At 54.1% G+C, this 140,752-nt stretch overlaps 2 protein-coding genes and 1 long non-coding RNA gene across 3 annotated transcripts; all 3 read right to left on the reverse strand.

The window, feature by feature from the left end:
• Positions 1 to 5,212: 5,212 nt before the first annotated feature.
• Positions 5,213 to 14,896, reverse strand: LOC122463930 (mucin-3B-like). Its single transcript, XM_043537067.1, has 11 exons — positions 14,605 to 14,896; positions 13,345 to 13,533; positions 12,141 to 12,256; positions 11,670 to 11,728; positions 10,117 to 10,262; positions 9,230 to 9,298; positions 8,957 to 9,119; positions 6,712 to 6,873; positions 5,978 to 6,084; positions 5,537 to 5,595; positions 5,213 to 5,254 (listed from the first exon to the last, which is right to left on the reverse strand). The coding sequence occupies exons 1-11, from the start codon at positions 14,894 to 14,896 to the stop codon at positions 5,213 to 5,215; spliced, it is 1,404 nt and encodes a 467-aa protein (XP_043393002.1).
• A 40,186-nt stretch (positions 14,897 to 55,082) lies between these two features.
• LOC122463973 lies at positions 55,083 to 56,040 on the reverse strand. Its single transcript, XR_006287776.1, has 3 exons — positions 55,969 to 56,040; positions 55,633 to 55,691; positions 55,083 to 55,267 (listed from the first exon to the last, which is right to left on the reverse strand). It is a non-coding gene; the product is annotated as an uncharacterized LOC122463973 (long non-coding RNA).
• Positions 56,041 to 56,045: 5 nt separating this feature from the next.
• LOC122463931 (mucin-3B-like) lies at positions 56,046 to 115,524 on the reverse strand. Its single transcript, XM_043537068.1, has 9 exons — positions 115,395 to 115,524; positions 113,505 to 113,783; positions 113,020 to 113,138; positions 112,855 to 112,913; positions 111,822 to 111,961; positions 111,313 to 111,378; positions 57,165 to 57,330; positions 56,320 to 56,494; positions 56,046 to 56,063 (listed from the first exon to the last, which is right to left on the reverse strand). The coding sequence occupies exons 1-9, from the start codon at positions 115,522 to 115,524 to the stop codon at positions 56,046 to 56,048; spliced, it is 1,152 nt and encodes a 383-aa protein (XP_043393003.1).
• Positions 115,525 to 140,752: the final 25,228 nt, after the last annotated feature.

A 140,752-nucleotide genomic window follows, 5' to 3' on the forward strand; every position in this document is an offset into this window, starting at 1 on the left:
CCACAACGCCATCCAGAACCGCCTGGTGAAAGCCATTTCACCGCACCTGGGGGAGGTCGCCGTGAACTGCGCCATCCCCGGTACTGACAGCCCGCTGTGACCCGACGTAGTTGTCACCAACGAAACCCAGAAGAAGATCATCCTCGTCGACATCACGGTCCCCTTCAAGAACAGGTCCCCGGCCTTCCGAGAAGCCCGAGCTCGGAAACTGGAAAAATACGCCCCTCTGGCCAACATCCTGAGAGCGAAGGGCTATGAGGTGCAGCTGGACGCCCTGATCGTCGGAGCCCTGGGCGCTTGGGACCCCTGCAACGAGCGCGTGCTGTGGACCTGTGGGATCGGTAAACGCTACGCACAGCTCATGTGGCGCCTCATGGTCTCGGACACCATCCGATGGTCCAGGGACATCTACATCGAGCACATCACCGGCCACCGACAGTACCAGGAGGAGTGAGCCGGTACGACGTTGTGCACACACTGTGGGAAAGAGACTGAGAGGCCTTCCCCACCGGACCGTATGAACTGGAAACGTAATCTCACTGAACATTAAACCCCACCAATGAGGGTAGACCCATCCCCACCCCCGTATTCACTCACTGTACCCAGCATACCGAACATAGCCGTTGTGTGGATAACTTACCCCATATCTCGATGTCTGTACTCTGACTGGTTAAACTTTCCCCCCAGTCGGGGAGATTGCAGATTATTATGTGATCCTTGTTCCACCAGCTCCTAAATCGAATTTTGTACCCCTTGATAATCTGTACCTTATCCCCTGACAACCAGAAACTTCTATGCTTGAACTCTGTACCATTGCTTATTTCAACATTATCTTAATAAAATTATTAAATCTCTATAAAGGACACCGAGCTCTGGGCTGTAACTGCCCTGCTCTAAGCAATTTGTCCTGAATTGATACTCTCAGTTGTGTCCTAGCAAAGGCAGCATCATTACAGGGGCGTAGTCGGCAGGATCCACAGAACCCGGTCAATTAAGCTTTGGATCAGAACCCCACACTATCCAAATTTGAATTTTGGTTTTGAGAGTTTGGTTGGTTAAAGAGCAGTTGCAATGGGAGGGCAAAGAGCATACGAGGGCCTTGGCAAAAAAAAGCCCTGGAAGATTTGTGATCAGAAAAGGGGATAAGCTTTAAAAAGAAAGCTACAAATCAAGAACTGAGAGATCTGTTAGTGGCCAGTGATGAGGAGGCAGGAGCACAGCCCTTACCTGGTACTACAGAAGCTGCAGAAACAATTAGAATGCAAAAGGCAGCAAGTAAACTGCAACTTGAGCATGAATGGAAACTAGCAGACCTTCGATTGCTGGAAAAGCAAAAGAATGGCTGAATTAGAAAGAGAAGCTGCTGAAAGAAAGAAGGAAGCTGAGGAAGGGGCTCCTAAAAGGCGCATGGAGAGGGCTCACCAACTTCAGCTCCAGGTATTGGAAGAGCAGAGAAAGTCATCACCACCTGGTGCTCCGCTTTCCTGCCATAACGAAAGAAATTGGGAAAGGATCTGTCCCGTTTACAAAGATACTGAAGACCTAGAGGAGTTTTTGTCTACCTTCGAACATCTATGCGCTCTGCATGGGATCCCCGATGGTCAGCAAATGCCTGTCCTACTGACCAGATTGACGGGGAAAGCCAGGGAGGTATTTAATGAATTAAGGGAACAAGAAGCCTTGGATTATGAGCGGTTTAAGGATTCTGTGTTGAGGCGATTCAGGGTTACTCCTGAGACTTACAGGGTTAAGTGTAGAAAGTTTAAGATGTCCAGTGATGGTACTTTTGTAGAATGTGCTCATAAGCTGGTGGGTTTTGTTAAAAAGTGGGTTATGGGAGCCAAGGCACAGGGGAGTTTTGAAAAACTGCTGGAGTTAATAACTTTGGAACAGTTCTTAGACCTTGTGCCTGACCGTGTGAGAGCCGCTGTGTGTGATAGGGACCCTGCGTCAGTCCTATGGGCTGCGGAGATTGCGGATGCCCATACCCAAAACAGGGCTCGGGAAGGGTATAAACCCCAGGGGACAATTAATCACCGTTCTCCCCAGTTTAAGAGGCGAGAAGGCAGACACACACAACCTGCAGCAAAGCAGGCATTCATGCAGTGAGCCATGCTCGGGGGAAAGGGGGGAGCATTTTGCACCAGAGCCAGGTGGACCACAGGCAGGTGGGGGGACGAAGTGGCAGTGGGTGTGAACCGCTAACCCATCACCCTGGTCTCGGGGCTCCGCTGGTCAGGGTGATACTTCTCTGGGGTGTCCCGTCACAGGAGGAGCGGGAACGCCCCTGATGTCCCCCAGTAACGTGGGAGCCAGCATCCCCTCGCTGCCCCACTGACTTCCCCAGGGGATTTGGGCTCCCAGCTTACCTGGGCATGTTGGAAAATCCCAGCCCAGCTCCTGGAGCCATGAGAAAGACCATGGGATCCCCTGTCTGCTGCTCCCCCCAGCCAGATTCTCACCACCCCTCCCCCAACACCCACTCCATTCCCACCTGGGCTTGATAATGGTGCAGGGCTGGCTGGCCTCCAGGAAGGGGCAGAGACCACATCAGACCCTCCTTAAAACTCTCCCATGCCCTGGTGCCCACCTAGACGCGCCAGCAGGGAGGCCGCTGGTGTGCGGAAACCCCTGCTCCATATCAGCCCCTCATGTCCTCAGGCGCTGGTCTGGCCGGCTCCCTCAGGGGCTGCTTGGCTAAGACTGAGCTCGCCAGCTCTGTGGGGCGGACAGCAGCTCTTTGTTCTGTGTCTGTGAAGCTCCTAGCACCATGGGGGCCGCAGCCAAGACGGGGGTGCCGAAGCGCTACTGTAATACACCTCATAAATAACATACAGCACCTAGCACAGCAAGGCCCCAGGCCATGAAGGGGCAGGTGTACCGAGCTACCATAATACACATAATAAATAACGTACAGTGCCTAGTGCAGCGGGGCCCTGGGACTTCTACCCCCTTCAGAGCTCTATGCCTGCTCCTCTCTGGTTCAGTGCAGCTTCATGCACCTACCCCAGAGCCCCAGCCCCTCCATACCTTGGTCTCGCTGTGCATGGCGGGGGTCCTGTCTTCCTAAGCCACCCCCCAGCCTGCTGCAGGCTTGCTAAGATCATCTGCAGGGTCCCTGCTCCTTGAAATCCCTCTGAGAGACTTGTCTCTGCCATGTGGCTTGCAGGGTTTTCTTGTTTGAGGATTCCCCTTTCTTGTGCCCCTGCCCGCCAGCCTCTGGCTGCTTGCCTGTCCTTCTGGGGAAGGGGGGTGTCCTATGGGCAGGGGCTGCCTGGGCAGTAGCTAGCACACCATGGATGGGGGGTTCGCTGAAATAAAACAACACGAATGCATCATCAATCATCATCATTTTATTGCAGAATCAAGTCTTCTCATTTAGACAGAGTGCAAGAGCAGGACAAGGGACACGCCCTGCCCCCCACCCCAGACCCGTCCCCATGGGCTGCTGATGGGACTCGCCAGCCTTAACCGGGCCGGGGCAGGTGCCAGACGTGGGCTAAAGTGCATGTGCTGGGCAGGGCCGGCCTTAGGGCTGGGTGATGTGGGCGATGGCCCATGGTGCTTTGGTCAGGGGAGGGCACCGCAGTGTTTAATTTGTAATGAAAGCGTTGCTAAGGGCTTAGCCCCAGCACAAATTAAGCACCGGCTGGGTGGCTGGAGAGCTGCGGCTGCCGGTTGGGTGCCCAGCAGGGAAGGCAGCATTGCTGCCAGCAACAGCTCACAAGGACGGGTGGCATGGCACGGTATTGTCTCCTTTCCTTCTGTGCTGCTGTGGGCGGTGGTGGTGCCTTCAGAGCTGGGTGGCTGGAGAGCGGCAGCTGCTGGCCAGGAGCCCAGAGGTGCCACGGCTTCACAAATTAAGCACTGGGGTGCCATGGTCAAGAGGCAAGGAGTGGGGCAAGCTTGGGATGTGAGACCATGGAAGGCAGCTTGGGCAATGGTAGGAGGATCTCAAGGAGGCAGCAGGGGCCAGGTGGGATGGGTGGAGAGCCCGGGGAAGCAGCAGGGGCCAGGGAGATGGGTGGGGAGCCAGGGGAGACAGCGGGGCCAGGGGAGATGGGTGGGGAGCCAGGGGAGACAGCGGGGGCCAGGGGGGATGGGTGGGGAGCCAGGGGAGACAGCGGGGGCCAGGGGGGATGGGTGGGGAGCCCAGGGAAGCAGCGGGGGCCAGGGGAGATATGTGGAGAGCCTGGGGAAGCAGTAGGGGCCAGGGGAGTTGTTTGGGTAGCCCAGGGAGGCAGTAGGAGCAGGGGGAATGGGTGGGGAGCCTGTGGAAGCAGCGGGGGCCAGGGGGGATGGGTGGGGAGCCCAGGGAAGCAGCAGGGGCCAGGGGAGATGGGTGGGGAGCCCAGGGAGACAGTAGGAGCCGGGAGAATGGGTGGGGAGCCTGTGGAAGCAGTAGGGGTCAGGGGGGAGGCCAGGGAAGCACCGGGGGCCTGCGACACCAAAATACACTTTCACCCAGGGCATCATTTTCCGTAAGGCCGGCCCTTGTGCTGGGGTCAGCAGGGCGAGGGTGGAGGCGGACAGGAAAATCTGCATCTTGCCTGTGGAGATTGGCTCTGGAGCCGCTAAAGCTCACATCCCGCCAGGGGCAGGCGGCTGGGCAGGGTGAACGCCCCCCTCGAGGGGCCTGATGCTGAGCTCACGTTCCCTGTGCTGCACCAGGGCAAGCGCATGGAGAACCAGCCTGATAAACCCCAGCAGAGTTACTGCTGATTTACAATGGGGGAAGCAAGAGGGGAATTAGTCCCAGTGGAGTTACTCATGATTTACACCAGGGGAGGGAGAGGGGAATTTGCCCCAGCAGAGTTACTCCTGATTTACACAAAGGCGAGGGGAGAATCGGCTCCTCCAGGACCCCATCTCAGTAATCGTTCCAGGGGGCTGCATGGGCCATTAGGCAGCGCCACCGACGCCCCAGCAGCAGGGCCCTCGTGTCCGAGACAGGGGAGCTGGGATTGGGGACCGGAAGGATGTGGAGGGTGGTTGCTGAGGGAGGAGGATGTTTGAGGGGAGGAGGCTCCCTGAAGATGATACCAAGAGCCAGGGCCCCGCAGCCGTCTGGCCCCTGCGCTGCCTGGCCTCCCCTCTTGGCCCTCCTCCAGCCTCCCTGAGCTGCGGTGTGAAAACATTTATGCTCTTCTCTAGGGGTCCATGATGCCTCAGGCCGCATCCCCCACTCCTCCCCAGGGGGCCTGGGCCCAGCTCACAGCTGGGTCACAACAATCTCCGGCCTCTGGATGTGCACCTGGGAGGGTGAGAAGTGGGGAGACCATGAGCAGAGCCCTCTTTACGCATCCCAGGATCGCATCGGCCCTTTTGGCCACAGCATTGCACCGGGAGCTCACATTAGGCTGATTATCCAGCCCCCCCCAAATCTTCTGCAGAGTCCTGGCTTCCCAGGAGAGAGGTCTCCATCTGGAAAGGGATGCATCTCTCTCTGGGCTGCCCGAGCAGGTTAGTTGTGCACCGGAGCAGAGTGTGCTCCCCGTGGGCAGCTGCAGGAGGGGACCGATATGGCCAAACCTACCGGGAGAGAGCTGTCGATGGATTCCATGTTAACCTTGAAGGAGTTGGTGCTGTCCGAACCTGGCGAGAGAGAAGGGTTAGGAAGGTGGAGGATTCGGCTGGTGGACGCGTGGCCAGGACCCCCACCCCCTCGAAGGAGTCCCTCAGAGCCACCCTCCCCCACTGTTGGCACTGACCCGGTCTCCGTGGATGGCTGTCATAGAATCACAGACTATCAGGGTTGGAAGGGACCTCAGGATGTCATCTAGTCCAATCCCCTGCTCAAAGCAGGACCAATCCCCAATTTTTGCCCCAGATCCCTCAATGGCCCGCTCAAGGAATGAGCTCACCACCCTGGGTTTAGCAGGCCAATGCTCAAACCACTGAGCTATCCCCCCACCCTCCTTGGCCCAGCGGTTCTCACCAGCCCATCTCGCCCAGCCCGGGATGGATCCAGCGTTACCTTTGTCGAAGTTGGCTCCTTCGTTCCTGATGCAGAAGCTCCCAGCAGTGTTCCATTCGGTGTAGTCGTTCTCGTACCATTTCTCGGTGTCATCATCCAAGTGCAGGCTGCAGGGGGAGCAGCGACAGCCATGCCCATCAGTGTCGGGCCGCTCGGTGCCCAGGGTCCCGCGGGCAGGTCGCTGAAGCTTCCACCACTGCGCTGGGCCTCCAAGGGCATCTGACTCGGCCTCCCTCTGCCCCATGGCTGTGGGGCAGCCCCTCTGATCCCACCTTTTGGACCTGGCCCTCGACTCAAAGGGGTGAGGGTCCGACTCTTACCAGACCCAACCCCCACTGCGGATACTGGGACCCCTCAGAGCTCACAGCAAACCTTCCTCGGCAGAGCCTCATGACCCACCCCTGCCCCGGGAAAGAACATTATCCCCGCTTGGGATGGGGGAAAACTGAGGTACAGACGTGGTGGGCAGAGCTGGGGAGAGAATCCAGGCGTCCGGGCTCCCATCCCCCCCTGCTCTAACCCACCAGACCCCGGTCCCTTCCCAGAGCCGGGGAGAGAACCCAGGAGTCCTGGCTCCCAGCCCCCCCTGCTCTAACCCACCAGCTCCCACTCCCCTCCCAGAGCCAGAGAGGGAACCCAGGAGTCCTGGCACCGAGCCCCCCCATGCTCTAACCACAGGCTCACACCATCTCAGTTGAAGGCTGGGCCCACCGATGTGTTCCTGGCCCCGTTACCTGAGCTGGGTTTTCATCCTCTTGGCTCTGAACAGAAAGACACCAAGGATGGCACTCACGATCACCAGCACTGCGATGGCCATGCCCAGACCAACAGCCAATTTGCTGATGCGGGTGGCGCAGCGCTCTGTGGGGTACCAGTACAAGCCCGTCTCGGAGCAGCTGTGGGGAAGATGCAGGGGGTGAGATCAGCCCCAACCCAACCCCTTTCCTGTCCTGCCCCATCCTGTCTCCCGAGCCACTTCCCCGGGATCCCCCATCCAGTCAGGACTCTCTGTTTCCAGTGAGCCGTCCCTGCTGTGCCCGGGTCCTTCTCCATGGATCCGAGTCATAAGAATGGCCAACCTGGGTCAGACCAGCAGTCCATCTAGCCCAGTGTCCTGTCTTCCAACAGTGGCCAGTGCCAGGTGCCCCAGAGGGAATGAACAGAACAGGTAATCATCAAGTGATCCATCCTCTGTCGCTCATTCCCAGCCTCTGGCAAACAGAGACTAGGGACACCATCCCTGCCCATCCTGGCTCATAGCCATTCATGGACCTGTCCTCCAGGAACTTATCTAGTTCTTTTTTGAACCCTGTTATGGTCTTGGCCTTCACCACATCCTCTGGCAAGGAGTTCCACAGGTTGACTGTGCTTGGTGCGAAGAAATACTTCCTTTCGTTTGTTTTAAACCTGCTGCCTATTCATTTCATTGGGTGGCCCCTAGTTCTTGTGTTACAAGAAGGAGTAAACAACACTTCCTTATTCACTTTCTCCACACCCGTCATGATTTTATACACCTCTCTCATATCCCCCCTTAGCCGTCTCTTTTCCAAGCTGAAAAGTCCCCGTCTTATTAATCTCTCCTCATACGGCAGCCATTCCATACCCCTAATCGTTTTGGTTGCCCTTTTCAAAACCTTTTCCAATTCCAATATGTCTTTTTGGAGATGGGGGCCACCAGATCTGCACGCAGTATTCAAGATGGATTCATATAGAGGCAATATGATATTTTCTGTCTTATTATCTATCCCTTTCTTAATGATTCCCAGCATTCTGTTCAGTTTTTTGACGGCCGTTGCACATTGAGTGGAAGTTTTCAGAGAACTATCCACAATGACGCTGAGATCTTTCTCTTGAGTGGTAACAGCTAATTTAGACCCCATCATTGTATATGTACAGTTGGGATTATGCTTTCCAATGTGCATCACTTTGCATTTATCAACATTGAATTTCATCTGTCATTTGGTTGCCCAGTCGCCCAGTTTTGAGAGATTCTTTTGTAGCTCTTCGGTCTGCCTGGGACTTAACTATCCCAAGTCTTAGCTATCCCATGCAGGCTATGCTGGAGCCACACACAGAGGCCACAACTGTGCCAATCATGGGTTTTCCCATTCAACGGCCACTCGAGCAAACACAAAACAGAGAAATAATTGTTTCACGTCGAGCCGAAGCTGAGCTGGTGCGAAAATTGCGGGGGTCAAATGGAAAAGTAGGAAAAACTTTCAAGTCACATGGAAACAAAATCTCTTTGACCTGACCTGACATTTTTTGTTTCTCAGTCAGGTGTTCGTAACAAAAGCAACAGAGGACGAGCATCACAGGACAGCTGGAGGAGGAGGAGAGGGTGCTGGGGCCATCATTCATAACGACAGTGAAAGCGAGCAAGAATGAATCTACAGCCTGGTGCTTGGGGCCCCTCGGTCAGCTGTGGAAGGCTCAAGTTCAAATCCCTCCTCCAATGGCTAGTTAATTATTTATACAACGTGGAACAGCTACACCAGGAGAGCCTGAGAAAGCCCAGGTGGGAATAGCCCATCGCCTCTCCCCTGCAGTGCTACAGACCCAAATTCAGATCTCTCCTCCCCAGACAAACCCCTGTCAGGGATGGAGATAATGCTTAGTCCTGGCGTGAGTGCAGGGGACTGGAGTACACGCCCTCCTGAGGTCCCTTCCAGTCCTACAAGTCTATATCTAGCAGAGGGGAGAATTGACCTGCCAGATCCCAGGGCGTTTCCCCCTCACCCTTGGGCTAAAGGGTTACCAGGAGGGCCCCTCCTCCGGCTACTTTGCAAGTCCAGTCCTCCTTCGCTTCTGGTAAAGTGCCCGGAACAGAACCCAAAACAGCTTGGGCTCAGGTCGAAACAAAATGGCTTGTCCTGATATTTCCGAAGCAGTTGGGGTTTCTCGGGGGTTGGTCAAAGCGATTCTGCGAGCACAGCAGGCAGGCGCGTGTGTGCACGGGCGTGTACACGCACAACTCACATGCACTGGGGGCCGGCTCGCGTCAGCTGGCACTGCCCATAGTTGCAGTTAATGAAGCCAGGCATGCTCTTGGTGCAGTTGGAGATGCAGGAGAGGCCAGACTTGGTGAGGTTAGGGAAGTAGAACTGCCCGTAGCCTTCTGGGGCTGCTTTCTGGCAGTACTCTGCAGTGGAGAGAGAAGGGTCATGGGTTGCTGGCTGCAAAGGAAGCACTGACACCCCCTCTGTCCCGCCCCAGCACCGCTCCCCCGCCGGGTGGCCGTGGGTCACTCACCGGTGCCGTTGAACTTTGGCATTGTCCCGTTTGAGACATCAGCGGAGGAGGCGTTGAAACACATCATGGCTGGAAGATACGGGACAGGCAGTTCTTAGTGAGCTGACCCAGGGTTGGTCAGGAGCGGGAGTGAGAGACGGGGACGGTCGCCCCTCAGCTGCACACCCCCCCTTGTGGCCCCCGAAGCTCCCCACGCTGCACGGGCCTTTCCACTGACTTGGGGGTTGGAAAAGGCCTGGCTGATGACCTGACCCGTCTGGGCCTGTGAAAGGACCGCCCGTGGGTGGGGCGTGGTGTGGGGGGAAAGGAAGAAAGCTGTTCTCTGTGAACTCGGGCCAGCCACTGAAATCACAGAGGTCAATGCTTTTCTCTCCATCCATCCCGACAAACACCCCTCCACCCATCCCTCCACCCGCATCCATCCCCACAAACACCCTTCCATCCATCCCTCCCTTCCCCACACACCATCCATCCCTCCATCCATCCCCACAAACACCCCTCCACCCACCTTTCCATTATCCATCCATCACCACAAACACTCTTCCATCCATTCCTCCCTTTCTCCATCCCCCATCACACTTCCCATCCTCTCCATCCATCCCCATACACATTCCTATCTATCTATCTATCTATCTATCCCCATCCACCCCCTCTATCTATCTATCTATCTATCTATCCCCATCCACCCCCTCTATCTATCTATCTATCTATCTATCTATCTATCTATCTATCCCCATCCACCCCCTCTATCTATCTATCTATCTATCTATCCTCCAGCCCCCCTGGCAGAGATTGGAGGTGAAGCAATGGAGAATCTTCCTCCCAGGACCATGGATCTGTCCCCTCTCTGCCCAGCCCTCATCCGCCCTCACCGCACAGAGACTCACAGGAGCTGCTGTTGCAGTTCTGGTTCTCAGCCGCCTTCTCTATCTGTGTCTTCAGCTGCTCAGCCACATTCTCAACCTTCGTGTTGAGTTCCTCGGTGACGGGTAAAGCCAGGATGACAATGTGATCCACCACGACGCTGCCCTGCCTGAAGGAACAAACCCACCTCAGGTTGGCATGTCCCTCCTTCCTGGGGTATTCGCTCAGATCCCCACTGCAGAGCATGTGTGCGGAGATTGTCACCCAGGCACAGAGGGGTGAGGCACCAATGCCCATGAATTCGATTAATATATTCATGGGGTTTACAGTTGGAAGGGAGCAGTGACTCATCTCATCCGACCTTCTGTGTAACCCAGGCTGGAGAAACATACCGGCTCAATAACTTGTGTTTGGCTAAAGCACCTTCCAGAGAGGCATCCATCTGAAGACAGGAAGAGATGGAGAAGCCACCACTTCCCTTCAGTGTTTGTTAATCACCCTCACTTGGAAAACATTTTGCCTTATTTCTAAGTTGAATTTATCCGGCTTTAATGTGATTCTTGTGCTGTATCTGCTCCCCGTGGAGGTACTTAGCCACCATCGGCATGCCTGGGTGTGGTGGGTAAGTACCTCTGGATCGTCCTACTGATAAACTAAACAGATAAATCTCCAAGTCCCTCACTGTCAGCCCTTAAAATCATTTTTGTGGCTCTTCGCTGCACCCTCTCCGATTTTTCAAAAATGCGGATGCCAGAACTGGACCTAATGACACCCCCATCCCCAGAAGCGGGTGCTGATCAGCGTGAAAGTCAAAGGGACCCACCTTTCAACATCAACACTGTTAACTGTTTCTGGACCAGGAAGGAACAAGGATGGACAAATATTGTTCACGCTGAACATACTGAGCTGAAAGGTGCCACCATCTGCTGGGAGGGGGCTCTGAGCTTCAGTGACAATCACAAACCTCATGAAAGCCAACAGGCTGTTCCAACTACCCTCTTTCAGAGTCAGTGGAATGAACAATTAAGCCCCATTATGCAGCTGAGAGAGCTACAAACAATGGAGGCTACTGCCCATGGCACACTGCCACTAAACCGTATGGGCTGAGCAGGGGTTTCCCTGGTTGCAAAATCAGGAGCTAGGATATAGATTTGCAGGTGGTGGGTGCCAGGAGAAGCAGTCGTGAGTTGGCCCTGAGAAGACAGGGAGAGAGAGACGGCGCTCTCTGGGCACAGAGCTCGCAGGAGCTGTAGATGTGAGGATTTCTGAGCAAGGGACATGCTGCTGCGTTCAGGGAAGCTGGACTCTGTGGACATTTTTTTCCTTGGTAGATAAATAGGATTGCACCAAGAACAGACCTGACCCGTAGCACCGATGTCTCCTCCTAACAGATGCAGCCCAGAAAGGCTCTGAACACTGGTGAACCGCTGATGCCAAAGAACCAACCATGTGTCCAAGACACACACACACACACATGCCTACTGCAGGCAGTGTCTCCTTTAGGAGTCTCACAGGGGATGGGTGGTGGCTTGTGGGCGGAGCTCAGGTTGTGGGCAGAGCTTTGGGGGATACTCACGTCAGTTTCAGGATCACCACGTCTTTGTACCCTGCGATGTTGCTGTAAACCAACTTCATCTGGAAGGGAATAGGGCGCACGTCACTGGCAGGGGCTGCCCTGAACCTTCCCACCCCATTGAGATGGGGCCCTGGTGAGCCCAGGGGGCTGGTGAGGTTCCCAGCCATGATACCTAAGCAGCGAACATACTCCCACCTGGACGCTCCCCAGGAAATCAGTGCTCAGCACTGGGAAAGACCCATTTAAGTCTATTCCCCTCTGGCGGGCTGGGATCATCCCATTACCCAGCGTCGTGCCCAGCCCTAGCTCCCAACGTCTCCAGCAATGGGCCTCCCAGCCCTTCCCCTGGGAGATGATCCCCTGATCTCATACCTCTCTTGGGAAGTTCCCCCACATCCTCCCGACTATCCACCCCATTGGGGGCCTCTCTCTCACTAACGCCCCCTTCCCGGTCGCTCCTCTGGGTCCCACCTGCTGTTTGAAGTCCAAGGTAAACTTTTTGTATTCTTGAGTTGTGTTGTCCTTCAGCTCAGGGGTGAATTTGTGGCTGGTGATCTGCAGCTTCACGTCCACTGTTACATTCACCTCTTCATCAGGGCAGGGGGGAGGGAGGAGAAAGAAACACAGTGAAAATTGGCAGAAACCATGGGAATGGCAGAGGGGAATTGCCCTCTTCCCCTGGGGGTCCTTGTTAGCTCTCCTGATGCTCACATCCCAGGACCCCCAGTGTCCTTTAGAACCCATCACATCATTTGTTACCTAGTGTCACGGAGTGTGGGGGAGTCCGGAGCCTGCACCCCTTTTGCTGGGATTCACTGTGACTCTCAGCCAGCCAGTAAAACAGAAGGTTTATTGGACAATAGGAACACAGTCCAAAACAGGTTTCAGAGTAAGAGCCGTGTTAGTCTGTATTCGCAAAAAGACAAGGAGTACTTGTGGCACCTTAGAGACTAACCAATTTATTTGAGCGTAAGCTTTCGTGAGCTACAGCTCACTTCATCGGATGCAAAACAGAGCTTGTGGGTACCCCCAGGACCCCTCAGTCAAGTCCTTCTGGGGAAGCAGGAAGCTTAGACCCCAGCCCTGGGGTTCCCTGCATTCCACCACCCAGCCCAAAACTGAAACTAAACCCCCCCAGCAGGCTCTCTCAGTTTCCTGGGCAGAGGTGTTACCTCCCCCTCCCCGTCCTGGCTCAGGTTACAGGCTCTCAGGTCTCCCATCCCCAGTGAAACTCAGCTGCCACATTCCCAGGTCAACACTCCCCCCTCCCTGCTGCGTCACACCTAGCCAGAGGGGGCCAGCGAGGAGGGACACTTTTCATTTCACTACCTGCCATCCTGCTGCTGAACGTGTTTCCTCACCGCCCTCCCCCAGCTCAGGCACAGCCAGCTGTTGTCCCACCTGGTCAGGCCTGCTAGGTTAGGACTCCAGGATTAAAGACCCCACTTTGCCATGAGCCAGCCCTGCTGTCTTACTGGGTTCTGGCTCACAGCCCCAGCCACACGACCCCCTCGAATGCTAACAATGCTACTGCATGGGACCTGTCATCCTGGATCCTGGCTCATGGGCCAGATGGATGTCCCTGCTCGGGTTTCCAAGGGTCTCATGCATTGCAGCACCTTAAGGTATTGTCTGAACCCCAGACACAAGGATTGATTAAGTAAGGTTTTCATACCGGCTTCGACCTCGATGACTTCAGAAGCATATTCGCATGCAGGACCCTGAAAGCTGGACAGGCATAGGCAGCCACCGTTGATCCAAGTGCCCCCATTCTGGCATTTGCTCTTTTCACACTGGGAGCCATAGTAACCATCTTGGCAGATACATTTGATCCCATTATGAGTGCCCCCATTCTGGCAGGGTGCTGAAAGAAACAATCCGATGCCCTGCTTGTCAGCATGAGTCTGGACTGGCTTATATGTGGGAGCTGTGTCTGTGATGTCTAAATTGCTCTTGGTTTATGCTGGAATGTAATTACACTGCTGGAGAGTCACTCAACATTTGCACCACTGTGGAGTTACTCTGAATTTAGACTGGGGTGGAGCTACTCCAGATTTACACTGGAGTGGAATTACACTAGGCCATCTTCACCGAAGCAACATCTGACATAAGCGAGAGGTGAGCCAGACAGGTTTACAATGGAGTGGAATTGCTCTGTATTTAGGCTGTTGTGGAGTCACTCTGGATTTACACCATTTATGACTGAGATCAGCATCTGACCCTGGGGAATTTATTTATTATTATTACTGTAGCACCCAAAGCCCCAGTCCTGGACCAGGTCCCTGTTGTGCTAGACGCTCCCTGCCCACCAGAGCTGGTGGTACTAGTATAAGACAAGAGACTGCAGATGGAGAAAGCCAGCCAGAGAGGAGGACACAAGGAAACAATGAGACAACACTGGGCACCGTGACAAGCAGTGGTCTCAACCCAGAAGCACTGAACAGTTCTCAAGGTTTTTGTCAGTGTCATGGAAAAAATTTAGGTGGAGGAGGATGGGGAGGCTTTGCAGACCTTTATGGGGAGCTCTGCCCCCAGGAGAGGCTGTAGGTGGCGGGGAGCACTAAGGGGTGATTGTGAAAATGTAACAAATAGGCGATGGAGGCTGGTGTCATGAGCTGCTCAGAGGCAGGTAGAGAGATTCCGTGACGGTCCCTGAAGGTGAAGGCAAGTAACTTATATTTAAACTCAGGTCAGATCAAATACTTTATGTGATCTCCTGCAAGGTGTGTGAACTCCTTATGCTTAACAACCTTTTATTTAGCTGGCATACTCAGAGTCCCCTTCCCAGCCCCAAAGAGGGGCTGTGCAGCCCATAAGCTTCTCTATCTTCCCCCAGCAGAAGTTGGCCCAATAAGAAAAGAGATCTTACCTCTCCCATCCTGGGCCCAACGTGGCTACAAGAACATTGCCAACTCCAGCATGAGCTGTCACTCACCTGGGGTCATGGTGGTGGTGGTAGTGGGAATGGTGGTGGTGGTCGTGCTGGCGCTGGCGCTGGTGGGGATGGTGCTGCTCTGCATGGTGTTGGTGGTTGTTGTGCTCCGGATAGTGGTGCTGATTGCAGTCATAGTGACAGGGGTTGCCGTGGTGGTTTTGTTAGAGGATTCACACCGGGTGCCGTAGTAATCGGGGAGACAGACACAGTCTCTTCCGACGGGGGTGCCCCCATTCTGGCAGGCCATGGAGCTATTGTAGTACTGACAGCGGGGGCCGTAGAATCCAGGCATGCAGATGCATTTGGCTCCGACGGCTGTGCTGCCGTTCTGGCAGTTGTCCTCAGGCGTTTTATTTTGGCAGTGCACACCAGTGTAGCCCGGTAGGCAGACACATTGGCTCAGGTTGGCAACTCCATTGTTCTTGCAGGGAACTGGAAGATGTTTTAGTGGGATTCAGGATGTGCTCTCAAAGCAGATCCAAAAGATCCTTTCCTAGAGCCGGGGAGAGAACCCAGGAGTCCTGGCTCTCACCCACCCCTGTTCTAACCCACTAGATCCTACTACTCCAGTGAAATCAACAGGAGCTAATTCTTTCTTATACCTGCACAGTTTCTGTGACATGACATTTAAGCTCCTAATGTCTTTTTGTTTCAGTGAGAAAAAATGAAAACTTTCTGGTTCATTTCGTTTCAGGAGAATCAATTATTCACTTAACTCTAATAACTATTTCATTTTTTTAAAAACACCCACCTCTCATAACACTTGGTAACATTGAAACAAACATGCAAAATGGAGGCATATCCCCCCAATTTATTACATAATTTATAGACAGCCCATCAGCTCTTCAGAACCTCAGAAAATTTTGCTCCAGATTTCAAGTGGTTATCATATAGTTTCAGGCCGGAAATGCTGGGAACCGGGATGCAGGCAGTTTGTCTGAGAGGTCAAAGTGGGAGTTGAGTGGGCAGAACACGGGTCAGGCCCTGGGAAATGACACCAAAGGTCAGGACTGGAGGAAGAGGCAGGGGTGGAGCCAGAGTGAGAACCAGGAATCAAAGCAGAGGGTCAGAGCCGGGGGGGGGGGATCCGATACCAAATGCCAGAATCAGGGGTCAAGCCAGAGATGGAGTCCAAAGTCGGAGATGGGGGGTCAGAGCCAAGATTGCTAGCCGATGCTCGGGAGCCAGGCAAGGAATGGGAGCAGGGAGGGCGCCAGGAGCAGAGCAGGAGTGTGGAGTGGGGTTGGATACAGGCTGCAGAAGGTGTGCTAGAGCAAGGTTTGATAATGGCGATGATGATGCACTTGCAGCAACAGGATGCCTGTATCATAGCTCAGACAGCCCACCCAGATCACTGCCCGGCCTAAGTACCAGGCGCAAGCCAATCAGGCAGCTGCAGACTTGGGTGTGCTGATAGCACTTCCCATTGGGCCTGACCTTCCAGCATTAGTGAGATGCTGCTTCATCTACCTCCCCTGGTGGTGACGAGGAACTGCTGGAGTCCGCCACTGCTGTTACTTCAAAGTCAACATTGTTAATTATTCAGTGCTCAGTCAAGCATAAAAAACACCCAGGATAATCTGCTGTTAGCAGTGTTTCCTGTGGGCAGAGTTTCTTGTATGGACTGAGCTTGGATGTGTACCACGCTATATTTTTTCCACTGCGATTTCTATATGCAGTCGATACTGCTCTCAATCTCTTTCCCTTTCACTCCATTCTTTTTTTCTCTCTCTGGATGAAAGAAAAGGTAGATTCTGTTACCTTTATAGCAGCCCAGTGCCTTCTTAAAAGGGCAAAGATGCAGCATTTCTGATGCCAATCAACACCATGGAGAATATTCACTAAGACACTCTGACGAAATTACATATTTAACATAACCAGAATTAAAACTTACCACTGCAAACTGATATGCTTTTGTCACAGGCAGTGGAGTTACACTGGCTTTAGTCAAAGAGCAGTTACGACAAAATTAAGAGAAGATACTGCATTTAGGGATGACCCTCATGCCCTACCCCACCTGCGTCCATGACCCACACACAATCAGTAGACATTAATAGGAACAAAACTGCAATAAAAAATAAAAAGAGTCACCGACCTGCGGTAGGTGGAGGACCAGTGGTATACCATGGGGGAATTGTATTAGGGCATGGATAAGGTGTGGAGTCTGAGACGGTTACAATAGAGATGGTGGGGGGGGTCACCGTGTCAGTGGAGATGGTGGGGACAGTGGAGGTGGTGGTGAGGGTCGTCGTGTCAGTGGAGGTGGTTGGGAAAGTGGAGGTGGTGGTGAGGGTCGTCGTGTCAGTGGAGGCGGTGGGGACAGTTGCGGTGGTGGTGAGGGTCGTCATGTCAGTGGAGGTGGTGGGGACAGTGGCGGTGGTGGTGAGGGTCGTCGTGTCAGTGGAGGTGGTGGGGACAGTGGAGGTAGTGGTGAGGGTCGTCGTGTCTGTGGAGGTGGTGGAGGGGACAGTGGAGGTAGTGGTGAGGGTCGTCGTGTCTGTGGAGGTGGTGGTGGGGACAGTGGAGGTCGTGGTGAGGGTCGTTGTGTCAGTGGAGGTGGTGGGTACAGTGGAGGTGGTGGTGAGGGTCGTGGTGTCAGTGGAGGTGGAGGTGCTGGGGACAGTGGAGGTGGTGGTGAGGGTCGTCGTGTCAGTGGAGGTGGTGGTGGTGACAGTGGAGGTGGTGGGGACAGTTGCGGTGGTGGTGAGGGTCGTCGTGTCAGTGGAGGTGGTGGGGACAGTTGCGGTGGTGGTGAGGGTCGTCGTGTCAGTGGAGGTGGTGGGGACAGTTGCGGTGGTGGTGAGGGTCGTCGTGTCAGTGGAGGTGGTGGGGACAGTGGAGGTGGTGGTGAGGGTCGTCGTGTCAGTGGAGGTGGTGGTGGGGACAGTGGAGGTGGTGGTGAGGGTCGTCGTGTCAGTGGAGGTGGTGGGGACAGTGGAGGTGGTGGTGAGGGTCGTCGTGTCAGTGGAGGTGGTGGTGGGGACAGTGGAGGTGGTGGTGAGGGTCGTCGTGTCAGTGGAGGTGGTGGGGACAGTGGAGGTGGTGATGAGGGTCGTCGTGTCAGTGGAGGTGGTGGGGACAGTGGCGGTGGTGGTGAGGGTCGTCGTGTCAGTGGAGGTGGTGGGGACAGTGGAGGTGGTGGTGAGGGTCGTCGTGTCAGTGGAGGTGGTGGTGAGGGTCGTCGTGTCAGTGGAGGTGGTGGGGAAGGTGGAGGTGGTGGTGAGGGTCGTCGTGTCAGTGGAGGTGGTGGGGACAGTGGAGGTGGTGGTGAGGGTCGTCGTGTCAGTGGAGGTGGTGGTGAGGGTCGTCGTGTCAGTGGAGGTGGTGGTGGGGACAGTGGAGGTGGTGGTGAGAGTCGTTGTGTCAGTGGAGGTGGTGGGGACAGTGGAGGTGGTGGTGAGGGTCGTCGTGTCAGTGGAGGTGGTGGTGGGGACAGTGGAAGTGGTGGTGAGGGTCGTCGTGTCAGTGGAGCTGGTGGGGACAGTGGAGGTGGTGGTGAGGGTCGTCGTGTCAGTGGAGGTGGTGGGGACAGTGGCGGTGGTGCTGAGGGTCGTCGTGTCAGTGGAGGTGGTGGTGGGGACAGTTGAGGTGGTGGTGAGAGTCGTTGTGTCAGTGGAGGTGGTGGGGACAGTGGAGGTGGTGGTGAGGGTCGTCGTGTCAGTGGAGGTGGTGGGGACAGTGGAGGTGGTGGTGAGGGTCGTCGTGTCAGTGGAGGTGGTGGGGAGAGTGGAGGTGGTGGTGAGGGTCGTCGTGTCAGTGGAGGTGGTGGGAACAGTGGCGGTGGTGCTGAGGGTCGTCGTGTCAGTGGAGGTGGTGGGGACAGTGGAGGTGGTGGTGAGGGTCGTCGTGTCAGTGGAGGTGGTGGGGACAGTGGAGGTGATGGTGAGGGTCGTCGTGTCAGTGGAGGTGGTGGTGGGGACAGTGGAGGTGGTGGTGAGGGTCGTCGTGTCAGTGGAGGTGGTGGTGGGGCCAGTGGAGGTGGTGGTGGGGACAGTGGAGGTGGTGGTGACGGTCGTCATGTCAGTGGAGGTGGTTGGGACAGTGGAGGTGGTGGTGAGGGTAGTCGTGTCAGTGGAGGTGGTGGGGACAGTGGAGGTGGTGGTGAGGGTAGTCGTGTCAGTGGAGGTGGTGGTGGGGACAGTGGAGGTGGTGGTGAGGGTCGTCGTGTCAGTGGAGGTGGTGGGGACAGTGGAGGTGGTGCTGAGGGTCGTCGTGTCAGTGGAGGTGGTGGGGACAGTGGCGGTGGTGGTGAGGGTCGTCGTGTCAGTGGAGGTGGTGGGGACAGTGGCGGTGGTGGTGAGGGTCGTCGTGTCAGTGAAGGTGGTGGGGACAGTGGAGGTGATGGTGAGGGTCGTCGTGTCAGTGGAGGTGGTGGTGGGGACAGTGGAGGTGGTGGTGAGGGTCGTCGTGTCAGTGGAGGTGGTGGTGGGGACAGTGGAAGTGGTGGTGAGGGTCGTCGTGTCAGTGGAGGTGGTGGGGACAGTGGAGGTGGTGGTGAGGGTCGTCGTGTCAGTGGAGGTGGTGGTAGGGACAGTGGAGGTGGTGGTGAGGGTTGTCGTGTCAGTGGAGGTGGTGGTGGGGACAGTGGACGTGGTGGTGAGGGTCGTGGTGTCAGTGGAGGTGGTGGGGACAGTGGCGGTGGTGGTGAGGGTCGTCGTGTCAGTGGAGCTGGTGGGGACAGTGGAGGTGATGGTGAGGGTCGTCGTGTCAGTGGAGGTGGTGGTGGGGACAGTGGACGTGGTGGTGAGGGTCGTGGTGTCAGTGGAGGTGGTGGGGACAGTGGCGGTGGTGGTGAGGGTCGTCGTGTCAGTGGAGGTGGTGGTGGGAACAGTGGAGGTGGTGGTGACGGTCGTCATGTCAGTGGAGGTGGTTGGGACAGTGGAGGTGGTGGTGAGGGTAGTCGTGTCAGTGGAGGTGGTGGTGGGGACAGTGGAGGTGGTGGTGAGGGTAGTCGTGTCAGTGGAGGTGGTGGTGGGGACAGTGGAGGTGGTGCTGAGGGTCGTCGTGTCAGTGGAGGTGGTGGGGACAGTGGAGGTGGTGCTGAGGGTCGTCGTGTCAGTGGAGGTGGTGGGGACAGTGGCGGTGGTGGTGAGGGTCGTCGTGTCAGTGGAGGTGGTGGGGACAGTGGAGGTGATGGTGAGGGTCGTCGTGTCAGTGGAGGTGGTGGTGGGGACAGTGGAGGTGGTGGTGAGGGTCGTCGTGTCAGTGGAGGTGGTGGTGGGGACAGTGGAAGTGGTGGTGAGGGTCGTCGTGTCAGTGGAGGTGGTGGGGACAGTGGAGGTGGTGGTGAGGGTCGTCGTGTCAGTGGAGGTGGTGGGGACAGTGGAGGTGGTGGTGAGGGTCGTCGTGTCAGTGGAGGTGGTGGTGGGGACAGTGGAGGTGGTGGTGAGGGTCGTCGTGTCAGTGGAGGTGGTGGTGGGGACAGTGGACGTGGTGGTGAGGGTCGTGGTGTCAGTGGAGGTGGTGGGGACAGTGGCGGTGGTGGTGAGGGTCGTCGTGTCAGTGGAGGTGGTGGGGACAGTGGAGGTGATGGTGAGGGTCGTCGTGTCAGTGGAGGTGGTGGTGGGGACAGTGGACGTGGTGGTGAGGGTCGTGGTGTCAGTGGAGGTGGTGGGGACAGTGGCGGTGGTGGTGAGGGTCGTCGTGTCAGTGGAGGTGGTGGTGGGGACAGTGGAGGTGGTGGTGGGGACAGTGGAGGTGGTGGTGAGGGTAGTCATGTCAGTGGAGGTGGTTGGGACAGTGGAGGTGGTGGTGAGGGTAGTCATGTCAGTGGAGGTGGTTGGGACAGTGGAGGTGGTGGTGAGGGTAGTCATGTCAGTGGAGGTGGTGGGGACAGTGGAGGTGGTGGTGAGGGTTGTCGTGTCAGTGGAGGTTGTGGGGACAGTGGAGGTGGTGGTGAGGGTTGTCGTGTCAGTCAAGGTGGTGGGGAGAGTGGAGGTGGTGGTGAGGGTTGTCGTGTCAGTGGAGGTGGTGGGGACAGTGGAGGTGGTGGTGAGGGTTGTCGTGTCAGTGGAGGTGATGGTGGGGACAGTGGAGGTGGTGGTGAGGGTCGTGGTGTCAGTGGAGGTGGTGGGGACAGTGGCGGTGGTGGGGACAGTGGCGGTGGTAGTGAGGGTCGTCGTGTCAGTGGAGGTGGTTGGGACAGAAGAGGTGGTGGTGAGGGTCGTCGTGTCAGTGGAGGTGGTGGGGACAGTGGCGGTGGTGGTGAGGGTCGTCGTGTCAGTGGAGGTGGTGGGGACAGTGGAGGTGGTGGTGAGGGTCGTCGTGTCAGTGGAGGTGGTGGTGGGGACAGTGGAGGTGGTGGTGAGGGTCGTGGTGTCAGTGGAGGTGGTGGGGACAGTGGAGGTGGTGGTGAGGGTCGTCGTGTCAGTGGAGGTGGTGGGGACAGTGGAGGTGGTGGTGAGGGTCGTCGTGTCAGTCGAGGTGGTGGTGGGGACAGTGGAGGTGGTGGTGAGGGTCGTGATGTCAGTGGAGGTGGTGGGGACAGTGGCGGTGGTGGTGAGGGTTGTGGTGTCAGTGGAGGTGGTGGGGACAGTGGCGGTGGTGGTGAGGGTCGTCGTGTCAGTGGAGGTGGTGGGGACAGTGGCGGTGGTGGTGAGGGTCGTCGTGTCAGTGGAGGTGGTGGGGACAGTGGAGGTGGTGGTGAGGGTCGTCGTGTCAGTGGAGGTGGTGGGGACAGTGGAGGTGGTGGTGAGGGTCGTCGTGTCAGTCGAGGTGGTGGTGGGGACAGTGGAGGTGGTGGTGAGGGTCGTGATGTCAGTGGAGGTGGTGGGGACAGTGGCGGTGGTGGTGAGGGTCGTGGTGTCAGTGGAGGTGGTGGGGACAGTGGAGGTGGTGGTGAGGGTCGTCGTGTCAGTGGAGGTGGTGGTGGTGACAGTGGAGGTGGTGGGGACAGTGGAGGTGGTGGTGAGGGATGTCGTGTCAGTGGAGGTGGTGGGGACAGTGGCGGTGGTGGTGAGGGTCGTCGTGTCAGTGGAGGTGGTGGGGACAGTGGTGGTGGTGGTGAGGGTCGTTGTGTCAGTGGAGGTGGTGGGTACAGTGGAGGTGGTGGTGAGGGTCGTGGTGTCAGTGGAGGTGGAGGTGCTGGGGACAGTGGAGGTGGTGGTGAGGGTCGTCGTGTCAGTGGAGGTGGTGGTGGTGACAGTGGAGGTGGTGGGGACAGTTGCGGTGGTGGTGAGGGTCGTCGTGTCAGTGGAGGTGGTGGGGACAGTTGCGGTGGTGGTGAGGGTCGTCGTGTCAGTGGAGGTGGTGGGGACAGTTGCGGTGGTGGTGAGGGTCGTCGTGTCAGTGGAGGTGGTGGGGACAGTGGCGGTAGTGGTGAGGGTCGTCGTGTCAGTGGAGGTGGTGGGGACAGTGGAGGTGGTGGTGAGGGTCGTCGTGTCAGTGGAGGTGGTGGTGGGGACAGTGGAGGTGGTGGTGAGGGTCGTCGTGTCAGTGGAGGTGGTGGTGAGGGTCGTCGTGTCAGTGGAGGTGGTGGTGGGGACAGTGGAGGTGGTGGTGAGGGTCGTCGTGTCAGTGGAGGTGGTGGGGACAGTGGAGGTGGTGGTGAGGGTCGTCGTGTCAGTGGAGGTGGTGGTGAGGGTCGTCGTGTCTGTGGAGGTGGTGGTGGGGACAGTGGAGGTGGTGGTGAGAGTCGTTGTGTCAGTGGAGGTGGTGGGGACAGTGGAGGTGGTGGTGAGGGTCGTCGTGTCAGTGGAGGTGGTGGTGGGGACAGTGGAAGTGGTGGTGAGGGTCGTCGTGTCAGTGGAGGTGGTGGGGACAGTGGAGGTGGTGGTGAGGGTCGTCGTGTCAGTGGAGGTGGTGGGGACAGTGGCGGTGGTGCTGAGGGTCGTCGTGTCAGTGGAGGTGATGGTGGGGACAGTTGAGGTGGTGGTGAGAGTCGTTGTGTCAGTGGAGGTGGTGGGGACAGTGGAGGTGGTGGTGAGGGTCGTCGTGTCAGTGGAGGTGGTGGTGGGGACAGTGGAAGTGGTGGTGAGGGTCGTCGTGTCAGTGGAGGTGGTGGGGACAGTGGAGGTGGTGGTGAGGGTCGTCGTGTCAGTGGAGGTGGTGGGAACAGTGGCGGTGGTGCTGAGGGTCGTCGTGTCAGTGGAGGTGGTGGGGACAGTGGAGGTGGTGGTGAGGGTCGTCGTGTCAGTGGAGGTGGTGGTGGGGACAGTGGAGGTGGTGGTGAGGGTCGTCGTGTCAGTGGAGGTGGTGGGGACAGTGGAGGTGATGGTGAGGGTCGTCGTGTCAGTGGAGGTGGTGGTGGGGACAGTGGAGGTGGTGGTGAGGGTCGTCGTGTCAGTGGAGGTGGTGGTGGGGCCAGTGGAGGTGGTGGTGGGGACAGTGGAGATGGTGGTGACGGTCGTCATGTCAGTGGAGATGGTTGGGACAGTGGCGGTGGTGGTGAGGGTCGTCGTGTCAGTGGAGGTGGTGGGGACAGTGGCGGTGGTGGTGAGGGTCGTCGTGTCAGTGGAGGTGGTGGGGACAGTGGCGGTGATGGTGAGGGTCGTCGTGTCAGTGGAGGTGGTGGTGGGGACAGTGGAGGTGGTGGTGAGGGTCGTCGTGTCAGTGGAGGTGGTGGTGGGGACAGTGGAAGTGGTGGTGAGGGTCGTCGTGTCAGTGGAGGTGGTGGGGACAGTGGAGGTGGTGGTGAGGGTTGTCGTGTCAGTGGAGGTGGTGGGGACAGTGGAGGTGGTGGTGAGGGTCGTCGTGTCAGTGGAGGTGGTGGTGGGGACAGTGGAGGTGGTGGTGAGGGTCGTCGTGTCGGTGGAGGTGGTGGTGGGGACAGTGGACGTGGTGGTGAGGGTCGTCGTGTCAGTGGAGGTGGTGGTGGGGACAGTGGAGGTGGTGGTGAGGGTCGTCGTGTCGGTGGAGGTGGTGGTGGGGACAGTGGACGTGGTGGTGAGGGTCGTGGTGTCAGTGGAGGTGGTGGGGACAGTGGCGGTGGTGGTGAGGGTCGTCGTGTCAGTGGAGGTGGTGGGGACAGTGGAGGTGATGGTGAGGGTCGTCGTGTCAGTGGAGGTGGTGGTGGGGACAGTGGACGTGGTGGTGAGGGTCGTGGTGTCAGTGGAGGTGGTGGGGACAGTGGCGGTGGTGCTGAGGGTCGTCGTGTCAGTGGAGGTGGTGGGGACAGTGGAGGTGGTGCTGAGGGTCGTCGTGTCAGTGGAGGTGGTGGGGACAGTGGCGGTGGTGGTGAGGGTCGTCGTGTCAGTGGAGGTGGTGGGGACAGTGGAGGTGATGGTGAGGGTCGTCGTGTCAGTGGAGGTGGTGGTGGGGACAGTGGAGGTGGTGGTGAGGGTCGTCGTGTCAGTGGAGGTGGTGGTGGGGACAGTGGAAGTGGTGGTGAGGGTCGTCGTGTCAGTGGAGGTGGTGGGGACAGTGGAGGTGGTGGTGAGGGTCGTCGTGTCAGTGGAGGTGGTGGTGGCGACAGTGGAGGTGGTGGTGAGGGTCGTCGTGTCAGTGGAGGTGGTGGTGGGGACAGTGGAGGTGGTGGTGAGGGTCGTGGTGTCAGTGGAGGTGGTGGGGACAGTGGCGGTGGTGGTGAGGGTCGTCGTGTCAGTGGAGGTGGTGGGGACAGTGGAGGTGATGGTGAGGGTCGTCGTGTCAGTGGAGGTGGTGGTGGGGACAGTGGACGTGGTGGTGAGGGCCGTGGTGTCAGTGGAGGTGGTGGGGACAGTGGCGGTGGTGGTGAGGGTCGTCGTGTCAGTGGAGGTGGTGGTGGGGACAGTGGAGGTGGTGGTGGGGACAGTGGAGGTGGTGGTGAGGGTAGTCATGTCAGTGGAGGTGGTTGGGACAGTGGAGGTGGTGGTGAGGGTAGTCATGTCAGTGGAGGTGGTGGGGACAGTGGAGGTGGTGGTGAGGGTAGTCATGTCAGTGGAGGTGGTGGGGACAGTGGAGGTGGTGGTGAGGGTAGTCATGTCAGTGGAGGTGGTGGGGACAGTGGAGGTGGTGGTGAGGGTTGTCGTGTCAGTGGAGGTGGTGGGGACAGTGGAGGTGGTGGTGAGGGTTGTCGTGTCAGTAGAGGTGGTGGGGAGAGTGGAGGTGGTGGTGAGGGTTGTCGTGTCAGTGGAGGTGGTGGGGACAGTGGAGGTGGTGGTGAGGGTTGTCGTGTCAGTGGAGGTGGTGGTGGGGACAGTGGAGGTGGTGGTGAGGGTCGTGGTGTCAGTGGAGGTGGTGGGGACAGTGGCGGTGGTGGGGACAGTGGCGGTGGTAGTGAGGGTCGTCGTGTCAGTGGAGGTGGTTGGGACAGTAGAGGTGGTGGTGAGGGTCGTCGTGTCAGTGGAGGTGGTGGGGACAGTGGAGGTGGTGGTGAGGGTCGTCGTGTCAGTGGAGGTGGTGGTGGGGACAGTGGAGGTGGTGGTGAGGGTCGTGGTGTCAGTGGAGGTGGTGGGGACAGTGGAGGTGGTGGTGAGGGTCGTCGTGTCAGTGGAGGTGGTGGTGGGGACAGTGGAGGTGGTGCTGAGGGTCGTCGTGTCAGTGGAGGTGGTGGTGGGGACAGTGGCGGTGGTGGTGAGGGTCGTGGTGTCAGTGGAGGTGGTGGGGACAGTGGAGGTGGTGGTGAGGGTCGTCGTGTCAGTGGAGGTGGTGGTGGGGACAGTGGAGGTGGTGGTGAGGGTCGTGGTGTCAGTGGAGGTGGTGGGGACAGTGGAGGTGGTGGTGAGGGTCGTCGTGTCAGTGGAGGTGGTGGTGGGGACAGTGGAGGTGGTGCTGAGGGTCGTCGTGTCAGTGGAGGTGGTGGTGGGGACAGTGGCGGTGGTGGTGAGGGTCGTGGTGTCAGTGGAGGTGGTGGGGACAGTGGAGGTGGTGGTGAGGGTCGTCGTGTCAGTGGAGGTGGTGGGGACAGTGGAGGTGGTGGTGAGGGTCGTCGTGTCAGTCGAGGTGGTGGTGGGGACAGTGGAGGTGGTGGTGAGGGTTGTCGTGTCAGTGGAGGTGGTGGTGGGGACAGTGGAGGTGGTGGTGAGGGTCGTGATGTCAGTGGAGGTGGTGGGGACAGTGGCGGTGGTGGTGAGGGTTGTGGTGTCAGTGGAGGTGGTGGGGACAGTGGAGGTGGTGGTGAGGGTCGTCGTGTCAGTGGAGGTGGTGGGGACAGTGGCGGTGGTGGTGAGGGTCGTCGTGTCAGTGGAGGTGGTGGGGACAGTGGAGGTGGTGGTGAGGGTCGTCGTGTCAGTGGAGGTGGTGGGGACAGTGGAGGTGGTGGTGAGGGTCGTCGTGTCAGTCGAGGTGGTGGTGGGGACAGTGGAGGTGGTGGTGAGGGTCGTGATGTCAGTGGAGGTGGTGGGGACAGTGGCGGTGGTGGTGAGGGTCGTGGTGTCAGTGGAGGTGGTGGGGACAGTGGAGGTGGTGGTGAGGGTCGTCGTGTCAGTGGAGGTGGTGGTGGTGACAGTGGAGGTGGTGGGGACAGTGGAGGTGGTGGTGAGGGATGTCGTGTCAGTGGAGGTGGTGGGGACAGTGGCGGTGGTGGTGAGGGTCGTCGTGTCAGTGGAGGTGGTGGGGACAGTGGTGGTGGTGGTGAGGGTCGTCGTGTCAGTGGAGGTGGTGGGGACAGTTGCGGTGGTGGTGAGGGTCGTCGTGTCAGTGGAGGTGGTGGGGAAAGTGGCGGTGGTGGTGAGAGTCGTCGTGTCAGTGGAGGTGGTGGGGACAGTGGAGGTAGTGGTGAGGGTCGTCGTGTCTGTGGAGGTGGTGGTGGGGACAGTGGAGGTGGTGGTGAGGGTCGTCGTGTCAGTGGAGGTGGTGGGGACAGTGGAGGTGGTGGTGAGGGTCGTCGTGTCAGTGGAGGTGGTAGTGGGGACAGTGGAGGTGGTGGTGAGGGTCGTCGTGTCAGTGGAGGTGGAGGTGGTGGGGACAGTGGAGGTGGTGGGGACAGTGGAGGTGGTGGTGAGGGATGTCGTGTCAGTGGAGCTGGTGGGGACAGTGGAGGTGGTGGTGAGGGTCGTGGTGTCAGTGGAGGTGGTGGGGACAGTGGAGGTGGTGGTGAGGGTCGTGGTGTCAGTGGAGGTGGTGGGTACAGTGGAGGTGGTGGTGAGGGTCGTCGTGTCAGTGGAGGTGGTGGGTACAGTGGAGGTGGTGGTGAGGGTCGTCGTGTCAGTGGAGGTAGTGGGGACAGTGGAGGTGGTGGTGAGGGTCGTGGTGTCAGTGGAGGTGGTGGGGACAGTGGAGGTGGTGGTGAGGGTCGTCGTGTCAGTGGAGGTGGTGGGGACAGTGGCGGTGGTGGTGAGGGTCGTTGTGTCAGTGGAGGTGGTGGTGAGGACAGTGGAGGTGGTGGTGAGGGTCGTCGTGTCAGTGGAGGTGGTGGGGACAGTGGAGGTGGTGGTGAGGGTCGTCGTGTCAGTGGAGGTGGTGGTGGGGACAGTGGAGGTGGTGGTGAGGGTCGTCGTGTCAGTGGAGGTGGTAGTGGGGACAGTGGAGGTGGTGGTGAGGGTCGTCGTGTCAGTGGAGGTGGTGGGGACAGTGGCGGTGGTGGTGAGGGTCGTCGTGTCAGGGGAGCTGGTGGGGAAAGTGGAGGTGGTGGTGAGGGTCGTCGTGTCAGTGGAGGTGGTGGTGGGGACAGTGGAGGTGGTGGTGAGGGTCGTGGTGTCAGTGGAGCTGGTGGGGACAGTGGAGGTGGTGGTGAGGGTCGTGGTGTCAGTGGAGGTGGTGGGGACAGTGGAGGTGGTGGTGATTGTCGTGGTGTCAGTGGAGGTGGTGGGTACAGTGGAGGTGGTGGTGAGGGTCGTGGTGTCAGTGGAGGTGGTGGGTACAGTGGAGGTGGTGGTGAGGGTCGTCGTGTCAGTGGAGGTAGTGGGGACAGTGGAGGTGGTGGTGAGGGTCGTGGTGTCAGTGGAGGTGGTGGGGACAGTGGAGGTGGTGGTGAGGGTCGTCGTGTCAGTGGAGGTGGTGGGGACAGTGGCGGTGGTGGTGAGGGTCGTCGTGTCAGTGGAGGTGGTGGGGACAGTGGAGGTGGTGGTGAGGGTCGTCGTGTCAGTGGAGGTGGTGGTGGGGACAGTGGAGGTGGTGGTGAGGGTCGTCGTGTCAGTGGAGGTGGTGGGTACAGTGGAGGTGGTGGTGAGGGTCGTCGTGTCAGTGGACGTGATGGGGATAGTTGCCGTGGTGGTGAGGGTCGTCGTGTCAGTGGAGGTGGTTGGGACAGTAGAGGTGGTGGTGAGTGTCGTCGTGTCAGTGGAGGTGGTGGTGGGGACAGTGGAGGTGGTGGTGAGGGTCGTCGTGTCAGTGGAGGTGGTTGGGACAGTAGAGGTGGTGGTGAGGGTCGTGGTGTCAGTGGAGGTGGTGGGGAGAGTGGAGGTGGTGGTGAGGGTCGTCGTGTCAGTGGAGGTGGTGGGGACAGTGGCGGTGGTGGTGAGGGTCGTCGTGTCAGTGGAGGTGGTGGGGACAGTGGAGGTGGTGGTGAGGGTCGTCGTGTCAGTGGAGGTGGTGGGGACAGTGGAGGTGGTGGTGAGGGTCGTCGTGTCAGTCGAGGTGGTGGTGGGGACAGTGGAGGTGGTGGTGAGGGTCGTGATGTCAGTGGAGGTGGTGGGGACAGTGGCGGTGGTGGTGAGGGTCGTGGTGGCAGTGGAGGTGGTGGGGACAGTGGAGGTGGTGGTGAGGGTCGTCGTGTCAGTGGAGGTGGTGGTGGTGACAGTGGAGGTGGTGGGGACAGTGGAGGTGGTGGTGAGGGATGTCGTGTCAGTGGAGGTGGTGGGGACAGTGGCGGTGGTGGTGAGGGTCGTCGTGTCAGCGGAGGTGGTGGGGACAGTGGTGGTGGTGGTGAGGGTCGTCGTGTCAGTGGAGGTGGTGGGGACAGTTGCGGTGGTGGTGAGGGTCGTCGTGTCAGTGGAGGTGGTGGGGAAAGTGGCGGTGGTGGTGAGAGTCGTCGTGTCAGTGGAGGTGGTGGGGACAGTGGAGGTAGTGGTGAGGGTCGTCGTGTCTGTGGAGGTGGTGGTGGGGACAGTGGAGGTGGTGGTGAGGGTCGTCGTGTCAGTGGAGGTGGTGGGGACAGTGGAGGTGGTGGTGAGGGTCGTCGTGTCAGTGGAGGTGGTGGTGGGGACAGTGGAGGTGGTGGTGAGGGTCGTCGTGTCAGTGGAGGTGGAGGTGGTGGGGACAGTGGAGGTGGTGGGGACAGTGGAGGTGGTGGTGAGGGATGTCGTGTCAGTGGAGCTGGTGGGGACAGTGGAGGTGGTGGTGAGGGTCGTGGTGTCAGTGGAGGTGGTGGGGACAGTGGAGGTGGTGGTGAGGGTCGTGGTGTCAGTGGAGGTGGTGGGTACAGTGGAGGTGGTGGTGAGGGTCGTCGTGTCAGTGGAGGTGGTGGGTACAGTGGAGGTGGTGGTGAGGGTCGTCGTGTCAGTGGAGGTAGTGGGGACAGTGGAGGTGGTGGTGAGGGTCGTGGTGTCAGTGGAGGTGGTGGGGACAGTGGAGGTGATGGTGAGGGTCGTCGTGTCAATGGAGGTGGTGGGGACAGTGGCGGTGGTGGTGAGGGTCGTCGTGTCAGTGGAGGTGGTGGTGGGGACAGTGGAGGTGGTGGTGAGGGTCGTCGTGTCAGTGGAGGTGGTGGGGACAGTGGAGGTGGTGGTGAGGGTCGTTGTGTCAGTGGAGGTGGTGGTGGGGACAGTGGAGGTGGTGGTGAGGGTCGTCGTGTCAGTGGAGGTGGTAGTGGGGACAGTGGAGGTGGTGGTGAGGGTCGTCGTGTCAGTGGAGGTGGTGGGGACAGTGGCGGTGGTGGTGAGGGTCGTCGTGTCAGGGGAGCTGGTGGGGAAAGTGGAGGTGGTGGTGAGGGTCGTCGTGTCAGTGGAGGTGGTGGTGGGGACAGTGGAGGTGGTGGTGAGGGTCGTGGTGTCAGTGGAGCTGGTGGGGACAGTGGAGGTGGTGGTGAGGGTCGTGGTGTCAGTGGAGGTGGTGGGGACAGTGGAGGTGGTGGTGATTGTCGTGGTGTCAGTGGAGGTGGTGGGTACAGTGGAGGTGGTGGTGAGGGTCGTGGTGTCAGTGGAGGTGGTGGGTACAGTGGAGGTGGTGGTGAGGGTCGTCGTGTCAGTGGAGGTAGTGGGGACAGTGGAGGTGGTGGTGAGGGTCGTGGTGTCAGTGGAGGTGGTGGGGACAGTGGAGGTGGTGGTGAGGGTCGTCGTGTCAGTGGAGGTGGTGGTGGGGACAGTGGCGGTGGTGGTGAGGGTCGTCGTGTCAGTGGAGGTGCTGGTGGGGACAGTGGAGGTGGTGGTGAGGGTCGTCGTGTCAGTGGAGGTGGTGGGGGCAGTGGAGGTGGTGGTGAGGGTCGTCGTGTCAGTGGAGGTGGTGGTGGGGACAGTGGAGGTGGTGGTGAGGGTCGTCGTGTCAGTGGAGGTGGTGGGTACAGTGGAGGTGGTGGTGAGGGTCGTCGTGTCAGTGGACGTGATGGGGATAGTTGCCGTGGTGGTGAGGGTCGTGGTGTCAGTGGAGGTGGTGGGGACAGTTGCCGTGGTGGTGAGGGTCGTCGTGTCAGTGGAGGTGGTTGGGACAGTAGAGGTGGTGGTGAGTGTCGTCGTGTCAGTGGAGGTGGTGGTGGGGACAGTGGAGGTGGTGGTGAGGGTCGTCGTGTCAGTGGAGGTGGTTGGGACAGTAGAGGTGGTGGTGAGGGTCGTGGTGTCAGTGGAGGTGGTGGGGAGAGTGGAGGTGGTGGTGAGGGTCGTCGTGTCAGTGGAGGTGGTGGGTACAGTGGAGGTGGTGGTGAGGGTCGTCGTGTCAGTGGACGTGGTGGGGACAGTTGCCGTGGTGGTGAGGGTCGTGGTGTCAGTGGAGGTGGTGGGGACAGTTGCCGTGGTGGTGAGGGTCGTCGTGTCAGTGGAGGTGGTTGGGACAGTAGAGGTTGTGGTGATGGTCGTCGTGTCAGTGGAGGTGGTTGGTACAGTAGAGGTGGTGGTGAGGGTCGTCGTGTCAGTGGAGGTGGTGGGGACAGTAGAGGTGGTGGTGAGGGTCGTGGTGTCAGTGGAGGTGGTGGGGACAGTGGAGGTGGTGGTGAGGGTCGTCGTATCAGTGGAGGTGGTGGGGACAGTGGAGGTGGTGGTGCGGGTCGTCGTGTCAGTGGAGGTGGTGGGGAAGGTGGAGGTGGTGGTGAGGGTCGTCGTGTCAGTGGAGGTGGTGGGGACAGTGGAGGTGGTGGTGAGGGTCGTCGTGTCAGTGGAGGTGGTGGTGGGGACAGTGGAGGTGGTGGTGAGGGTCGTCGTGTCAGTGGAGGTGGTGGTCGGGACAGTGGAGGTGGTGGTGAGGGTCGTCGTGTCAGTGGAGGTGGTGGGCACAGTGGAGGTGGTGGTGAGGGTCGTCGTGTCAGTGGAGGTGGTGGGGACAGTGGATGTGGTGGTGAGGGTTGTTGTGTCAGTGGAGGTGGTGGTGGGGACAGTGGAGATGGTGGTGAGGGTTGTCGTGTCAGTGGAGGTGGTGGGGAGAGTGGAGGTGGTGGTGAGGGTCGTCGTGTCAGTGGAGGTGGTGGGGAAAGTGGAGGTGGTGGTGAGGGTCGTGTCAGTGGAGGTGGTCGTGGGGACAGTGGAGGTGGTGGTGAGTGTCGTGTCAGTGGAGGTGGTTGGGACAGTGGAGGTGGTGGTGAGGGTTGTTGTGTCAGTGGAGGTGGTGGGGACAGTGGAGGTAGTGGTGAGGGTTGTTGTGTCAGTGGAGGTGGTGTGGACAGTGGAGGTGGTGGTGAGGGTCGTCGTGTCAGTGGAGGTGGTGGTGGGGACAGTGGCGGTGGTGGTGAGGGTTGTCGTGTCAGTGGAGGTGGTGGGGACAGTGGATGTGGTGGTGAGGGTTGTCGTGTCAGTGGAGGTGGTGGGGACAGTGGAGGTGGTGGTGAGAGTTGTCGTGTCAGTTGAGGTGGTGGGGAGAGTGGAGGTGGTGGTGAGGGTCGTCGTGTCAGTGGAGGTGGTGGGGAAAGTGGAGGTGGTGGTGAGGGTCGTGTCAGTGGAGGTGGTGGGGAAAGTGGAGGTGGTGGTGAGGGTCGTGTCAGTGGAGGTGGTCGTGGGGACAGTGGAGGTGGTGGTGAGTGTCGTGTCAGTGGAGGTGGTTGGGACAGTGGAGGTGGTGGTGAGGGTTGTTGTGTCAGTGGAGGTGGTGGGGACAGTGGAGGTGGTGGTGAGGGTCGTCGTGTCAGTGGAGGTGGTGGTGGGGACAGTGGCGGTGGTGGTGAGGGTTGTCGTGTCAGTGGAGGTGGTGGGGACAGTGGATGTGGTGGTGAGGGTCGTCGTGTCAGTGGAGGTGGTGGGGAGAGTGGTGGTGGTGGTGAGGGTCGTCGTGTCAGTGGAGGTGGTGGGGACAGTGGAGGTGGTGGTGAGGGTCGTCGTGTCAGTGGAGGTGGTGGGGAGAGTGGCGGTGGTGGTGCGGGTCGTCGTGTCAGTGGAGGTGGTGGGGACAGTGGAGGTGGTGGTGAGGGTTGTCGTTTCTGTGGAGGTGGTTGGGACAGTGGTGGTGGTGGTGAGGGTTGTTGTTTCAGTGGAGGTGGTGGGGACAGTGGCGGTGGTGGTGAGGGTCGTCGTATCAGTGGAGGTGGTGGGGACAGTGGAGGTGGTGGTGAGTGTCGTGTCAGTGGAGGTGGTGGGGACAGTGGAGGTGGTGGTGAGGGTCGTCGTGTCAGTGGAGGTGGTGGGGACAGTGGATGTGGTGGTGAGGGTCGTCGTGTCAGTGGAGGTGGTGGGGACAGTGGATGTGGTGGTGAGGGTCGTCGTGTCAGTGGAGGTGGTGGGGAGAGTGGCGGTGGTGGTGCGGGTCGTCGTGTCAGTGGAGGTGGTGGGGACAGTGGAGGTGGTGGTGAGGGTTGTCTTTTCAGTGGAGGTGGTGGTTGGGACAGTGGTGGTGGTGGTGAGGGTTGTTGTTTCAGTGGAGGTGGTGGGGACAGTGGCGGTGGTGGTGAGGGTCGTCGTGTCAGTGGAGGTGGTGGGGACAGTGGAGGTGGTGGTGAGGGTCGTCATGTCAGTGGAGGTGGTGGGCACAGTGGAGATCGTTGTGACGGTAGTTGTGTCAGTTGAGGTGGTGGTGGTGGTGGTGGAAATTTCTGTTACGTTGCATTCACACCGCAATCCCCAGTAAGTGGGTGGACATTTGCATGCTGTTCCGACTGGTGTTCCGCCATTCAAGCACGTGGTGGTTGTATCCTCATTCTCGCACAAGGAACCCCAGTATCCGAGTGGGCAGATGCACTCCGTTCCGAATGCCGTGGCACCGTTTTGGCAGGCTGTGGTGTTGTTCTTTTTCTCACACCAGGTACCAGTATAACCAGGTGGGCAGACGCATTCAGTACCAACAGGAGTGCTCCCGTTCTGGCAGGCCATGGAGTTGTTTCCGGTCTCACACAAAGTACCAGTAAAACCGGGTGGGCAGGCACATTTGGTTCCCACGACTGTTCCCCCATTTTTGCAGGAGACTGAAAGAGACCATATGCCACATCTGGTATTCAGCATGAATCAGGACATGATCTAAATTCAGGTAAAAGACCCACATTTCCCTTCGAGAGCTGATGAAAGAACCCAGGAGTCCTGGCTCCCAGTCCCCCTTCTCTAACTCACCAGACCCCACCCCGCTCCCAGAGCTGGGGAGAGAACAGGGATTCCTGGCTCTCAGCCCCCACCTCCATGCTCTAACCCACGAGCCCACACACCCCTCCCAGTGCCGGGGAGAGAACCCAGGAGTCCTGGCTCCCAGACCCCCTGCTCTAACTCACCAGCTCCCACTCCCCTCCCAGAGCTGGAATGAGAACCCGGGAGTCCTGCCCCCCACTACCCTCACAGATCCGTTCAGAAAAGACCCACATTTCCCTCCCAGGGTTGGGGAGAGAACCCAGGAGTCCAATGGAACTGGGAGAGGTAGGTGGAGATTGTGAGTGTGTGGTCAGGGAGCATGTTCCCATAGAGCAGCAGGCATCCATCAATAGACTCAGAAATGCAAAGATTTCAAAGCCAGGAGGAAACATTGTTTTCAACTCATGCAGTGTTTCTGAAACTGGCTTCCACGTTGATCAATTCCTCCCGCTCCCTCCCTCAACTCCTCTCTGTCCCTCCCAATGTCTCCTGCATGGTAGAAGTCTGGTGGCACAGCAGGGCTAAGGCAGACTTCCTACGTGCCCCGGCTCAGTGCAGCTCCCAGAAGTGGCTGGCAAGTCCCTGCTGCCCCTAGGGGGCGGAAGGGGGTCTCCGCGCGCTGCCCCCGCCACAAGCGCTGACTCTGCAGCTCCCATTGGCTGGGAACTGTGGCCAATGGGAGCAGCGGATGTGGTGCCTGCAGGCAGGGGCAGCACACAGAGACCCCCCGGCCCTCCCGCCTAGGAGCCGCTCCCAGAGGGATGTGCTGGTCTCTTTTGGGAGCCCCCCGAGGTAAGCGTCACTTGGCTGGAGCCCGTACCCCTTATCCCCTCCCGCATCCCAACCCCCCTGCCCCAGCCAAGAGCCTGTACCCCACACCCAAACTCCCTCACAGAGCGCACACCCCCTTCTGCACCCCAACCCGCTGCCCAAGCCCACTGAGAGTGAGTGAGGGTGGGGGAGAGCGAGCGATGGAGGGAGGGGGGATGGAATGAGTGGGGGTGGGGCCTCAGAGAAGGGGTGAGGCAAGAGCTGAGCGGTGGGCCTTGGGAGACCCCAAAATTTTTTAAATCAAAATGGGAGTCCTCGGGTTGCTAAAGTTTGAGAATCGCTGATCTAGTGTCTGGCCCCCTGTATGGCAGAGGCTGGAGATTTGGTAGAGAAACACATCATCTTGATTTTAAAATGTCACTGATGAAGAATCTACCATGACCCTTGGGAAATTGTTCCAAGGGTTAAGGACTCTTGCCATTAAAAATGTACACCTTATTTCCGATCTGAATTTGTCTAACTTCAACTTCCAGCCTTTGGATCCTGTTAGATCTGCCTGGGCTAGATTGAAGAGCCCATTACTAACTATTTGTTCCCCACGTTGGTACTTACAGACCAGGATCAGTCACCCCTTCACCTTCTCTTCGTTAAGCTAATGAGCTCCTGGAGTCTCTCACTTGTAGGCAGGGTTTTTAATCCTTCTTGTGGCTCTTCTCTGACCCCTCTCCGATTTAATCACCCTCCAGCTGGAACTGTGGGCACCGGAACTGGCCACCGGACTCCAGTCGCCCCTGTGGTTGCACTCAGGCCAAATACTGAGGTAAAATTACATCTCTACTCCTGCTTCTGGCTTTAGAATCTATTATTCTCTGGTCCCACATTAGATTAAACTAATTTTTAAAGACACGTTACTTGGTTTTTTTCCTCTTGTGGTCACTACAGGGGCACAACTAAAGCTCTGTGGGTGCCTGACCTGTGCGTTTCCAGATTTTAACCTGACTGGATTGCCTTTCAGTGTGGCCTTACCCCGGATTCCTTGGCTTTGCAGTGCTTGAGCTAGCTGGGAAATGCATGAGGATCACCACATCCTCCCTGAAGTGCCTTTACCCTTTCATTACTAACACGCAGCCTCCACCTGACCTCCATGGTTTGGTTTTGTCTTGGCACTTCCACGTTTGCCTTTTTGTTTTGCTAACGAGTTCAGATTTCCTACACAAATGCTAAACAATGAACCCAATGATTTGAAGATGTCGTATCAACTACCAACCTTAACTCATTTTTACCTTTGAGTTCTTAAGAGTAATTCACTGGTCCATCAGAGGAGAGCAGAGCAGCCTGAGGGCACCTGCCAGTTGGCTTCGGGTTCCCACCTGCTTTGCACCCCCAGAACCATGCAAAGCTGCCAAAATAAAATGATGAATCTGGCCCTTGGATTTGCAGTTGATCTATTGGTTCATAGGGCTGTGTTAGCAAGGCCAGCCCTAGAGTTCGTTCTCTGAGTCCCAATGGCTCTGTGCATCTAGGGCGAGCCCTGTGCTCCTGCCTCCGTTTCCCCAGCAGCGCCACCTCAATGCACAGTAGAGTCAGTCATGCTAGAAGGAGCTTTTCAAGCACCCATGCCCAAGCACGTGACCTTTAAAGAGCCACAAGAGATTGTCCAAATCATCAGCCAATGAGAACTCTTGACATGCATGGCTGGACCGATGACACCCAGCATGCAAATTAGCTGTTGAAGAAGGGTGACGATTGGCTGAGTTAGTGCTCATGTCATCATGTCCCAACCTAGAGTTACATAAACTGTAGCCCCGATCCTACTGTAGCCTATATTAGATTAGATGAGATGAAAATTGCTTAATTGCAACATCGGCTCTTCAAGTCGGGCTGGCACACAACACTTGGATGACTTGTCCCATCAGCAGAGTTTGCAATCTCTGCGTTTTGCCATGGGTAAGATCGATCAGGACAAGGAACAGAGAATGACACAAGCTGCTAAATGCCTGAAATGATCCAGTTCATAATTAATTAAACTAATTAACAGAATTACTGGTACCATCTCAGGAATGTAATCCTGCGCCCAAGCAGCGAGGGCTGGAGGTAGGGGAAACCCCTGCTGGACTTCTGATGTAAACAACAAGGCTGACACAGAACAAAACTCAGCTTTAGGTACAGAGTTTAGCTGCCTTGATATCACCTTTATAAATCTTATCGGCAGCTTTATGAGCCGGACCTTGAATGAATGGAAATGTCCATGGGCATGCAGAGCATTCATGGACTTTGGTGGTTTTATCTTGTGTTGTCATGTTTGTGTTGTGTTGTCATGGCTCCCCAGGGGTTCTGTGTGTGTGTGTGTGGGTGAGAGAGAGAAAACAGGAATCACTGGAGGGTGATTAATGCATGACCCCCCCAATGCCACGACCCGGCCTTTGATGCCTCGTCCATGAAGAAAGGGGCCTGGACTGGACAGACCAGGAGAAAACAAAGATCCCCAATCCCCAAGAATGCATGGATGGGGCGGGGGTAAGGAAATAGATAGATAGATAGATAGATAGATAGATAGATGTGTGTATGGGGAGAAATAGATAGAGAGGTGCATATGGGGATAGATGGGTAGAGGGGTGCATGTGGGGATCTCTGTCCATTGTGACCGGGTCAGGCCAGATGGCTACAGGAGAGTGATAGCAGGCAGATATATTAGCCCCATGTTAAGTAGGTCCCTTTTCCCTTTGTAAGGTAACAGGGAAGGTTCCAGAACAATCAGGAACTTTCTTGGAACAATTAAGGCAGACAGGCTGATTAGAACACCTGCAGCCAATCAAGAAGCTGCCAGAATCAATTAAGACAGGCAGGCTAATCAGGTCACCTGGGTTTAAAAAGGAGCTCACTTCAGTTTGTGGTGTGCGGGCGAGGAGCTGAGAGCAAGAGGTGCAAGAAGCTGAGAGTGAGAAGGCATACTACTGGAAGACTGAGAAGTTCAAGCATTATCAGCCATCAGGAGGAAGGTCCTGTGGTGAGGATAAAGAAGGTGTTGGGAGGAGGTCACGGGGAAGTAGCCCAGGGAGTTGTAGCTATCGCACAGCTGTTCCGGGAGCTACTGTAGACAGCTGCAATCCACAGGGCCCTGGGCTGGAACCTGAAGTAGAGGGCTGGCCCGGGTTCCCCCCATCCCTCCATCCCCCATAACTCCCTACTTGATACCGGAGGAGTTGACCTGGACTGTGGGTTCACAAAAATGGCCAAACTGAGGGCTGCCGTGACTCTCCGAGGCGAGCAAATCCGCCAATAAGCACAAGAACCACCAAGGTAGAGGAGGAACTTTGTCACACCATCCATCCTCAGGAACCCCCTCTATCTATCCATGGAATCTATCTATCCCTTCCTCCTTTCCTCTCCACAAACACCCTTTTATCTATCTATGATGAATGTGGACAGTTTTGGTAATATTTTTATGAACCCTATGTGTGCCTCAGTTTACCCTGCTCACCTTGTGCTCACAGTTGCCAACTATCACGAGGTAAATAAGCACCCTGAGCTTCACAATAAGACAAAAATCAAGCTAGTCCCGTTTCAAAACAAGGCCATAACAAGCCAATCCCTAAGAAACCCAACACTCTGTGACTAGATCCCCCTGGCATGCAGTCTGGGACTGTGGTGGGCCCGCCGTGCACCCCTGAGTCTCTCCTCTGCTTGCCCCTTGCCCCTACTTGCCGGGAGTCAATCAAAAAAAAGAAGAAACAAGTTACAACAAGCCAAACAAGCAACAAGCTACAAGCCAAAAACTAGCCAACAAGCAACTCACAAGCCAGTTAAGCCAAAAACAAGCCCAATTTCTTCATTTTTTCATGGGTTTGACATGTCCGCTTGTGCTGTGATGCACTGAGTGTAAATGGGAGTTAGGCACTCAGGGTGGCATGTACAGGACCAGATACAGCCACATAAATGAATGGCCTGTGGGTATCTGAATGGAAGGTTGACAATCAAGGACCCGCTGGCCAGGCCATTCATGTTGTGCCTCCATGAGCCAAGAGCCAGCAACCGTGGCATATGCCCCGCAGGGAAGCTGAGGGGAAAGGTGGAACCAAACAAGGCAGCCAGAGCCTGTTTCTGAGGTTTCTGTGGTGACCAGAAATCAGGGCATTGTTAATACTAGCCATTTGCACGACACCCTTTTCTAACAGGCTTTTAATGGTAGAATGTATTCCTTCCTCTGCTTCTAAAGGATACTTGTACTGGCACTGTGGAGGGGGGTCAGGTCCGCGGATTAAAACATCAGTGTTAATTTTTCCACATTCTAATTTATTTTCGGCCTATACCCTGGGAAACTTTTCCACCCATGGGTCCCTTTCTTCTGCTTGCCCTCATTCTCCACCAAATTTGTTAGCTGCACAAAATTCTCTGTTACTCACACACTCAAGGGTTATGCCTTAAGCCCTAGGAACTGGGTAAAGGTGGGTGCCCTTGAGTGTGTGAGTAACAGAGAATTTGTGCAGGTAACAAGATGTTAACACATGGAGGGAGAGTGAGACAGGGCCAGAGCACATTGAGCTGGATTCCAGAAGCGCATGGCATCTGGGGGCTATGGCTGCAGCCAGCTTGGATGCAGTGTCTAATCCACGAGCTGTGCCCAGCTCCTCAGCCTGCCCAGCCTTGGCCAGTTTGGGCTACGGTTCCAGCTAGCTCACTTTGCACCGTGGTCTGTCCTTGCTGCATTGCCCAGAACACACAGAGAACAACACAACTTCACCCCCAGAGCCCTTTCTGTTTTGCTTCTGAGCTGGTGAAGTCAGCTGGTGCCAGGCACAGGCAGGGAGACGAGGTCACTCTCCACCACCTCTGCCTGGTGGGGCCATTGTTAGCTCTTTTGCAGGGGAAGAACCACACCCCTGTTCAAATCTGCCCCCACCAAAATTCCTATTGGCCCCCACGGCAGCAGAGGGACAGAGTGAGGCTGGCAGATGCAGAGCTCAGGGGGGAGGGCAGGTGGGGGTATGCAATAGTATTCTTGCCAGCAAGTTAAAGAAGTATGGGCTGGATGAATGGACTATAAGGTGGATAGAAAGCTGGCTAGATTGTCGGGCTCAACGGGTAGTGATCAATGGCTCCATGTCTAGTTGGCAGCCGGTATCAAGTGGAGTGCTCCAGGGGTCGGTCCTGAGGCCGGTTTTGTTCAATATCTTCATAAATGATCTGGAGGATGGTGTGGATTGCACCCTCAGCAAGTTTGCAGATGACACTAAACTGGGAGGAGAGGTAGATATGCTGGAGGGTAGGGATAGGATACAGAGGGACCTAGACAAATTGGAGGATTGGGCCAAAAGAAATCTGATGAGGTTCAGCAAGGACAAGTGCAGAGTCCTGCACTTAGGACGAAAGAATCCCATGCACCGCTACAGACTAGGGACCGAATGGCTCGGCAGCAGTTCTGCAGAAAAGGAACTAGGGGTTACAGTGGACGAGAAGTTGGATATGAGTCAACAGTGTGCTCTTGTTGCCAAGAAGGCCAATGGCATTTTGGGATGTATAAGTAGGGGCATTGCCAGCAGATTGAGGGACGTGATCGTTCCCCTCTATTCGACATTGGTGAGGCCTCATCTGGAGTACTGTGTCCAGTTTTGGGCCCCATACTACAAGAAGGGTGTGGAAAAATTGGAAAGAGTCCAGCGGAGGGCAAGAAAAATGATTAGGGGTCTGGAACACATGACTTATGAGGAGAGGCTGAGGGAACTGGGGATGTTTAGTCTTCAGAAGAGAAGAATGCAGTGGGATTTGATAGCTGCTTTCAACTACCTGAAAGGGGGTTCCAAAGAGGATGGATCTAGACTGTTCTCAGTGGTGGCAGATGACAGAACAAGGAGTAATGGTCTCAAGTTGCAGTGGGGGAGGTTTAGGTTGGATATTAGGAAAAACTTTTTCATTAGGAGGGTGGTGAAACACTGGAATGCGTTACCTAGGGAGGTGGTGGAATCTCCTTCCCTACAAGTTTTTAAGGTCAGGCTTGACAAAGCCCTGGCTGGGATGATTTGATTGGGGATTGGTCCTGCTTTGAGCAGGGGGTTGGACTAGATGACCTCCTGAGGTCCCTTCCAACCCTGATATTCTATGATTCTATGATTCTAATGGGAGATGGCAGCTCTCACAAGGTTCACAGTGCTGTAAGCTGGACAAGCCCCGGGATTTACTTTGATTGCAATGAAATAATGGGGAAACCAGTGCAGGAGGCTGGAACATCAGAACTTGGCACTGTGAAATACCAGGAGAACTCCCAGACAGTGACTGGAAACCAATAAACTTTTACTCTAATCCTCTATCTATTGTCTGAACACCAAAATCTGAGCAGCCCAGGAACAGAGCCCAGCAGCACATAGAAGGTAAAATCTCGTACAATGTTTGTGCTGCAAAAACTGAGCTCGACTGAGAAATTGGCTAGCAGAGCTTCCCCTTGAGCGAGCAAGAAAAGAATTTAGCATGAGCCACTGGCCGGAAGTTGAAGCAAGACAAAAAAACAAATCACACTGGAAATAAGATGTACTTTTTTATCATGGAGGCTAATTACCCCTTGGGACAATTTACCAAGGGGCCTGGTGGATTCTCCATTCCTGGAAATCTTGAAATGGAGCTGGGCTGGTTTTGACATTGACCTGCTGTAGTGAAGTTAATTCAGCCTGGGGTCTCTTTGGCTTTATACTCTGTGATGTTTAGGGGTGCTGGGGCTCGGGCTGTGTTGGGAATCCCCCAGCTGCCCCTTCCTGGCCAAGGCCATGAGCCGCACCCCGCTCTGCGAGGAGAAGCCAAATGGTCTAGCACTCCAGGGCCCCACTCACCTGCCGAAGAGACGGAGGATGCGAGGTGCGCGAGGAGCAGGGATAGCCAAAGCGTCTTCATCCTTTGGGAGAAGAATCTGGGGCATAATCCATAGATGCGGTAACAGAGGGAGGCTGTGCGCACCTTTCGAGGGCTGGGAGTGCACTGAACAGGGGGGCTGGAACCAGGGACATTGGCTCCCGGGGGTGGGGTGGGACACTCGGCTTTCTCGGGCTGGGCAGAGGAATGCGGGAAATTGTTCTGGTAAATTTCAAAGGTCGATGAGGCTAATAAATCAGCAGCTGGGAGATTTCTTATCAGTGCCAGGAGTGGAGGGGGGTGGGGAATTAGACTGTCAGTGCCACAGCTGAAGTGAGAAGAGACACGTTCCCTGGGTGCATGGGGCCTGTCGAGAGCCCGTCCTTCGTGCCCTGAATGCCAAAGATCTCAGAGGTGAGGAATGCAGAGAGAGAGACCAGGAAACACTTTCTGGCTCTCAGGTGACACAAGAAGCTGGAGGAGTCCCTGTCACGGAAGGGTTTTTAGGGCAGGTTGGACAAACGCCTGACACAGATGGTCTAGAGTTACTTGGCTCTGCCTCATTGCAGGGATCTGGACTGGATGCCCTCTCGAGGTCCCACCCAGCCCCACTTCTCTATGATTAGACAGACATTTGGATAGGCGGGTAGAGGGTTGTGGGGATAGATAACTAGCTAGCTACATAGCTAGCGTGTATGGGGATAGATAGATAGGTAGAGAGATTAGAATCATAGAATATCAGGGTTGGAAGGGACCTCAGGAGGTGTCTAGTCCAACCCCCTGCTCAAAGCAGGACCAATCCCCAACTAAATCATCCCAGCCAGGGCTTTGTCAAGCCTGAACTTAAAAATATCTATGGAAGGAGGTTCCACCACCTCCCTAGGGAACCCATTCCAGTGTTCCACCACCCTCCCAGTGAAAAAGTTTTTCCTAATATCCAACCTAAACCTCCCCCACTGCAACTTGAGACCATTACTCCTTGTTCTGTCATCTGCTACCACAGAGAACAGTCTAGATCCATCCTCTTTGGAACCCCCTTTCAGGTAGTTGAAAGCAGCTATCAAATCCCCCTTTGTTCTTCTCTTCTGCAGACTAAACAATCCCAGTTCCCTCAGCCTCTCCTCATAAGTCATGTGCCCCAGCCCCCTAATCATTTTTGTTGTCCTCCGCTGGATGTTTTCCAATTTTTTCACATCCTTCTTGTAGTGTGGCTTCTAAAACTGGACACAGTACTCCAGATGAGGCCTCACCCATGTCAAATAGAGGGGAACGATCACGTCCCTCGATCTGCTGGCAATGCCCCTACTTATACATCCCAAAATGCCATTGGCCTTCTTGGCAACAAGGGCACACTGCTGACTCATATCCATCTTCTTGTCCACTGTAACCCCTAGGTCCTGGCGAACTGCTGCTGAGCCATTCGGTCCCTAGTCTGTAGCGGTGCATGGGATTCTCCTGTCCTAAGTGCAGGACTCTGCACTTGTCCTTGTTGAACCTCATCAGATTTCTTTTGGCCCAATCCTCTAATTTGTCAAGGGCCCTCTGTATCCTATCCCTACCCTCCAGCGTATCTACCTCTCCTCCCAGTTTAGAGTCATCTGCAAACTTGCTGAGGGTGCAATCCACACCATCCTCCAGATCATTTATGAAGATATTGAACAAAACTGGTCCGAGGACCGACCCTTCGGGCACTCCACTTGATACCGGCTGCCAGCTAGACATGGAGCCGTTGATCACTACCCATTGAGCCCGACAATTTAGCCAACTTTCTATCCACCTTATAGTCCATTCATCCAGCCCATACTTGCTGGCAAGAATACTGTGGGAGACCGTGTCAAAAGCTTTGCTAAAGTCAAGGAACAACACGTCCACCACTTTCCCCTCATCCACAGAGCCAGTTATCTCATCATAGAAGGCAATTAGATTAGTCAGGCATGACTTGCCCTTGGTGAATCCATGCTGACTGTTCCTGATCACTTTCCTCTCCTCTAAGTGCTTCAGAATTGATTCCTTGAGGACCTGCTCCATGATTTTTCCAGGGACTGAGGTGAGGCTGACTGGCCTGTAGTTCCCAGGATCCTCCTCCTTCTCTTTTTGAAAGATGGGCACTATATTAGTCTTTTTCCCGTCGTCCGGGACTTCCCCCGATCGCCATGAGTTTTCAAAGATAATGGCCAATGGCTCTGCAATCACATCCGTCAACTCCTTTAGCACTCTCGGATGCAACACATCTAATAAGATTAGATGATAATTACATCCAAGTAGATTACAGAGAACCAGGAAGCCCGAACTGCTCCGAAGCTGCCATGTTTCCTTTTGAAACTCCCAAAAGAACAGAAGAGGCATTTAGCCAGCTGGCCTTTGACCTTCTCTAACACTGAATGCACCAGGAAGAGGCGCAGATTCAGTGCACAAGCAGGAAGAGGAGTTGGAGCAGGACAGGACCAAGCCCTTCACCGCCGGCAAGTCTGATGCACAGATCATTCCTGGCCTGTGGGCGTATGGGGCGGGGGGACACACAGAGACCATGTCAGACCCTCCCTAAAATGCTCCCGTGTCCTAGCGCCCACCAGGAACTCACCAGCAGGGAGGCCACTGTTGTGTGGAGACCCCTGCTCTGCATCAGTCTCTCGCATCCTCGGGGGCTGCGCCGGCTGGCTCCCTCGGGGGCTGCTCAGCTGAGACTGAGCTCGCTGGCGCCGTGGGGCAGGCACTGGGCAGTGGCTTTTTGTTCTGTGTCTGTACAGCTCCTAGTCCCACCTCAGCCACAACCTCGGAGATATTGTGCGCACATCCCAGGACCCCCAGCATCCAGGGCCAGGGGAAAGGACTCTACTGCCCTTCAGAACCCATCACATCATTCGTTACCGAGCCAGAGGGGGCCAGCGAGGAGGGACACTTGTCTTTTCACTACCCACCATCCTGCAGCTGAAAGTGTTTCCTCACCATCCTCCCCCAGCCCGGGAACAGAACCATGTTGTCCCACCTGGCCAGGTCTGCTGGGATGGGACTCCAGGATTCAAGACTTCATATTCCCATGAGCCAGCCACGGAAATGCCATTTGTCAGTGGTATTTCGGCAGCGGGGTGTCTGGCTCCTGTCATAGTCTTCTGGGAATAGGAATATGCTATTCCCAGAGAAAGTTTGGGGACCACTGAACTAGATGATCACAATGGTCCCTGCTGGCCCCAGGAATTGCCTGTCCCACATTGGATTAAAGTAATTTTTAAAGACAAGTTAGTTGGTTTTTCCCCTCTTGTGGTCACTACAGGGGCACAGCTAAAACTCTGTGGGTGCCTGACCTGTGCATTTCCAGATTTTAACATGACTGGATTGCCTTTCAGTGTGGCCTTACCCTGGATTCCTTGGCTTTGCAGTGCTTGAGCTAGCTGGGAATTGCGTGAGGATTGCCACATCCTCCCTGAAGTGCCTTTACTCTTTCATTACTAACACGCGCCCTCCACCTGACCTTCATGGTTTTGTCTTGGCACTTCCTCGTTTGCCTTTTTGTTTTGCTAATGAGTTCAAATTTCCTACCCAAATGCTAAACAACAAACCCAATGATTTGAAGATGTCGTATCAACTACCAACCTTAACTCATTTTTACCTATGAGTTCTTAAGGGTGAGTCACTGGCCCATCAGAGGAGTGCAGAGCGCCCAAAGGCAGCCGCCAGTTGGCTTCAGGTTCCCACCTGCTTTGCACCCCCGAAATCGTGCAAAGCCGTCAAAAGTAAAATGATGAATCTGGCCCTTGAATTTGCAGTTGATCTATTGGTTCAGAGGGCTGCGTTAGCAAGGCCGGCCCTACAGTTCGTTCTCTGAGTCCCAATGGCTCTGTGCATCTAGGGCGAGCCCTGTGCTCCTGCCTCCGTTTCCCCAGCAGTGCCACCTCAGTGCACAGTAGAGTCAGTCATGCTAGAAGGAGCTTTTCAGGCACCCATGCCCAAGCATGTGACCTTTAAAGAGCCACAAGAGATTCTCTAAATCATCAGCCAATGAGAACTCTTGACACACATGGCCGGACCGATGACACCCAGCATGGAAATTAGCTGTAGAAGAAGGGTAACGATTGGCTGAGTTAACGCTCATGTCATGGGGGGAGGAATCGCTCAGTGGTTTGAGCATTGGCCTGCTAAACCCAGGGTTGTGAGTTCAATCTTTGAGGGGGCCATTTAGGGATCTGGGGCAAAAATTGGTCCTGCTTTGAGCAGGGGTTTGGACTCAATGACCTCCTGAGGTCCCTTCCAATACTAATATTCTATGTCCCCACCTAGAGTTACATAAACTGTAGCCCCAACCCTATGTGTAGCCTATATTAGATCAGATGAGATGAAAATTGCTTAATTGCAACATCGGCTCTTCAAGTCGGGCCAGCACAAAGCACTTGGATGACTTGTCCCATCAGCAGAGTTTGCAATCTCTGCATTTTCCCATGGCTAAGATCGATCAGGACAAAGAACAGAGAGTGACACAAGCTGCTAAATGCCTGAAATGATCCAGTTCATAATTAATTAAACTAATTAACTGAATTACTGGTTCCATCTCAGGAATGTCATCCTGCGCCCAAGCAGCAAGGGCTGGAGGTAGGGGAAACCCTTGCTGGACTTCTGATGTAAACAACGAGGCTGACACACAATTAATTAAATATAAAAATTATGAAATATAATTAAATATTAATTTTATTAAATATAAAAAGTAGGATTTAAGTGGTGCCAAATAAAAACAGACAGAACAAAGCAAGTTACTGAGCAAAATAAAACAAAACACACCAGTCTAAGCATAATACAATAAGAAACTGATTACAGATAAAATCTCACCCTCAGAGATGTTCCAATAAGCTTCTTTCACAGACTGAACTCCTTCCTAGTTTGGGCCCAATCCTTTCCCTGGTCCAGCCCTTGTTCCAGCTCAGGTGGTAACTAGGGGATTTCTCATGACTGGAACCTCCTTTGTTCTGTTCCACCCCTTATATAGAGCTGGGCAGCTGGAGAGCAGCTGCTGCCGGCCAGGTGCCCAGCTCTGAAGGCAGTGCCGCCGCCAGCAACAGCACAGAAGTAAGGTAGCCATACTGTGACCCCCCTACAATAGCCTTGCAACCCCCTTTTGGGTTGGGAGCCCCAGTTTGAGAAACGCTGTGTCTTTTTGTATAATTTTTACCCTATAGTATAGGATACTTTTATAGCATAGGTTAAAAGCACAAAAAAGGCCCAGATTTCACAGGGGGAGACCAGATTTCACAGTCCACGATGTGTTTTTCATGGCCATGAAATTGGTAGGGCCCTACTACTTATGTCATAGGCACTGCTCTTCTTGGTTTGGTCGGTACCTTGAGTGGGGGCTTCAGTTTGCTAGCAAAGGAGGTGCCAATAAGCCACCCCTTTAAAGAAACACCCCCACAGCCCTATCTGTTTGGCTTCTGAGCTGGTAAAGTCAGCTAGTGCCAGCTGCGGGCAGTGAGGTCAGGTCATTCTCCACCTTCTCTGCCTGGTGGGGGCATTGTTAGCTCTCTCCCAAAGAAAGAAACACACCCTGTCCAATTCTGCCCCCACCAAAAGACTTAATTCCTCATAAAGAAAAGGAGGACTTGTGGCACCTTAGAGACTAACCAATTTATTTGAGCATAAGCTTTCGTGAGCTACAAGTGCCACAAGTCCTCCTTTTCTTTTTGCAAATACAGACTAATACGGCTGCTACTCTGAAATCTAATTCCTCATGGCACCCATGGCAGCAGAGGGACAGAGTGAGGCTGGCAGACACAGAGCTGAGTGAGGAGGGCAGGTGGGGTTAGCCAGGACAGGCAATGGGAGACTGCAGCTCCCACAAGGTTCACAGTGTTGTCATCAGGACAAGCATGGGCGGAGGGTGAACCACTGGTTCGGGGAGGTTAGCCCCCAGCCCCGCCCCTTCCACACCCTCACCGGAGCCCAGAGCCCCCCCAGTGTGGCTGCTGGCCCCCACCCCAGGCTAGCGACCCCAGTCCTGAGCACCCCGGTATCCCCAGCACCAGGAGGCCAGGCAGCGTGGCTCCAGTCCCCCCAACCTCAGAGCGCTGGGAGACCGGGCAGCATGGCCCTAGCTGCTCCAGCCCTGGAGCACTGGAAGGCTGGGCAGTGCGGCCCCAGCACCAGGAGGGCAGGCAGCACAGTGCCAGCGCCAGCCCCAGCCGGGGCCATGGCACAGGGGAAGAGCTGCCCGCAGCGTGGGAAGCAGGAGGGGAACTGGGGGCAGAGTGTGGACAGGGCCACACCTGGCCTATGATATCAGCAGTCCACATGGACAAGCATCAAGATTTACCTTGTTTGCAATGAAATAATGGGGAAACCAACTCAGGAGGCTGAAACATTACAGCTGGGGACTGTGAAATACCTGGAAAGCTACCGGACGGCAATTAGAAACCAAGAAACATTTACTCCAACCCTCTTTCCATTGTCTGAACACCAAGGATTTGAGTGGACCGGGAAAAGACCAAGTGGGTTAAATCTTGTACAATGTTTGTGCTGTAAAAATTGAGTGACTTGCCAGAGAAACTGGCCTGAAGAGTTTCAGAGTAACAGCCACGTTAGTCTGTATCCGCAAAAAGAAAAGGAGGACTTGTGGCACCTTGGAGACTAACAAATTTATTTGAGCATAAGCTTTCGTGAGCTACAGCCCACTTCATCAGATGCATGAGTGAGTAGGAAAAGAATTTAGCAACAGCCACTGGCCAGATGTTGAAGCAAGATGAAAAAACCCCACCAAACTGGAAATAAGGTGCACATTTTTATCCTGGAGGCTAATTACCCCTTAGAACAATTTACCAAGGGGCCTGGCGGATTCTCCATTGCTGGCAATCTTGAAATCGAGCAGGGCTGGTTTTGAAGCCGACCTGCTGTAGTGGAGTTTATTCAGCCCAGAGTCTCTTTGGCTTTATAGTCTGTGATTTTTAGGGGTGCCGGGGCTTGGCGTGTGTTGGGAACCTCCACAGCCGCCCTTTCCTGGCGAGGACCATGAGCCACACCCCGCTCTGTGAGGAGAAGCCAAACGGTCTAGCACTCCAGGGCCCTGAAAATGCAGGCAGAAGTTCAGTTACAGAGTGGGGGCTACCCCATTTATTGCACCCAATGCAGCATGTATGATTACCTGCCCTATGGGTGAGTGGCGTATGTGTGCATTTGGTGCAGGGAGCTCCTGGCCTTCCTTGACCATGTACAGGCTTTGGAGACCAGAGTGGCTGAGCTGGAGGAGCTAAGGGAGACAGAGAGGTACATAGATGAGACTTTCCGGGACACAGTAGAACAGCCCCACCCCCAGTCTGACAGCCTCTGTGCTGTAGAGGAGGATGAAAGTCTCAGGGAAGGAGAACATCCAGCTCAGGAATCATAACATTCAAAAACCAGTACGAGAACACTTCAACCACCCTGGACACTCAACAACAGACCTAAAAGTGGCAATTCTTCAACAAAAAAACCTTCAAAAACAGACTCAAATGTGAAACTGCAGAACCGGCATCAATTTGCAAACTAGACACCATCAGATTAGGCCTGAATAAAGACTGGGGAGTGGTCGGGTCATTACAAAACCTAAACTTAACTTCCCCCATACTAATTTCCCTCTACTGTTACTCACACCTTCTTGTCAACTGTGTGAAATGGGCCACTCTCATTACCACTTCCAAAGTTATTTTTCCTCCCTGGATACCCTACTGTCAATTGAATTGTCTTGTTAGACTGACCTCACACTTGGTAAGGCAACTCACATCTTTTCATGTATTTATACCTGCTCCTCTATTTTCTACTTCATGCATCTGACGAAGTGGGTTCTAGCCCACAAAAGCTTATGCCTAAATAAATTTGTTAGTCTCTAAGGTGCCACAAGGACTTCTCATTGTTTTTCCTGATACAGATTAACACAGCTACCACTCTGAAACAGATCCCATAGTCGGATCCTCCTTCCAGATAATGTTGTGGTATCCTCTCGCCCTGAGGATATCTTTGCAGGGGAGGGAACCCTAGCCATTAGGAAGCAACAGGTATTATTAATGGGCAATTTGATCATTAGAAACATAGCTGGGTTTGTGATGACCAGGAGAACCGCATGGTGACTTGCCTTCCTGGTGCAAAGGTTGCAGATCTCTCAAGGCATCTAGATAGACCTATGTGTAGTGCTGGGGAGTAACCAAGGCACAAACTATTTTACCTTTTGCCCTTTGACTTTTTTTGCTGCCACCACCAAGCGTCTAACAAATATATAATCGGGAAAGAGCCCGCTTGGAAAAGTCTTTCCCCCCCAAATCCTCCCCAAACCCTACACCCCCTTTCCTGGGGAAGGCTTGATAAAAATCCTCACCAATTTGCATAGGTGAACACAGACCCAAACGCTTGGGTCTTAAGAACAAAGAAAAAGCAATCAGGTTCTTAAAAGAAGAACTTTAATAGAAGAAAAAGTAAAAGAATCACCTCTGTAAAATCAGGATGGTAAATACCTTACAGGGTAATTAGATTCAAACCATAGAGAATCCCTCTAGGCAAAACCTTAAGTTACAAAAAGACACACAGACAGGAATATCCATTGCATTCAGCACAGCTCTTTTCTCAGCCATTTAAACAAACAGAATCTAACGCATATCTAGCTAGATTACTTACTAAGTTCTAAGACTCCATTCCTGTTCTGTCCCCGGCAAAAGCATCACACAGACCGAGAAAGTGGCTTTGTTTTTCCCTCCCCACAGCTTTTGAAAGTATCTTGTCTCCTCATTGGTCATTGTGGTCAGGTGCCAGCGAGGTTATCCTAGCTTCTTAACCTTTTACAGGTGAAAGGATTTTTCCTCTGGCCAGGAGGGATTTTAAAGGTGTTTACCCTTCCCTTTATATTTATGACAAGCCCCCACCCAGTGATCTGGGACAATTACACACCACCCCCTGGAGCCTCTAAGAGGCAATACTTCCCCTCTGGCAAGCACACAGTCTGAGTGTAGTAAAAACTTTTAATAAAAGGAGGGAATTAACTCAGCATTAATTTGGGAAAACATTGAAACTAGGGCTCATAAACACAAACCATGAGCAAAAGACCCACCCCCAAGTAAGTTGGGCAGTGTCCTTTTCCTCTCAGGGTCTTAAGTCCAGCAACCCGAAAGTCCCTTCAATGTGCCCCATCCCTTCTCTGCACCCCACTCACAGTTGCTGTCCTTGGCCCGTGCAGCCCCAGAGTTCAGGGGTTCATCCGCAGAGATCACCTCCCACCTTTGTGGAAGGCGGGGGGATGTAAGAAGGCACCTTACATGCTGCACTGCTTGGGCACTCGCTCATCACCCCAACGGCTGCTTGCCACACCTCTGCGGGGCTCTGCTCTGACCCTCTCCACCAGCTTCTCCACCAGCCACCCTGCTAGCCATGCCTCTCCGCCAGCCGCCATGCTAGCCACTTGACACGCTGCCCTGCTGGTCCTGTCTCTCCACCAGTTGTCCACTCACCAAAATGTCTTCAGGGCCCACCCCCCTTTAACACAACTCTCAGAGATTTCAGCTGTTAGTGGGGAAGCCTCACTGCTGGTGCACACTGGGCAGTCTATTGCAATAGAGATGCTATCCTAAAGTAGGTCTAATATTTGGACCTAGGTATCAGTGATTTCAGCACTGCAGCATGTAACAAGACTCTCAGCTGAGTCTAAATTAGCTCTTTTACTATACCACAAAGAAAAGAAAGGTCAAAGGGCACCTTTCTCCACCCATAGGGCTTTGAAACCCATGTCCCCTGCCTAGCGAGTGCTGTTCTGTTGAGGGTGAGTCCCTCCATTGGGGTGTGCCAGGTACAGTTCTGCTGCCTTCGGTTCACACAACAAGGATAGCAACGCTTTATTATTCCTGCCCCAATAACAAGGAGACTGGGGATCCAACACCAGCCACAAGTTATCATTTGGGCAAGCAATCCCATCATGCTGAGCACCTCATCAGGGTGGGTGTGTCCATGCAAATGAGATCAGCTTCTGAAGACTTTTTCCACAGCTCATCACTAAATGTCAGGGGAGAGCTCACCCAGAGTCTGCTTACAGATAGAGAGAGAGAGAGAGAGAGAGAGGGCACATGGGGATGTATGTATGTATAGTTAGATAGATAAGTACATCAGAGCAGATCACAGAGACGCAGGAAGCCCAAACTGTTCAGAAGCTGCCGTGTTCCCTGTTGAAACTCCCAAAAGAACAGAAGAGGTGTTTAGCCGGCCACGCTTTGACCCTCTCCAAGGCTGAACGCACTGGGAAAAGGGGCAAACTCGGTGTATGGGCAGGAGGAGGAGTTGGAGTATGACACAAGTGAGCCCTTTACAGCTGGCAAGCCTGAGCAGAGATCATTCCTTGCCTGGGGAGGGAGGAATGCACCACACAGGCTCGGACTGCCATCTGGGCACAACTGCCAGGACAGATCATTGCACCACACCGGGAAGCAAACCCTGATTGCAGGGTAACAGCTGACAGCCAAGAACCCTCAGCTCTGCTCCACCCACCTTCCCAGCTCAGGCAACTTTCCCAAGCACACCACCTCCTGCCTGGCAGGGTACGGCCCCTGTGAAAGGCCTCACTTCTTTCTGCAGCCAGCTGACTTGTAGGAACATTACGCTGTGGGGTCCTCCTTCCCCTAAGCTCCATCCATCTGTCTGTCCATCTCTGGGCTTCATGGGGCAGCGACGCACATTCCTGAAGGTAAAACATTCTCTTCTTGATTGTCCTACTGTATTATGGCCCTGCAACGTCAGAGAAGCATAGAAGGGGTGGGTGGAAAGGGACCTGGAGATGTCACCTACTCCAGATCCTTGGACCAAGCCAACCTAGACCACCCCTGAAGGGGGTTTGTCCAACCTGCTCTGGAAACCCTCCAGTGACGGGGACCCCCAGGCTTCCCATGGAGCGTTTTCCAGAGCCGAGCTCCCCTGAGAGCTGGAAAGTGTTTCCTAAAACCCAGACAAACTCTGCCATGCTCCAGATTAAGCCAATTACTTCTTGTCCTATCTCCAGTGGACATTCATAGCTCTTTATTCACTGATTTCAAGACCAGATGGGACCATTGTGATCATCTGCTCTGGCCTCCCGTATTGCACAGGCCTGAGACCCTCCTCCAGATAATTCCTAGGTCAAAGCAATAACAGATTTAAAAGCAGCCATCCTTCAACAACCAAAAACTTCAAAAACAGACTTCAAAGAGAAACTGCAGAGCTACAATTCATTTGCAAACTTAACACCATCAACTTGGGCTTGAATAGGGACTGGGAGTGGCTGGCTCACTACAAAAGCGATTTTCCCTCTCTTGGTATTGACTCCTCCTCATCAATTATTGGGAGGGAACCACATCTACCCTGACTGAATTGGACTTCTCATCACTGGTTCTCCACTTGTAAGGTAACTCCCTTCTCTTCATGTGTAATAATGCCTGCAGCCGTAATTTTCACTGCATGTGTCATAAATAGAAAGGGAAGGGTAAACCCCTTTAAAATCCCTCCTGGCCAGAGGAAATCTCCTCTCACCTGTAAAGGGTTAAGAAGCTAAAGGTAACCTCGCTGGCACCTGACCAAAATGACCAATGAGGAGACAAGATACTTTCAAAAGCTGGGAGGAGGGAGAGAAACAAAGGGTATGTGGGTCTGTCTATATTTTGTCTTTGCCGGGGATAGACCAGGAATGAAGCCTTAGAACTTTTAGTAAGTAATCTAGCTAGGTACATGTTAGATTATGATTTCTTTAAATGGCTGAGAAAAGAATTGTGCTGAATAGAATAACTATTTCTGTCTGTGTATCTTTTTTGTAACTTAAGGTTTTGCCTAGAGGGGTTCTCTATGTTTTGAATCTAATTACCCTGTAAGGTATCTACCATCCTGATTTTACAGGGGGGATTTCTTATTTCTAATTACTTCTATTTCTATTAAAAGTCTTCTTGTAAGAAAACTGAATGCTTTTTCATTGTTCTCAGATCCAAGGGTTTGGGTCTGTGGTCACCTATGCAAATTGGTGAGGCTTTTTATCCAACATTTCCCTGGAAAGGGGGGGTGCAAGTGTTGGGAGGATTGTTCATTGTTTTTAAGATCCAAGGGTCTGGGTCTGTAGTCACCTAGGCAAATTGGTGAGGCTTTTTACCAAACCTTGTCCAGGAAGTGGGGTGCAAGGTTTGGGGAAGTATTTTGGGGGGAAAGACATGTCCAAACAGCTCTTCCCCAGTAACCAGTATTTGTTTGGTGGTGGTAGCGGCCAATCCAAGGACAAAGGGTGGAATATTTTGTACCTTGGGGAAGTTTTGACCTAAGCTGGTAAAGATAAGCTTAGGAGGTTTTTCATGCAGGTCCCCACATCTGTACCCTAGAGTTCAGAGTGGGGGAGGAACCTTGACATCATGCATCTGAAGAAGTGGGGTTTTTTACCCACAAAAGCTTATACCCAAATAAATCTGTTACTCTTGAAGGTGCCACCAGACTCCTCGTTTTTTTAGGTCAAAGCTGTGAGCAACACAGCCCATCTCCATTTCAAAATGGTCACTGGAGGAGAATCCACCACCATCACCCTGGGGCAATTGTTCCAGTAGTTAATGCCTCTCATCGTGAAAATATAACTCCTTATTTCCAGGCTGAATTTGTCTACCTTCAGCTTCCAACCCGTGGACAGGGTTAGACCTGCCTCTGCTCGACTGAAGGGATGGTTGTTAAATATTTGCTCCCCACGTCGGTACTTACAGACTGGGATCACGCCATCCCTACACCTGCTCTTCATTAAGCTAATTGAGCTCTTGGAGTCTCTCACTCAAAGACAGGATTTTTAATCCTTCTCATGGCTCTTCTCTGACCCCTCTCTGATTTAATCATCATCCGGCTGGAACTGTGTGCACCAGAACTGGGCACCGGATTCTAGGCATGATTGCACCCGGACCAAATACAGAGGTAAAATTGTGACATTCCCCTCTGGTGTTATCTGGACCTGTGATCTGCTAGGTCATTCCCTGACTCTGGGAGCCAGCCTTACCCTGCTCTGCTGTGAGAACCCCCACTCCTGGGCTATTCATGCACAGCCTCTGGCATGTAAGCTAATGCTTGGATTCTGCAACCGAATTGACACTAGTCAATACCCCCAGTCCCAGACACAACCCTAGGATCCTCCGTCTTGCAGTGTCCGGTTATGCCCGCTGGACGCTGCAAATGTATATGAGTTCATCAATTTAAGAGAGAAAGTTAGATGTACCAGGCTCGTTATCCCAAGGGAAGTCCCTGACACACTTCAAACCAAACACATTGCTTCAGGTCGAATAAACAAACAGATTTATTAACTACAAAGAAATTTTAAGTGATTATAAATCAAAGCATAACAAGTTAGATTTGGTCAAATGAACTAAAAGCAAAACGCATTCTAAGCTGATCTTAACACTTTAAGGGCCCTTACAAACTTAGATGCTTCTCACCACAGGCTGGCTGGTTGCTTTCAGCCAGGCTCTCTACTTTGATCAGCTCTTCAGTTGCTTGATGTGGTGACTGTAGATGGAGGTGGAAGACAGGAAGAGCATGGCAAAGTCTCTCCCTTTTCTCATGTCCTTTCTTCCCTCTTGGCTTTGCCCCCCCTTCAGAGTCAGGTGAGCATTACCTCTTCGCTGTGTCAAGCTGACCAAAGGAAGGGGGCTGACTCACTCCAGAGTCCAACAGATCCTTTGATGTTGCCTAGGCCAGCGTCCTTTGTTCCTGTGAGACTGGGCTGGGTTTGTCCCATACCTGCCCCGAGGAGGTGTGAACTGCCACTCTGCTCTTGGAGAGTTTTTGCCTGGGCTTCTTTTAAGCCAAGAGGACACATTTTCAGCCTCATAACAATATATACATGAAATTATAACCTATAACATTACTGAAACAACGATTACTATAACAACAAGGCTCAGTGCATCAGAAGCCCTCCGAAGACATCCTACATGAGAAACTTTGCACTGGATACCACACAATCATTGTACAAGGATGAACACGAGGGTGCTGGGTGGTTCCCCCAAGGTACAGAGCATCACAAAATCACCTCTCTGCCCCTATTCGACGTTCCCCCATTTATGTATCCCAGGATGGCCTTAGCTTCTGCTACCGCTGCAGCTACTGGTAAAAATAAAACCACCACCACCACGAAAAAGTTTAATAATTTATTGCAAGGGTGCCCATTTGAGCAGGTTTGGGTTAAAGTGCTTTGTAGACATGGCCTGGCTGGTGCGCCCAAATAGCCTATTGCACTAAATGGAGGAGGCGGGGTGGGGAGGGGTCTGAAGTGCCCCCCAAGGTGCAGGAACTTTTCCTTCATGTGGAGGTAATGACACCAGTGCCAGTGGGTTATGCCAGGTTTACACTGGGGACAGCGGGAGAAAAGGGGAGGATGAGGCATGACACACATACGGGCTCCTTCCCTCTCCGTCTCCAGCAGCCACTCTACCAAACGATTCTGCCCCCTTCCCTGGGGGTGGGGGCTCTAGCTCCATGAGGCCTGGTGTCTGGACTGGGCCTGGGCTATTCACAGTGCCCCGAGCAGGCCCCCCCCACACCACCTCGGGGGGACCGCCACTGGGTCAGGGGCTGCTCACGAGCTTCGGCCTCCGGATGTGCATCTGGGCAGGGGAAAGAGGGGCCGTGAGGTCAAGAAGCAGATGTTGGCCCCCAAGGGGCTCCCCTCCCCCAGCCCCCTCCCCCACATCAGGCCCCTCCCCTCCCCAGCCCCCTGTAGCCCCTCCCTCTGCATCAGGCACCTCCCCTCCCCCAGCCCCCATAGCCCCCCTCCACACCCACACTGGGCACCTTCCCTCCCCCAACCCCATACCTCCTCCCAGGCACCTCCCCTCCCCCCACCACCCCCACTTGCTCCTCTCCCAGGATGCCGGGTGGGGGAGAAGTGGTGCCACCCAGTGGCTGTTTGATGGCAGCATCCCCCAGGCCTGGTGCAAAGCCAGGGCGGGGAGTGGCCCGGGGCACCTACCTCGATGGCAGGGTCCACAGCCGAGAGCTGAGGGCTGAAGGTCCCTCTGCTGCCACTCCCTGTGGATCCAGAAGGGAACCAGAGTCAGAAAGGGGGAGGCCGAGGGGGCTGCCCCAGCATCACACCCCCCACACCTGACTCAAGCTGCACCGGTCTCAGTGTCGCCCTCTCCCACCCCACACCTGCCACTAGCTGCACCAGTCTCAGCATTGTCCCCTCACACACCTGCCATGAGCTGCACCGGTCTCAGCGTTGCCCCAGGCCTCACCAGCCCCACTGGGGCATTGCCCATGGCCAGAGGGTCCGGCTCACCGGGCTGGGGTGACTGGCTCTTACCGTTGTATGAGGCTCCTTCGTCCTTGATGATGACACCCCCAGACATGCTCACTTCCTCCTCATAATCCTCCGGCTGCTCAGCAGAGCTTTGCAGTCTGTGGGGGAAAGCACCGGCCAACCCCGTGAGTGTCCCGGGGCAGAGACACACTGGCACCTGCCCGCCAGAGACTGCACCCCTTGGAGACACCCCAACAGAAAGATTGAGGATCCTTCCCTGCCCTCCTCTGGCCCCTCCTGGCTCCCAGCCCCCCTGCTGTGACCCACCAGCCCCCACACCCCTCCCAGAGCCGGGGAGAGAACCCAGGAGTCCTGTCTCCCAGCCCCCCCTGCTCTCTCCCACCTTGTGTGCACCTGGCCCCTTAACCAGGCTAAGGGCCTCCGACGCCTGGCTCTGCCCAGGAAGGTGACTAGGATGATGCCAGCGATGAACAGGACGACCAGGGGAACAGCCATGCCCACGCCCACCTTACTGACACGGGTTTGGCAGCGATCACCTGGGTACCAGAACACATCCTTGTTGGCACAGCTGTGGGGAGAGACGTGGGGGGTAAGTACAGCACACACCCCAGACCGGCCCTTCACTGTGGTCCCCTGTCCCCACAAGCTGACCCTTCCCTTGGCTCCCCCCTCAGCCCAGCTGCCTTCCCCTCGGCTCCTCCATCCCTTTCCCCAGCTCCCTTCCCTGGGGTCCCCCTGTCCCCATTGCCAGCCCCTTCCCTGTTGCTCCCTGCCCCTCTCCAGGCTCAGGGTTAGGGTTATGGTTATGGGTTAAGAGTTAGTGTTTAGGGTGATGGTTAAGGGGTAGGGTTAAGGTTAAGAGTTATGGGGTGGGGTAAGGGTTATGATTAAGGATTTAGGGGTTGAGTTAAGGTAAAGAATTAAGGGGTAGGGTTAGGGTTTAGGGTGAGGGTTAAGGTTAAGGATTTAGGGGTAGGGTTAAGAGTTAAGTGGTTGGGTGAGGGTGAGGGTTGAGTTTAGGGTTAAGAGTGAGGGGTTTAGGGTGAGGGTTTTGGGGGGCTAGGGTCTGGTTTAGGAGTTAGGATTAGGGTCAGAGTCAGGGTATAGGTGCTGAAGGGCCCCAAGACAGGGCAGCCCATCTAGAGCAAGCTCTGAGGAAGCCAGGCAAACCAAGTTGGTGGCCGGGCTCCCCCCGGGCGTACTTGGCATCCTTCACACCCTAGGCTGGGCAGACTCACGTGCACTGGGGCCCAGAGCTCGTCAGCTGGCACTGCCCGTAGTTGCAGTTCAGGAAATCTGGCAGGTCCTGGGAGCACCTGGTGAGGCAGCACAGGGTGCCCTTCTCAGTGATGTGAGGGTAGTAGTACTGGGCCAAGTCCTGGGGGACGATCTGCTTGCAGATATCTGACGGGTGAAGAGAAGGGTCAGCGGGAGGCTGAGTGCGGTCAGCCCACCCCAGAGCCATGGGCAGGGGCAGGCTGGGGGCTAATGGGGCAGCCACGCATCGTTAGAAGTTTGGGTCACTCACCTGCCGCCGAAAAATTCGTAATGGTGTTTTTGACCGCGTTGGGTGGAGTCGTCAAGCAGAACGTGCCTAGAGACAGAGGCAACCAGGCATTCGTCACTCGTTAGCAGTCATCAGCTAGTCGTTAGTAGGGTCTACAGCGCCACAGCAGGCTGAGAGCCCAGCAGAGATCGGGCCCCCCGAGACCGAGATCAGTTCTCCCCATAGTGCTGAGCCCTGTCCAGACCTTCACCCAGGCTGAGAGGGGCGAGGAGGTGACCCAGGCCATGCAATGGGGTCACAGTGAGGGGGCCCTTGACTGTCTGAATATGGCCCGGGGGGGCAGACACAGGTCTGCCCCTTCCTGCCCCATCACCTCCCCGCTGCCCTGGGGCGCCTTATGCGAGGCTGGGAACCGCGCCCTGCTCCCACGTCCCCCCGCCAGCAGCACTGGAGCCAGTGACCACCAGAGTGAGGTGCTCAGGGTCGCTTCTCTCACCCCACATGGTAGGGGCCAAACCCCCACCGCCTACCTGTGCAGTTACCTGTTGTTGTGTTGATGTCCTCCAGCTGCTTCACCACCTGCTTGGTGATGGATGCCAAGGTGGTGTCGAGGTTGTTGCTCAGGGGGGCCTCGATGATCACGGTGTGGTCAACCACAATACTGCCTTGCCTGGGGGGCAAAGCCAGGAGCTGGTGGTTAGAGTGGGGGGCTGGGAGCCAGGATTCCTGGGTTCTATCCCTGGCTCTGGGAGGGGAGAGGGGTCTGGTAGGTTACAGCAAGGGGGGCTGGGAGCCTGGGCTCCTGGGTTGTCTTCCAAGCACTTCAATTCTCAACCCTGAGTTAGTTGCCCATAGACCAAAGGGGAGAGCAACAGGTTAGCCGCTCGTGTGACTCACAAGAGCCCACGCACTCGACAGGGAGCTGCCTCAGCTAGCCAGGGGGATGCTGACCCTCTGCTCCCAGACAGGTAGTGTCTGCTTCAGGGCTGGCAGGGGCGCCTGGCTCGGCCGTGCAATTCAGAGCCCTCTGTACAGAGATGCTGCTGGAGGAGCCCAGCTTTATCTGGGGTGCAGCACCCTCCCCTGGGGGTGTCCCGCCTAACACACAGGAGAAGGGACTGAGCAGCAGACAGAGTTAACCCATCTTGCATGCTAACACCCTGACAGGCACGGGCCAAAGGAAGGTCTGTGGGTCACACATTCCTGCAACTAGCCAGGAATGCGGCAGCTCTGCCCAGCCCATGGGTTTCGGGGTCTGGCAGCCTCGGGAATTGACACTCCCCGACCTGTCACGGGGTAGGTTTCTGTGAAGGACGAGGGCCGAGAGGGCATTTACGGAGGGGTCGTGTTCGTGTTTACCCACAGCAGACCAGCCGCTGGGCCAGAGCAGGAGGTGCAGGGTCCAGCCCCTGCACCACTCATGCTCTTGTTGCCTCAGAGCCGAGCTGCAGAGGTGCCAAACCTGGGTGCCTTGCTCCTTCTCAGCATCCGGCACCTAGCGAACAGCGGTGCAGTCTGGGAGTGGGGCAGTGAGGGCAGCTTAGTTTCTGGGCAGACACTCACCTCAGCATCAGGATGACAATGCCTTTGTACCCAGTCATGCTCTTGTACACCATATCCATCTGCAAGGCAAAAAAATCCCCCCACATTCCTCCATAAACCGGGCAAGAGGAACCGACCGCAGCAGTAAGAGGGCAGAAGAAATATTTCCCAGCCCCTGGGCCTCACCTGCATTTTGAATTGCTCCTCGAATTCCATATAAACTGGAGAGGATTTATTGTTCAGCTCCTCCGTGAAGTTCTTGTTGGTGACCTTCACTTGAACTTCCACCTCAGCCTGGAATGTACCTGAAACAGCCATGGAAACCCTGACAGTTATCACGCATCTAACGCCATAACCCGTCCCAGCCCCCCACCAGCACCAACACTTCCTTTCTAACCCCACGTTGCAGCCTGCGGACCACCCGACCCACCCACAGCCGCCCACTGATCCTAGGCCTTTCCCCTGTAGGGGTCAGTGAATAGAAGATGAACAGTACTACACCCCGCATTGTCCCCTTCCTGTTCCTTGCTCCCCCGACTGGAGCCTAGGCACAAGGTGAGCAACCTGCCTTGGGAAAAGCTCTTTGAGATCTCCCTGTGGAGAGCCCACCCAGAGCCAGGCATTCAGTCCCTGGGGTGCACGTCACCCCAAAAGGAAAAGACTGCACTTACTCACGTTGGTGGGTATAACATCCTCGGCAAACTCACACTGCGGCCCATTGAATTCACTCTTGCAGATACATTTCTTGCCATCATAGGTTCCCCCGTTCAGGCAATCGACTGGAAGAGATCCCTGAGTGTGAGGTGGGTCTCCGAACCCAGCCCCCAACACACACGCACAGTGTTGCCCCCCACACACTAAAAACCCGCACCCATCCACGCCCACCGGGACTCAGACGTTCAGGCAGACGGCACCGGGCACTGTCACCATCTGCTGGCAGGGACGCTGGTGCTGAGCCAAAGGTTCAGAAGCGCCTGCATGACGTCGGCGCCTACGTCCTAGTGACTTGCAATGAGTGGATCATGGGGTCTAAATTCCTTCCTAAAGGGCTCTTGAATTCAGCAGAGGAAGGCAGAGGAACCAAAGGCTGGACGTTGGAGCCGGACATGCTCCAATGGGAAATACAGCACAGATATTTAACAACACGGGGGATCGGCCATTGGACCGAACTACCCCGGGCAAGCTACTGGGTTCAATACTGGGGTGACTGGGGGAGATTCTTCCCTAACATCTGGTGCAGCCCCCACCCATGTCTCTCCTTTGGGCCCAGGGAAGCAGATTCCCCCATTCACTCTGTTGGCCTGGGGAATAGCCCTGCTGTCTCATTGCTGGCCCTGTTGCATGGTCCAGCTGGATTCTACGGGCACCCGCCGGGAGCATCGCTGCAGCCAGAGAGGTGCTCTGGGGCATCCATTCGTTCCTCTTGGGAGGGTTAATAAATGCCCTGCCTGCAAGCACTTGGTGATTGGCATCTCTTCCTGGTTTCCCATGAGTGCATGATTGTCAGCAGGTTACCATGTTAGAAAGGAGTCTTTCGAAAATTACTGTGGGTGCCATAGAAGCTAATAAGCTGTCATGGACAGTGGTGCCAGGGACATCTCAGAAATCAGTCTACCAACTTTTCATCCATCTGTCCATTCATCCCCAGAAAATATCCACACACACATCCCCAGACACACCCATCCATCCATCCATCCGCAGACACAACACCCCACCATTCATCCATCTCCAGCCACACGCACCCATCCATCCATTGTTCCATCCCCCGAAACACCCATCCATCCCCAGGCACACCCACCCATCCCCAGACTCACCCACCCATCCGTCCACCAATCCATCCCCAAACACACCCACCTATCCATCATTCCATCCAAATCACACCCATCTATCCATCCCCAGACACACCCATCCACCCATCCATCCACCCATCCATCCCCAGACACACCAACCTATCCATCCATCCATTCACCCTTCCATCCATCTGTCCATCCCAAGACACACCTTCCATCCATTCGTCCATAGCAAGACACCCGTCCATGCCAAGACACACCCATCTATCCATCTCCATCCACCCATCCATCCATCCCTCAACACTTCTCTACCCATTCACCCATCTGCAGACATACCCTCATTCTAACTATTCATCCCCATCCAGAAACACCTATTTATCTCTCCATCCATCCACACACACAGGCCTATATCTATCTAGCCATCTACCATCCATCCATCCCCAGACACACCATCTCTATCTATTCATTTATCCACCCAGCATTGATATTAACCTCCCACATTGTGAGACAGCTTTTCCACCGACTGACCTCACCATCCCCTCTCTGACTCAGGCTGGGCTCTGGTGGGCATCAGCACAAAAGTAACACAGGAGAGACATGCCATATGGTTAGACACAAATACACTGGTTTGGTGAGGAAGATGCAGCAGGGAAGATGCTGATTCCACAGCACGTCACCCTCCAGGCACATAAGATACCAGAAAAACATGTGACCATGGCAACCACTACACCCGGATATTGAGAGTGAGATCACAGAATACTGGGCAACTCACCTGCTGGTGCAGGTGCAGAGATGGATGGCTTGGGAGTGGTGGTCTGTGTGGAGGTAGCTGGAGCAGTAGAGGTCTCGCCGGAGGCCGTGGTGGTGTCGGTGGGAGCAGTGGAAGTGTCTCCGGAGGCCATGGTGGTGACAGCGGGAGCAGTGGAAGTGTCTCCGGAGGCCGTGGTGGTGTCGCTGGGAGCAGTGGAGGTCTCGCCGGAGGCCGTGGTGGTGACGGCGGGAGCAGTGGTGGTGTCTCCGGAGGCCGTGGTGGTGACGGCGGGAGCAGTGGAGGTCTCGCCGGAGGCTGTGGTGGTGTCACCGGGAGCAGTGGAGGTCTCGCCAGAGGCCGTGGTGGTGTCGCCGGCGGCAGTGGAGGTCTCGCCGGAGGCCGTGGTGGTGTCGGCGGGAGCAGTGGAGGTCTCGCCGGAGGCCGTGGTGGTGACGGCGGGAGCAGTGGAGGTCTCGCTGGAGGCCGTGGTGGTGTCGCTGGGAGCAGTGGAGGTCTCGCCGGAGGCCGTGGTGGTGACGGCGGGAGCAGTGGAGGTCTCGCCGGAGGCCGTGGTGGTGACGGCGGGAGCAGTGGAGGTCTCGCCGGAGGCCGTGGAGGTGACGGCGGGAGCAGTGGAGGTCTCGCCGGAGGCCGTGGTGGTGTCGCCGGGAGCAGTGGAGGTCTCGCCGGAGGCCGTGGTGGTGACGGCGGGAGCAGTGGAGGTCTCGCGGAGCCGTGGTGGTGTCGCTGGGAGCAGTGGAGGTCTCGCTGGAGGCCGTGGTGGTGACGGCGGGAGCAGTGGAGGTCTCACCGGAGGCCGTGGTGGTGTCGGCGGGAGCAGTGGAGGTCTCGCCGGAGGCCGTGGTGGTGTCGCTGGGAGCAGTGGAGGTCTCGCTGGAGGCCGTGGTGGTGACGGCGGAGCAGTGGTGGTGTCTCCGGAGGCCATGGTGGTGACGGCGGCAGCAGTGGAGGTCTCGCTGGAGTCTGTGGTGGTGACGGCAGGAGCAGTGGAGGTCTCGCTGGAGGCCGTGGTGGTGACGGCGGGAGCAGTGGTGGTGTCTCCGGAGGCCATGGTGGTGACGGCGGGAGCAGTGGAGGTCTCGCCGGAGGCCGTGGTGGTGACGGCGGGAGCAGTGGAGGTCTCGCCGGAGGCCGTGGTGGTGTCGGCGGGAGCAGTGGAGGTCTCGCCGGAGGCCGTGGTGGTATCGCCGGGAGCAGTGGAGGTCTCGCCGGAGGCCATGGTGGTGTCGCCGGGAGCAGTGGAGGTCTCGCCGGAGGCCGTGGTGGTGACGGCGGGAGCAGTGGTGGTGTCTCCGGAGGCCATGGTGGTGACGGCGGGAGCAGTGGAGGTCTCGCTGGAGTCTGTGGTGGTGACGGCAGGAGCAGTGGAGGTCTCGCTGGAGGCCGTGGTGGTGTCGCTGGGAGCAGTGGAGGTCTCGCTGGAGGCCGTGGTGGTGACGGCGGGAGCAGTGGAGGTCTCACCGGAGGCCGTGGTGGTGTCGGCGGGAGCAGTGGAGGTCTCGCCGGAGGCCGTGGTGGTGTCGCTGGGAGCAGTGGAGGTCTCGCCGGAGGCCGTGGTGGTGACGGCGGGAGCAGTGGTGGTGTCTCCGGAGGCCATGGTGGTGACGGCGGCAGCAGTGGAGGTCTCGCTGGAGTCTGTGGTGGTGACGGCAGGAGCAGTGGAGGTCTCGCTGGAGGCCGTGGTCGGTGACGGCGGGAGCAATGGTGGTGTCTCCGGAGGCCAGTGGTGGTGACGGCGGGAGCAGTGGAGGTCTCGCCGGAGGCCGTGGTGGTGACGGCGGGAGCAGTGGAGGTCTCGCCGGAGGCCGTGGTGTGTCGGCGGGAGCAGTGGAGGTCTCGCCGGAGGCCGTGGTGGTGTCGCCGGGAGCAGTGGAGGTCTCGCCGGAGGCCGTGGTGGTGTCGCCGGGAGCAGTGGAGGTCTCGCCGGAGGCCGTGGTGGTGACGGCGGGAGCAGTGGAGGTCTCGCCGGAGGCCGTGGTGGTGACGGCGGGAGCAGTGGAGGTCTCGCGGAGGCCGTGGTGGTGTCGGCGGGAGCAGTGGAGGGTCTCGCGGAGGCCGTGGTGGTGTACGGCGGAGCAGTGGAGGTCTCGCGGAGGCCGTGGTGGTGACGGCGGGAGCAGTGGAGGTCTCGCGGAGGCCGTGGTGGTGTCGCCGGGAGCAGTGGAGGTCTCGCCGGAGGCCGTGGTGGTGTCGCCGGGAGCAGTGGAGGTCTCGCCGGAGGCCGTGGTGGTGACGGCGGGAGCAGTGGTGGTGTCTCCGGAGGCCATGGTGGTGACGGCGGCAGCAGTGGAGGTCTCGCTGGAGTCTGTGGTGGTGACGGCAGGAGCAGTGGAGGTCTCGCTGGAGGCCGTGGTGGTGACGGCGGGAGCAGTGGTGGTGTCTCCGGAGGCCATGGTGGTGACGGCGGGAGCAGTGGAGGTCTCGCCGGAGGCCGTGGTGGTGACGGCGGGAGCAAGTGGAGGTCCTCGCCGGAGGCCGTGGTGGTGTCGGCGGGAGCAGTGGAGGTCTCGCCGGAGGCCGTGGTGGTGTCGCCGGGAGCAGTGGAGGTCTCGCCGGAGGCCGTGGTGGTGTCGCTGGGAGCAGTGGAGGTCTCGCCGGAGGCCGTGGTGGTGTACGGCGGGAGCAGTGGAGGTCTCGCCGGAGGCCGTGGTGGTGTCGCTGGGAGCAGTGGAGGTCTCGCCGGAGGCCATGGTGGTGACGGCGGGAGCAGTGGTGGTGTCTCCGGAGGCCATGGTGGTGACGGCGGGAGCAGTGGAGGTCTCGCTGGAGTCTGTGGTGGTGACGGCAGGAGCAGTGGAGGTCTCGCTGGAGGCCGTGGTGGTGACGGCGGGAGCAGTGGAGGTCTCACCGGAGGCCGTGGTGGTGTCGGCGGGAGCAGTGGAGGTCTCGCTGGAGGCCGTGGTGGTGTCGCTGGGAGCAGTGGAGGTCTCGCTGGAGGCCGTGGTGGTGACGGCGGGAGCAGTGGTGGTGTCTCCGGAGGCCATGGTGGTGACGGCGGGAGCAGTGGAGGTCTCGCTGGAGTCTGTGGTGGTGACGGCAGGAGCAGTGGAGGTCTCGCTGGAGGCCGTGGTGGTGTCGCTGGGAGCAGTGGAGGTCTCGCTGGAGGCCGTGGTGGTGACGGCGGGAGCAGTGGAGGTCTCGCTGGAGGCCGTGGTGGTGACGGCGGGAGCAGTGGTGGTGTCTCCGGAGGCCATGGTGGTGTCGGCGGGAGCAGTGGAGGTCTCGCCGGAGGCCATGGTGGTGTCGCTGGGAGCAGTGGAGGTCTCGCTGGAGGCCGTGGTGGTGACGGCGGGAGCAGTGGAGGTCTCGCTGGAGGCCGTGGTGGTGACGGCGGGAGCAGTGGAGGTCTCACCGGAGGCCGTGGTGGTGACGGCGGGAGCAGTGGAGGTCTCACCGGAGGCCGTGGTGGTGACGGCAGAAGCAGTGGAGGTCTCTGTGGAAAGCATGGTTGTGTGACTTGTGCTGGTTTTGCCGGTTACAGTTGTAGTCGTAGAATCTAAGAACATAATAACAGCCACATTGCATGAGACTAGTGCTGCCTCCATCACAATATACTCTCAGCTGATTGCTGCCAGTGCCAGAGTTTCAAAATGAGTGAACAGAACAGGGTAATTTCAAGTGATTCATCGCCTGTTGTCCAGTCCCAGCCTCTGGCATTCAGGGATTAAAACCCTCACAGCACTGAGGTTTCCTCCCTGATGGTCTTGGCTATTAGCCATTGATGGACCTATCGTCCAGGAATTTATCTAGACCGATTTTGAACCCTGTTATAGTCTTGGCCTTCACAACATCCTCTGGCGAGGAGTTCCACAGGTTGATTGTGCATTGTGTGAAGAAATGGTTCCTTATTTTTGTTTTAAGCCTGCTGCCTCTTCATTTCATATGGTGACCCCTAGTTCTTGTGTTATGAGAGTGAGTAAACAACACTTCCTTATTTACTTTCTCCACACTCGTTATGATTTTATAAACCTCTCTCATATCCCCCCTTGGTCACCTCTTTTCCATGCTGAAAAGTTCCAGTCTTTTAATCCCTCCTCATACAGCAGCCGTTCCACACCCCTAACCATTTTTGTTGCCCTTTTCTGAACCTTTTCCAATTCCAATAGATCTTTTTGGAGACAGGGCGACCACATCTGCACGCGGTATTCAGGATGTGGGCACCCCAGGGCTGTATATAGCAGCAATATGATAGTTTCTGTCTTATTATCTTTCCATTTCCTTAAGGTTCCAGCATTCTGTTCTCTTTTTTGATGGCCGCTGCACATTGAGTGGATATTTTCACTGAACTATCCACAGTGACTCCAAAGATCTCTTTCTTGAGTGGTAACAGCTAATTTAGACCCCATCATTTTATACAAATAGTTGGGATTATATTTTCCAGTGGGCATTACTTTGCATTTATCAACTGTGGCAAATTGCCGGCAGTACTATGATGGGTCTCGCACTTTCTCTTCTTGGGTGGGGGTTCAGGGCACTGTTTCTTCCCCTGAACTGGGGTATTAACTGCCCCACTAGTGTCCTAGAGGAGGGGAGTGGAGAGGGAGGGACCTGGGCCCACCCTCTACTCTGGGTCCCAGCCCAGGAGCCATAGGGATAGTGGTAACCACTAGAACTAGCGGTTCCTTCCCCTGGACTGCTTCCCTCTCCTGCCCTTCAGCTTGTGGGGCTTCCTGCCCTCCCTCTGCACAAACCAGGTCTCCGTTTACCTAGAGTCTTGGTCTTCTTAGCCCACCACAGCACTTCTCCAAACTCTCCTCTGCTTCCCTCCAAACTGCTCTCTGCTCCAACACCAATCCCCTCTGCTTCAACTCCTCCAAACTGCTCTCTGCTCCAATGACAACCCACTCTGCCTCAAGTCCTCCAAACTGCCCTCTGCTCCAACACCAATCCACTCTGCTTCAACTCCTCCAAACTGCTCTCTGCTCCAACGCCAATCCACTCTGCTTCAACTTGTGACGATGTGATGCAGCAGGGAGGGGGGAGTGTTGACCTGGGAATGTGCCCTGGGGATGGGAGACCTGAGAGCCTGTAACCTGAGCCAGGAGCGGGAGGGGGAGGTGACACCTCTGCCCAGGAATGTGAAGACAGGCTGAGAAGGGAGCCTGCTGGGGGGGTTTAGTTTCAGTTTGGTGCTGGGTGGAGGAACTCAGGGAACCCCAGGGCTGGGGTCTAAGCTCCCTGCTCCCCCAGAAGGACTTGACTGAGGGGTCCTGGTTGTACCCACAACCTCTGTTTTGGACTGTGTTCCTGTTGTCCAATAAACCTTCTGTTTTACTGGCTAGCTGAGAGTCTCAGTGAATCCCAGGAAGAGGGGTGCAGGGCCTGGACTCCCCCACACTCTGTTACACAACTCCTCCAAACGGCTCTCTGCTCCAGCACCAATCCTCTCCACTTCAACTCCTCCAAACTGCTCTCTGCTCCAAAACGAATCCACTCTGCTTCAACTCCTCCAAACTGCTCTCTGCTCCAACGCCAATCCACTCTGCTTCAACTCCTCCTCTTGTCTGACTGGGTTCAGAGGAGAACTGGATAAGTCCAAGGAGGACAGGACCACACTAGCCAAGATGGACGGGGAAGCAATCTCATGCTCAAGGTGATCATAAACCTCTGACTGCAAGAAGCCAGGAGTGGAAGACAGCTGGATCTCTCCAAAACTGCCCTGTTCTGTTCATTCCCCCTGAAGCTCTGGTACAGGAACCTGTCGGAAGACAGGATACTGGGCAAAATGGACTTTTGGTCTGACCCAATATGGCCACTCTGGCATTATGAAAGAGACACTTGTCACACACCAAAAAAAGTTTTGGTAAAAACCCTATTTGCCATCAAAACCCAGTTTCAACTGGAGATTTTCACAGGTTCAGGGACGTCAACGCCCTTTCCATCAGCATCCCCTGGTTGTTCTCTGTCCCAGGAAGACTGATGCCAAGAAAAGGAGCTCAGTTACATTTCCTCCTCCATGGGTGCATTGCCACATTCACCCCCATTGGCCGGGCTCCAAGCCACGCTCTGCTTTTGCTGCCTAATGAGCGGGTTGATCATTAGCCTGGCGAAGGGTGGGGCTGGCAGTCCTGGCCCCGAGGCAAAGCCCCTGTGACAGGCCAAATTAGCCTATCTAAGAATTTAAGAAAAACTCAGCTTAAGAGGAAAGGTGAAAAAACAAACAAACATGTGGGCCTGTGGAGCCTTTAGAAAAGAAGAGTGAGGGAGGGGAGAGACCTGAGAACAGGCTCCAGGTATTTTCTAAAGAGGACAGGGATCGATTGTTCTCTGTGGCCACTGAAGGCAGGACTAGGTGCAACGGGGCTAATCGGGAGCAGAGCAAAGTTCGGTTGGGTTTTAGGAGATGCTGTCTCACTCTCAGGGAGCTCAGTTCTGGAACAAGCACCACGGGAGGCCTGGGGGTCCCGTCGCTGGTGGGTTTTAAGAACAGGTTGGACAAACACCCATCAGGGACAGTCTAGGTTTACTTGGTCCTGCCTCAGTGCAGGCGGCTGGACTGGATGACCTCTTGGGCTCTCTTCCAGCCCTGTGTTTCTATGATGCAGTGAGTCTAGCGGGTTTATGGAAAATAGACCCTGTCAGACTAGCCTGGTTTCTTTTTTTTTATGAGATTACAAATTGGGTTGCTCAAGGCCATAGTGGTGACCCAATGGACTTAGACGTGGGTTTGACTTGGTCCTGCATGACATTTTGATGTAAAACCTAGAACCATATAAAATGAACAGGGCACACATTGAATGGATCCAAAACTGGCTAACTGATAAATCTCAAAATGCAACTGTAAATGAGGAATGATCAGCAAACCGGTGTTTTTCTAGTGCAGACCCTCAGGGACTGGTTCTTGGCCCTCCTCTATTTAACATTATTATCTATGACCTGGAAGGAAACATAAATCACCACTGATAAAATTTGCAGATGACGCAAAACTTGGGGGAGTGGTCAATAATGAAGAGGACAGGGTACTCATACAGGGCAATCTAGATCTCCTGGTAAAGTTGGCGCAAGCCAACGAAATGTGTTTTAAGGGGGCTAAATGTAAATGTGCACATCTAGGAACAAAGAAAGTAGGCAAGATACAGAGGATGGGGGACTCCCTGTCGTGGGGAGCAGTGACTCCGAAAAAGATTTGGGGGTCATAGCAGGTAATCAGCCAAACGTGAGCTCCCAGCACGACACTGTGGCCAAAAAGGCTAATGCAATCCTGGGCTCTGTAAACAGGGGAATCACCTCTAGGAGCAGAGAGATGATTTTGTATCTGTATTTGGCCAGGGTGCAACCACCACTGGGATCCCGTGTCCCATTCTGGTGCCCACAGTTCCAGCAGGTCTGTGATTAAATTGGAGAGAGGCCAGAGAAGAGCCACAAAAAGGATTAGAAACCCTGCCTTCAAGTGAGAGACTCATAGAATCATAGAATAGAATATCAGGGTTGGAAGGGACCTCAGGAGGTCACCTAGTGAGAGTCCAACCCCCTGCTCAAAGCAGGACCAACCCCAACTAAATCATCCCAGCCAGGGCTTTGTCAACCCGGGCCTTAAAAACTTCTAAGGAAAGAGATTCCACCACCTCCCTAGGTAACGCATTCCAGTGCTTCACCACCCTCCTAATGAAAAAGTTTTTCCTAATATCCAACCTAGACCTCCCCCACGGCAACTTGAGACCATTACTCCTTGTCCTGTCATCTGCTACCACTGAGAACAGTCTAGATCCATCCTCTTTGGAACCCCGCTTCAGGTAGTTGAAAGCAGCTATCAAATCCCCCCTCATTCTTCTCTTCTGCAGACTAAACAATCCCCAGTTCCCTCAGCATCTCCTCATAAGTCAGGTGTACCAGCTGCCTAATCATTTTTGTTGCCCTCCACTAGACTCTTTCCAATTTTTCCACATCCTTCTTGTAGTGTGGGGCCCAAAACTGGACACAGTACTCCAGATGAGGCCTCACCAATGTCGAATAGAGGGGAACGATCACGTCCCTCAATCTGCTGGCAATGCCCCTACTTATACATCCCAAAAGTCCATTGGCCTTCTTGGCAACAAGGGCACACTGTTGACTCATACCCAGCTTCTTGTCCACTGTAACCCCTAGGTCCTTTTCTGCACAACTGCAACCGAGCCATTCGGTCCCTAGTCTGTAACCGTGCATGGGATTCTCCTGTCCTAAGGGCAGGACTCTGCACTTGTCCTTGTTGAACCTCATCAGATTCCTTTTGGCCCAATCCTCTAATTTGTCTAGGTCCCTCTGATTCCTATCCCTACCCTCCAGTGTATCTACCTCTCCTCCCAGTTTACTGTTCTCTGCAAAGTTCCTGAGGGTGCAGTCCACGCTAGACTCAGGGAGCTCGATCTTTTTAGCTTAACAAAGAGAAGGTGAAGGGGTAACTTGATCACAGCCTGTCAGTACCTATGTGGGGAACAAATATTTTACAACGGGCTCTCCAATCTAGCAGAGGCAGGTCTAACCCCAACCGAGGCCTGGGAGTTGAAGCCAGACAAATCCAGACTGGAAAGAGGTGTCAATTTTTAATGGTGAGAGTCATTAACCCTTGGAACAATTTCCCAGGGTCATGGTGTGTTCTCCACCAGTGACACTTGTTAAATCAGGGTTGGCTGTTTCTCTCCTGGTTCTGCTCCAGGAATGACTTGTCGGGGTGGGGGCAGGTCCCCAGCCTGGGCACTTCAGGGGGTCAGACCACATGATAGCATTGGTCCTATCTGGCTCAGAAGGTACGAATCTAGGAAACCACTGGTGGATGGGGTGGGAGGGGGGAACTAGCAACTGGATCATGATGGGCGGTGGGGTGGGGAGACCAGGGCACTTTGTGCAGACCCGCAGTGGGAACTGCCTTTGTGCCAGCAGAGGATGGGGAGAGCTTGTCATGGGCTGAGATCTGGGACTGGCCGCTGGGGAACAGCGGGGCACACCCAGATCCAGGAAAGGCACTTGCATGGGGAGACACCGAGGGGGCCATGAAGCATTGGGAAGACCCCCCAGCAGCATCCCCACCCCAAGAGGGAGCCTCTGGAGGATTCAGTGGGACCCCCCCTCCCCATCCTCAAATTAGAAGCCAAACGAACTTCAGGCGGCCCAGCAGAGGCCAGCCGCTCACTGAACCCCCCCCCCACCGGGACTGAGCCCCACTCACCTGCTGTGATGCCTGAGCAGGCAAAGTGGAAGAGGAGGAGAAGGACAGTAAATTTCCTCATCCTTCCCTGCAGAACACTTTGCTGTGGTCCGGAGAAGCAAACGCAGCTGCGGCCAGCTGTCGGTTCAGAGGTTCCTAGGCACGGTTCCGAGGGACGGCATGGGCAGGGCCAAGTTCTGGTGCGTAGCGAAGCCGGCCCTCACCTGCTCACAGCCACACAGGAACTGAACAGAGAGAACAAGACTCGGGAAATATCAGCGGCCCAGAACGAACCTTTGTCCCTTAGCTCACAGTCTGTGAGCTCCCTCAAGGATGTTTCAGAGATAGGACAGGAAAAACAACCAGAATGCCATAGCAAAGGGCAAAGTGAGTAGTGTACCGGGTATTCAGTGGGCAAGCCCCAGGAACAAGGAAGGACCTGGCTGCAGGGGTGGGGGTGATTAGATAGAGAGATAGATCAACCTCAGGAGTTATCTAGTCCAACCCCCTGCTCAAAGCAGGACCAACCCCAACTAAATCATCCCAGCTAGGACTTTGTCAAGCCTGACCTTAAACACCTCTAAGGAAGGAGATTCCACCACCTCCCTAGGTAACGCATTCCAGTGCTTCACCACCCTCCTCCTGAAGTAGTGTTTCCTAATATCCAACCTAAACCTCCCGCACTGCAACTTGAGACCATTACTCCTTGTTCTGTCATCAGCTACCAATGAGACCAGCCGAGCTCCATCCTCTTTGGACCCCCCTTCAGGCAGTTGAAAGCAGCTATCAAATCCCCCCTCACGCTTCTCTTCCGCAGACTAAACAATCCCCAGTTCCCTCAGCCTCTCCTCATAAGTCAGGTGTACCAGCCGCCTAATCATTTTCGTTGCCCTCCGCTGGACTCTTTCCAATTTTTCCACATCCTTCTTGTAGTGTGGGGCCCAAAACTGGACACAGTACTCCAGATGAGGCCTCACCAATGTCGAATAGAGGGGAACGATCACGTCCCTCGATCTGCTGGCAATGTCCCTACTTATACATCCCAAAAGGCCATTGGCCTTCTTGGCAACAAGGGCACACTGTTGACTCATATCCAGCTTCTTGTCCACTGTAACCCCTAGGTCCTTTTCTGCACAACTGCAACCGAGCCATTCGGTCCCTAGTCTGTAGCGGTGCATGGGGTTCTTCTGTCCTAAGTGCAGGATTCCGCACTTGTCCTTGTGGAACTTCATGAGATTTCTTTTGGCCCAATCCTCTAATTTGTCTAGGTCCCTCTTTATCCTATCCCTACCCTCCAGTGTATCTACCTCTCCTCCCAGTTTAGTGTTCTGTGCAAACTTGCTGAGGGTGCAATCCACACCATCCTCCAGATCATTAATGAAGATATTGAAGAAAACCGGCCAGAGAACCAACCCTTGGGGCACTCCAGTTGATACCGGCTGCCAACTAGACATGGAGCCATTCATCACGACCCGTTGAGACTGACAATCTAACCAACTTTCTATCCACCTTATAGTCCACTCATCCAGCCCATACTTCTTTAACTTGCTGGCAAGAATACTGTGGGAGACGGTGTCAAAAGCTTTGCTAAAGTCAAGGAACAACACGTCCACCGCTTTCCCCTCATCCACAGAGCCAGTTATCTCCTCATAAAAGGCAATTAGATTAGTCACGCATGACTTGCCCTTGGTGAATCCATGCTGACTGTTCCTGATCACTTTCCTCTCCTCTAAGTGCTTCAGAATTGATTCCTTGAGGACCTGCTCCATGATTTTTCCGGGGACTGAGGTGAGGCTGACTGGCCTGTAGTTCCCAGGATCCTCCTCCTTCCCTTTTTAAAAGATGGGCACTACATTAGCCTTTTTCCCATCGTCCGGGACTTCCCCCGATCGCCATGAGTTTTCAAAGATAATGGCCAATGGCTCTGTGATCACAACCCCTGGATCCATCAACTCCTTTAGCACTCTCGGATGCAACGCATCTAATTAGATTAGACGATAATTACATCCAAGTAGATTACAGAGATCCAGTAAGCCTGAACTGCTCCAAAGCTGCCATGTTTCCTTTTGAAACTCCCAAAAGGAACGAAGAAGTGTTTAGCCAGCTGGCCTTTGACCCTGTCAAGGTTCGTTCCCCACTCTGAACTCTAGGGTACAGATGTGGGGACCTGCTGAAAACCTCCTAAGCTTACTTTTACCAGCTTAGGTTAAAACTTCCCCAAGGTACAAATTAATTTTACCCTTTGCCCTTGGAATTTCCACTTCCACCACCAAACTTTAACTGGGTTTACTGGGAAAGATAGTTTGGACACGTCTTTCCCCCAAAATCCTCCCAACCCTTGCACCCCACTTCCTGGGGAAGGTTTGGTAAAAATCCTCACCAATTTGCATAGGTGACCACAGACCCAAACCCTTGGATCTTAGAACAATGAAAAAGCATTCAGTTTTCTTACAAGAAGACTTTTAATAGAAGCAAAGGAATCACCTCTGTAAAATCAGGATGGTAGATACCTTACAGGGTAATTAGATTCAAAACATAGAGAATCCATCTAGGCAAAACCTTAAGTTACAAAAAAGACACACAGACAGGAATAGTCATTCTATTCAGCAGAGTTCTTTTCTCAGCCATTTAAAGAAATCATATTCTAACACTTACCTAGCTAGATTACTTACTAAAAGTTCTAAGACTCCATTTCTGTTCTGTCCCCGGCAAAAGCAGCTGACAGACAGACAGAGACCCTTTGTTTCTCTCCCTCCTCCCAGCTTTTGAAAGTATCTTGTCTCCTCATTGGTCATTTTGGTCAGGTGCCAGCGAGGTTACCTTTAGCTTCTTAACCCTTTAGAGGTGAGAGGATTTTTCCTCTGGCCAGGAGGGATTTTAAAAGGGTTTACCCTTCCCTTTATATTTATGACAGACCCCCTCTAACACTGAATACACAGGGAAGAGGGGCAGACTCAGTGCACAGGCAGGAAGAGGTGTTGGAGGATGACAGGACCAAGCCCTTCACTGCCAGCAAGTCTGATTCCTGGCCTGTGGGCATATGGGGTGGGGGGGACACAGAGACCATGTCAGACCCTCCCTAAAATGCTCCCGTGTCCTAGCGCCCACCAGGAACTCACCAGCAGGGAGGCCGCTGTTGTGTGGAGACCCCTGCTCTGTATCATAGAATCATAGAATCATAGAATATCAGGGTTGGAAGGGACCCCAGAAGGTCATCTAGTCCAACCCCCTGCTCGAAGCAGGACCAATTCCCAGTTAAATCATCCCAGCCAGGGCTTTGTCAAGCCTGACCTTAAAAACCTCTAAGGAAGGAGATTCTACCACCTCCCTAGGTAACGCATTCCAGTGTTTCACCACCCTCTTAGTGAAAAAGTTTTTCCTAACATCCAATCTAAACCTCCCCCATTGCAACTTGAGACCATTACTCCTCGTTCTGTCATCTGCTACCATTGAGAACAGTCTAGAGCCATCCTCTTTGGAACCTCCTTTCAGGTAGCTGAAAGCAGCTATCAAATCCCCCCTCATTCTTCTCTTCTGCAGACTAAACAATCCCAGCTCCCTCAGCCTCTCCTCATAAGTCATGTGCTCTAGACCCCTAATCATTTTTGTTGCCCTTCGCTGGACTCTCTCCAATTTATCCACGTCCTTCTTGTAGTGTGGGGCCCAAAACTGGACACAGTACTCCAGATGAGGCCTCACCAGTGTCGAATAGAGGGGAACGATCACGTCCCTCGATCTGCTCGCTATGCCCCTACTTATACATCCCAAAATGCCATTGGCCTTCTTGGCAACAAGGGCACACTGCTGACTCATATCCAGCTTCTCGTCCACTGTAACCCCTAGGTCCTTTTCTGCAGAACTGCTGCCTAGCCATTCGGTCCCTAGTCTGTAGCGGTGCATTGGATTCTTCCATCCTAAGTGCAGGACCCTGCACTTATCCTTATTGAACCTCATCAGATTTCTTTTGGCCCAATCCTCCAATTTGTCTAGGTCCTTCTGTATCCTATCCCTCCCCTCCAGCGTATCTACCACTCCTCCCAGTTTAGTATCATCCGCAAATTTGCTGAGAGTGCAATCCACACCATCCTCCAGATCATTTATGAAGATATTGAACAAAACCGGCCCCAGGACCGACCCCTGGGGCACTCCACTTGACACCGGCTGCCAACTAGACATGGAGCCATTGATCACTACCCATTGAGCCCGACAATCTAGCCAGCTTTCTACCCACCTTATAGTGCATTTATCCAGCCCATACTTCCTTAACTTGCTGACAAGAATACTGTGGGAGACCGTGTCAAAAGCTTTGCTAAAGTCAAGAAACAATACATCCACTGCTTTCCCTTCATCCACAGAACCAGTAATCTCATCATAAAAGGCGATTAGATTAGTCAGGCATGACCTTCCCTTGGTGAATCCATGCTGACTGTTCCTGATCACTTTCCTCTCATGTAAGTGCTTCAGGATTGATTCTTTGAGGACCTGCTCCATGATTTTTCCAGGGACTGAGGTGAGGCTGACTGGCCTGTAGTTCCCAGGATCCTCCTTCTTCCCTTTTTTAAAGATGGGCACTACATTAGCCTTTTTCCAGTCATCCGGGACTTCCCCTGTTCGCCATGAGTTTTCAAAGATAATGGCCAAGGGCTCTGCAATCACAGCCGCCAATTCCTTCAGCACTCTCAGATGCAACTCGTCCGGCCCCATGGACTTGTGCACGTCCAGCTTTTCTAAATAGTCCCTAACCACCTCTTTCTCCACAGAGGGCTGGCCATCTCTTCCCCAGTTTGTGATGCCCAGCGCAGCAGTCTGGGAGCTGACCTTGTTAGTGAAAACAGAGGCAAAAAAAGCATTGAGTACATTAGCTTTTTCCACATCCTCTGTCACTAGGTTGCCTCCCTCATTCAGTAAGGGGCCCACACTTTCCTTGGCTTTCTTCCTGTTGCCCACATACCTGAAGAAACCCTTCTTGTTACTCTTGACATCTCTCGCTAGCTGCAGCTCCAGGTGCGATTTGGCCCTCCTGATATCTTTCCTACATGCCCAAGCAATATTTTTATACTCTTCCCTGGTCATATGTCCAACCTTCCACTTCTTGTAAGCTTCTTTTTTATGTTTAAGATCCGCTAGGATTTCACTGTTTAGCCAAGCTGGTCGCCTGCCATATTTACTATTCTTTCGATTCATCGGGATGGTTTGTCCCTGTAACCTCAACAGGGATTCCTTGAAATACAGCCAGCTCTCCTGGACTCCCTTCCCCTTCATGTTAGTCATATCAGTCTCTCGCATCCTCGGGGGCTGCTCAGCTGAGACTGAGCTCGCTGGCGCCGTGGGGCAGGCACCGGGCAGTGGCTTTTTGTTCTGTGTCTGTACAGCTCCTAGCCCCACCTCGGCCACAACCTCGGGGGTGCTGAGGCTCTACCATAATGCACGTAATAAATAACATACAGCGTCTACTGCAGTGGGACCCTGGGCCACGACAGGGTGTGTGTGTGTGTGTGTACTGAACTACCGTAATGCATGTAATAAATAACATACAGCACCTACCGCAGCTGGACCCTGGGCCACGACAGGGTGTGTGTGTACTGTGCTACCACCATGGATGCGGGGGGGGGGGGGGGGGAGGGTTTGTTGCTGAAATAACAACAACACTAATGCATCATCATCATTTTATTGCAGAATCAAGTCTTCCCATGCAAAGAGAGACCGAGCTCAAGAGCAGGACAAGGGACACGCCCTCCCCCTCACCCCAGACCCATCCCTGTGGGCTACTGAAGGGACAGGCCACCTTAGCCGGGCTGGGGCAGGCGCCTGATGTGGGTTAAAGTGCATGTGCTGGGCAGGGTTGGCCTTAGGGGTGGGTGATGTAGGCGATGGCCAAGGGTGTTTTGGTCAGGGAGTGCCACAGAGTTTAATTTGTAACGAAAGGCTTAGCCCCGGCACAAATTCAGCACCCGCTGGGTGGCCAGAGAGCTGCGGCTGCTGGCTGGGTGCCCAGCAGGGAAGGCAGCGTCGCAGCCAGCAGCAGCACAGATGGACGGGTGGTATGGTAGGTGCTGCCTTCAGAGCGGGGTGGCTGGAGAGTGGCGGCTGTTGGCCAGGAGCCCAGAGGTGCCGGGCTTTACAAATTAAGTACTGGGGCACCGTGGTGAAGAGGTAAGGAGTGGGGCATACCTGGGACGTCAGGCTGCGTATGGGAGCTCAGGAAAATGGCAGAGGGAGGCAGCGAGGGTCAGAGGGATGGGTGGGAAGCCCAGGGAGGCAGCGGAGACCAGGGTAGATGGGTGGGGAGCTCAGGGTTGCAACAGGGGCTGGGGGGATGGGTGGGGAACCCATAGAGGCAGCGGGAATCAGGGGAGATGTTTGGGGAGCCCGGAGAGGCAGTTGGGACCAGGCAGGATGGGTGGGGAGGCAACGGGGGCAGGGGAGATGTGTGAGGATTCTGGAGAGGCAGTGGGGGTTGGAGGGATGGGTGGGGAGGCCAGGGAGACAGTGGGAGCCAGGCAGGATGGGTATGGAGCTTGGGGAGGCAGCGGGCATTGCGGGATGGGTGGGGAGGCCACGCAGAACAGAGGAGATGTGTGGGGAGCCTGGGGAGGCAGTGGGAGCAGGGGGATGGGTTGGGAGGCAGCAGGGACCAGGAGCACCAAAATCCACGTTCACCCAGGACACCATTTTCCCTAAGGCTGGCCCTTGTACTGGGGGCAGAGGGGAAAATCTGCATCATGCCTGTGGAGATTGTCTGGGGTGGCACTGCAGAACTAGCCTCTGGAACTGCTAAAGGTCGCATCCCACTGGGAGCAGATGGCTGGGCAGTGTGAATGCCCCCCTCAAGGGGCCTGATGCTGAGCTCACGTTCCCTTTGATACATCGGGAAGAGCGCAGAGGGGAACCAGCCTGATAAACCCCAGTGGAGTTATTCCTGATGTACACTGGGCAAGCAAGAGGGGAAATGGCCCCAGTGGACTTACTCCTGATTTACACCATGTTGAGAGAGAGGGAAACTGGCACCAGAGACCCCAGCGAAGTTACTCCTGATTTACACAGGGGCAAGAGGAGAATCAGCTCCTCCAGGACCCCATCTCAGTAACTGTTCCAGGGGGCTGTGTGGGGCATCAGGCAGCACCACCGACACCCCAGCAGCAGGGCCCTGGTGTCCCAGCCAGGGGAGCCGGGAGAGGGGGCTGGCTGGATGTGGAGGGTGGTCGCTGAGGAAGGAGGAAGCTCACAGCTGGGTAACGAGAGTCTCCGGCCTCTGGATGTGCACCTGGAATGGCAAGAGATGGGGGCGGGGGAATTGGGGGATAGCTCTTTTCTTAAGTGACTATGTTGGTGGGAAAGTTTTCAGCCCCAGCCACAGTGAGGGGGGGCAGGTTTGGCGGGGGGTACTGGGGGACCTTTTTACTTTTCTTCAGTGAAAATGGTCAAGCAGGAATTTTCCTTTCCCATCCATATTGAAATCCCCCTTTCCCCGCAAAAAGACGTCTTTGTTTTTGGTCCCAACCACAATCTCACCTGGGCCAGCAACAGTGCAAAAATCATCTCTCTGCTCCTCCTCCTCCCCTGTTTGTGCATCCCAGGAGCACATCAGGAGTGCATGTTCGGCTGATTATCTGCCTCCCCCACAAATCTTCCACAGAGTCCTGGCTTCCCAGGAGAGAGGGCCCTATTTCGTCTATCTGGAGTAGTGGTCCCCAAACTTTTCTGGGTTGCGCCCCTGCCCGTGGAGCCAAACCATGGCTCCTGGGGGAGGGTGGGGGGATGTGCACAGGGTTAAGGTGGCTGAGGCTGGGGCTGCAGCTGGGGGTGGGTTTGCAGCCAAGGCTGGAGCAGAGCAAGGTAGGTTAGGCGGGCCATGCCACGCTTCCCCAAATGTTTCTTTGCACCCCCATAGGGGGGCTGGCCCCACAGTTTGGGGACCTCTGCTCTACAGGCTGCCCGAGCAAGGAGGTTTGGTGCTGGAGTGACGTCACCCCAGATGGCTCCATCTCCCATTCGGAGCAGGGCTTGCTCTCAATGGGCCATTGCAGGCAACAGGAGGAGGGGACCGATATGGCCAAACCTACCGGGAGAGAGGTGTCCATGGATTCCATGTTAATCTTGAAGGAGCTGGTCCCATGCAATCCTGCAGGCCAGGCAGAAGAGCCAGATTAGGAAGGCGGAGGATTCAGCCAGCGGGCGCGTGGCTTTTGAGCGCTGAGGTTCTGGGACTGGCTGCCACGGTGCCCGGGACCACCTCCCTCAAAGGTGCCCTGGGGAGAATTGCTCCCTAGGCCCAGCCGGTCTCGGCACCGTCCTCCCTAGCTGATGGTGCAGACCCAGTCTCCGTGGGCTGCTGTCCTTGGCCCAGGGGTTTCCACCAGCCGGTTTTGCCCTGCCCAGGGCCAGCATTACCTTTCCAGGAGTCGGCTCCTTCGTTCCTGTAGCAGAACCTTCCAGCTGCATTCCACTCAAGGTCATCGTCCTCGAACCACTGCTCGGTGTTGGCCTTCTCCGAGTGCAGGCTGCAGAGGGAGCAGGTGGTGGAGGCTTCTACCTCCCCACCAGGCCCCTGAGGGCATCTGACCAGGCCTCTGCCCCTCCACTCCCTCCTTCTGCACCCACCCATTGAGTCAAAGAGGCGAGGGTCATTCTCGGACCAACCCCAACCCCACCATGGATACCTCGCAGCAAACCTTCCTCAGTGGAGCCTCACAACCTTCCCTCTGCCCCAGGAAAGAACATTTATGCCCACTTTCAATAGAGGTAAATGGAGGTACAGACATGGGGAGTAAAGCTGGGCATAGAACCCAGGCATCCTGGCTCCTAGCCCCCCTGAATTAACCCTCTAGATCCCCCTCCCCTCCCCTCCCCTTCCAGAGCTAGAATAGAACTCAGGAGTCCTTGTTCCCAGTTCCCCTGCTCTAACCCACCAGCCCCCACTCCCCTCCCAGAGCTGGGGAGGGAACCCAGGAGTCCTGGCACCCATTCCCATGCTCTAACCGCAGGCTCACACCATCTCAGTTGAAGGCTGGGCCCACCCATGCGTTCCCGGCCCAGTTACCTGAACTGGGTTTTCATCCTCTTGGCTCTGAACAGAAAGACACCTAGGATGGCACTCAAGATCACCAGCACTGTGATGGCCACGCCCAGACCGACGCCCAATCTGCTGATGCGGGTGGCGCAGCACTCTGTGGGGTACCAGTACAAGCCCGTCTCGGAGCAGCTGTGGGGAGACACAGGGGATGAAAACAGCCCCACCCTAGCCCCTTCTCCGCCCTGCCCCATCCTGTCCCCAGAGCCACTTCCCTGGGATCCCCCGTCCAGTTTGGACTTTCCGTCTCCAGTGAGTGGAGTGATCCTGCTGTCCCGGGTCCTTCTGCAGGGATCCGAGTCATAAGAATGTAAGAACGGCCATCCTGGGCCAGACCAATGTTCCATTTAGCCCAGTATCCTGCCTACTGACAGTGGCCAGTGCCAGGTGCCCCAGAGGGAACGAACAGAACAGGGAATCATCCAGTGATCCATCCCCTGTCACCCATCCCCAGCTTCTGGCAAAAAGGGGCTAGGGACACCATCCCTGCCCATCCTGGCTAATAGCCATTGATGGACCTATCCTCCAGGAATGTATCTAGTTCTTTTTTAACCCTGTTATAGTTTCGGCCTTCACCACATCCTCTGGCAAGGAGTTCCACAGGTTGACTGTGCGTTGTGTGAAAAAATACTTCCTTCTGTTTGTTTTAAACCTGCTTCCTATTAATTTCATTTGGTGCCCCCTCATTCTTGTGTTATGAGGAGTAAATAACACCTCTTTATTTACTTTCTCCACATGATTTTATAGACGTCTATCATATCCCCCCTTAGCCGTCTCTTTTCCAAGCTGAACAGTCTTATTATCTCTCCCTTTCCTAATGATTCCCAACATTCTGTTCGCTTTTTTGGTTGCCGTTGCACATTGAGTGGATGTTTTCAGAGAACTCTCCACAATGATGCCAAGATCTCTTTTTCTACTCTGAAACCTTTCTTAGGTGGTAATGGCTAATTTAGACCCCACCATTTTATACGTATAGTTGGGATTATCTTTTCCAATGTGCATTACTTTGCATTTATCAACACTGAATTTCATCCGCCATTCTGTTGACCAGTCGCCCAGTTCTGTGAGATCCTTTTGTAGCTCTTCCCAGTCTCCCTGGGACTTAACTATCCCAAGTCTGTGTTAGAGCTGCCAATCATGGGTTTTCCCTTTTGAGAGCCACTCGAGCAAACACAAAACAGAGAAATAATTGTTTCAGGTCAAGCCAAAGCTGAGCTGGTCCCAAAGTTGTGGGAGTCAGATGGAAAAGCTGGAAAAACTTCCAAGCTGAGTGGATACAAAACCTCTTTGACCTGACCTGACGGTTTCCATTTCTCAGTCAGGTGTTTGTAACAGGCGAAGAAGGATGAGTATCACAAGGCAGCCAGAGGAGGAGGAGTCTATAGCTAGCAGAGGAGGGGATTGACCTGCCAGATCCCAGGGCATTCCCCCCTCACCCTAGGTCTAGAAGTTAGCAGAAAGGCACTTCCTCTGGCTACTTTGCAAGTCCAGTCCTCCTTTGCTTGTGGTAAAGTGCCCAGAATGGAACCCAAAACACCTTGGAGTTGGGTCAGAATGAAATGGTTCATCCTGGCATTTCCAAAGCATTTGGGGTTTCTTGGGGGTTGGTCAAAACAATTACGTGAACTCGACACATGTGTGAGCACACACGCATGTGTGTGCGCATACATGTGCACACGTGTGGCTGCATGTGTGCATCCATTTGCACATGCATGTGTGTGTGCCTGTGCACACCTGTGTACATGTGTGCACACTCGTGTACACGCACAACTCACATGCACTGGGGGCCGGCTCGCATCAGCTGGCACTGCCTGTAGTTGCAGTTAATGAAGCCAGGCGTGCTCTTGGTGCAGTTGGAGATGCAGGAGAGGCCAGACTTGGTGAGGTTAGGGAAGTAGAACTCCCCGCAGCCTTCGGGGGCTGCTTTCTGGCAGTACTCTGCAAAGGAGAGAGAGGGGTCATGGGTCGCTGGCTGCAGAGAAAGCACTGACACCCCCTCTGTCCCACCCCAGCGCCGCTCCCCCACCGGGCGGCCATGGGTCACTCACCAGTGCCATTGAACATTGGCATTGTCTCCTTAGAGACGTCAGCAGAGGAGGCGTTGAAACACATCTCGCCTGGAAGACATGGGACAGGCAGTTGTTAGTGAGCCGATCCGGGGGTGGCCGGGAGCAGGAGTGAGAGATGGGGACAATCGCCTCTGAGCTGCACACCACCCCCCTTGCGGCGCCCGAAGCTCCCCAAGCTGCTCGGGCCTTGCCATTGATTTGGGGGCTGGAAAAGGCCTGGCCAATGACCTGGCCCCTGTCTAGGCCTGTGAAAGGCCGCCCTCAGGACATGGGGCTCGAGGTGCAGGGGAAGGGAGAAAGCTGGTCTTTGCAACCTCGGGCCTGCCACAGAAATCACAGAGGTCAGCACTTCTCTCTCCATCCATTTCCCCGATCCCCACAGCCTCTGTGACACTGGACCCCATATTCTTCACCATCATATTAGTTTGATATTATTATGGCATAATTATGATGTATTTTATGCAAGCTAAGGCATGTGAGGTGTCATTGGAAAGGTTATGGTTTGCTGAATATGATTATCCTATTTGGATGCACATATCATTTTTGTATCCGAAGTTATGAATATTGACTCTGTATCTATTTCACATGTAACTATTCCTGGGCAATGCCCACTAGACAAAATGCTCTCAGTCTAGATGCCTGGCTGGGAAGCACCCATTCAGGTTAATGAGCCATTGGGAAGAAACAATAGGCCTTAGGAGAAGCTTATCTCCCATCTGGTTTCAGAGTAACAGCCATGTTAGTCTGTATTCGCAAAAAGAAAAGGAGTACTTGTGGCACCTTAGAGACTAACCAATTTATTTGAGCATGAGCTTTCGTGAGCTACAGCTCACTTCATCACATGCTGTAGCTCATGAAAGCTCATGCTCAAATAAATTGGTTAGTCTCTAAGGTGCCACAAGTACTCCTTTTCTTATCTCCCATCTGGTGAGCCTTCCTGTGAACGCTCCGAACAGTCAGTGGGTGATGGCTGCTGTGTCTCTACAGAGACATGTGACTAGGTCACCTGGTGCTGGACTCCATCTTGGGAGGTCAGTATTTTTCCACTGGCTGGTGTGGGAAGCACGCTTTGAAACAAAGGGTTCCTGCCATATGCAAAAGCTATATAAGGAAGGGGAGTGACATCATCTTGATTCTTCACTGACTCCCCCACCCAAGAAGGCTCTTAGAAACACGTGAAGCACAAAGACTGAACTGGGGGAAGTGCTGGACCCAGGCTAAAGGGATTTTTAGCCTGCGAATGGAACACCTGGGGATTCCAAGCTGTAAGCAAGTGCAGCTTGTCCCTTAAGAATCTGCAGCCTGTTTGTATCATCACTTAGGGTGAGATTCTGTTATTCGTATCCCCTCTCTTTAGTATATTAAGCTTAGTTTGCATTTTTTGTTTATTTGCTAGGTATCATAGAATCATAGAATATCAGGGTTGGAAGGGACCTCAGGAGGTCATCTAGTCCAACCCCCTGCTCAAAGCAGGACCAATCCCCAATCAAATCATCCCAGCCAAGGCTTTGTCAAGCCTGACCTTAAAAACTTCCAAGGAAGGAGATTCTACCACCTCCCTAGGTAACGCATTCCAGTGTTTCACCACCCTCTTAGTGAAAAAGCTTTTCCTAATATCCAACCTAAACCTCCCCCACTGCAACTTGAGACCATTACTCCTTGTCCTGTCCTCTTCTACCACTGAGAATAGTCTAGAACCATCCTCTCTGGAACCACCTCTCAGGTAGTTGAAAGCAGCTATCAAATCCCCCCTCAGTCTTCTCTTCCGCAGACTAAACAATCCCAGTTCCCTCAGCCTCTCCTCATAAGTCAGGTGTTCCAGACCCCTAATCATTTTTGTTGCCCTTCACTGGACTCTCCAATTTATCCACGTCCTTCTTGTAGTGTGGGGCCCAAAACTGGACACAGTACTCCAGATGAGGCCTCACCAATGTCGAATAGAGGGGAACGATCACGTCCCTCGATCTGCTCGCTATGCCCCTACTTATACATCCCAAAATGCCATTGGCCTTCTTGGCAACAAGGCACACTGCTGACTCATATCCAGCTTCTCGTCCACTGTAACCCCTAGGTCCTTTTCCGCAGAACTGCTGCCTAGCCATTCGGTCCCTAGTCTGTAGCTGTGCATTGGGTTCTTCCATCCTAAGTGCAGAACCCTGCACTTATCCTTGTTGAACCGCATCAGGTTTCTTTTGGCCCAATCCTCCAATTTGTGTAGGTCCCTCTGTATCCTATCCCTGCCCTCCAGCGTATCTACCACTCCTCCCAGTTTAGTATCATCTGCAAATTTGCTGAGAGTGCAATCCACACCATCCTCCAGATCATTTATGAAGATATTGAACAAAACCGGCCCCAGGACCGACCCCTGGGGCACTCCACTTGACACTGGCTGCCAACTAGACATGGAGCCATTGATCACTACCCGTTGAGACCGACAATCTAGCCAACTTTTTTACCCACCTTATAGTGCATTCATCCAGCCCATACTTCTTTAACTTGCTGACAAGAATACTGTGGGAGACCGTGTCAAAAGCTTTGCTAAAGTCAAGAAACAATACATCCACTGCTTTCCCTTCATCCACAGAATCAGTAATCTCATCATAGAAGGCTATTAGATTAGTCAGGCATGACCTACCCTTGGTGAATCCATGCTGACTGTTCCTGATCACTTTCCTCTCATGTAAGTGCTTCAGGATTGATTCCTGAGGTAATCTGCTTTGATCTGTTTGACATCACTTATAATCACTAAAAATCTATCTTTTGTAGTTGATAGATTTGTTTTGCTTTATCTAAACCGGTGTGTGGGAATCATAACTCAGGGGGAGGAAGCTGTTGCATATTCCTCTCCACATTGAGGGAGGGGGCAAATTTTATGAGCTTACACTGTACTGTTCCCTGTGCAGCGCAAGATAATATAATTTTGGGTTTATACTCCCAAGGGGGTGCGTGCCTGAGGGGCTGATCAGAGAGCCTGCCTGCATATAACTGCAGCTGGGTGTGTCCCTACCTGTATTTATGCTGGTGAAAGTGCAGGCTAGAGAGAGGGCTTTTCAGCTTGTCACAGCAGTATGGTGTAAAAGGGAGCACAGGCTGGTGGGTCAGGAAGGCTCAGTGGTATCCCAGTTCCAGGTGGTACCCCAGGGGGAAACTGTCACAAGGGAGTATGGGAATGGATGGCTGGATGGATAGATAGACAGATAGATAGATAGGATGGAGAGAGAGAGAGGGTGTATGGGGATAGATAGATAGAGAGATAGAGATAGAGAGATAGGTGGGTGGGGATAGATAGGTAGATAGATGGAGGAAGGGAGGGGGTGCATGGGTTCCATGTCGCACCCCGGGGGGAACCTGTCACAGCCCCCTCCATTCATCCCTTCCACCCCATCCATCCACCCCATAAAAACTCCCCTCTTTCTCTCCACACACTATCTAATCTATCTATCTAATTATCTATCCCCATACACCCACTCTATCTATCTATTTATCTGTCTATCTATCTGTGTACTAAAGTGGTATGCAGCTGCCCTGGCAGAGATTGGGGGTGGAGTGATGGAGAATCTTCCTCCCAAGACCATGGATCTGTCCCCTCTCCATCCAGCCCTCATCTGCCCTCACCGCACAGAGACTCACAGGAGCTGCCGTTGCAGTTCTGTTTCTCAGATGCCATCTCTATCTGTGTCTTCAGCTGCCCAGCCACATTCTCAAAGGTTTTGTTGAGTTTCTCGGTGACAGGTAAAGCCAGGATGGCAATGTGATCCACCACGATGCTGCCCTGCCTGAAGGAACAAACCCAGCATGGGTTGGTGTGTCCCTCCTTCCTGGGGTGTCCGCTCAGGTGCCCCCCACAGAGCACATGGGATTTGATTGTCTCCCAGGCATAGACTACTGAAGCACCAATGCCCAATGAATTCGATTCATATATTTTGTGGGGTTTAAGGTTGGAAGGGAGCAGTGACTCATCTCGTCCAACCTTCTGTGTATTGCAGGCTGAAGAAACACACCAGCTTAATAACTTGTGTTTGGTTAAAGCACCTTCCAGAGAGGCATCCATCTGAAGACAGGAAGAGGTGGAGAAGCCACCACTTCCCTTTTGCATTTGTTAACCACCCTCACTTGGAAAAGTTTTGACTTATTTCTAAGTTGAATTTATCCAGCTTTAATGTGATTCTTGTGCTGCCTTTTACTGTTAAATTAGAGAGCCCCTTACTACCTGGTGTCTGCTCCCCGTGGAAGTACTTAACCACCATAGGCATGCCTGGGTGTGGTGGGTAAGTACCTCTGGATTGTCCTACTGATAAAATAACCAGATCAAGCTCCAAGTCTCCCACTGTCAGCCCTTAAAATAATTTTTGTGGCTCTTCTCTGCATCCTCTCCGATTTTTCAACTTCCTTTTGAAAATGCGGATGCCAGAACTGGACCTAACGACACCCCCATCCCCAGAAGAGGGTGCTGATCAGCGTGAAAGTCAAAGGGACCCACGTTTGAACATCAACACTGTTAACTGTTTCTGGACTGGGAGGAAGGACAAGGATGGACAAATATTGTTCACACTGAACATACTGAGCTGAAAGGTGCCACCATCTGCTGGGAGGGGGCTCTGAGCTCCAGTGACAATCACAAACCTCATGAAAGCCAACAGGCTGTTCCAACTGCCCTCTTTAAGAGTCAGTGGAAGGAGCAATTAATCCCCATTGTGGAGCAGAGAGAGCTACAAACAATGGAGGCTACTGCCCAAGGCACACTGCCACTAAGTCATGTGGGCTGAGTAGGGGGTTTCCCCGGTTGCAAAGGCAAGAGCTAGGATATTGATTTTCAGGTTGTCAAGGCTGATTCCCCACTCTGGCACTTTGAGTGGGCTAGATGCTTCCACCACCCAAATGCAAAAAACCCCTTTGAACCCAGGAAGGAGCGCTTGGGAATTCCTCCCTGTGGGTACCCTCAAGCCCTTTCACCCCCTGCCTCTGGGGAAGAGCTGAGAAAGAAAACAAAGGAAATGAGCTGTTGCCACCAACTAATTAAACAACCTATGCACAAACCTCTTAGGACACAAAAACCCAATCCTGTTCTTAAAAAAGATACTTTTTTTTTAAAAAACAAAAAGAAGGAAAATACATCTGGAACTTAGAACGTTTTGCTAGATTTAAAAAGAGCAAATGTAATAATTAAGCCTCTGTCATAAATATAAAGGGAAGGGTAAACACCTTTAAAATCCCTCCTGGCCAGAGGAAAAACCCTTTCACCTGTAAAGGGTTAAGAAGCTAGGATAACCTCGCTGGCACCTGACCACAATGACCAATGAGGAGACAAGATACTTTCAAAAGCTGTGGGGGGGAGAAACAAAGTTTCTCTCTGTCTGTGTGATGCTTTTGCCGGGGACAGAACAGGAATGGAGTCTTGGAACTTAGTAAGTAATCTAGCTAGATATGCGTTAGATTCTGTTTTGTTTAAATGGCTGGTAAAATAAGCTCTGCTGAATGGAATGGATATTCCTGGGTTTGTGTCTTTTTGCAACTTAAGGTTTTGCCTAGAGGGATTCTCTATGTTTTGAATCCAATTACCCTGTAAGGTATTTACCATCCTGATTTTACAGAGGTGATTCTTTTACTTTTTCTTCTATTAAAATTCTCCTCCTAAGAGACGTGGCCCAGAAAGGCTCTGAACACTGGCGAACCATTGGTGCCAAAGAGCCAACTACATGACCAAAACACACACTTACGCACGGCTACTGTGAGGGGAGTCTCCTTTAGGAGTCTCACAGGGGATGGGTGGTGGCTTGTGGGCGGAGCTCAGGTTGTGGGTGGAGCTTTGGGGGATACTCACGTCAGTTTCAGGATCACCACGTCTTTGTACTCTGGGACGTTGCTGTAAACCAACTTCATCTGGAAGGGAATAGAGCGCACGTCACTGGCAGGGGCTGCTCTGAACTTCCACCCCCTCCAAGCCCTGAGATGGGACCTTGTGAGCCCAGGGGGCTGCTGAGGTCCCCAGCCATGGCATCAACCTGCTCCCACCTGGACACACCCCAGGAACCAGTGCTCAGCACTGGGAAAGACCCATTAAAGTCTATTCCCCTCTGGTGGGCTGGGATCATCCCATTCCCCAGCATTGTGCTCAGTCCTAGCTCCTAACGTCTTCAGCAATGGGCCTCCCAGCCCTTCCCCTGGGAGATGATCCCCTGATCTCATACCTCTCTTGGGAAGTTCCCCCACATCCTCCCGACCATCCACCCCATTGGGGGCCTCTCTCTCACTAACTCCCCCTTCCCGGTCGCTCCTCCGGGTCCCACCTGTTGTTTGAAGTCCAAGGTAAACTTTTTGTATTCTTGAGTTGTGTTGTCCTTCAGCTCGGGGGTGAATTTGTGGCTGGTGATCTGCAGCTTCACGTCCACTGTTAGAATCACCTCGTCATTGGGGCGTTGGGCAGGGGGAAGAAACACAGTGAAAATCGGCAGAAACCATGGGAATGGCAGAGGGGAATTGCCTTCTCCCCCCGGGGGTCCTTGTTAGCTCTCCTGATGTGCACATCCCAGGACCCCCAGCATCCAGGGCCAAGGGAAAGGACTCTACTGCCCTTCAGAACCCATCACATCATTCGTTACCGAGCCAGAGGGGGCCAGCAAGGAGGGACACTTGTCTTTTCACTACCCGCCATCCTGCTGCTGAAAGTGTTTCCTCACCGTCCTCCCGCAGCCCGGGAACAGAACCATGTTGTCCCACCTGGCCAGGTCTGCTGGGATGAGACTCCAGGATTCAAGACCTCATATTCCCATGAGCCAGCCATGCTGCCTTACTGGGTTCTGGCTCACAGTCCCAGCCACACAACCCCCTCGGATGCTAACGATGCTCCTACATGGGACCAGCCATCCTGGATCCTGGCTCATGGGATGTCCCTGCTTGGGTTTCCAAGGATCTCATGCATTGCAGCATCATGGGGTGCTCAGAAAACCTTCCTTAGCATGAGAGACTCCAGGAGCTCAGTCTATTTAGCTTAACAAATCCTGTGCCTTCTCTTCTGGCTTGATTTCCTGACCTCCCCACCCAGCTTGACTCATGTCCTCTGATTTGTGGTTCCTGACCTCCTGTTTGTCTCCTGCCTCTCACCCGCTGCTATCTTGATCCATCTGATTCTTGGCTCCTGCCCCTGACTGGGGCCACCCATGACCCGGCTGTGACACTTGGAGTCTATGAATCTGGGGGACAGTCTGGGCCCCAGACACAAGGATCGATTTACACAGGTTTTCATTACCGGCTTTGACCTCGATGACTTCTGTGGCATACTCGCACTTAGGTCCCTGGAAACTGGATGTGCATTGGCATCCACCATTCATCCAGGTCCCCCCATTCTCACAGGTGGGGGTGCTGTCCTGTGTAGTTGTACTTCAGGTGGTGGTGGTAATTTGGGTGGTGGTCATGGTGCTATGTGGCGTGATGGTCATGGTGGTTTTTTGAGATGTGGTATGTGGCGTGGTAGTATTCTGGGATGCGGTAGTTGTGGTGGTATGTGGTGTGGTGGTATTCTGGGATGTGGTGGGAGGGGACACTGTGCTTGGGGGAATGGTGCCAGCTGAGGTGGTAGGGGACCTGGTAGTGGTGGACCTGGAAGTGCTGCTGTCATTCAATTCACACCAGAGGTCATAGTGCGCAGGTGGGCAGAGGCACTCAATTCCCAACGGAGTTCCCCCGTTCTGGCAGTCCCTGGAGGCTTTATAGGATTCACACAGGTTGCCGTAGTGTCCAGGTGGGCAGATGCATTTGGTACCGATGGGAGTGCTGCCATTCTGGCAGGCCTTTCTGGTATCATGGGAGGAGCACACGGGGCCAGAGAAACCAGGGATGCAGATGCACTAGATCCCATTGTATGTGCCGCCATTCTGGCAGGAAACTGAAAGGGACAAACATCCACCATGAGTGTTAGTGAGAGCCAGGAAAGTCTGCCAATCCCCACTCATCCCCACTCCCCTTCCAGAGCCAGGGGTAAAACACAGGAGTCGTGGCTTCCAGCCCCCCTTCTCTAACCTGCTACTCTAACCCCACTCCCCTCCCAGAGCTGGGAACAGAACTGAGGTGTCCTGGCTCCCAGTCAATATTCCCTCTAATTTTTCCCATGCATGTGCAGAATGAATTTTGTTATGTGCACCAATTTGGAGGTGATATGTGGTGGGGGTGGGGCTGAGGGGTTCAGAGTGTGGGAGGAGACTCAGGGCTGGGGCAAGGGGTTGGGGTACGAGGGGGTGAGGGCTCTGGCTGGGGTACAGGCTCTGGGGTGGGGCTAGGGATCAGAGGCTTAGGGTGCAGGAGGGGGCTCAGAGCTGGGGCAATGGGAGTGTGGGGGCTCCAGCTGCGGGTGCAGGCTCTGGGATGGGGCTGGGGATGAGGGGTTTGGGGTGCAGGCAGTCCCAGGGCTGTGGCAGGGAGAGAGGATTCTCCCCAGCCCTCTCTCCCCACAGTAGCGCCTGGGCTGGGACCAGGGGAGAGGCGCCTCTCCCTGCCGTGGCAGCTCTGGGGCTGGGGGAGAGGCATCTCTCCCTGCTGCACCCTGAGCACTTTCATGGCTCTTGACAGGCTGCGGCATGGCCATACAGCTTAGAGGGAACTTAGCTCCTAGCTTCCCACTCTCTAACCCACCAGCCCCCCGCCCCCCACCCAGAGCCAGGCATCTGGCTCCCAGCCCTCCCTACTCCAAACCACCAGACTCCACTCCACTCCCAGAGCCAGAGAGAGAACCCAGGAGTCCTGGCTTCCAGCTCCCACTGCTCTAACTTCTAGGCCCCAGTCTCCTAGCCCCAGCTCAGATATTCTTAGGCTTGTCTGCACTAAAGATATTTGCCCCAGTGTAAGGTATTTGGGTCTTGTGTCGGTGAAGTGCATCTACATTAGGAATCTGCACCAATTCCACTACACTAATCCGCTTATACCAGTGGAAATTTCTCTAGCATAGACAGGGTCTTAAACTCAGGGTTGGGATCTGATCTCAATTACAGCACTGTAACAGCTCTGAAATTGAAGAAATTCACTCCTGATTTTACCCCTGGTGTAAACAAAATTATTCAGCCCAGTGGGCCTCAGTGGGACCCTCAGCACCTGTGTAAAAGAGGCCAGAGAATTTCGTCTTGGACTAATGCCCCTTCTACAACAGCATCCAAACCGAATTGGACAGTATCAAGATACAGTGACTCCACCAATGCTCTTGGGAGATTGTTTCAATGGTTCATTAACCTCACTGTTAAATATTTGTGCCTAATATCCAGGTTGAATTTGTGTGGCTTGAACTGTAGGCGGCTAAAGAGCTGGTCAAAAAATTTCTGTAAAAACTGAACTTTTAGCCCCAGAAATGTTGCTTTTCATGGAAATTTTTCACCAGCCCTCTTCCAAATGTTCATCAATGAGGAGTTCCTCTGGGTCGAAACAAGCTAGAGGTTAAACTGGTTGCAGACTGGTAAAGGGTGACTCTATATTTACAAGAGTCAGATGCTACGCTAGACGCAGACCAGGGAAGAGTCACTCTGTAGTCACATCAGAGAAGAGCTGCAGCACATGCACAAGACACAGGAGACAAACTGCAATCTCACCAGGCAAGAGCTACTCCATATTTACACTTAGGAAGAGTTACCCCTGGGTCGCACCAGAACAGTTACACAAGACATGGCCTGTGCACATTGCATACACAATACACAACAAGGCCATGTCGGCCATAGCCCCATCCAGAAGCTGAGTTGAGACTCACCTGGGGTAGTGCTGGCCCAGCTGGTGGTGCTCCAGTCCTGAGTGGGGACAGGGCAATTGGCAGGGATCACACAGGTAGAGGTCACAGGACATGTGGTGCTAGGGATAGTCAATGGCCATGTGGATGGGATGCTCATTATGCAGATCAGGGAGGTGGTGGCTGTGCTGGTGGGGGTGGAGGTCAAGGACTTGGGGGTTGTACCAGGGGAGGTGGGGGAGGGGGTGGCTGTGGAGGTCAAGAGGGTGGTAGTTGTACCAACTGAGGTGGAGAAGGTGGTGACTTTACTGGTGCGGGTGGAGGTGGAGGAGATGCTGTCCGTGGTGGTGGAGGTGGGGGAAGTGGTGACTGTACTGATGGGGGTGGAGGTCAAGGGAATGGGGGTTGTACTGGTGGAGGTGGAGGAGATGTTGGCTGTGGTGGTAGGGGTGGAGGTCAAAGGAGTGGGGGTGGTACCAGAGGAGGTGGGGGAGGTGGTAGATCTGGTGGTGGGGGTAGAGGTGAAAGAGGTAACTGTAGTGGTGGTTGTGGAGGAGGCGGTGGCTGTGCTAGTGAGGGTGGAGGTGGAGGTGGTGGTGATTGTACTGGTGGGGATGGAGGTCAAGGGGTTGGTAGTTGTACCAGTGGAGGAGGTGGTGAGTGTACTACTCGGGGTGGAGGTGAAGGGGGGGTATTTGTACCAATAGAGGTGGAGGAAGTGGTGACTGTACTGGTGCCGGTGGAGATCAAGACACTGGGGGTTGTACCAGTGGAGGTGGAGGAGGTGGTGGCTGTGCTGGTGGGGGAGGATGTCGGGGAGATGGTGGTTGTGCTGGTCAGGGTAGATGTGGAGGGGATGGTGGTTGTACCAGTGGAGGTGAAGGAAATGGTGGCTGTGCTGGTGGGGGTGAAAGTCAAGGGGGTGGTGGTTGTACTAGTGGAGGTGGAGAAGGTGGTATCTGTACTGGTTTGGGTGGAAGTCAAATGGGTGGTGGCTTTACCAGTGGAGGTGGAGGCAGTGGTGGATCTCGGGGTGGTGGTGGAGGTACTTGGAGTGGTCATTGTAGAAGTGGATGTGGAGGAGCTGGAATTTTTACCAGTGGAGGTGGCCGTCAAGGGGGTGGTGGGTGGACCAATGGAGGTGGGGGAGGTGGTGGGGGAGGATGTGGCTGTAGTGATGGTTCTGGAGGAGGTTGTTGCTACAATGGTGGGGGTGGAAGCCAAGTAGGGGATGGTTGTACCTGTAGAGGTGCGGGAGGTGGGGGTGGGGGGGTTAGAGGTGAAAGAGGTGATAACTGTGTTTGTGGTTGTGTAGGAGGTGGTGGCTGTGGTGGTGGGGGTGGAGGTCGGGGAGGTTGTGGCTGTTCTTGTGGGGTTGGAGGTGTGGGAGCTGGTGGCCATGGTGGTGGGGCTGTGGCTGGAGGAAGTCGTAGCTTTGCTGGTGGGGGTGGAGGTAAAGGGCATGATGGTTGTACCAGTGGAAGTGGAGGAAGTGGTGACTGTGCTGGTGGGGGTTGAGGTCCAGGGAGCCGTAATTTTATCTGTGGAGGTGCGGGAGGCGGTGGCTGAGCTGGTTAGGGAGGATGTCGGGTAGGTGGTGGCTGTGATGGTCCGGGTAGATGTGGAGAGGATGGTGGTTGTACTGTGGCAGTTGGAGGAAGTTTTGGTTGTTACGATGTGGGTGGAGGTGGGGGAGTTGCCTCTGTTGGTGTGCTTGGAATTGGAGGACCTAGTGTCAATTTTGGTGCGAGTGGAGTCCAGGACTCTCAAGTGCAAGATGTGAGTGTACTTGGAGGAGGTGGGTGCTTTGATTGTGGGGACGGAGGCTCTAGTGAAGGTGGTGCTATTGCTGCTAGTCCAGGTGTGCGTGTTTTTGCATGTGTCAGGGTTACAATATTCACATCGTGGCCCCCCGTACCCTGGGGGCAGGTGCATTCCATTCCCACGGGCGTTCCCCCATTCTGGCAGATCTGGCAGCTGTCCCTGCAGTCACAGCGCTCCCCACTGTAGCCCAGGGGACAGAAGCAGATGTGTCCAATGGCCGTTCCTCCGTTCTGGCAGGCCGTCATGGGGTCGAATCACTCACAGCTGGAGCCTGTCCAGCCCCGTCAGCAGATACACTCGGTGGTGTTGGGAGTTCCCCTGTTCAGGTAGATTTCTGAAAGAAACAAGCCCCCATGCTTTCCTGAGCTGGATAGAATCCAGGAGTCCTGTATCCCAGACTCTCTCCCCGATCTCACTCAGCAGCCCCCACTCCCCTCCCAGAGCCGGGGAGAGAACCCAGGAGTCCTGGCTCCCAGCCCCCCCTTCTCTAACCCATCAGCCCCCACTCCCCTCCCAGAGCTGGGGAGAGAACCCAGGAGTCCTGGCTCCCAGCCCCCTCCACTGCTCTAACCTCCAGACCCTGTTTCCCTCCCAAAGCCAGAGAGAGAACCCAGGAGTCCTGGCTCCCAGCTCCCCGACGCCTGCCATAACCCACCAGACCCCACTCCTCTCCCAGAGCCAGGGAGAGAACCCAGGAGTTCTGGTCTGTCTGGATGAACGAACGAACAGATCTCATTGTCCTTTTTTTTCCTGTGTAGTATGGTGCAGGCAACACACACCTAAGCATCCTCATGGAAATTAGATCAGGGCCAAGTCTGCTGAGTTCTTTATTCACCTTGCTCAAGCGCCTGGAAGCCACATGTAATAGTGGAGAAGTGCAACCATGGAGTTAGGGATGTTATATAAAGTTACTGGCCAAATCCCAGCTGGGGCCAATGTGCCATCACTCCATGGAGTCAATGGGGCCGGACTACCCCACCTGGGGTCAATGGGTATTTGCTCCATGGGGGTCAATGGAGCTGGGTTGCAACTTGGGTCAATGGGCCATTGCTACGTGGGGTCAATCGGGCTGGATCCCCTGAGCTGGGGTCAATAGGCCAATTTTCCATGGAGGTCAATGGGACCAGATCCCAGCTGGGGTCAATGGGCTGTCACTCCGTGGGGTCAATGGACCGCCACTCTATAGGAGTCAGTGGGGCTGGATCCCAGCTGGGTTGAATGGGCCATCGCTTCATGGGGTTAATGGGGCTGGATCCCACCTGGGGTCAATAGGCCGTCACTCTGTGGGGTCAACGGGGTGGGATCCAAGCTGGGGTCAATGGGCCTTCGCTCCATGGGAATCTATGGGGCCGGATCTCCCCACTTGGGGTCAATGGGCCACCACTCTATGAGAGTCAATGGGGCTGGATCCCAGCTGGTTCAATGGGCCGTCGCTCCATGGGCACCATTCAATTCAATTCAATTCTGAAGCACTTAGACGAGAGGAAAGTGATCAGGAACAGTCAGCATGGATACACCAAGGGGAAGTCATGCCTGACTAATCTAATTGCCTTCTATGATGAGATAACTGGTTCTGTGGATGAGGGGAAAGCAGTGGACTTGTTATTCCTTGGCTTTAGCAAAGGTTTTGACACAGTCTCCCACAGTATTATTGTCAGCAAGTTAGGGAAGTACGGGCTGGATGGATGCACTACAAGGTGGGTAGAAAGTTGGCTAGATTGTCGGGCTCAACAGGTAGTGATGAATGGCTCCATGTCTAGTTGGCAGGCGTGTCATAAATATAAAGGGAAGGGTAAACCCCTTTAAAATCTCTCCTGGCCAGAGGAAAAATCCTCTCACCTCTAAAGGGTTAAGAAGCTAAAGGTAACCTCGCTGGCACCTGACCAAAATGACCAATGAGGAGACAAGATACTTTCAAAAGCTGGGAGGAGGGAGAAAAACAAAGGGTCTGGGGCTGTCTGTATGCTGCTTTTGCCGGGGGCAGAACAGGAATGGAGTCTTAGAACTTTTAGTAAGTAATCTAGCTAGGTAAGTGTTAGATTATGATTTCTTTAAATGGCTGAGAAAAGAACTGTGCTGAATAGAATGACTATTCCTGTCTGTGTGTCTTTTTTGTAACTTAAGGTTTTGCCTAGAGGGATTCTCTATGTTTTGAATCCAATTACCCTGTAAAGTATCTACCATCCTGATTTTACAAAGGTGATTCCTTTACTTCTATTAAAAGTCTTCTTGTAAGAAAACTGAATGCTTTTTCATTGTTCTAAGATCCAAGGGTTTGGGTCTGTGGTCACCTATGCAAATTGGTGAGGATTTTTACCAAACCTTCCCCAGGAAGTGGGGTGCAAGGGTTGGGAGGATTTTGGGGAAAAAGATGTGTCCAAACTATGTTTCCCAGTAAACCCAGTTAAAGTTTGGTGGTGGCAGTGGAAATTCCAAGGGCAAAGGGTAAAATTAATTTGTACCTTGGGGAAGTTTTAACCTAAGCTGGTAAAAGTAAGCTTAGGAGGTTTTCAGCAGGTCCCCACATCTGTACCCTAGAGTTCAGAGTGGGGGAGGAACCTTGACAAGCCGGTATCTAGCGGAGTGCCCCAAGGGTCGGTCCTGGGGCCGGTGTTGTTCAATATCTTCATTAATGATCTGGAGGATGGTGTGGATTGCACCCTCAGCAAGTTTCCAGATGACACTAAACTGGGAGGAGTGGTAGATAAGCTGGAGGGTAGGGATAGGGCCCAGAGTGACCTAGACAAATTGGAGGATTGGGCCAAAAGAAATCTGATGAGGTTCAACAAGGACAAGTGCAGAGTCCTGCACTTAGGACGGAAGAACCCCATGCACCGCTACAGACTAGGGACTGAATGGCTAGGCAGCAGTTCAGCGGAAAAGGACCTAGGGGTGACAGTGGACGAGAAGCTGGATATGAATCAACAGTGTACCCTTGTTGCCAAGAAGGCCAATGGCATTTTGGGATGTATAAGTAGGGGCATTGCCAGCAGATCGAGGGACGTGATCGTTCCCCTCTATTCGACATTGGTGAGGCCTCATCTGGAGTACTGTGTCCAGTTTTGGGCCCCACACTGCAAGAAGGATGTGGAAAAATTGGAGGGAGTCCAGCAAAGGGCAAGAAAAATGATTAGGGGTCTGGAACACATGACTTATGAGGAGAGACTGAGGGATCTGGGATTGTTTAGTCTACAGAAGAGAAGAATGAGGGGGGATTTGATAGCTGCTTTCAACTACCTGAAAGGTGGATCCAAGGAGGATGGATCTAGACTATTTTCAGTGATAGCAGATGACAGGACAAGGAGTAATGGTCTCAAGCTGCAGTGGGGAAGATTTAGGTTGGATATTAGGAAAAACTTTTTCACTAGGAGGGTGGTGAAACACTGGAATGCATTACCTAGGGAGGTGGTGGAATCCCCTTCCTCAGAAGTTTTTAAGGTCAGGCTTGACAAAGCCCTGGCTGGGATGATTTAGTTGGGGATTGGTCCTGCTCTGGGCAGGGGGTTGGACTAGATGACCTCCAGAGGTCCCTTCCAACCCTGATATTCTATGATTCTATGATTCTAGGATGCCCAGTTGATGTAACTGGGCTGTGTCACTGGCTGAACTGATCGAAAGCAGCTGAGTAACCGGGTGACAATGTCCGGTTCATGCCACTCACCTGCCGCACCCAGAATGCCGGTGGCATTGTCTGTGCCATCTCCCCTGGCGTTACCCACACTGTCCTCTCCCTTTGCCAGCTGCCCGGTGCTCCCGGCCAGGAACCTCGTGTTGAGAGGGAGGCTGTGTCCATCACCCGTTCCTTCGTCTGCAGCAGTCCCGGCCTCCCAGCCCTGGCCTGTCCTTTCTCCTCTCGTCGCTTTGGTTTCTGCCCTCCATCTGCCTCTGAGCGCTGCAGAGAAAGAGTGGCACAGGTCGATGTGCAGATCCCAGGCCGCGGCCTTAGTCTCTAACATCCAGCTGGGGATGGTCTCCCGAGAAGCACAGGGGGTAGGAATTGCTTCTCAGTCTGACTTGGCAGATGGGAAACGTAATGAACATCTTTATTAGCCCAGAGTAAAAAACAACCCACAGTACACTGGGTGCTTTTCTAAAACGTCTGCTGTAGCAGATGCACGAAGCACTGGGGTTACCTTCTTTGACCTGTATTCTGCAGGAGGTCCAACCTTATCAGGGGTCCCCAACGCAGTGCCCACCGGTGCAATGGCACCCGCCAGGGCAGTTGCACGCGCCTCCAGGACACCGCGCCACCGAAAGGCCGCCGCCAAGAACAACCACCGGAGAACCACCCGCGGGAATGCCACCGAGAAGCATTGTCATTTGTCGGCGGTCTTTCGGCAGCGGGGTGTCTGGTGCCCGCCATGGTCTTCTGGGAATAGGAATATACTATTCCCAGAGAAAGGTTGGGGACCACTGAACTAGATGATCACAATGGTCCCTGCTGGCCCTAGGAATTGCCGGTCCCACATTAGATTAAACTAATTTTTAAAGACAAGTTAGTTGGTTTTCCCCCTCTTGTGGTCACTACAGGGGCACAGCTAAAACTCTGTGGGTGCCTGACCTGTGCATTTCCAGATTTTAACATGACTGGATTGCCTTTCAGTGTGGCCTTACCCCAGATTCCTTGGCTTTGCAGTGCTTGAGCTAGCTTGGAATCACGTGAGGATCACCACATCCTCCCTGAAGTGCCTTTACCCTTTCATTACTAACACGCACCGTCCACCTGACCTCCATGGTTTGGTTTTGTCTTGGCACTTCCTCGTTTGCCTGTTTGTTTTGCTAACGAGTTCAAATTTCCTACCCAAATGCTAAACAACAGACCCAATGATTTGAAGATGTCCTATCAACTACCAACCTTAACTCATTTTTACCTTTGAGTTCTTAAGGGTGATTCACTGGCCCATGAGAGGAGTGCAGAGCAGCCCAAGGGCAGCCGCCAGTTGGCTTCAGGTTCCCACCTGCTTTGCACCCCCGAAATTGTGCAAAGCTGCCAAAAGTAAAATGATGAATCTGGCCCTTGAATTTGCAGTTGATCTATTGGTTCATAGGGCTGCATTAGCAAGGCCGGCCCTAGAGTTCGTTCTCTGAGTCCCAAAGGCTCTGTGCATCTAGGGGCGAGCCCTGTGCTCCTGCCTCCGTTTCCCCAGCAGCGCCACCTCAGTGCACAGTAGAGTCAGTCATGCTAGAAGGAGATTTTCAAACACCCATGCCCAAGCATGTGACCTATAAAGAGCCACAAGAGATTCTCCAAATCATCAGCCAATGAGAACTTTTGACATACATGGCTGGACCGATGACACCCAGCATGGAAATTAGCTGTAGAAGAAGAGTAATGATTGGCTGAGTTGGCGCTCATGTCATGGGGGGAGGAATCGCTCAGTGGTTTGAGCATTGGCCTGCTAAACCCAGGGTTGTGAGTTCAATAGGGCCATTTAGGGATCTGGGGCAAAACTTGGTCCTGCTTTGAGCAGGGGGTTGGACTCAATGACCTCCTGAGGTCCCTTCGAACCCTAATATTCTATGTCCCTACCTAGAGTTACATAAACTGTAGCCCCAACCCTACATGTAGCCTATATTAGATCAGATGAGATGAAAATTGCTTAATTGCAACATCGGCTCTTCTAGTCGGGCCGGCACACAACACTTGGATGACTTGTCCCATCAGCAGAGTTTGCAATCTCTGCATTTTCCCATGGCTAAGATCGATCAGGACAAAGAACAGAGAGTGACACAAGCTGCTAAATGCCTGAAATGATCCAGTTCATAATTAATTAAACTAATTAACCGAATTACTGGTTCCATCTCAGGAATGTCATCCTGCGCCCAAGCAGCGAGGGCTGGAGGTAGGGGGAACCCCTGCTGGATTTCTGATGTAAACAACGAGGCTGACGCACAATTAATTAAATATAAAATTATGAAATATAATTAAATATTTATTTTATTAAATATAAAAAGTAGGATTTAAGTGGTGCCAAGTAAAAACAGACAGAACAAAGCAAGTTACTGAGCAAAATAAAACAAAACACACCAGTCTAAGCATAATACAATAAGAAACTGATTACAGATAAAATCTCACCCTCAGAGATGTTCCAATAAGCTGCTTTCACAGACTGAACTCCTTCCTAGTTTGGGCCCAATCCTTTCCCCTGGTCCAGCCCTTGTTCCAGCTCAGGTGGTAACTAGAGGATTTCTCATGACTGGAACCTCCTTTGTTCTGTTCCACCCCTTATATAGAGCTGGGCAGCTGGAGAGCAGCTGCTGCCGGCCATGTGCCCAGCTCTGAAGGCAGTGCCGCCGCCAGCAACAACACAGAAGTAAGGTAGCCATACTGTGACCCCCCTACAATAGCCTTGCAACCCCCTTTTGGGTTGGGAGCCCCAGTTTGAGAAACGCTGTGTCTTTTTGTATAATTTTACCCTATAGTATAGGATACTTTTATAGCATTGGTTAAAAGCACAAAAAAGGCCCAGATTTCACGGGGGGAGACCAGATTTCACAGTCCACGATGTGTTTTTCATGGCCATGAATTTGGTAGGGCTCTACTACTTATGTCATAGGCACTGCTCTTCTTGGTTTGGTCGGTACCTTGAGTGGGGGCTTCAGTTTGCTAGCAAAGGGGGTGCCGATAAGCCACCCCTTTAAAGAAACACCCCCACAGCCCTATCTGTTTGGCTTCTGAGCTGGTAAATTCAGCTAGTGTCAGCTGCGGGCAGTGAGGTCAGGTCATTCTCCACCTTCTCTGCCTGGTGGGAGCATTGTTAGCTCTCTCCCAAAGAAAGAAACACACCCTGTCCAATTCTGCCCCCACAAAAAGACTTAATTCCTCATAAAGAAAAGGAGGACTTGTGGCACCTTAGAGACTAACCAATTTATTTGAGCATAAGCTTTCGTGAGCTACAAGTGCCACAAGTCCTCCTTTTCTTTTTGCAAATACAGACTAATACGGCTGCTACTCTGAAATCTAATTCCTCATGGCACCCATGGCAGCAGAGGGACAGAGTGAGGCTGGCAGACACAGAGCTGAGTGAGGAGGGCAGGTGGGGTTAGCCAGGACAGGCAATGGGGGACTGCAGCTCCCACAAGGTTCACAGTGTTGTCATCAGGACAAGCATGGGCGGAGGGTGAACCACTGGTTCGGGGAGGTTAGCCCCCAGCCCCGCCCCTTCCACACCCTCACCGGAGCCCAGAGCCCCCCCAGTGTGGCTGCTGGCCCCCACCCCAGGCTAGCGACCCCAGTCCTGAGCACCCCGGTATCCCCAGCACCAGGAGGCCAGGCAGCGTGGCTCCAGTCCCCCCAACCTCAGAGCGCTGGGAGACCGGGCAGCATGGCCCTAGCTGCTCCAGCCCTGGAGCACTGGAAGGCTGGGCAGTGCGGCCCCAGCACCAGGAGGGCAGGCAGCACAGTGCCAGCGCCAGCCCCAGCCGGGGCCATGGCACAGGGGAAGAGCTGCCCGCAGCGTGGGAAGCAGGAGGGGAACTGGGGGCAGAGTGTGGACAGGGCCACACCTGGCCTATGATATCAGCAGTCCACATGGACAAGCATCAAGATTTACCTTGTTTGCAATGAAATAATGGGGAAACCAACTCAGGAGGCTGAAACATTACAGCTGGGGACTGTGAAATACCTGGAAAGCTACCGGACGGCAATTAGAAACCAAGAAACATTTACTCCAACCCTCTTTCCATTGTCTGAACACCAAGGATTTGAGTGGACCAGGAAAAGACCAAGTGGGTTAAATCTTGTACAATGTTTGTGCTGTAAAAATTGAGTGACTTGCCAGAGAAACTGGCCTGAAGAGTTTCAGAGTAACAGCCACGTTAGTCTGTATCCGCAAAAAGAAAAGGAGGACTTGTGGCACCTTGGAGACTAACAAATTTATTTGAGCATAAGCTTTCGTGAGCTACAGCCCACTTCATCAGATGCATGAGTGAGTAGGAAAAGAATTTAGCAACAGCCACTGGCCAGATGTTGAAGCAAGATGAAAAAACCCCACCAAACTGGAAATAAGGTGCACATTTTTATCCTGGAGGCTAATTACCCCTTAGAACAATTTACCAAGGGGCCTGGTGGATTCTCCATTGCTGGCAATCTTGAAATCGAGCAGGGCTGGTTTTGAAGCCGACCTGCTGTAGTGGAGTTTATTCAGCCCAGAGTCTCTTTGGCTTTATAGTCTGTGATTTTTAGGGGTGCCGGGGCTTGGCGTGTGTTGGGAACCTCCACAGCCGCCCTTTCCTGGCGAGGACCATGAGCCACACCCCGCTCTGTGAGGAGAAGCCAAACGGTCTAGCACTCCAGGGCCCTGAAAATGCAGGCAGAAGTTCAGTTACAGAGTGGGGGCTACCCCATTTATTGCACCCAATGCAGCATGTATGATTACCTGCCCTATGGGTGAGTGGCGTATGTGTGCATTTGGTGCAGGGAGCTCCTGGCCTTCCTTGACCATGTACAGGCTTTGGAGACCAGAGTGGCTGAGCTGGAGGAGCTAAGGGAGACAGAGAGGTACATAGATGAGACTTTCCGGGACACAGTAGAACAGCCCCACCCCCAGTCTGACAGCCTCTGTGCTGTAGAGGAGGATGAAAGTCTCAGGGAAGGAGAACATCCAGCTCAGGAATCATAACATTCAAAAACCAGTACGAGAACACTTCAACCACCCTGGACACTCAACAACAGACCTAAAAGTGGCAATTCTTCAACAAAAAAACCTTCAAAAACAGACTCAAATGTGAAACTGCAGAACCGGCATCAATTTGCAAACTAGACACCATCAGATTAGGCCTGAATAAAGACTGGGGAGTGGTCGGGTCATTACAAAACCTAAACTTAACTTCCCCCATACTAATTTCCCTCTACTGTTACTCACACCTTCTTGTCAACTGTGTGAAATGGGCCACTCTCATTACCACTTCCAAAGTTATTTTTCCTCCCTGGATACCCTACTGTCAATTGAATTGTCTTGTTAGACTGACCTCACACTTGGTAAGGCAACTCACATCTTTTCATGTATTTATACCTGCTCCTCTATTTTCTACTTCATGCATCTGACGAAGTGGGTTCTAGCCCACAAAAGCTTATGCCTAAATAAATTTGTTAGTCTCTAAGGTGCCACAAGGACTTCTCATTGTTTTTCCTGATACAGATTAACACAGCTACCACTCTGAAACAGATCCCATAGTCGGATCCTCCTTCCAGATAATGTTGTGGTATCCTCTCGCCCTGAGGATATCTTTGCAGGGGAGGGAACCCTAGCCATTAGGAAGCAACAGGTATTATTAATGGGCAATTTGATCATTAGAAACATAGCTGGGTTTGTGATGACCAGGAGAACCGCATGGTGACTTGCCTTCCTGGTGCAAAGGTTGCAGATCTCTCAAGGCATCTAGATAGACCTATGTGTAGTGCTGGGGAGTAACCAAGGCACAAACTATTTTACCTTTTGCCCTTTGACTTTTTTTGCTGCCACCACCAAGCGTCTAACAAATATATAATCGGGAAAGAGCCCGCTTGGAAAAGTCTTTCCCCCCCAAATCCTCCCCAAACCCTACACCCCCTTTCCTGGGGAAGGCTTGATAAAAATCCTCACCAATTTGCATAGGTGAACACAGACCCAAACCCTTGGGTCTTAAGAACAAAGAAAAAGCAATCAGGTTCTTAAAAGAAGAACTTTAATAGAAGAAAAAGTAAAAGAATCACCTCTGTAAAATCAGGATGGTAAATACCTTACAGGGTAATTAGATTCAAACCATAGAGAATCCCTCTAGGCAAAACCTTAAGTTACAAAAAGACACACAGACAGCAATATCCATTGCATTCAGCACAGCTATTTTCTCAGCCATTTAAACAAACAGAATCTAACGCATATCTAGCTAGATTACTTACTAAGTTCTAAGACTCCATTCCTGTTCTGTCCCCGGCAAAAGCATCACACAGACCGAGAAAGTGGCTTTGTTTTTCCCTCCCCACAGCTTTTGAAAGTATCTTGTCTCCTCATTGGTCATTGTGGTCAGGTGCCAGCGAGGTTATCCTAGCTTCTTAACCTTTTACAGGTGAAAGGATTTTTCCTCTGGCCAGGAGGGATTTTAAAGGTGTTTACCCTTCCCTTTATATTTACGACAAGCCCCCACCCAGTGATCTGGGACAATTAAACACCACCCCCTGGAGCCTCTAAGAGGCAATACTTCCCCTCTGGCAAGCACAGAGTCTGAGTGTAGTAAAAACTTTTAATAAAAGGAGGGAATTAACTCAGCATTAATTTGGGAAAACATTGAAACTAGGGCTCATAAACACAAACCATGAGCAAAAGACCCACCCCCAAGTAAGTTGGGCAGTGTCCTTTTCCTCTCAGGGTCTTAAGTCCAGCAACCCGAAAGTCCCTTCAATGTGCCCCATCCCTTCTCTGCACCCCACTCACAGTTGCTGTCCTTGGCCCGTGCAGCCCCAGAGTTCAGGGGTTCATCCGCAGAGATCACCTCCCACCTTTGTGGAAGGCGGGGGGATGTAAGAAGGCACCTTACATGCTGCACTGCTTGGGCACTCGCTCATCACCCCAACGGCTGCTTGCCACACCTCTGCGGGGCTCTGCTCTGACCCTCTCCACCAGCTTCTCCACCAGCCGCCCTGCTAGCCATGCCTCTCCGCCAGCCGCCATGCTAGCCACTTGACACGCTGCCCTGCTGGTCCTGTCTCTCCACCAGTTGTCCACTCACCAAAATGTCTTCAGGGCCCACCCCCCTTTAACACAACTCTCAGAGATTTCAGCTGTTAGTGGGGAAGCCTCACTGCTGGTGCACACTGGGCAGTCTATTGCAATAGAGATGCTATCCTAAAGTAGGTCTAATATTTGGACCTAGGTATCAGTGATTTCAGCACTGCAGCATGTAACAAGACTCTCAGCTGAGTCTAAATTAGCTCTTTTACTATACCACAAAGAAAAGAAAGGTCAAAGGGCACCTTTCTCCACCCATAGGGCTTTGAAACCCATGTCCCCTGCCTAGCGAGTGCTGTTCTGTTGAGGGTGAGTCCCTCCATTGGGGTGTGCCAGGTACAGTTCTGCTGCCTTCGGTTCACACAACAAGGATAGCAACCCTTTATTATTCCTGCCCCAATAACAAGGAGACTGGGGATCCAACACCAGCCACAAGTTATCATTTGGGCAAGCAATCCCATCATGCTGAGCACCTCATCAGGGTGGGTGTGTCCATGCAAATGAGATCAGCTTCTGAAGACTTTTTCCACAGCTCATCACTAAATGTCAGGGGAGAGCTCACCCAGAGTCTGCTTACAGATAGAGAGAGAGAGAGAGAGAGAGAGAGGGCACATGGGGATGTATGTATGTATAGTTAGATAGATAAGTACATCAGAGCAGATCACAGAGACGCAGGAAGCCCAAACTGTTCAGAAGCTGCCGTGTTCCCTGTTGAAACTCCCAAAAGAACAGAAGAGGTGTTTAGCCGGCCACGCTTTGACCCTCTCCAAGGCTGAACGCACTGGGAAAAGGGGCAAACTCGGTGTATGGGCAGGAGGAGGAGTTGGAGTATGACACAAGTGAGCCCTTTACAGCTGGCAAGCCTGAGCAGAGATCATTCCTTGCCTGGGGAGGGAGGAATGCACCACACAGGCTCGGACTGCCATCTGGGCACAACTGCCAGGACAGATCATTGCACCACACCGGGAAGCAAACCCTGATTGCAGGGTAACAGCTGACAGCCAAGAACCCTCAGCTCTGCTCCACCCACCTTCCCAGCTCAGGCAACTTTCCCAAGCACACCACCTCCTGCCTGGCAGGGTACGGCCCCTGTGAAAGGCCTCACTTCTTTCTGCAGCCAGCTGACTTGTAGGAACATTACGCTGTGGGGTCCTCCTTCCCCTAAGCTCCATCCATCTGTCTGTCCATCTCTGGGCTTCATGGGGCAGCGACGCACATTCCTGAAGGTAAAACATTCTCTTCTTGATTGTCCTACTGTATTATGGCCCTGCAACGTCAGAGAAGCATAGAAGGGGTGGGTGGAAAGGGACCTGGAGATGTCACCTACTCCAGATCCTTGGACCAAGCCAACCTAGACCACCCCTGAAGGGGGTTTGTCCAACCTGCTCTGGAAACCCTCCAGTGACGGGGACCCCCGGGCTTCCCATGGAGCGTTTTCCAGAGCCGAGCTCCCCTGAGAGCTGGAAAGTGTTTCCTAAAACCCAGACAAACTCTGCCATGCTCCACATTAAGCCAATTACTTCTTGTCCTATCTCCAGTGGACATTCATAGCTCTTTATTCACTGATTTCAAGACCAGATGGGACCATTGTGATCATCTGCTCTGGCCTCCCGTATTGCACAGGCCGGAGACCCTCCTCCAGATAATTCCTAGGTCAAAGCAATAACAGATTTAAAAGCAGCCATCCTTCAACAACCAAAAACTTCAAAAACAGACTTCAAAGAGAAACTGCAGAGCTACAATTCATTTGCAAACTTAACACCATCAACTTGGGCTTGAATAGGGACTGGGAGTGGCTGGCTCACTACAAAAGCGATTTTCCCTCTCTTGGTATTGACTCCTCCTCATCAATTATTGGGAGGGAACCACATCTACCCTGACTGAATTGGACTTCTCATCACTGGTTCTCCACTTGTAAGGTAACTCCCTTCTCTTCATGTGTAATAATGCCTGCAGCCGTAATTTTCACTCCATGTGTCATAAATAGAAAGGGAAGGGTAAACCCCTTTAAAATCCCTCCTGGCCAGAGGAAATCTCCTCTCACCTGTAAAGGGTTAAGAAGCTAAAGGTAACCTCGCTGGCACCTGACCAAAATGACCAATGAGGAGACAAGATACTTTCAAAAGCTGGGAGGAGGGAGAGAAACAAAGGGTATGTGGGTCTGTCTATATTTTGTCTTTGCCGGGGATAGACCAGGAATGAAGCCTTAGAACTTTTAGTAAGTAATCTAGCTAGGTACATGTTAGATTATGATTTCTTTAAATGGCTGAGAAAAGAATTGTGCTGAATAGAATAACTATTTCTGTCTGTGTATCTTTTTTGTAACTTAAGGTTTTGCCTAGAGGGGTTCTCTATGTTTTGAATCTAATTACCCTGTAAGGTATCTATCATCCTGATTTTACAGGGGGGATTTCTTATTTCTAATTACTTCTATTTCTATTAAAAGTCTTCTTGTAAGAAAACTGAATGCTTTTTCATTGTTCTCAGATCCAAGGGTTTGGGTCTGTGGTCACCTATGCAAATTGGTGAGGCTTTTTATCCAACATTTCCCTGGAAAGGGGGGGTGCAAGTGTTGGGAGGATTGTTCATTGTTTTTAAGATCCAAGGGTCTGGGTCTGTAGTCACCTAGGCAAATTGGTGAGGCTTTTTACCAAACCTTGTCCAGGAAGTGGGGTGCAAGGTTTGGGGAAGTATTTTGGGGGGAAAGACATGTCCAAACAGCTCTTCCCCAGTAACCAGTATTTGTTTGGTGGTGGTAGCGGCCAATCCAAGGACAAAGGGTGGAATATTTTGTACCTTGGGGAAGTTTTGACCTAAGCTGGTAAAGATAAGCTTAGGAGGTTTTTCATGCAGGTCCCCACATCTGTACCCTAGAGTTCAGAGTGGGGGAGGAACCTTGACATCATGCATCTGAAGAAGTGGGGTTTTTTACCCACAAAAGCTTATACCCAAATAAATCTGTTACTCTTGAAGGTGCCACCAGACTCCTCGTTTTTTTAGGTCGAAGCTGTGAGCAACACAGCCCATCTCCATTTCAAAATGGTCACTGGAGGAGAATCCACCACCATCACCCTGGGGCAATTGTTCCAGTAGTTAATGCCTCTCATCGTGAAAATATAACTCCTTATTTCCAGGCTGAATTTGTCTACCTTCAGCTTCCAACCTGTGGACAGGGTTAGACCTGCCTCTGCTCGACTGAAGGGATGGTTGTTAAATATTTGCTCCCCACGTCGGTACTTACAGACTGGGATCATGCCATCCCTACACCTGCTCTTCATTAAGCTAATTGAGCTCCTGGAGTCTCTCACTCAAAGACAGGATTTTTAATCCTTCTCATGGCTCTTCTCTGACCCCTGTGTGCACCAGAACTGGGCACAGGATTCTAGGCATGATTGCACCCGGACCAAATACAGAGGTAAAATTGTGACATTCCCCTCTGGTGTTATCTGGACCTGTGATCTGCTAGGTCATTCCCTGACTCTGGGAGCCAGCCTTACCCTGCTCTGCTGTGAGAACCCCCACTCCTGGGCTATTCATGCACAGCCTCTGGCATGTAAGCTAATGCTTGGATTCTGCAACCGAATTGACACTAGTCAATACCCCCAGTCCCAGACACAACCCTAGGATCCTCCGTCTTGCAGTGTCCGGTTATGCCCGCTGGACGCTGCAAATGTATATGAGTTCATCAATTTAACAGAGAAAGTTAGATGTACCAGGCTCGTTATCCCAAGGGAAGTCCCTGACACACTTCAAACCAAACACATTGCTTCAGGTCGAATAAACAAACAGATTTATTAACTACAAAGAAATTTTAAGTGATTATAAATCAAAGCATAACAAGTTAGATTTGGTCAAATGAACTAAAAGCAAAACGCATTCTAAGCTGATCTTAACACTTTAAGGGCCCTTACAAACTTAGATGCTTCTCACCACAGGCTGGCTGGTTGCTTTCAGCCAGGCTCTCTACTTTGATCAGCTCTTCAGTTGCTTGATGTGGTGACTGTAGATGGAGGTGGAAGACAGGAAGAGCATGGCAAAGTCTCTCCCTTTTCTCATGTCCTTTCTTCCCTCTTGGCTTTGCCCCCCCTTCAGAGTCAGGTGAGCATTACCTCTTCGCTGTGTCAAGCTGACCAAAGGAAGGGGGCTGACTCACTCCAGAGTCCAACAGATCCTTTGATGTTGCCTAGGCCAGCGTCCTTTGTTCCTGTGAGACTGGGCTGGGTTTGTCCCATACCTGCCCCGAGGAGGTGTGAACTGCCACTCTGCTCTTGGAGAGTTTTTGCCTGGGCTTCTTTTAAGCCAAGAGGACACATTTTCAGCCTCATAACAATATATACATGAAATTATAACCTATAACATTACTGAAACAACGATTACTATAACAACAAGGCTCAGTGCATCAGAAGCCCTCCGAAGACATCCTACATGAGAAACTTTGCACTGGATACCACACAATCATTGTACAAGGATGAACACGAGGGAGCTGGGTGGTTCCCCCAAGGTACAGAGCATCACAAAATCACCTCTCTGCCCCTATTCGACGTTCCCCCATTTATGTATCCCAGGATGGCCTTAGCTTCTGCTACCGCTGCAGCTACTGGTAAAAATAAAACCACCACCACCACGAAAAAGTTTAATAATTTATTGCAAGGGTGCCCATTTGAGCAGGTTTGGGTTAAAGTGCTTTGTAGACATGGCCTGGCTGGTGCGCCCAAATAGCCTATTGCACTAAATGGAGGAGGCGGGGTGGGGAGGGGTCTGAAGTGCCCCCCAAGGTGCAGGAACTTTTCCTTCATGTGGAGGTAATGACACCAGTGCCAGTGGGTTATGCCAGATTTACACTGGGGACAGTGGAAGAAAAGGGGAGGATGAGGCCTGACACACATACGGGCTCCTTCCCTCTCCGTCTCCAGCAGCCACTCTACCAAACGATTCTGCCCCCTTCCCCGGGGGTGGGGGCTCTAGCTCCATGAGGCCTGGTGTCTGGACTGGGCCTGGGCTATTCACAGTGCCCCGAGCAGGCCCCCCCCACACCACCTCGGGGGGACCGCCACTGGGTCAGGGGCTGCTCACGAGCTTCGGCCTCCGGATGTGCATCTGGGCAGGGGAAAGAGGGGCCGTGAGGTCAAGAAGCAGATGTTGGCCCCCAAGGGGCTCCCCTCCCCCAACCCCCTCCCCCACATCAGGCCCCTCCCCTCCCCAGCCCCCTGTAGCCCCTCCCTCTGCATCAGGCACCTCCCCTCCCCCAGCCCCCATAGCCCCCCTCCACACCCACACTGGGCACCTTCCCTCCCCCAACCCCATACCTCCTCCCAGGCACCTCCCCTCCCCCCACCACCCCCACTTGCTCCTCTCCCAGGATGCCGGGTGGGGGAGAAGTGGTGCCACCCAGTGGCTGTTTGATGGCAGCATCCCCCAGGCCTGGTGCAAAGCCAGGGCGGGGAGTGGCCCAGGGCACCTACCTCGATGATAGGGTCCACAGCCGAGAGCTGAGGGCTGAAGGTCCCTCTGCTGCCACTCCCTGTGGATCCAGAAGGGAACCAGAGTCAGAAAGGGGGAGGCCGAGGGGGCTGCCCCAGCATCACACCCCCCACACCTGACTCAAGCTGCACCGGTCTCAGTGTCGCCCTCTCCCACCCCACACCTGCCACTAGCTGCACCGGTCTCAGCATTGTCCCCTCACACACCTGCCATGAGCTGCACCGGTCTCAGCGTTGCCCCAGGCCTCACCAGCCCCACTGGGGCATTGCCGGTGGCCAGAGGGTCCGGCTCACCGGGCTGGGGTGACTGGCTCTTACCGTTGTATGAGGCTCCTTCGTTCTTGATGATGAAACCCCCAGAGATGCTCGCTTCCTCTTCATAATCCTCCGGCTCCTCAACAGAGCTGTCCAGTCTGTGGGGGAAAGCACCGGCCAACCCCGTGAGTGTCCCGGGGCAGAGACACACTGGCACCTTCCCGCCAGAGACTGCACCCCTTGGAGACACCCCAAAAGAAAGATTGAGGATCCTTCCCTGCCCTCCTCTGGCCCCTCCTGGCTCCCAGCCCCCCTGCTGTGACCCACCAGCCCCCACACCCCTCCCAGAGCCGGGGAGAGAACCCAGGAGTCCTGTCTCCCAGCCCCCCCTGCTCTCTCCCACCTTGTGTGCACCTGGCCCCTTAACCAGGCTAAGAGCCTCCGACGCCTGGCTCTGCCCAGGAGGGTGACTAGGATGATGCCAGCGATGAACAGGACGACCAGGGGAACAGCTATGCGCACGCCCACCTTACTGACACGGGTTTGGCAGCGATCACCTGGGTACCAGAACACATCCTTGTTGGCACAGCTGTGGGGAGAGACGTGGGGGGTGAGTACAGCACACACCCCAGACCGGCCCTTCACTGTGGTCCCCTGTCCCCACAAGCTGACCCTTCCCTTGGCTCCCCCCTCAGCCCAGCTGCCTTCCCCTCGGCTCCTCCATCCCTTTCCCCAGCTCCCTTCCTTGGGGTCCCCCTGTCCCCATTGCCAGCCCCTTCCCTGTTGCTCCCTGCCCCTCTCCAGGCTCAGGGTTAGGGTTATGGTTATGGGTTAAGAGTTAGTGTTTAGGGTGATGGTTAAGGGGTAGGGTTAAGGTTAAGAGTTATGGGGTAGGGTAAGGGTTATGATTAAGGATTTAGGGGTTGAGTTAAGGTAAAGAATTAAGGGGTAGGGTTAGGGTTTAGGGTGAGGGTTAAGGTTAAGGATTTAGGGGTAGGGTTAAGAGTTAAGTGGTTGGGTGAGGGTGAGGGTTGAGTTTAGGGTTAAGAGTGAGGGGTTTAGGGTGAGGGGTTTGGGGGGGTTAGGGTCTGGTTTAGGAGTTAGGATTCGGGTCAGAGTCAGGGTATAGGTGCTGAAGGGCCCCAAGACAGGGCAGCCCATCTAGAGCAAGCTCTGAGGAAGCCAGGCAAACCAAGTTGGTGGCCGGGCTCCCCCCGGGCGTACTTGGCATCCTTCACACCCTAGGCTGGGCACACTCACGTGCACTGGGGCCCAGAGCTCGTCAGCTGGCACTGCCCGTAGTTGCAGTTCAGGAAATCTGGCAGGTCCTGGGAGCACCTGGTGAGGCAGCACAGGGTGCCTTTCTCAGTGATGTGGGGGTAGTAGTACTGGGCCAAGTGCTGGGAGACGATCTGCTTGCAGATATCTGACGGGTGAAGAGAAGAGTCAGCCGGAGGCTGAGTGTGGTCAGCCCACCCCAGAGCCATGGGAAGGGGCAGGCTGGGGGCTAATGGGGCAGCCACGCATCGTTAGAAGTTTGGGTCACTCACCTGCCGCCGAAAAATTCGTAGTGGCGTTTTTGACCGGGTTGGGTGGAGCCGTCAAGCAGAACGTGCCTAGAGACAGAGGCAACCAGGCATTCATCACTCATTAGCAATCATCAGCTAGTCGTTAGTAGGGTCTACAGTGCCACAGCAGGCTGAGAGCCCAGCAGAGATCGGGCCCCCCGAGACCGAGATCAGTTCTCCCCATAGTGCTGAGCACTGTCCAGACCTTCACCCAAGCTGAGAGGGGGGAGGAGGTGACCCTGGCCATGCAATGGGGTCACAGTGAGGGGGCCCTTGACTGTCTGAATATGGCCCGTGGGGGGCAGACACAGGTCTGCCCCTTCCTGCCCCATCACCTCCCTGCTGCCCTGGGGCGCCGTATGCCAGGCTGGGAACCGCGCCCTGCTCCCACGCCCCCCCCCAGCAGCACTGGAGCCAGTGACCACCAGAGTGAGGTGCTCAGGGTCGCTTCTCTCACCCCACATGGTAGGGGCCAAACCCCCACCGCCTACCTGTGCAGTTACCTGTTGTTGTGTTGATGTCCTCCAGCTGCTTCACCACCTGCTTGGTGACGGACTCCAAGGTGGCATCGAGGTTGTTGCTCAGGGGGGCCTCGATGATCACGGTGTGGTCAACCACAATACTGCCTTGCCTGGGGGGCAAAACCAGGAGCTGGTGGTTAGAGTGGGGGGCTGGGAGCCAGGATTCCTGGGTTCTATCCCTGGCTCTGGGAGGGGAGTGGGGTCTGGTAGGTTACAGCAAGGGGGGCTGGGAGCCTGGGCTCCTGGGTTGTCTTCCAAGCACTTCAATTCTCAACCCTGAGTTAGTCGCCCATAGACCAAAGGGGAGAGCAACAGGTTAGCCACTCGCGTGACTCACAAGAGCGCACACACCCAACAGGGAGTTGCCTCAGCTAGCCAGGGGGATGCTGACCCTCTGCTCCCAGACAGGTAATGCCTGCTTCAGGGCTGCCAGGGGTGCCTGGCTCAGCCGTGCAGTTCAGAGCCCTCTGTACAGAGATGCTGCTGGAGGAGCCCGGCTTTATCTGGGGTGCAGCACCCTCCTCTGGGGGTGTCCCGCCTAACACACAGAAGAACGGACTGAGCAGCAGACAGAGTTAACCCATCTTGCACGTTAACACCCTGACCGCTGCGGGCCAAAGGAAGGTCCGTGGGTCACACATTCCTGCAACTAGCCAGGAATGCGGCAGCTCTGCCCAGCCCATGGGTTTCGGGGTCTGGCAGCCTCGGGAACTGACACTCCCCGGCCTGTCACAGGGTAGGTTTCTCTGGAGGATGAGGGCCGAGAGGGCATTTACGGAGGGGTCGTGTTCGTGTTTACCCACAGCAGACCAGCCGCTGCGCCAGAGCAGGAGGTGCAGGGTCCAGCCCCTCCACCACTCATGCTCTTGTTGCCTCAGAGCCGAGCTGCAGAGGTGCCAAAACTGGGTGCCTTGCTCCTTCTCAGCATCCGGCACCTAGCGAACAGCGGTGCAGTCTGGGAGTGGGGCAGTGGGGACAGCTTAGTTTCTGGGCAGACACTCACCTCAGCGACAGGATGACAATGCCTTTGTACCCAGTCATCCTCTTGTACACCGTATCCATCTGCAAGGCAAAAAAATCCCCCCACATACCTGCATAAACCGGGCAAGAGGAACCAACAGCAGCAGTAAGAGGACAGAATAACTATTTCCTGGCCCCTGGGCCTCACCTGCTTTTTGAATTGCTCCTCGAATTCCATATAAACTGGAGAGGATTTATTGTTCAGCTCCTCCGAGAAGTTCTTGTTGGTGACCTTCACTTGAACTTCCACCTCAGCCTGGAATGTACCTGAAACAGCCATGGAAACCCTGACAGTTATCACGCATCTAACGCCATAACCCGTCCCAGCCCCCCACCAGCACCAACACTTCCTTTCTAACCCCACGTTGCAGCCTGAGGACCACCCGACCCACCCACAGCCGCCCACTGATCCTAGGCCTTTCCCCTGTAGGGGTCAGTGAATAGAAGACGAGCAGGGCTACACCCCGCATTGTCCCCTTCCTGTTCCTTGCTCCCCCGACTGGAGCCTAGGCACAAGGTGAGCAACCTGCCTTGGGAAAAGCTCTTTGAGATCTCCCTGTGGAGAGCCCACCCAGAGCCAGGCATTCAGTCCCTGGGGTGCACGTCACCCCAAAAGGAAAAGGCTGCACTTACTCACGTTGGTGGGTATAACATCCTCGGCAAACTCACACTGCGGCCCATTGAATTCACTCTTGCAGATACATTTCTTGCCATCATAGGTTCCCCCGTTCAGGCAATCAACTGGAAGAGATCCCTGAGTGTGAGGTGGGTCTCCGAACCCAGCCCCCAACACACACGCACAGTGTTGCCCCCACACACTAAAAACCCGCACCCATCCACGCCCACCGGGACTCAGACGTTCAGGCAGACGGCACCGGGCACTGTCACCATCTGCTGGCAGGGACGCTGGTGCTGAGCCAAAGGTTCAGAAGCGCCTGCATGACGTCGGCGCCTACGTCCTAGTGACTTGCAATGAGTGGATCATGGGGTCTAAATTCCTTCCTAAAGGGCTCTTGAATTCAGCAGAGGAAGGCAGAGGAACCAAAGGCTGGACGTTGGAGCCGGACATGCTCCAATGGGAAATACAGCACAGACATTTAACAACACGGGGGATCGGCCATTGGACCGAACTACCCCGGGCAAGCTACTGGGTTCAATACTGGGGTGACTGGGGGAGATTCTTCCCTAACATCTGGTGCAGCCCCCACCCATGTCTCTCCTTTGGGCCCAGGGAAGCAGATTCCCCCATTCACTCTGTTGGCCTGGGGAATAGCCCTGCTGTCTCATTGCTGGCCCTGTTGCATGGTCCAGCTGGATTCTACGGGCACCCGCCGGGAGCATCGCTGCAGCCAGAGAGGTGCTCTGGGGCATCCATTCGTTCCTCTTGGGAGGGTTAATAAATGCCCTGCCTGTGAGCACTTGGTGATTGGCATCTCTTCCTGGTTTCCCATGAGTGCATGATTGTCAGCAGGTTACCATGTTAGAAAGGAGTCTTTCGAAAATTACTGTGGGTGCCATAGAAGCTAATAAGCTGTCATGGACAGTGGTGCCAGGGACATCTCAGAAATCAGTCTACCAACTTTTCATCCATCTGTCCATTCATCCCCAGAAAATATCCACACACACATCCCCAGACACACCCATCCATCCATCCATCCGCAGACACAACACCCCACCATTCATCCATCTCCAGCCACACGCACCCATCCATCCATTGTTCCATCCCCCGAAACACCCATCCATCCCCAGGCACACCCACCCATCCCCAGACTCACCCACCCATCCGTCCACCAATCCATCCCCAAACACACCCACCTATCCATCATTCCATCCAAATCACACCCATCTATCCATCCCCAGACACACCCATCCACCCATCCATCCACCCATCCATCCCCAGACACACCAACCTATCCATCCATCCATTCACCCTTCCATCCATCTGTCCATCCCAAGACACACCTTCCATCCATTCGTCCATAGCAAGACACCCGTCCATGCCAAGACACACCCATCTATCCATCTCCATCCACCCATCCATCCATCCCTCAACACTTCTCTACCCATTCACCCATCTGCAGACATACCCTCATTCTAACTATTCATCCCCATCCAGAAACACCTATTTATCTCTCCATCCATCCACACACACAGGCCTATATCTATCTAGCCATCTACCATCCATCCATCCCCAGACACACCATCTCTATCTATTCATTTATCCACCCAGCATTGATATTAACCTCCCACATTGTGAGACAGCTTTTCCACCGACTGACCTCACCATCCCCTCTCTGTCTCAGGCTGGGCTCTGGTGGGCATCAGCACAAAAGTAACACAGGAGAGACATGCCATATGGTTAGACACAAATACACTGGTTTGGTGAGGAAGATGCAGCAGGGAATATGCTGATTCCACAGCACGTCACCCTCCAGGCACATAAGATACCAGAAAAACATGTGACCATGGCAACCACTACACCCGGATATTGAGAGTGAGATCACAGAATACTGGGCAACTCACCTGCTGGTGCAGGTGCAGAGATGGATGGCTTGGGAGTGGTGGTCTGTGTGGAGGTAGCTGGAGCAGTAGAGGTCTCGCCGGAGGCCGTGGTGGTGTCGGTGGGAGCAGTGGAAGTGTCTCCGGAGGCCATGGTGGTGACAGCGGGAGCAGTGGAAGTGTCTCCGGAGGCCGTGGTGGTGTCGCTGGGAGCAGTGGAGGTCTCGCCGGAGGCCGTGGTGGTGACGGCGGGAGCAGTGGTGGTGTCTCCGGAGGCCATGGTGGTGACGGCGGGAGCAGTGGAGGTCTCGCCGGAGGCTGTGGTGGTGTCACCGGGAGCAGTGGAGGTCTCGCCGGAGGCCGTGGTGGTGTCGCCGGTGGCAGTGGAGGTCTCGCCGGAGGCCGTGGTGGTGTCGCCGGCGGCAGTGGAGGTCTCGCCGGAAACCATGGTGGTGTCGGCGGGAGCAGTGGAGGTCTCGCCGGAGGCCGTGGTGGTGACGGCGGGAGCAGTGGAGGTCTCGCTGGAGGCCGTGGTGGTGTCGCTGGGAGCAGTGGAGGTCTCGCCGGAGGCCGTGGTGGTGTCGCTGGGAGCAGTGGAGGTCTCGCCGGAGGCCGTGGTGGTGACGGCGGGAGCAGTGGAGGTCTCGCCGGAGGCCGTGGTGGTGACGGCGGGAGCAGTGGAGGTCTCGCCGGAGGCCGTGGTGGTGACGGCGGGAGCAGTGGAGGTCTCGCCGGAGGCCGTGGTGGTGTCGCCGGGAGCAGTGGAGGTCTCGCCGGAGGCCGTGGTGGTGTCGGCGGAAGCAGTGGAGGTCTCGCCGGAGGCCGTGGTGGTGTCGCCGGGAGCAGTGGAGGTCTCGCCGGAGGCCGTGGTGGTGACGGCGGGAGCAGTGGAGGTCTCGCCGGAGGCCGTGGTGGTGTCGCTGGGAGCAGTGGAGGTCTCGCTGGAGGCCGTGGTGGTGACGGCGGGAGCAGTGGAGGTCTCACCGGAGGCCGTGGTGGTGTCGGCGGGAGCAGTGGAGGTCTCGCCGGAGGCCGTGGTGGTGTCGCTGGGAGCAGTGGAGGTCTCGCTGGAGGCCGTGGTGGTGACGGCGGGAGCAGTGGTGGTGTCTCCGGAGGCCATGGTGGTGACGGCGGCAGCAGTGGAGGTCTCGCTGGAGTCTGTGGTGGTGACGGCAGGAGCAGTGGAGGTCTCGCTGGAGGCCGTGGTGGTGACGGCGGGAGCAATGGTGGTGTCTCCGGAGGCCATGGTGTTGACGGCGGGAGCAGTGGAGGTCTCGCCGGAGGCCGTGGTGGTGACGGCGGGAGCAGTGGAGGTCTCGCCGGAGGCCGTGGTGGTGACGGCGGGAGCAGTGGAGGTCTCGCCGGAGGCCGTGGTGGTGACGGCGGGAGCAGTGGAGGTCTCACCGGAGGCCGTGGTGGTGTCGCTGGGAGCAGTGGAGGTCTTGGCGGAGGCCGTGGTGGTGACGGCGGGAGCAGTGGTGGTGTCTCCGGAGGCCATGGTGGTGACGGCGGGAGCAGTGGAGGTCTCGCTGGAGTCTGTGGTGGTGACGGCAGGAGCAGTGGAGGTCTCGCTGGAGGCCGTGGTGGTGTCGGCGGGAGCAGTGGAGGTCTCGCTGGAGGCCGTGGTGGTGACGGCGGGAGCAGTGGAGGTCTCACCGGAGGCCGTGGTGGTGTCGGCGGGAGCAGTGGAGGTCTCGCCGGAGGCCGTGGTGGTGTCGCTGGGAGCAGTGGAGGTCTCGCTGGAGGCCGTGGTGGTGACGGCGGGAGCAGTGGTGGTGTCTCCGGAGGCCATGGTGGTGACGGCGGCAGCAGTGGAGGTCTCGCTGGAGTCTGTGGTGGTGACGGCAGGAGCAGTGGAGGTCTCGCTGGAGGCCGTGGTGGTGACGGCGGGAGCAATGGTGGTGTCTCCGGAGGCCATGGTGTTGACGGCGGGAGCAGTGGAGGTCTCGCCGGAGGCCGTGGTGGTGACGGCGGGAGCAGTGGAGGTCTCGCCGGAGGCCGTGGTGGTGTCGCCGGGAGCAGTGGAGGTCTCGCCGGAGGCCGTGGTGGTGTCGCCGGGAGCAGTGGAGGTCTCGCCGGAGGCCGTGGTGGTGACGGCGGGAGCAGTGGAGGTCTCGCCGGAGGCCGTGGTGGTGACGGCGGGAGCAGTGGAGGTCTCGCCGGAGGCCGTGGTGGTGTCGCTGGGAGCAGTGGAGGTCTCGCCGGAGGCCATGGTGGTGACGGCGGGAGCAGTGGTGGTGTCTCCGGAGGCCATGGTGGTGACGGCGGGAGCAGTGGAGGTCTCGCTGGAGTCTGTGGTGGTGACGGCAGGAGCAGTGGAGGTCTCGCTGGAGGCCGTGGTGGTGACGGCGGGAGCAGTGGAGGTCTCGCCGGAGGCCGTGGTGGTGTCGCTGGGAGCAGTGGAGGTCTCGCTGGAGGCCATGGTGGTGACGGCGGGAGCAGTGGTGGTGTCTCCGGAGGCCATGGTGGTGACGGCGGCAGCAGTGGAGGTCTCGCTGGAGTCTGTGGTGGTGACGGCAGGAGCAGTGGAGGTCTCGCTGGAGGCCGTGGTGGTGACGGCGGGAGCAGTGGTGGTGTCTCCGGAGGCCATGGTGGTGACGGCGGGAGCAGTGGAGGTCTCGCCGGAGGCCGTGGTGGTGACGGCGGGAGCAGTGGAGGTCTCGCCGGAGGCCGTGGTGGTGTCGGCGGGAGCAGTGGAGGTCTCGCCGGAGGCCGTGGTGGTGTCGCCGGGAGCAGTGGAGGTCTCGCCGGAGGCCGTGGTGGTGTCGCTGGGAGCAGTGGAGGTCTCGCCGGAGGCCGTGGTGGTGACGGCGGGAGCAGTGGAGGTCTCGCCGGAGGCCGTGGTGGTGTCGCTGGGAGCAGTGGAGGTCTCGCCGGAGGCCATGGTGGTGACGGCGGGAGCAGTGGAGGTCTCGCCGGAGGCCATGGTGGTGACGGCGGGAGCAGTGGTGGTGTCTCCGGAGGCCATGGTGGTGACGGCGGGAGCAGTGGAGGTCTCGCTGGAGTCTGTGGTGGTGACGGCAGGAGCAGTGGAGGTCTCGCTGGAGGCCGTGGTGGTGACGGCGGGAGCAGTGGAGGTCTCACCGGAGGCCGTGGTGGTGTCGGCGGGAGCAATGGAGGTCTCACCGGAGGCCGTGGTGGTGTCGGCGGGAGCAGTGGAGGTCTCACCGGAGGCCGTGGTGGTGTCGCTGGGAGCAGTGGAGGTCTCGCTGGAGGCCGTGGTGGTGACGGCGGGAGCAGTGGTGGTGTCTCCGGAGGCCATGGTGGTGACGGCGGGAGCAGTGGAGGTCTCGCTGGAGTCTGTGGTGGTGACGGCAGGAGCAGTGGAGGTCTCGCTGGAGGCCGTGGTGGTGTCGCTGGGAGCAGTGGAGGTCTCGCTGGAGGCCGTGGTGGTGACGGCGGGAGCAGTGGAGGTCTCGCTGGAGGCCGTGGTGGTGACGGCGGGAGCAGTGGTGGTGTCTCCGGAGGCCATGGTGGTGTCGGCGGGAGCAGTGGAGGTCTCGCCGGAGGCCATGGTGGTGTCGCTGGGAGCAGTGGAGGTCTCGCTGGAGGCCGTGGTGCTGACGGCGGGAGCAGTGGAGGTCTCGCTGGAGGCCGTGGTGGTGACGGCGGGAGCAGTGGAGGTCTCACCGGAGGCCGTGGTGGTGACGGCGGGAGCAGTGGAGGTCTCTGTGGAAAGCATGGTTGTGTGACTTGTGCTGGTTTTGCCGGTTACAGTTGTAGTCGTAGAATCTAAGAACATAATAACAGCCACATTGCATGAGACTAGTGCTGCCTCCATCACAATATACTCTCAGCTGATTGCTGCCAGTGCCAGAGTTTCAAAATGAGTGAACAGAACAGGGTAATTTCAAGTGATTCATCGCCTGTTGTCCAGTCCCAGCCTCTGGCATTCAGGGATTAAAACCCTCACAGCACTGAGGTTTCCTCCCTGATGGTCTTGGCTATTAGCCATTGATGGACCTATCGTCCAGGAATTTATCTAGACCGATTTTGAACCCTGTTATAGTCTTGGCCTTCACAACATCCTCTGGCGAGGAGTTCCACAGGTTGATTGTGCATTGTGTGAAGAAATGGTTCCTTATTTTTGTTTTAAGCCTGCTGCCTGTTCATTTCATATGGTGACCCCTAGTTCTTGTGTTATGAGAGTGAGTAAACAACACTTCCTTATTTACTTTCTCCACACTCGTTATGATTTTATAAACCTCTCTCATATCCCCCCTTGGTCACCTCTTTTCCATGCTGAGAAGTTCCAGTCTTTTAATCCCTCCTCATACAGCAGCCGTTCCACACCCCTAACCATTTTTGTTGCCCTTTTCTGAACCTTTTCCAATTCCAATAGATCTTTTTGGAGACAGGGCGACCACATCTGCACGCGGTATTCAGGATGTGGGCACCCCAGGGCTGTATATAGCAGCAATATCATAGTTTCTGTCTTATTATCTTTCCATTTCCTTAAGGTTCCAGCATTCTGTTCTCTTTTTTGATGGCCGCTGCACATTGAGTGGATATTTTCACTGAACTATCCACAGTGACTCCAAAGATCTCTTTCTTGAGTGGTAACAGCTAATTTAGACCCCATCATTTTATACAAATAGTTGGGATTATATTTTCCAGTGGGCATTACTTTGCATTTATCAACTGTGGCAAATTGCCGGCAGTACTATGATGGGTCTCGCACTTTCTCTTCTTGGGTGGGGGTTCAGGGCACTGTTTCTTCCCCTGAACTGGGGTATTAACTGCCCCACTAGTGTCCTAGAGGAGGGGAGTGGAGAGGGAGGGACCTGGGCCCACCCTCTACTCTGGGTCCCAGCCCAGGAGCCATAGGGATAGTGGTAACCACTAGAACTAGCGGTTCCTTCCCCTGGACTGCTTCCCTCTCCTGCCCTTCAGCTTGTGGGGCTTCCTGCCCTCCCTCTGCACAAACCAGGTCTCCGTTTACCTAGAGTCTTGGTCTTCTTAGCCCACCACAGCACTTCTCCCAACTCTCCTCTGCTTCCCTCCAAACTGCTCTCTGCTCCAACACCAATCCGCTCTGCTTCAACTCCTCCAAACTGCTCTCTGCTCCAATGACAACCCACTCTGCCTCAAGTCCTCCAAACTGCCCTCTGCTCCAACACCAATCCACTCTGCTTCAACTCCTCCAAACTGCTCTCTGCTCCAACGCCAATCCACTCTGCTTCAACTTGTGACGATGTGATGCAGCAGGGAGGGGGGAGTGTTGACCTGGGAATGTGCCCTGGGGATGGGAGACCTGAGAGCCTGTAACCTGAGCCAGGAGCGGGAGGGGGAGGTGACACCTCTGCCCAGGAATGTGAAGACAGGCTGAGAAGGGAGCCTGCTGGGGGGGTTTAGTTTCAGTTTGGTCCTGGGTGGAGGAACTCAGGGAACCCCAGGGCTGGGGTCTAAGCTCCCTGCTCCCCCAGAAGGACTTGACTGAGGGGTCCTGGTTGTACCCACAACCTCTGTTTTGGACTGTGTTCCTGTTGTCCAATAAACCTTCTGTTTTACTGGCTAGCTGACAGTCTCAGTGAATCCCAGGAAGAGGGGTGCAGGGCCTGGACTCCCCCACACTCTGTTACACAACTCCTCCAAACGGCTCTCTGCTCCAGCACCAATCCTCTCCACTTCAACTCCTCCAAACTGCTCTCTGCTCCAAAACGAATCCACTCTGCTTCAACTCCTCCAAACTGCTCTCTGCTCCAACGCCAATCCACTCTGCTTCAACTCCTCGTCTTGTCTGACTGGGTTCAGAGGAGAACTGGATAAGTCCAAGGAGGACAGGACCACACTAGCCAAGATGGATGGGGAAGCAATCTCATGCTCAAGGTGATCATAAACCTCTGACTGCAAGAAGCCAGGAGTGGAAGACAGCTGGATCTCTCCAAAACTGCCCTGTTCTGTTCATTCCCCCTGAAGCTCTGGTACAGGAACCTGTCGGAAGACAGGATACTGGGCAAAATGGACTTTTGGTCTGACCCAATATGGCCACTCTGGCATTATGAAAGAGACACTTGTCACACACCAAAAAAAGTTTTGGTAAAAACCCTATTTGCCATCAAAACCCAGTTTCAACTGGAGATTTTCACAGGTTCAGGGACGTCAACGCCCTTTCCATCAGCATCCCCTGGTTGTTCTCTGTCCCAGGAAGACTGATGCCAAGAAAAGGAGCTCAGTTACATTTCCTGGAGTGCCCCTCCTCCATGGGTGCATTGCCACATTCACTCCCATTGGCCGGACTCCAAGCCATGCTCTGCCTTTGCTGCCTAATGAGCGGGTTGATCATTAGCCTGGCGAAGGGTGGGGCTGGCAGTCCTGGCCCCGAGGCAAAGCCCCTGTGACAGGCCAAATTAGCCTATCTAAGAATTTAAGAAAAACTCAGCTTAAGAGGAAAGGTGAAAAAACAAACAAACATGTGGGCCTGTGGAGCCTTTAGAAAAGAAGAGTGAGGGAGGGGAGAGACCTGAGAACAGGCTCCAGATATTTTCTAAAGAGGACAGGGATCGATTGTTCTCTGTGGCCACTGAAGGCAGGACAAGGTGCAACGGGGCTAATCGGGAGCAGAGCAAAGTTCGGTTCGGTTTTAGGAGACGCTTTCTCACTCTCAGGGAGCTCAGTTCTGGAACAAGCACCACGGGAGGCCTGGGGGTCCCGTCGCTGGTGGGTTTTAAGAACAGGTTGGACAAACACCCATCAGGGACAGTCTAGGTTTACTTGGTCCTGCCTCAGTGCAGGGGGCTGGACTGGATGACCTCTTGGGCTCTCTTCCAGCCCTGTGTTTCTATGATGCAGTGAGTCTAGCGGGTTTATGGAAAATAGACCCTGTCAGACTAGCCTGGTTTCTTTTTTTTTATGAGATTACAAATTGGGTTGCTCAAGGCCATAGTGGTGACCCAATGGACTTAGACGTGGGTTTGACTTGGTCCTGCATGACATTTTGATGTAAAACCTAGAACCATATAAAATGAACAGGGCACACATTGAATGGATCCAAAACTGGCTAACTGATAAATCTCAAAATGCAACTGTAAATGAGGAATGATCAGCAAACCGGTGTTTTTCTAGTGCAGACCCTCAGGGACTGGTTCTTGGCCCTCCTCTATTTAACATTATTATCTATGACCTGGAAGGAAACATAAATCACCACTGATAAAATTTGCAGATGACGCAAAACTTGGGGGAGTGGTCAATAATGAAGAGGACAGGGCACTCATACAGGGCAATCTAGATCTCCTGGTAAAGTTGGCGCAAGCCAACGAAATGTGTTTTAAGGGGGCTAAATGTAAATGTGCACATCTAGGAACAAAGAAAGTAGGCAAGATACAGAGGATGGGGGACTCCCTGTCGTGGGGAGCAGTGACTCCGAAAAAGATTTGGGGGTCATAGCAGGTAATCAGCCAAACGTGAGCTCCCAGCACGACACTGTGGCCAAAAAGGCTAATGCAATCCTGGGCTCTGTAAACAGGGGAATCACCTCTAGGAGCAGAGAGATGATTTTGTATCTGTATTTGGCCAGGGTGCAACCACCACTGGGATCCCGTGTCCCATTCTGGTGCCCACAGTTCCAGCAGGTCTGTGATTAAATTGGAGAGAGGCCAGAGAAGAGCCACAAAAAGGATTAGAAACCCTGCCTTCAAGTGAGAGACTCATAGAATCATAGAATAGAATATAAGGGTTGGAAGGGACCTCAGGAGGTCACCTAGTGAGAGTCCAACCCCCTGCTCAAAGCAGGACCAACCCCAACTAAATCATCCCAGCCAGGGCTTTGTCAACCCGGGCCTTAAAAAATTCTAAGGAAAGAGATTCCACCACCTCCCTAGGAAACGCATTCCAGTGTTTCACCACCCTCCTAATGAAAAAGTTTTTCCTAATATCCAACCTAGACCTCCCCCACGGCAACTTGAGACCATTACTCCTTGTCCTGTCATCTGCTACCACTGAGAACAGTCTAGATCCATCCTCTTTGGAACCCCGCTTCAGGTAGTTGAAAGCAGCTATCAAATCCCCCCTCATTCTTCTCTTCTGAAGACTAAACAATCCCCAGTTCCCTCAGCCTCTCCTCATAAGTCAGGTGTACCAGCCGCCTAATCATTTTTGTTGCCCTCCACTGGACTCTTTCCAATTTTTCCACATCCTTCTTGTAGTGTGGGGCCCAAAACTGGACACAGTACTCCAGATGAGGCCTCACCAACGTCGAATAGAGGGGAACGATCACGTCCCTCAATCTGCTGGCAATGCCCCTACTTATACATCCCAAAAGGCCATTGGCCTTCTTGGCAACAAGGGCACACTGTTGACTCATACCCAGCTTCTTGTCCACTGTAACCCCTAGGTCCTTTTCTGCACAACTGCAACCGAGCCATTCGGTCCCTAGACTGTAACCGTGCATGGGATTCTCCTGTCCTAAGGGCAGGACTCTGCACTTGTCCTTGTTGAACCTCATCAGATTCCTTTTGGCCCAATCCTCTAATTTGTCTAGGTCCCTCTGATTCCTATCCCTACCCTCCAGTGTATCTACCTCTCCTCCCAGTTTACTGTTCTCTGCAAAGTTCCTGAGGGTGCAGTCCATGCTAGACTCAGGGAGCTCGATCTTTTTAGCTTAACAAAGAGAAGGTGAAGGGGTAACTTGATCACAGCCTGTCAGTACCTATGTGGGGAACAAATATTTTACAACGGGCTCTCCAATCTAGCAGAGGCAGGTCTAACCCCAACCGAGGGCTGGGAGTTGAAGCCAGACAAATCCAGACTGGAAAGAGGTGTCAATTTTTAATGGTGAGAGTCATTAACCCTTGGAACAATTTCCCAGGGTCGTGGTGTGTTCTCCACCAGTGACACTTGTTAAATCAGGGTTGGCTGTTTCTCTCCTGGTTCTGCTCCAGGAATGACTTGTCGGGGTGGGGGCAGGTCCCCAGCCTGGGCACTTCAGGGGGTCAGACCACATGATAGCATTGGTCCTATCTGGCTCAGAAGGTACGAATCTAGGAAACCACTGGTGGATGGGGTGGGAGGGGGGAACTAGCAACTGGATCATGATGGGCGGTGGGGTGGGGAGACCAGGGCACTTTGTGCAGACCCGCAGTGGGAACTGCCTTTGTGCCAGCAGAGGATGGGGAGAGCTTGTCATGGGCTGAGATCTGGGACTGGCCGCTGGGGAACAGCGGGGCACACCCAGATCCAGGAAAGGCACTTGCATGGGGAGACACCGAGGGGGCCATGAAGCATTGGGAAGACCCCCCAGCAGCATCCCCACCCCAAGAGGGAGCCTCTGGAGGATTCAGTGGGACCCCCCCTCCCCATCCTCAAATTAGAAGCCAAACGAACTTCAGGCGGCCCAGCAGAGGCCAGCCGCTCACTGAACCCCCCCCCCACCGGGACTGAGCCCCACTCACCTGCTGTGATGCCTGAGCAGGCAAAGTGGAAGAGGAGGAGAAGGACAGTAAATTTCCTCATCCTTCCCTGCAGAACACTTTGCTGTGGTCCGGAGAAGCAAACGCAGCTGCGGCCAGCTGTCGGTTCAGAGGTTCCTAGGCACGGTTCCGAGGGACGGCATGGGCAGGGCCAAGTTCTGGTGCGTAGCGAAGCCGGCCCTCACCTGCTCACAGCCACACAGGAACTGAACAGAGAGAACAAGACTCGGGAAATATCAGCGGCCCAGAACGAACCTTTGTCCCTTAGCTCACAGTCTGTGAGCTCCCTCAAGGATGTTTCAGAGATAGGACAGGAAAAACAACCAGAATGCCATAGCAAAGGGCAAAGTGAGTAGTGTACCGGGTATTCAGTGGGCAAGCCCCAGGAACAAGGAAGGACCTGGCTGCAGGGGTGGGGGTGATTAGATAGAGAGATAGATCAACCTCAGGAGTTATCTAGTCCAACCCCCTGCTCAAAGCAGGACCAACCCCAACTAAATCATCCCAGCTAGGACTTTGTCAAGCCTGACCTTAAACACCTCTAAGGAAGGAGATTCCACCACCTCCCTAGGTAACGCATTCCAGTGCTTCACCACCCTCCTCCTGAAGTAGTGTTTCCTAATATCCAACCTAAACCTCCCGCACTGCAACTTGAGACCATTACTCCTTGTTCTGTCATCAGCTACCAATGAGACCAGCCGAGCTCCATCCTCTTTGGACCCCCCTTCAGGCAGTTGAAAGCAGCTATCAAATCCCCCCTCACGCTTCTCTTCCGCAGACTAAACAATCCCCAGTTCCCTCAGCCTCTCCTCATAAGTCAGGTGTACCAGCCGCCTAATCATTTTCGTTGCCCTCCGCTGGACCCTTTCCAATTTTTCCACATCCTTCTTGTAGTGTGGGGCCCAAAACTGGACACAGTACTCCAGATGAGGCCTCACCAATGTCGAATAGAGGGGAACGATCACGTCCCTCGATCTGCTGGCAATGTCCCTACTTATACATCCCAAAAGGCCATTGGCCTTCTTGGCAACAAGGGCACACTGTTGACTCATATCCAGCTTCTTGTCCACTGTAACCCCTAGGTCCTTTTCTGCACAACTGCAACCGAGCCATTCGGTCCCTAGTCTGTAGCGGTGCTTGGGGTTCTTCTGTCCTAAGTGCAGGATTCCGCACTTGTCCTTGTGGAACTTCATGAGATTTCTTTTGGCCCAATCCTCTAATTTGTCTAGGTCCCTCTTTATCCTATCCCTACCCTCCAGTGTATCTACCTCTCCTCCCAGTTTAGTGTTCTCTGCAAACTTGCTGAGGGTGCAATCCACACCATCCTCCAGATCATTAATGAAGATATTGAAGAAAACCGGCCCGAGAACCAACCCTTGGGGCACTCCAGTTGATACCGGCTGCCAACTAGACATGGAGCCATTCATCACGACCCGTTGAGACTGACAATCTAACCAACTTTCTATGCACCTTATAGTCCACTCATCCAGCCCATACTTCTTTAACTTGCTGGCAAGAATACTGTGGGAGACGGTGTCAAAAGCTTTGCTAAAGTCAAGGAACAACACGTCCACCGCTTTCCCCTCATCCACAGAGCCAGTTATCTCCTCATAAAAGGCAATTAGATTAGTCACGCATTACTTGCCCTTGGTGAATCCATGCTGACTGTTCCTGATCACTTTCCTCTCCTCTAAGTGCTTCAGAATTGATTCCTTGAGGACCTGCTCCATGATTTTTCCGGGGACTGAGGTGAGGCTGACTGGCCTGTAGTTCCCAGGATCCTCCTCCTTCCCTTTTTAAAAGATGGGCACTACATTAGCCTTTTTCCCGTCGTCCGGGACTTCCCCCGATCCCCATGAGTTTTCAAAGATAATGGCCAATGGCTCTGTGATCACAACCCCTGGATCCATCAACTCCTTTAGCACTCTCGGATGCAACGCATCTAATTAGATTAGACGATAATTACATCCAAGTAGATTACAGAGATCCAGTAAGCCTGAACTGCTCCAAAGCTGCCATGTTTCCTTTTGAAACTCCCAAAAGGAACGAAGAAGTGTTTAGCCAGCTGGCCTTTGACCCTGTCAAGGTTCGTTCCCCACTCTGAACTCTAGGGTACAGATGTGGGGACCTGCTGAAAACCTCCTAAGCTTACTTTTACCAGCTTAGGTTAAAACTTCCCCAAGGTACAAATTAATTTTACCCTTTGCCCTTGGAATTTCCACTTCCACCACCAAACTTTAACTGGGTTTACTGGGAAACATAGTTTGGACACGTCTTTCCCCCCAAAATCCTCCCAACCCTTGCACCCCACTTCCTGGGGAAGGTTTGGTAAAAATCCTCACCAATTTGCATAGGTGACCACAGACCCAAACCCTTGGATCTTAGAACAATGAAAAAGCATTCAGTTTTCTTACAAGAAGACTTTTAATAGAAGCAAAGGAATCACCTCTGTAAAATCAGGATGGTAGATACCTTACAGGGTAATTAGATTCAAAACATAGAGAATCCATCTAGGCAAAACCTTAAGTTACAAAAAAGACACACAGACAGGAATAGTCATTCTATTCAGCAGAGTTCTTTTCTCAGCCATTTAAAGAAATCATATTCTAACACATACCTAGCTAGATTACTTACTAAAAGTTCTAAGACTCCATTTCTGTTCTGTCCCCGGCAAAAGCAGCTGACAGACAGACAGAGACCCTTTGTTTCTCTCCCTCCTCCCAGCTTTTGAAAGTCTCTTGTCTCCTCATTGGTCATTTTGGTCAGGTGCCAGCGAGGTTACCTTTAGCTTCTTAACCCTTTAGAGGTGAGAGGATTTTTCCTCTGGCCAGGAGGGATTTTAAAAGGGTTTACCCTTCCCTTTATATTTATGACAGACCCCCTCTAACACTGAATACACAGGGAAGAGGGGCAGACTCAGTGCACAGGCAGGAAGAGGTGTTGGAGGACGACAGGACCAAGCCCTTCACTGCCAGCAAGTCTGATTCCTGGCCTGTGGGCATATGGGGTGGGGGGGACACAGAGACCATGTCAGACCCTCCCTAAAATGCTCCCGTGTCCTAGCACCCACCAGGAACTCACCAGCAGGGAGGCCGCTGTTGTGTGGAGACCCCTGCTCTGTATCATAGAATCATAGAATCATAGAATATCAGGGTTGGAAGGGACCCCAGAAGGTCATCTAATCCAACCCCCTGCTCGAAGCAGGACCAATTCCCAGTTAAATCATCCCAGCCAGGGCTTTGTCAAGCCTGACCTTAAAAACCTCTAAGGAAGGAGATTCCACCACCTCCCTAGGTAACGCATTCCAGTGTTTCACCACCCTCTTAGTGAAAAAGTTTTTCCTAATATCCAATCTAAACCTCCCCCATTGCAACTTGAGACCATTACTCCTCGTTCTGTCATCTGCTACCATTGAGAACAGTCTAGAGCCATCCTCTTTGGAACCCCCTTTCAGGTAGCTGAAAGCAGCTATCAAATCCCCCCTCATTCTTCTCTTCTGCAGACTAAACAATCCCAGCTCCCTCAGCCTCTCCTCATAAGTCATGTGCTCTAGACCCCTAATCATTTTTGTTGCCCTTCGCTGGACTCTCTCCAATTTATCCACATCCTTCTTGTAGTGTGGGGCCCAAAACTGGACACAGTACTCCAGATGAGGCCTCACCAGTGTCGAATAGAGGGGAACGATCACGTCCCTCGATCTGCTCACTATGCCCCTACTTATACATCCCAAAATGCCATTGGCCTTCTTGGCAACAAGGGCACACTGCTGACTCATATCCAGCTTCTCGTCCACTGTCACCCCTAGGTCCTTTTCCGCAGAACTGCTGCCTAGCCATTCGGTCCCTAGTCTGTAGCGGTGCATTGGATTCTTCCATCCTAAGTGCAGGACCCTGCACTTATCCTTATTGAACCTCATCAGATTTCTTTTGGCCCAATCCTCCAATTTGTCTAGGTCCTTCTGTATCCTATCCCTCCCCTCCAGCGTATCTACCACTCCTCCCAGTTTAGTATCATCCGCAAATTTGCTGAGAGTGCAATCCACACCATCCTCCAGATCATTTATGAAGATATTGAACAAAACCGGCCCCAGGACCGAACCCTGGGGCACTCCACTTGACACCGGCTGCCAACTAGACATGGAGCCATTGATCACTACCCATTGAGCCCGACAATCTAGCCAGCTTTCTACCCACCTTATAGTGCATTCATCCAGCCCATACTTCCTTAACTTGCTGACAAGAATACTGTGGGAGACCGTGTCAAAAGCTTTGCTAAAGTCAAGAAACAATACATCCACTGCTTTCCCTTCATCCACAGAACCAGTAATCTCATCATAAAAGGCGATTAGATTAGTCAGGCATGACCTTCCCTTGGTGAATCCATGCTGACTGTTCCTGATCACTTTCCTCTCCTCTAAGTGCTTCAGGATTGATTCCTTGAGGACCTGCTCCATGATTTTTCCAGGGACTGAGGTGAGGCTGACTGGCCTGTAGTTCCCAGGATCCTCCTTCTTCCCTTTTTTAAAGATGGGCACTACATTAGCCTTTTTCCAGTCATCCGGGACTTCCCCTGTTCGCCATGAGTTTTCAAAGATAATGGCCAAGGGCTCTGCAATCACAGCCGCCAATTCCTTCAGCACTCTCCGATGCAACTCGTCCGGCCCCATGGACTTGTGCACGTCCAGCTTTTCTAAATAGTCCCTAACCACCTCTATCTCCACAGAGGGCTGGCCATCTCTTCCCCAGTTTGTGATGCCCAGCGCAGCAGTCTGGGAGCTGACCTTGTTAGTGAAAACAGAGGCAAAAAAAGCATTGAGTACATTAGCTTTTTCCACATCCTCTGTCACTAGGTTGCCTCCCTCATTCAGTAAGGGGCCCACACTTTCCTTGGCTTTCTTCCTGTTGCCCACATACCTGAAGAAACCCTTCTTGTTACTTTTGACATCTCTCGCTAGCTGCAGCTCCAGGTGCGATTTGGCCCTCCTGATATCTTTCCTACATGCCCAAGCAATATTTTTATACTCTTCCCTGGTCATATGTCCAACCTTCCACTTCTTGTAAGCTTCTTTTTTATGTTTAAGATCCGCTAGGATTTCACTGTTTAGCCAAGCTGGTCGCCTGCCATATTTACTATTCTTTCGATTCATCGGGATGGTTTGTCCCTGTAACCTCAACAGGGATTCCTTGAAATACAGCCAGCTCTCCTGGACTCCCTTCCCCTTCATGTTAGTCAGATCAGTCTCTCGCATCCTCGGGGGCTGCTCAGCTGAGACTGAGCTCGCTGGCGCCGTGGGGCAGGCACCGGGCAGTGGCTTTTTGTTCTGTGTCTGTACAGCTCCTAGCCCCACCTCGGCCACAACCTCGGGGGTGCTGAGGCTCTACCATAATGCACGTAATAAATAACATACAGCGTCTACTGCAGTGGGACCCTGGGCCACGACAGGGTGTGTGTGTGTGTGTGTACTGAACTACCGTAATGCATGTAATAAATAACATACAGCACCTACCGCAGCTGGACCCTGGGCCACGACAGGGTGTGTGTGTACTGTGCTACCATCATGGATGCGGGGGGGGGGGGAGGGTATGTTGCTGAAATAACAACAACACTAATGCATCATCATCATTTTATTGCAGAATCAAGTCTTCCCATGCAAAGAGAGACCGAGCTCAAGAGCAGGACAAGGGACACGCCCTCCCCCTCACCCCAGACCCATCCCTGTGGGCTACTGAAGGGACAGGCCACCTTAGCCGGGCTGGGGCAGGCGCCTGATGTGGGTTAAAGTGCATGTGCTGGGCAGGGTTGGCCTTAGGGGTGGGTGATGTAGGCGATGGCCAAGGGTGTTTTGGTCAGGGAGTGCCACAGAGTTTAATTTGTAACGAAAGGCTTAGCCCCGGCACAAATTCAGCACCCGCTGGGTGGCCAGAGAGCTGCGGCTGCTGGCTGGGTGCCCAACAGGGAAGGCAGCGTCGCAGCCAGCAGCAGCACAGATGGACGGGTGGTATGGTAGGTGCTGCCTTCAGAGCGGGGTGGCTGGAGAGTGGCGGCTGTTGGCCAGGAGCCCAGAGGTGCCGGGCTTTACAAATTAAGTACTGGGGCACCGTGGTGAAGAGGTAAGGAGTGGGGCATACCTGGGACGTCAGGCTGCGTATGGGAGCTCAGGAAAATGGCAGAGGGAGGCAGCGAGGGTCAGAGGGATGGGTGGGAAGCCCAGGGAGGCAGCGGAGACCAGGGTAGATGGGTGGGGAGCTCAGGGTTGCAACAGGGGCTGGGGGGATGGGTGGGGAACCCATAGAGGCAGCGGGAATCAGGGGAGATGTTTGGGGAGCCCGGAGAGGCAGTTGGGACCAGGCAGGATGGGTGGGGAGGCAACGGGGGCAGGGGAGATGTGTGAGGATTCTGGAGAGGCAGTGGGGGTTGGAGGGATGGGTGGGGAGGCCAGGGAGACAGTGGGAGCCAGGCAGGATGGGTATGGAGCTTGGGGAGGCAGCGGGCATTGCGGGATGGGTGGGGAGGCCACGCAGAACAGAGGAGATGTGTGGTGAGCCTGGGGAGGCAGTGGGAGCAGGGGGATGGGTTGGGAGGCAGCAGGGACCAGGAGCACCAAAATCCACGTTCACCCAGGACACCATTTTCCCTAAGGCTGGCCCTTGTACTGGGGGCAGAGGGGAAAATCTGCATCATGCCTGTGGAGATTGTCTGGGGTGGCACTGCAGAACTAGCCTCTGGAACTGCTAAAGGTCGCATCCCACTGGGAGCAGATGGCTGGGCAGTGTGAATGCCCCCCTCAAGGGGCCTGATGCTGAGCTCACGTTCCCTTTGATACATCGGGAAGAGCGCAGAGGGGAACCAGCCTGATAAACCCCAGTGGAGTTATTCCTGATGTACACTGGGCAAGCAAGAGGGGAAATGGCCCCAGTGGACTTACTCCTGATTTACACCATGTTGAGAGAGAGGGAAACTGGCACCAGAGACCCCAGCGAAGTTACTCCTGATTTACACAGGGGCAAGAGGAGAATCAGCTCCTCCAGGACCCCATCTCAGTAACTGTTCCAGGGGGCTGTGTGGGGCATCAGGCAGCACCACCGACACCCCAGCAGCAGGGCCCTGGTGTCCCAGCCAGGGGAGCCGGGAGAGGGGGCTGGCTGGATGTGGAGGGTGGTCGCTGAGGAAGGAGGAAGCTCACAGCTGGGTAACGAGAGTCTCCGGCCTCTGGATGTGCACCTGGAATGGCAAGAGATGGGGGCGGGGGAATTGGGGGATAGCTCTTTTCTTAAGTGACTATGTTGGTGGGAAAGTTTTCAGCCCCAGCCACAGTGAGGGGGGGCAGGTTTGGCGGGGGGTACTGGGGGACCTTTTTACTTTTCTTCAGTGAAAATGGTCAAGCAGGAATTTTCCTTTCCCATCCATATTGAAATCCCCCTTTCCCCGCAAAAAGACGTCTTTGTTTTTGGTCCCAACCACAATCTCACCTGGGCCAGCAACAGTGCAAAAATCATCTCTCTGCTCCTCCTCCTCCCCTGTTTGTGCATCCCAGGAGCACATCAGGAGTGCATGTTCGGCTGATTATCTGCCTCCCCCACAAATCTTCCACAGAGTCCTGGCTTCCCAGGAGAGAGGGCCCTATTTCGTCTATCTGGAGTAGTGGTCCCCAAACTTTTCTGGGTTGCGCCCCTGCCCGTGGAGCCAAACCATGGCTCCTGGGGGAGGGTGGGGGGATGTGCACAGGGTTAAGGTGGCTGAGGCTGGGGCTGCAGCTGGGGGTGGGTTTGCAGACAAGGCTGGAGCAGAGCAAGGTAGGTTAGGCGGGCCATGCCACGCTTCCCCAAATGTTTCTTTGCACCCCCATAGGGGGGCTGGCCCCACAGTTTGGGGACCTCTGCTCTACAGGCTGCCCGAGCAAGAAGGTTTGGTGCTGGAGTGACGTCACCCCAGATGGCTCCATCTCCCATTCGGAGCAGGGCGTGCTCTCAATGGGCCATTGCAGGCAACAGGAGGAGGGGACCAATATGGCCAAACCTACCGGGAGAGAGGTGTCCATGGATTCCATGTTAATCTTGAAGGAGCTGGTCCCATGCAATCCTGCAGGCCAGGCAGAAGAGCCAGATTAGGAAGGCGGAGGATTCAGCCAGCGGGCGCGTGGCTTTTGAGCGCTGAGGTTCTGGGACTGGCTGCCACGGTGCCCGGGACCACCTCCCTCAAAGGTGCCCTGGGGAGAATTGCTCCCTAGGCCCAGCCGGTCTCGGCACCGTCCTCCCTAGCTGATGGTGCAGACCCAGTCTCCGTGGGCTGCTGTCCTTGGCCCAGGGGTTTCCACCAGCCGGTTTTGCCCTGCCCAGGGCCAGCATTACCTTTCCAGGAGTCGGCTCCTTCGTTCCTGTAGCAGAACCTTCCAGCTGCATTCCACTCAAGGTCGTCGTCCTCGAACCACTGCTCGGTGTTGGCCTTCTCCGAGTGCAGGCTGCAGAGGGAGCAGGTGGTGGAGGCTTCTACCTCCCCACCAGGCCCCTGAGGGCATCTGACCAGGCCTCTGCCCCTCCACTCCCTCCTTCTGCACCCACCCATTGAGTCAAAGAGGCGAGGGTCATTCTCGGACCAACCCCAACCCCACCATGGATACCTCGCAGCAAACCTTCCTCAGTGGAGCCTCACAACCTTCCCTCTGCCCCAGGAAAGAACATTTATGCCCACTTTCAATAGAGGTAAATGGAGGTACAGACATGGGGAGTAAAGCTGGGCATAGAACCCAGGCATCCTGGCTCCTAGCCCCCCTGAATTAACCCTCTAGATCCCCCTCCCCTCCCCTCCCCTTCCAGAGCTAGAATAGAACTCAGGAGTCCTTTTTCCCAGTTCCCCTGCTCTAACCCACCAGCCCCCACTCCCCTCCCAGAGCTGGGGAGGGAACCCAGGAGTCCTGGCACCCATTCCCATGCTCTAACCGCAGGCTCACACCATCTCAGTTGAAGGCTGGGCCCACCCATGCGTTCCCGGCCCAGTTACCTGAACTGGGTTTTCATCCTCTTGGCTCTGAACAGAAAGACACCTAGGATGGCACTCAAGATCACCAGCACTGTGATGGCCACGCCCAGACCGACGCCCAATCTGCTGATGCGGGTGGCGCAGCACTCTGTGGGGTACCAGTACAAGCCCGTCTCGGAGCAGCTGTGGGGAGACACAGGGGATGAAAACAGCCCCACCCTAGCCCCTTCTCCGCCCTGCCCCATCCTGTCCCCAGAGCCACTTCCCTGGGATCCCCCGTCCAGTTTGGACTTTCCGTCTCCAGTGAGTGGAGTGGTCCTGCTGTCCCGGGTCCTTCTGCATGGATCCGAGTCATAAGAATGTAAGAACGGCCATCCTGGGCCAGACCAATGTTCCATTTAGCCCAGTATCCTGCCTACTGACAGTGGCCAGTGCCAGGTGCCCCAGAGGGAACGAACAGAACAGGGAATCATCCAGTGATCCATCCCCTGTCACCCATCCCCAGCTTCTGGCAAAAAGGGGCTAGGGACACCATCCCTGCCCATCCTGGCTAATAGCCATTGATGGACCTATCCTCCAGGAATGTATCTAGTTCTTTTTTAACCCTGTTATAGTTTCGGCCTTCACCACATCCTCTGGCAAGGAGTTCCACAGGTTGACTGTGCGTTGTGTGAAAAAATACTTCCTTCTGTTTGTTTTAAACCTGCTTCCTATTAATTTCATTTGGTGCCCCCTCATTCTTGTGTTATGAGGAGTAAATAACACCTCTTTATTTACTTTCTCCACATGATTTTATAGACGTCTATCATATCCCCCCTTAGCCGTCTCTTTTCCAAGCTGAACAGTCTTATTATCTCTCCCTTTCCTAATGATTCCCAACATTCTGTTCGCTTTTTTGGTTGCCGTTGCACATTGAGTGGATGTTTTCAGAGAACTCTCCACAATGATGCCAAGATCTCTTTTTCTACTCTGAAACCTTTCTTAGGTGGTAACGGCTAATTTAGACCCCACCATTTTATACGTATAGTTGGGATTATCTTTTCCAATGTGCATTACTTTGCATTTATCAACACTGAATTTCATCCGCCATTCTGTTGACCAGTCGCCCAGTTCTGTGAGATCCTTTTGTAGCTCTTCCCAGTCTCCCTGGGACTTAACTATCCCAAGTCTGTGTTAGAGCTGCCAATCATGGGTTTTCCCTTTTGAGAGCCACTCGAGCAAACACAAAACAGAGAAATAATTGTTTCAGGTCAAGCCAAAGCTGAGCTGGTCCCAAAGTTGTGGGAGTCAGATGGAAAAGCTGGAAAAACTTCCAAGCTGAGTGGATACAAAACCTCTTTGACCTGACCTGACGGTTTCCATTTCTCGGTCAGGTGTTTGTAACAGGCGAAGAAGGATGAGTATCACAAGGCAGCCAGAGGAGGAGGAGTCTATAGCTAGCAGAGGAGGGGATTGACCTGCCAGATCCCAGGGCATTCCCCCCTCACCCTAGGTCTAGAAGTTAGCAGAAAGGCACTTCCTCTGGCTACTTTGCAAGTCCAGTCCTCCTTTGCTTGTGGTAAAGTGCCCAGAATGGAACCCAAAACACCTTGGAGTTGGGTCAGAATGAAATGGTTCATCCTGGCATGTCCAAAGCATTTGGGGTTTCTTGGGGGTTGGTCAAAACAATTACGTGAACTCGACACATGTGTGAGCACACACGCATGTGTGTGCGCATACATGTGCACACATGTGGCTGCATGTGTGCATCCATTTGCACATGTGTGTGCATGCATGTGTGTGTGCCTGTGCACTCACATGCACTGGGGGCCGGCTCGCATCAGCTGGCACTGCCCGTAGTTGCAGTTAATGAAGCCAGGCGTGCTCTTGGTGCAGTTGGAGATGCAGGAGAGGCCAGACTTGGTGAGGTTAGGGAAGTAGAACTCCCCGCAGCCTTCGGGGGCTGCTTTCTGGCAGTACTCTGCAAAGGAGAGAGAGGGGTCATGGGTCGCTGGCTGCAGAGAAAGCACTGACACCCCCTCTGTCCCACCCCAGCGCCGCTCCCCCACCGGGCGGCCATGGGTCACTCACCAGTGCCATTGAACGTTGGCATTGTCTCCTTAGAGACGTCAGCAGAGGAGGCGTTGAAACACATCTCGCCTGGAAGACATGGGACAGGCAGTTGTTAGTGAGCCGATCCGGGGGTGGCCGGGAGCAGGAGTGAGAGATGGGGACAGTCGCCTCTGAGCTGCACACCACTCCCCTTGCGGCGCCCGAAGCTCCCCAAGCTGCTCGGGCCTTGCCATTGATTTGGGGGCTGGAAAAGGCCTGGCCAATGACCTGGCCCCTGTCTAGGCCTGTGAAAGGCCGCCCTCAGGACATGGGGCTCGAGGTGCAGGGGAAGGGAGAAAGCTGGTCTTTGCAACCTCGGGCCTGTCACAGAAATCACAGAGGTCACCACTTCTCTCTCCATCCATTTCCCCGATCCCCACAGCCTCTGTGACACTGGACCCCATATTCTTCACCATCATATTAGTTTGATATTATTATGGCATAATTATGATGTATTTTATGCAAGCTAAGGCATGTGAGGTGTCATTGGAAAGGTTATGGTTTGCTGAATATGATTATCCTATTTGGATGCACATAACATTTTTGTATCCGAAGTTATGAATATTGACTCTGTATCTATTTCACATGTAACTATTCCTGGGCAATGCCCACTAGACAAAATGCTCTCAGTCTAGATGCCTGGCTGGGAAGCACCCATTCAGGTTAATGAGCCATTGGGAAGAAACAATAGGCCTTAGGAGAAGCTTATCTCCCATCTGGTTTCAGAGTAACAGCCGTGTTAGTCTGTATTCGCAAAAAGAAAAGGAGTACTTGTGGCACCTTAGAGACTAACCAATTTATTTGAGCATGAGCTTTCGTGAGCTACAGCTCACTTCATCACATGCTGTAGCTCATGAAAGCTCATGCTCAAATAAATTGGTTAGTCTCTAAGGTGCCACAAGTACTCCTTTTCTTATCTCCCATCTGGTGAGCCTTCCTGTGAACGCTCCGAACAGTCAGTGGGTGATGGCTGCTGTGTCTCTACAGAGACATGTGACTAGGTCACCTGGTGCTGGACTCCATCTTGGGAGGTCAGTATTTTTCCACTGGCTGGTGTGGGAAGCACGCTTTGAAACAAAGGGTTCCTGCCATATGCAAAAGCTATATAAGGAAGGGGAGTGACATCATCTTGATTCTTCACTGACTCCCCCACCCAAGAAGGCTCTTAGAAACACGTGAAGCACAAAGACTGAACTGGGGGAAGTGCTGGACCCAGGCTAAAGGGATTTTTAGCCTGCGAATGGAACACCTGGGGATTCCAAGCTGTAAGCAAGTGCAGCTTGTCCCTTAAGAATCTGCAGCCTGTTTGTATCATCACTTAGGGTGAGATTCTGTTATTCGTATCCCCTCTCTTTAGTATATTAAGCTTAGTTTGCATTTTTTGTTTATTTGCTAGGTATCATAGAATCATAGAATATCAGGGTTGGAAGGGACCTCAGGAGGTCATCTAGTCCAACCCCCTGCTCAAAGCAGGACCAATCCCCAATTAAATCATCCCAGCCAGGGCTTTGTCAAGCCTGACCTTAAAAACTTCTAAGGAAGGAGATTCTACCACCTCCCTAGGTAACGCATTCCAGTGTTTCACCACCCTCTTAGTGAAAAAGTTTTTCCTAATATCCAACCTAAACCTCCCCCACTGCAACTTGAGACCATTACTCCTTGTCCTGTCATCTGCTACCACTGAGAATAGTCTAGAACCATCCTCTCTGGAACCACCTCTCAGGTAGTTGAAAGCAGCTATCAAATCCCCCCTCAGTCTTCTCTTCCGCAGACTAAACAATCCCAGCTCCCTCAGCCTCTCCTCATAAGTCAGGTGTTCCAGACCCCTAATCATTTTTGTTGCCCTTCACTGGACTCTCCAATTTATCCACGTCCTTCTTGTAGTGTGGGGCCCAAAACTGGACACAGTACTCCAGATGAGGCCTCACCAATGTCGAATAGAGGGGAACGATCACGTCCCTCGATCTGCTCGCTATGCCCCTACTTATACATCCCAAAATGCCATTGGCCTTCTTGGCAACAAGGCACACTGCTGACTCATATCCAGCTTCTCGTCCACTGTAACCCCTAGGTCCTTTTCCGCAGAACTGCTGCCTAGCCATTCGGTCCCTAGTCTGTAGCTGTGCATTGGGTTCTTCCATCCTAAGTGCAGAACCCTGCACTTATCCTTGTTGAACCGCATCAGGTTTCTTTTGGCCCAATCCTCCAATTTGTGTAGGTCCCTCTGTATCCTATCCCTGCCCTCCAGCGTATCTACCACTCCTCCCAGTTTAGTATCATCTGCAAATTTGCTGAGAGTGCAATCCACACCATCCTCCAGATCATTTATGAAGATATTGAACAAAACCGGCCCCAGGACCGACCCCTGGGGCACTCCACTTGACACTGGCTGCCAACTAGACATGGAGCCATTGATCACTACCCGTTGAGACCGACAATCTAGCCAACTTTTTTACCCACCTTATAGTGCATTCATCCAGCCCATACTTCTTTAACTTGCTGACAAGAATACTGTGGGAGACCGTGTCAAAAGCTTTGCTAAAGTCAAGAAACAATACATCCACTGCTTTCCCTTCATCCACAGAATCAGTAATCTCATCATAGAAGGCGATTAGATTAGTCAGGCATGACCTACCCTTGGTGAATCCATGCTGACTGTTCCTGATCACTTTCCTCTCATGTAAGTGCTTCAGGATTGATTCCTGAGGTAATCTGCTTTGATCTGTTTGACACCACTTATAATCACTTAAAATCTATCTTTTGTAGTTGATAGATTTGTTTTGCTTTATCTAAACCGGTGTGTGGGAATCATAACTCAGGGGGAGGAAGCTGTTGCATATTCCTCTCCACATTGAGGGAGGGGGCAAATTTTATGAGCTTACACTGTACTGTTCCCTGTGCAGCGCAAGATAATATAATTTTGGGTTTATACTCCCAAGGGGGTGCGTGCCTGAGGGGCTGATCAGAGAGCCTGCCTGCATATAACTGCAGCTGGGTGTGTCCCTACCTGTATTTATGCTGGTGAAAGTGCAGGCTAGAGAGAGGGCTTTTCAGCTTGTCACAGCAGTATGGTGTAAAAGGGAGCACAGGCTGGTGGGTCAGGAAGGCTCAGTGGTATCCCAGTTCCAGGTGGTACCCCAGGGGGAAACTGTCACAAGGGAGTATGGGAATGGATGGCTGGATGGATAGATAGACAGATAGATAGATAGGATGGAGAGAGAGAGAGGGTGTATGGGGATAGATAGATAGAGAGATAGAGATAGAGAGATAGGTGGGTGGGGATAGATAGGTAGATAGATGGAGGAAGGGAGGGGGTGCATGGGTTCCATGTCGCACCCCGGGGGGAACCTGTCACAGCCCCCTCCATTCATCCCTTCCACCCCATCCATCCACCCCATAAAAACTCCCCTCTTTCTCTCCACACACTATCTAATCTATCTATCTAATTATCTATCCCCATACACCCACTCTATCTATCTATTTATCTGTCTATCTATCTGTGTACTAAAGTGGTATGCAGCTGCCCTGGCAGAGATTGGGGGTGGAGTGATGGAGAATCTTCCTCCCAAGACCATGGATCTGTCCCCTCTCCATCCAGCCCTCATCTGCCCTCACCGCACAGAGACTCACAGGAGCTGCCGTTGCAGTTCTGTTTCTCAGATGCCATCTCTATCTGTGTCTTCAGCTGCCCAGCCACATTCTCAAAGGTTTTGTTGAGTTTCTCGGTGACAGGTAAAGCCAGGATGGCAATGTGATCCACCACGATGCTGCCCTGCCTGAAGGAACAAACCCAGCATGGGTTGGTGTGTCCCTCCTTCCTGGGGTGTCCGCTCAGGTGCCCCCCACAGAGCACATGGGATTTGATTGTCTCCCAGGCATAGACTACTGAAGCACCAATGCCCAATGAATTCGATTCATATATTTTGTGGGGTTTAAGGTTGGAAGGGAGCAGTGACTCATCTCGTCCAACCTTCTGTGTATTGCAGGCTGAAGAAACACACCAGCTTAATAACTTGTGTTTGGTTAAAGCACCTTCCAGAGAGGCATCCATCTGAAGACAGGAAGAGGTGGAGAAGCCACCACTTCCCTTTTGCATTTGTTAACCACCCTCACTTGGAAAAGTTTTGACTTATTTCTAAGTTGAATTTATCCAGCTTTAATGTGATTCTTGTGCTGCCTTTTACTGTTAAATTAGAGAGCCCCTTACTACCTGGTGTCTGCTCCCTGTGGAAGTATTTAACCACCATAGGCATGCCTGGGTGTGGTGGGTAAGTACCTCTGGATTGTCCTACTGATAAAATAACCAGATCAAGCTCCAAGTCTCCCACTGTCAGCCCTTAAAATAATTTTTGTGGCTCTTCTCTGCATCCTCTCCGATTTTTCAACTTCCTTTTGAAAATGCGGATGCCAGAACTGGACCTAACGACACCCCCATCCCCAGAAGAGGGTGCTGATCAGCGTGAAAGTCAAAGGGACCCACGTTTGAACATCAACACTGTTAACTGTTTCTGGACTGGGAGGAAGGACAAGGATGGACAAATATTGTTCACACTGAACATACTGAGCTGAAAGGTGCCACCATCTGCTGGGAGGGGGCTCTGAGCTCCAGTGACAATCACAAACCTCATGAAAGCCAACAGGCTGTTCCAACTGCCCTCTTTAAGAGTCAGTGGAAGGAGCAATTAATCCCCATTATGGAGCAGAGAGAGCTACAAACAATGGAGGCTACTGCCCAAGGCACACTGCCACTAAGTCATGTGGGCTGAGTAGGGGGTTTCCCCGGTTGCAAAGGCAAGAGCTAGGATATTGATTTTCAGGTTGTCAAGGCTGATTCCCCACTCTGGCACTTTGAGTGGGCTAGATGCTTCCACCACCCAAATGCAAAAAACCCCTTTGAACCCAGGAAGG

The sequence above is a fragment of the Chelonia mydas genome, chromosome 28 (genome assembly GCF_015237465.2).
Source record: "Chelonia mydas isolate rCheMyd1 chromosome 28, rCheMyd1.pri.v2, whole genome shotgun sequence".
NCBI classification, from domain to species: domain Eukaryota; kingdom Metazoa; phylum Chordata; order Testudines; family Cheloniidae; genus Chelonia; species Chelonia mydas.

Excerpts from the sequence above, each read along its gene's own strand:
- LOC122463930 (XM_043537067.1), bottom strand. The coding sequence starts at position 14,896 with ATGCCTGGATTCTACGGCCCCCGCTGTCAGTACTACAATAGCTCCATG. Across the intron at positions 11,729-12,140 it reads CCTTGGACTTCAAACAGCAG|ATGAAGTTGGTTTACAGCAA; the intron begins GTGGGACCCAGA and ends ATTCCCTTCCAG. Across the intron at positions 5,596-5,977 it reads AGGAGCCAACTTCGACAAAG|GTTCGGACAGCACCAACTCC; the intron begins GTAACGCTGGAT and ends CTCTCTCGCCAG.
- LOC122463931 (XM_043537068.1), bottom strand. The coding sequence starts at position 115,524 with ATGGCCTCCGGAGACACTTCCACTGCTCCCACCGACACCACCACGGCC. Across the intron at positions 112,914-113,019 it reads AGGAGCAATTCAAAAAGCAG|ATGGATACGGTGTACAAGAG; the intron begins GTGAGGCCCAGG and ends TTTGCCTTGCAG. Across the intron at positions 111,379-111,821 it reads AACAACAGGTAACTGCACAG|GCACGTTCTGCTTGACGGCT; the intron begins GTAGGCGGTGGG and ends CTCTGTCTCTAG.